At 35.8% G+C, this 144,179-nt stretch overlaps 9 protein-coding genes across 23 annotated transcripts; 5 read left to right on the top strand and 4 right to left on the bottom strand.

Annotated features, from left to right (window-relative positions):
• Positions 1-1,760: 1,760 nt before the first annotated feature.
• LOC128678751 (probable protein phosphatase 2C T23F11.1) lies at positions 1,761-20,577 on the bottom strand. 3 transcript variants are annotated; one of them, XM_053760518.2, is made up of 8 exons: positions 20,406-20,577; positions 17,351-17,541; positions 16,916-17,013; positions 14,509-14,661; positions 13,911-14,091; positions 7,207-7,298; positions 6,630-6,803; positions 1,761-3,183 (listed from the first exon to the last, which is right to left on the bottom strand). In XM_053760518.2, the coding sequence occupies exons 1-8, from the start codon at positions 20,429-20,431 to the stop codon at positions 3,085-3,087; spliced, it is 1,014 nt and encodes a 337-aa protein (XP_053616493.1). In that variant the 5' UTR covers positions 20,432-20,577; the 3' UTR covers positions 1,761-3,084. The 3 variants fall into 3 exon arrangements, with proteins under 3 accessions (XP_053616493.1, XP_053616495.1, XP_053616496.1); XM_053760520.1 differs by lacking the exon at positions 20,406-20,577 and adding an exon at positions 19,198-19,385; XM_053760521.2 differs by lacking the exon at positions 1,761-3,183 and adding an exon at positions 3,311-5,456.
• LOC128678750 (uncharacterized) lies at positions 7,579-12,885 on the top strand. Its single transcript, XM_064436615.1, has one exon. It carries the CDS (start codon positions 8,179-8,181, stop codon positions 9,289-9,291), a length of 1,113 nt encoding a protein of 370 aa, XP_064292685.1. The 5' UTR covers positions 7,579-8,178; the 3' UTR covers positions 9,292-12,885.
• A 2,366-nt stretch (positions 20,578-22,943) lies between the features above and the next one.
• v (vermilion) lies at positions 22,944-33,714 on the top strand. Of its 3 annotated transcripts, none has more exons than XM_053760523.1 (10): positions 22,944-23,100; positions 26,020-26,186; positions 27,003-27,136; positions 28,914-29,036; positions 29,338-29,429; positions 29,962-30,106; positions 30,523-30,644; positions 30,964-31,091; positions 31,701-31,794; positions 32,797-33,714. In XM_053760523.1, the coding sequence occupies exons 1-10, from the start codon at positions 23,084-23,086 to the stop codon at positions 32,987-32,989; spliced, it is 1,215 nt and encodes a 404-aa protein (XP_053616498.1). In that variant the 5' UTR covers positions 22,944-23,083; the 3' UTR covers positions 32,990-33,714. The 3 variants fall into 3 exon arrangements, with proteins under 3 accessions (XP_053616498.1, XP_053616500.1, XP_053616499.1); XM_053760525.2 differs by lacking the exon at positions 22,944-23,100 and adding an exon at positions 25,620-25,934; XM_053760524.1 differs by lacking the exon at positions 22,944-23,100 and adding an exon at positions 25,738-25,760.
• A 793-nt stretch (positions 33,715-34,507) lies between these two features.
• On the top strand, positions 34,508-38,208 carry LOC128678756 (uncharacterized protein). 2 transcript variants are annotated; one of them, XM_053760529.2, is made up of 7 exons: positions 34,508-34,748; positions 35,010-35,141; positions 35,506-35,721; positions 36,062-36,169; positions 36,439-36,593; positions 37,127-37,286; positions 37,869-38,208. In XM_053760529.2, exons 2-7 carry the CDS (start codon positions 35,013-35,015, stop codon positions 38,178-38,180), a joined length of 1,080 nt encoding a protein of 359 aa, XP_053616504.1. In that variant the 5' UTR covers positions 34,508-34,748; positions 35,010-35,012; the 3' UTR covers positions 38,181-38,208. The 2 variants fall into 2 exon arrangements, with proteins under 2 accessions (XP_053616504.1, XP_053616505.1); XM_053760530.2 differs by lacking the exon at positions 34,508-34,748 and adding an exon at positions 34,760-34,852.
• A 561-nt stretch (positions 38,209-38,769) lies between these two features.
• On the bottom strand, positions 38,770-44,468 carry LOC128678757 (cathepsin O-like). The gene is made up of 6 exons (XM_053760531.2): positions 44,028-44,468; positions 43,277-43,398; positions 41,575-41,725; positions 40,448-40,641; positions 40,071-40,190; positions 38,770-39,434 (listed from the first exon to the last, which is right to left on the bottom strand). The coding sequence occupies exons 1-6, from the start codon at positions 44,211-44,213 to the stop codon at positions 39,227-39,229; spliced, it is 981 nt and encodes a 326-aa protein (XP_053616506.1). The 5' UTR covers positions 44,214-44,468; the 3' UTR covers positions 38,770-39,226.
• Positions 44,469-44,599: 131 nt separating this feature from the next.
• On the bottom strand, positions 44,600-53,229 carry LOC128678755 (cathepsin O-like). The gene is made up of 8 exons (XM_064436608.1): positions 52,961-53,229; positions 51,849-52,015; positions 51,168-51,314; positions 49,533-49,665; positions 48,296-48,489; positions 46,929-47,048; positions 45,786-46,188; positions 44,600-45,679 (listed from the first exon to the last, which is right to left on the bottom strand). The coding sequence occupies exons 1-7, from the start codon at positions 53,147-53,149 to the stop codon at positions 46,002-46,004; spliced, it is 1,137 nt and encodes a 378-aa protein (XP_064292678.1). The 5' UTR covers positions 53,150-53,229; the 3' UTR covers positions 44,600-45,679; positions 45,786-46,001.
• Positions 53,230-53,698: 469 nt separating this feature from the next.
• On the bottom strand, positions 53,699-63,692 carry LOC128678752 (ecto-NOX disulfide-thiol exchanger 2-like). Its single transcript, XM_053760522.2, has 10 exons — positions 62,873-63,692; positions 62,486-62,701; positions 61,601-62,121; positions 60,700-60,843; positions 60,084-60,267; positions 57,588-57,694; positions 56,167-56,271; positions 55,589-55,729; positions 54,813-54,927; positions 53,699-54,004 (listed from the first exon to the last, which is right to left on the bottom strand). The coding sequence occupies exons 1-10, from the start codon at positions 63,213-63,215 to the stop codon at positions 53,757-53,759; spliced, it is 2,124 nt and encodes a 707-aa protein (XP_053616497.1). The 5' UTR covers positions 63,216-63,692; the 3' UTR covers positions 53,699-53,756.
• An 86-nt stretch (positions 63,693-63,778) lies between these two features.
• LOC128678754 (RNA-binding protein 41-like) lies at positions 63,779-68,692 on the top strand. The gene is made up of 5 exons (XM_053760526.1): positions 63,779-64,249; positions 64,404-64,679; positions 65,168-65,741; positions 66,037-66,184; positions 67,744-68,692. Exons 1-5 carry the CDS (start codon positions 64,245-64,247, stop codon positions 67,929-67,931), a joined length of 1,191 nt encoding a protein of 396 aa, XP_053616501.1. The 5' UTR covers positions 63,779-64,244; the 3' UTR covers positions 67,932-68,692.
• Positions 68,693-69,066: 374 nt separating this feature from the next.
• Positions 69,067-87,856, top strand: Bap111 (Brahma associated protein 111kD). Of its 10 annotated transcripts, none has more exons than XM_053760313.2 (16): positions 69,067-69,226; positions 69,689-69,778; positions 70,017-70,091; positions 70,860-70,904; positions 71,260-71,525; positions 72,308-72,511; positions 72,911-72,986; positions 77,642-77,749; positions 78,530-78,663; positions 79,679-79,819; positions 80,227-80,358; positions 80,674-80,854; positions 81,339-81,413; positions 81,933-82,001; positions 84,831-84,947; positions 86,997-87,856. In XM_053760313.2, the coding sequence occupies exons 3-16, from the start codon at positions 70,025-70,027 to the stop codon at positions 87,029-87,031; spliced, it is 1,650 nt and encodes a 549-aa protein (XP_053616288.1). In that variant the 5' UTR covers positions 69,067-69,226; positions 69,689-69,778; positions 70,017-70,024; the 3' UTR covers positions 87,032-87,856. The 10 variants fall into 10 exon arrangements, with proteins under 10 accessions (XP_053616288.1, XP_053616285.1, XP_053616291.1 ...); XM_053760310.2 differs by lacking the exon at positions 72,911-72,986 and adding an exon at positions 75,577-75,658; XM_053760316.2 differs by lacking the exon at positions 72,911-72,986 and adding an exon at positions 75,577-75,658 and having other exon boundaries at positions 71,389-71,525.
• Positions 87,857-144,179: the final 56,323 nt, after the last annotated feature.

Genomic DNA, 144,179 nt, shown 5'->3' on the forward strand with positions numbered 1-144,179 from the left:
AATAATTTTTTAAATCATATCTGTTGTCAACAAACCAAATTGCTGTTACTTGATAAGGATATAGTAATTATAGAGTAGTTGCCAGTGTTTAAAATGTATACATGCTTTCACATAATGAAACACCATAATGTAATGTTTTATTTATAGTAATATTTAGTATTGTCCGTTCTTAATAAAGTATCATTAAAACGCTTTTTTAATCCAACATCGGTGACGTCACTTGTGCCCAACTCCAATGTCAAACAAGACTAGATTGCAAGGCAACTACCTTTTTTTTCTTTTCTTCTTTGTGTTCTTTTCGTCTTTGTAGGCAACTAACCTATAAACATTTTGTATTTCTTTCTTTTTGACACTGATGTCAAGAACCTGTAAAACTGCATTTGCTAACCACAGCTAACAGATATAAAAACATTAATGTTGTCTGTGGGCCAGTCATTGTTTGGACAACCACGAGTAGAAATAGAATGAGCATTCGCTCGCTTGGTGTAAATCAGCCTTAATATATATGTACTCCAGGTTGGTGTTACATTGTGTGTATAAATTTACAATACTTATTAATAACTCATGTCAACAAGTTTAGAAAACAAGTGAAAAAAATTACATAAGAATATCTAAATTTATATTTTTACACTATTATTACACACGTACATCAATCACCCATAAATCAACCTCAACATCAAGACAGCATAGACCTTCATTTTTGTGGCATTAACGACTATGTTACAATGAATTTTGGTAGGTTGATGTGCGATCGACTGTATCCATTTAGGTACCATATTGCAGTTTCGTTGTGCTAAATGTGTTACAATTCTTTTGAAATATTAATTTGAGTTGATGTAATGCAATAAAGGTGTATAATTTTAACATTATTCATATTTACTTTAAAAATTTTAATTATATAGGGTAACCATTGGGTAACCATTTCCTATGTTAATACTATCCACACAATTTACAAACAGTACAAACACATCAAAACAAGTAATTTAAATTATTTACAAATCAATTTACATCTTCAAGGATTTTAGTAAGTCGTATTAGAAATCTGAAAAAAAAAAACAAATGCGGAAAATGCATCTACTAACATTTAATATGGCCACACTTAAACACAGATTCAAAAACTATGTGTGGTGACAATTAACAAGCCTTTTTAGATAATGAAATGCTGTTATCCTAAACAACAAATAAATATGGACGGAGCCTACATTTTCAACTAATCATTAAAATATTATTTATACTAAATAAAGAAAATAGGGCAAAGTGTCGTAAAATGTGTGCCCAAAATATTGGATTATCATTATTGCACCGTCAATATAATTCATAAATAAAAATTAATGTAATGGTAACATCTCAGATGAGATCATTTAATCATTTACAAAACGTTTAAATATTCGAAGAAGAAACGCGTTGTAAATAAATTCGCGTAATCTTCGGTTCGGTGTGCGTAGTGCGACTTTGCCATTTAAGTATATCTCTCCATCGAGTCGTTACGAGTGAGACGCATTGTCGCAACGACAACCACAGCGCAAAGTGATTGGTTCGCTGCGTCTCACTTTCAATCGACTCTATAGTGAGAAGTGAAATGCAGAAACGCATTTCGAAAATATATTTTTGAAAATACAAAGTTGAAGATCGCCAACGCGGAATTATAACGCCGAGTAAAAAGTATTCTCGTCCGAACCGGCCCATATTATTGGCGTAAATTCACGTGTCATGCGCCAGTGCGCAGGTTTTAGGTTAGTTTGTTTTGTGACAATGGGACAAACAAACTTATGGGACAATTACAACGAGTATACATGCATCAAATTACATTATAAATTAACATTAAAATAAAAATATTAGTAAGTAACCCATGTAAAAAATACCTAACGTATATAAATAATTAAAAACTTACGTTATATATTACTGTTGTAAATTTAACATTTTCCTTAATCTTACATTTTAGAATAATAATAATTGACAACATGTTACCTAAGCGCGTCACTTCGCACATTTATTATATTAAAATAAGCTTTAGTCTGTGAAGAAAAGGGATTATTAACGAAATACATTTTTTACCATAGCAATACCAACCAAATGGAATGGTCAAGATTCACTTTCTTTCTAAAATGTAAAAATCAATTCAAATTCGCCAATAAGACCGAAAAAAATGTCTAGTTATGTACATTTTGTTCAGGGAAAGTTTAATAAAACAAAATAGATAGCTTTATCAAATCAATAACCTAGATATCGTATTAAAAATCACATTTTTAAGTTTTGAGGTTATTCAGGGCTCGGAATAGTAGGTATATTATGATACAAGCAAGCATGCACATGGCCGTTATTTTATTACATACGAGACAGTACATTGGCGCGAGGCAAAGTCGAGCACTATAAAATGGCCAAGTATATTACGGATCAAAGAACGCGTGTGTGATACAATTGATCGACAAATAAGACAAAAATGTGTGATACGACATTCGACAAGTGTAACAAAAAGCCTCAAAACACTAGTTATGTAATATTACGAACAAGTGTTGAAAAATCACACAGTTCACAGAATCACTCTTCATCGAAAGCACATAAAGTCGAATATTTTTTTTTTTTGGTGTCTCGAAATCTGAATAAGCTTGAATGAAAATAATGGGTAAATTAATTTCTGCTTGACATAATTAGGTTAGATTACGTTAGAGCATGATAATAAAGTTTAAGTAACTTGAGATATAAAAAATACATTTCGGCGAAACGTGCTTTCGATAAAGATGATTCTGTGAACAGTGGACACCGGATCGTGTGTAGTGATGTGCCGCGAAGTTGGTAGTCGAAAATTTCACGGAAATTTTTTGAAGTAACACGTAATATATTCCTGACAGTTTTCGTGCATTCCCGAAAATTAAAGAACGCCACATCAACATCACTAGTCATCAACTTAGGGTGAGTTGAACCGTCAAATTTGACGTTAATTTTAACCGACACACCGCTAACGTTAAGTAAAAATGGCGTACTTAGCGTTAAAGTAAAAATTGACAGTGCAACCCATCCATAAAACTCAACAAGCCTAATTACGGTGAGGTTTAGAACTATGTACACAAATTCAACGTCTGGTCTTCACTTGAGGTCGTCTTCATCATCCTCTACGTATAAGAGGTCGTCCATTTTGGTCATAAATTTACTGTCTAGTTCGTCCTCTACTGGAACTGGGGAGTCCTGAAAGAAAATCGCCATTTCTATTAATGTTACGCTTGTACAGAGCGGACAAATATTTGTGATCAAATATTTTTGTCTGCTGTTCTGGATTCCTCGCGTTGCGGCCGGCAATGCCCCAAATGCGAGAAGTAAACAATTTTTCTGTTTTCACGCTTTATCTACACTTTTTCTATTGTTGTTCTTCTCTATTTTAAGTACTACATGTATGCAAAATTTGAGAGTGAGTATAGAAGGACATAGATGCTAAAAAAAGATCTGTTCCTAAGGAAAATTATTATGTTCATATTCATGCTTACCCGGCTATAACATTAGGTACCACAGACAAAACATTCAACAATCCTATTCATTACTGCTTTATTACTTCTATTTATCACCTCTATTAATGAAAATTTGATCAAAGTATTATTATTCAACGGAGTTCACTAGTGTGTATGCGTCTACTTAGCAGTAGACGCATTCGAATACCGCCATCTAGTAGCCTAGATGGCTTTAGGCGACTTGAATTAGCAATACACTCGATAAAGAGTTGAACTACAAGTTTTTTAAAGCACAATAGCGATTAACGCCAAGTCTGAGATTTTTTGATATTTGAATGGCCGCATTCAAACAAAAAATATATACAAAAATATATTCTATTGTATTGAAAATTCCTAGTTGAAACTACAGGGTGAATGAAAGAAAAAATGATTTTAGAGAATTTATTAAAAGCAAACAAGTGACAAACAAAGCTAGCATTAATAAATTGGTTATCATTCACAATTAGATTTTTTTAGTTAGCATGCGATTTATATTATTTTGTAATACAATGCTATAATTTGTTATATTTATTTTGTAAAAAGTAAGCGAAGTCGTCCACTTTTTTTTAAATTCTGATTATGTAAAAACATAATATAAACATGCAAATAACGAAGTCAAAGCCGATGCAACATTCCAAGTATATACTTTTTTTGTAAAAACGAATATGTCATTACCACTAAACAATTACTGAACAAGAATCAAATACTACTACCAATGTAAATTCTTTGAATTCATGCATAAAAAAAAAACATGCATTACAAAATATTGCTATAAAAATACAAATATATTTAGACAATCAAAATCATGACATTAGTATCAAATGTTCATATTATTATCAGAAATAAATACAATACTTCAAAAATCATACGATATACTGACATCACAAAAATAGACCGCCTCTACTTTTGGTTTTCAACGTTTTAAGTACAATTTTTCACGAAAATTATAACAAAAAGCTTGACATGCGCAGGCGAACCAACAAAAGCATATGAAAGCGTAACACTAACAACAAGTATTAGGAATGATAACACAGCCATTAGTGATTGACATACATAATTTCCCAAACGTAGACGTGCATATATCAAAACAATTATTTTAAATATCAACACTTTGAAATGTACACGAACATTGCATTTCTCCGAAACAATGCTTCAATTTAAAATAGAATTCTTATTCTCGTTGAGTGTATGTGTACATTTAAACATATCAATAACTGAAGCATTTTAAACCAGTACCTTTTGTTGGATAGCACGTTATGGCTAGATATGTTATTATAAACTACATTTATCATGGTAACATAAACATATTACTTTTACTATAAAAAATTATACCTGATAACATTAATTGCATTGTACCCATATATTTCCTGAGATGAAATGGTGACAAACAGACAAGCATTTCAAAGTTTTTTTTTTTTTTTCATTTTCTGAAAATTAAATCGATGGTTATATAGTTACTTTATTACGCATTTATAATCGAATCATAGTAATGAATCAATTAATTACTCAATAACACATGCATGGCACAAATCAGTCTTACCTTTCGATATGAAAATGAAAACGTCATAATATGACATATCAAAACTATAAAAAAGGCAAATACGTCATTAAAATTACAGAAATTAATTTTAGAACTTGGCAGATTTTTAACACGTGACAAATATTCTTATAGAAATATGTTCAACCAGTTTTATCAACATTGCAGTCAGCTGATAATTTAATTTAAAGTAATGTATTGTGTATTAATTTATAAATAAAATTCAGATATTTAAAATCTGTTTGTTGAAAATTTATAAATGTTAAAAATGTCACCAAGTCCCAAAGTAAGGGCACAATCACAGTTCAAGAGACACACTGTATGTTCGAAATTAAAGCTTGTGCAATGGTGATAAAGTTCATTTTGCGTTGTTAAGAGAAAGAGCGACGGGTGGGAGTCATGCTCCAATACTGGCCCCTGTCGAGACATTTGTAAGGGCTCTGCGGAGAAAATATTACAATTATTACCTACGCAAGCACTAAATTAACTTTTATTTTAAAAAATATTATATGAAAGACATGCAAACGACTGCACACATGCAACATGCAAACTAAAGCATACAGACACTATTCAAAGACTGATGACAATATAACACATTTCGGATTTTCAACCGATTCAAATTTAAAACCTACTTTTGTGTTTGGGCCTAGATATACCAATATTGTTTCTTCATTCAACACCAAATGCTGATATCCTTACCTAAATACCAACTAAAATAATAAATTTTGTTTTTGCTGTGATTTTACGACCGCTGCCGTAAACCGCTTTGGAAATACTATCATTGCCTATCAGCTATCAAGGTACATTCGAAGACACGTTACGCCGCTAGTAGTACAAACAGTATTTGAAGTCGTCAAATCCAACCAATCCACTTACGGTCCTGGTCCATGAGTCATTACCCGACCTCCTCATCCATAAGGAAGACAAGTGCCTCAACAGTGGAGATAGTAAACATCGACAAGAGCGACATGAATAGCTCCTATTATAGCGGGAACTACACGCCTTATGAAGAGAAAATATATCATCGATATATTTCGTATATACTGTTCCAGCGTCGCCGAGCCAACTGGCCATGTTGTCGCAGCCGAGGAGCGAGACAGCTGCACACACGATGACGTCAGCAACATATCCTGTAACTCACCGGAGCTACGGAGCTGGGGAAGGGCGCCAGCAGCACCAGCAGCACAGTCATGTTGTCGCAGCCGAGGAGCGAGACAGCTGCACACACGATGACGTCAGCAACATATCCTGTAACTCACCGGAGCTACGGAGCTGGGGAAGGGCGCCAGCAGCACCAGCAGCACAGTCATGTTGTCGCAGCCGAGGAGCGAGACAGCTGCACACACGATGACGTCAGCAACATATCCTGTAACTCACCGGAGCTACGGAGCTGGGGAAGGGCGCCAGCAGCACCAGCAGCACAGTCATGTTGTCGCAGCCGAGGAGCGAGACAGCTGCACACACGATGACGTCAGCAACATATCCTGTAACTCACCGGAGCTACGGAGCTGGGGAAGGGCGCCAGCAGCACCAGCAGCACAGTCATGTTGTCGCAGCCGAGGAGCGAGACAGCTGCACACACGATGACGTCAGCAACATATCCTGTAACTCACCGGAGCGACGGAGCTGGGGAAGGGCGCCAGCAGCACCAGCAGCACAGTCATGTTGTCGCAGCCGAGGCCGCCGCACGCGGAGTTGGGAGCGAGACAGCGCTGCATGAGGGCCTCGCACACCGCGTGGGGCTCCCAGCCGCTCAGCAAACGCACGCGGCAGAAGGATATCACCTCCTAAGCCGTTTTAGAGGGTTAAAACTCTTCACTATCCTAATTTTTATAAATGCGAAAGTAAGACTGTTTGTTCCTCTTCACGCACTATCTACTGGAGCGATTGTTATGAAATTTGGTACTCGGATGGAAAATAACCTGGAATAACACATAGGGCACTTTTTATCCCGAAATTCCCACGGGAGCGAAGCCCCGGGGCGCAGCTATTATAGTATAAATCAAAGTCGCTTCCCGCTGTCTGTCCCTATGTGTTTTGATCTTTAACTACGCAACGGATTCTGCTGAGGTTTTTTTAATAGATGGTGATTTAAGAGGAGATATTTTAGTGTCATAATGCATTGTCGTCTAAACTGTCAATTTGTACATTAAAACTATCAATAAAGATTAATTAGTCATATATTCGCACCTCGTTAGACAACACCTCCCAGATGCCGTCGCAGGCGATCACAATGAACTCCCAGTCGTCATTCAGCTGCCTCACTTGCACGTCGGGGAACGCTGCAATTTGTGACAAATATTTATAGTTTGCAGATTAGATAGTATGCCTTTATCCCTTACGTGATAGACACAGCCAAGGGCTGTGACCACACCATCTATCTACATGTGGGAATCCTCGTCGTTATACAGGTGACTTTTAATACATTAGCAATATTTGGTCTACATGCTCAGTCCATGATTCTGAACAACTTTTAATATGGAGGTAAATCCGAAATCGCGAAAATAAATCAGCTGTTCTATTAAAGGTTAAATACCTCAGTCAGTATAATCAGTTCGCTAGAGGGCGCTAGCTACTAATCATCATCCTGTATTACGCTCGTACTTAAAATAATTATTAAAATTGTTTAACGCATATTTTTGCAACAGTTAACAAGTTTATCCTTCGTGTTAGTCTTGAAACTTAGTGAACAGTGTATAAAAGTGACTGAGCATAACAAACTGTTAAAACATTAGTGTTTGGAAATCTGAGTGCCTGTGACTGCTTCTGGTGTTCTATTTAGGTGGTATCCACCAAATTTATTCAGTGAACGATAATCAACAGTGATCAATATAGAACTTACGTAATTTAATATTATTTGTGTTATCGTGGATAATTGATTTGTTTATTTTTGCAAGTCACCTATTGATTAGCTTATAAGAACTTTTATAACTACAACTAGATGGCACTACTAGCGTCGTGCTTAGCAAAGCACCCAGCACCTTGACGTCCGAGCTCGAGAACCTTTTTAACATTTGAGTGGTTTAATGTGCATCCGCTAGATGGCGCTATGAGTATCTAACCAATAGATGTCGCTACCATACCTTTTTACACTATCATTATAAATACGGCAAATATAATATTTTGTTACTATTTCGCGCAATTTTAATCTCCACAATCAGCATGGATTGTAAAGGTTGTCACAGACTAATTAACCACGATGATAATTATCTTGCCTGCTTCCTGTGTGAGGGAAAGTTTCATAGCGACTGTCTTAATATAAAACAAGATCACTTCCTCACACTCACCAATGAGTACCGCACCAGTTGGAGCTGCCCTACGTGTACAAACGTAACTAGACGCAAAGGATTTAATTTAAATACTCCAGTGAGACAACATCAAATTCCGGCGTCTGAAAGCACATTCGATACAATGGATGTCTCCTGTGAAATATTTGACAACGAAAAACCTTGTACCAGTGATAGATTTAGCTTACTCATGGAAACACTAAACCAGTGGCGTACTGACATTAACGCTAACATCTCAGCCATAAGAGATGATATACGTGTTAGTCTTGGTGAAATAAAATCCGAAATTAAATCTCTCAGACAGGATCACGCTTCACTCAAAACGACGGTCAGCTCTTTGGATGCAGAATTGAAATCCTTAAAATGTTCAGTCATATCCCAGTCTGAAGAGCAAAGTGATCTCACTAGACGTGTCGATGAACTGTCAAAAACCTCAGGCGAGCATACCAGCGCGGCTATCTCACAATTTGAGTTAAAGATTGACGCATTAGAGCAGCAAGCCAGACAATGCAATATTGAAATATGCAACGTACCAGAGCGTCGCAACGAGAACTTGATGGGCATTGTTGATGCCATCGGCGCTGTCGTCAAGGCCCAGGTTACTCAGCGAGATATTGTCTCCGTCCATCGCGTCCCACATGCCCAACAAGGAAGTAGCCAACCAAAAAATATTATTGTAAAATTCATGACACGGTTACAGCGAGATAACTTTTTAAGTAGCTTCCGTAAAGTAAAGTTATTAAAGACGGACAAACTTGGCATACCTGGAACTCCTACGACAATATTTATTAACGAACATCTGACTTTGAAACGAAAACAGTTATTTCGTAAATGCCGGGAAGCCGCCAGGGAACACCACTTCAAGTATGTGTGGATTAAAAACGGAACAATACTTCTGCGGGAGAAGGACGACAGTCCAGCTCTTGCGGTCCGAGGCGAAGGCGATCTCGCGAGGATTTTTTCAACAAATAATGTTCAATCAACATAAAAATATGGTTGTTCTTTCATTTTGCTTATTATTAATTTTATTTTTAACTTTTACTTTTATTATTTTCCATAATATAGCGCAATATTCATATAGTAAAATTATGTATCTGTTTGCAGACAATATATTTAAAAAAAATTGTTCGTTATGAAATTTTTCTTTTTTAAATAATTTTACCACAGTTATTAACTTTTGCTTTTTTTATTATTTAACAATATACATAAGTTACCGTGTTAAAACCTCATACTTACAAGTCATATGCATGGACATTCATATGCTTTTTATATTCAACATTACCTGTATATCACTCTTGTGTAATCTTTCTCTAAACTATAAATATAACTCAAAGGCACAGCATACCTTTTATTTACTACTTTTTAACATATACGAAAATATTGTAGTACAATCTGATTATGGATAGCTCAGTTCAAAGTAATAATAATTTGTCTATTTACTACCAGAACTGTGGAGGTTTTCGTACTAAGCTTTACACGCTTTATATGAATATTCTATCTAACTCTTACGATGTCATAATACTCACTGAAACTTGGTTGACGCCCGACATTGACAGTAACGAATTCATAGACCAACGATATACTGTGTTCCGACTGGACCGAGATCGTGTTGCTACGGGTAAAAATGATGGTGGCGGGGTGCTAGTGGCTGTACTTCGGAGTCTCAGACCCACACTATCATATTCATCTGCCATGGATCCGTCCCAACCTAGTAGGATTGAACACATTATAATAGAAATACCTAGTCTCAACAAAGCAAAAAAACATATGATTAGTGCATCATATATACCGCCTCAAACCCCAACGGATATGTATGAGACCCACTTTGATATATTGGAGAAAATTCTTATAACGTCGGACATTGATAGCTATTTTATAGTAGGAGACTACAATATGCCCGACATCAAATGGACTTCAAATTCCTTGCCTGGTTCTATTAGTGGAGTTCCTGTTGCGTTTAATCCTGAAGGCTCAACCGCAAAGTGTTTGCTGCTTATTAATCTCTTATCAGTGCTCGAAGCCTCACAGTACAATGGTTATTTAAATGAACTTGGCAGAATCCTAGATCTATTTCTGTCTAATGTTCCGACGTTTCTACAAAGTGTTAACCCCCTCTTAACAGCCCAATCTCACCACCCCCCATTTGTTGCCCACTGTAATGTTAGTCACGCAGTACAATCTTTGAAAAGACGACCCAGGACCAAATATAATTTTTATAAGGCAAATTACGAATTAATTAATTCAGCTATTCAGAGTACTGATTGGAATAATTTGCTGGGTCATCTTCCTTCAGAAATGGCCCTTGAAGTTTTTATGAATACCCTAGATAACATAATAAAAGACCACACCCCACTGTCTACTTCCAAATTCAGTTCTTATCCCGTTTGGTTTTCTCATAGGTTGATCAGATTATGTAAAATGAAAGAAAAAGCCTGGGTGAGGTGGAAAAAATTTAAAAATCAGAAGGACTACGAATTATTCTCACAATGTAGAAAGGAGTTCAAAGCCAAGTGTGACGAGTGCTATAGTAAATACATAAACTCAGTTGAAGATAATATAAATAATAATGTGAAAAGTTTTTGGACGTATATAACCAATCGCAAATCTAAATCTAATATACCTTCTACAATGCAATACAATAGTGCAAAATCTAATGACCCGGAAATTATATGTAATATGTTTTCTGACTTTTTTCAATCTGTTTTCGAATCTTCTTCACCCAGACTTAAAGAGTGGCAGCCTCCTGATCATTTCAGTAATGACGATATTCTCTTAACCAATCTTCGGCTAAGTGAAACTGATATCTTGAAAGAGTTGCAGTCATTGGATACTTCAAAAGGTCCTGGACCGGATGGCCTTCCACCACTGTTATTTAATAGAACTGCTAAATTTATTTGCCGGCCCCTATGCATAATCTACAATAAGTGTTTAGACGAGGGAGTATTCCCTGAATTGTGGAAACGTGCTAACATAACTCCTATCCACAAAAGTGGCCCTAAACATGTCTGTGAGAATTACAGACCTATCTCCATCTTATGCACACTAGCGAAATTGTTTGAACGGCTGGTTCACAATATAGTCTACCCAATTTTACATAAAGCCATAATCCAGGAGCAGCACGGTTTTGTCAAACAAAGATCTACTGTATCAAATTTAACTGTTTTTACTAATTTTCTTTTTGAACAAATGGATCGTGGCGTACAGGTTGATGTGGGTTACACGGATTTCAAAAAAGCTTTTGACAAAGTTGACCATGAACTGCTTTTAAACAGGATAGCTTACAATGGAATCCGTGGAAATTTGCTACGTTGGTTTGAATCGTATATCTCTAATAGGTCTCAAAGCGTTGTCGTCAACGGATATCAATCCAAGAGAGTTTTGATCACCTCCGGGGTCCCTCAGGGATCGATATTGGGGCCTTTGTTATTCATAATTTTTATTAATGATATAAAACAATGCTTTCATCACTCTAACTTTCTACTATACGCAGATGACCTCAAAGTTTTCAAGGCAGTTAACAGTATAAATGACTGTCTCGAGTTACAACAAGATCTTGATAGGCTCTCTATCTATTGTCATAATAGCAAATTACAGTTGAGCATCAGTAAGTGTAATACAATAACATTTACAAAAAAACTAAATAAAATAGCGTTTATTTATAAATTGAATGACACAGCCCTAACTAAGGTGTCGACCGTGAGGGACCTGGGTGTTCATTTGGACTCTAAACTATGTTTGGATAGACACGTAGAAAACATTGTAAATAATGCTTTCAAAATGTATGGCTTCGTTCTTCGTTCCACTACGGAATTCAAACGAACCTCCACATATCTGTATCTGTATAAAACTCTTATTCGCTCCCAACTAGAATATGCTGTGCCCATATGGAATCCATATTACAACAAATATGTTGATGCTATTGAAAGATTGCAGAAGAAGTTCTTAAATGCCATGCATTACAGGCTATTCAAGCGCTACCTTCCCTATCCTTTGTTACTTAATAAATACAACATGCTCACACTTAGTGATAGACGGAGGTACCTTGAAGCTTGTACCCTACATAAAATAGTAAATAACCTTTTTGACTGTAACGAAATTGTGAATAAATTGCGCTATATTGTACCTAGGAATGCTATTACGAGGAAGGTTCGCTCTCGTCCCCTGTTTGCAATTAATACATGTCGCACTAACAGTGGACTAAGAGCCCCCCTTCGTCGCATGATGGAATCGTATAATAATAACTTTGTAGATATAGATGTTCTTGCATGCAGTTTATCTAAATTTAAAAATCTAATCTTTAAAAGATTAACTCTTTTGTAATTCTCTCTCACTTAGTAATTGTAATAATTGTTTTCTTTTGTTTGTTTAATCTTCTATTACCATTACTATTTCTTTTTCTTTTTTAATTATTAATGTAACTATTTAATTAAACACACTTTTATATTTTTAGTTAGCAGCCCACACTATAATTGTTAAGCTGAGAATAACGTTGTGGGCTACATTATCATTAACTCTTTGTATTATTACTATTTATAAGTACACATAATGTAGCTGTTAGTTATTCCCAATAAATAAATAAATAAATAAATAAATAAATAAATAAATAAATACCTAACTTGTGGAAAAATTATGGATCAGCTGATTTTCTTTTTCGAGATTTCAAGGTTGCTTCCATACGAAAAGTTGTTCCATGGACTGAGCATGTAGATAAAATAATGCCAATGTATAAAAAAATCACCCTGTATAATATAAAAAGAGGTCGACACGTACGTCTGTATGTGCAGCGATAAACTACCAGTTGGAATTTGGTACGGTTTTCACCAATAGATAGCGGGATCCTGAAGAAGATTTAGATGTATGATTAATCATGGTTGGCCTGGCCAACTGTGATAGTGGCGGTCACAACAGACACTCTCCCTAAGATGGGTGACTAAAAATGTATCTTGAGCTCCTACGTGTTTCAGAAGGCACGTTACGCGGTTGTTCCCAGTTGTATTTGCAGTCGTTAAAACCCGCCAATCCACAATAAGCCCACATGGTGCGTCATGGCCCATACTCTTTATCCATTCATAAGGAAGGCCTATGCCCCAGCAGGAGGGACGATTAAATGGCTGTCGATAATGTTGATGATGAAGTGTTTCATCAGTGACGATATGTTCCTGTGGCAACAGCCTGTTCCTCTTAAAGACGTAGTCCTCCAGAACACGTGACAATGCTAGGTTGCCGTTGACACAGTTGAACTGCACCCAGCCGATAGTGATGCAGCGAAGTTGCCAATTTGTCCTCATTTTGAAGCATCAATAACCTAGTGCCTTCAAAGGCCAAATAGTCATCTTCATATGGAATTTGCCCAAAAGAGTTTTGGTCAAAAAAGTACCATACTTTATGGACCGTTTAGTCATGATTTTGAAGCATCAATAACCTAGTGCCTTCAAAGGCCAAATAGTCATCTTCATATGGAATTTGCCCAAAAAAGTTTTGGTCAAAAAAGTACCATACTTTATGGACCGTTCAGTCATGGTTGAAGGATTTCTCCCCTTATTCCTTTGGTACCTGGAGTATGAGGCTGAAGAATAAGGCTGTAAAGTAGATGATGAAGTGTCTCACCAGTGACGATCTGCTCCTGCGGCGACAGCCTGTAGTTCCTCTTGAAGACGTAGTCCCCCAGAGCGCGGGACAAGGCCAGGTTGCCGTTGACACGGTTGAGCTGCACCCAGCCGCCACCCGCCGTGATACGACGCAGTTCTTCTTCATTGTTCGGCTTGTGGTCGTACGAGAGTGGTTCAACCTGGAATTGAATAAAAAAATCAAAATATTCTTTCCTAGCTTTTGCCCGTTGCTTATTTATTTTTTCTCATAACTAGTGTCAATATGTTGGGTTGGAGCGTTTTGAGCAGCGATGCAACCTATACCAGATTTTATGTGACCATCCACTATACAACTGTGAAATCTGCCTCATATTCCATCCAGTGCGTGATGACAAACATACAGACCTTAATTTTACAAAAAATAGTTTTTAGACCCCAACATAATTATTATTTTTTGATGATATCCGTTTTTTTTTTTTTTATTTTGATTTTTGATTTCACATGCCAGCCTTCAAGCTTCTTAGTTTCTTAGGTTTAAACTTGCATTGCTTGCAAAGGGAGAAGTGTAGTTCCGCTCCTTCTCCCTGCCCGTACCTCGCTACGACCATGATACATACCGTTCCCCTAACGCTGGCTATGGCGCGGGAATCCCCGACATTGGCACAATAGAGTGTGTTGTCTTTGATGAGCACAGCCACTGCAGTGCTGCCAGCAACCTTCTCCTGCAGCATGTCCTCCTCGAGCATCGCCTGGTCCAGGTCGAGGAAACCCTGAAACAATGGCAGAAGCGATTGATATTGGTCTCAGTACGGAACGATTTATTCATCTCAACTAATATTATAAATGCCAAAGTCAGTTCGATTGTTTATTTGTATTTTGTTATCTTTTCAAGCATTATCTACTTAACCAATCTTCTTGAAATTTGGCATACGTGTAGTTTGAAGTGCGGAGAATGACACAATAACTTATTCCCGGAAAAATAATTGTTCCGGCAGCCGCAGCTCCGCCCACGTGCTACACCCACGGCAATCTAGTAAATAAATTTAAATTTAGACCAAATCACACCCATTGATAATACCTAGATATAATCTAAACATTAATTACGAAACGTGACGTTATTAGTAACCAAATAAAAACTTATAAAAATCTTAACACATTATACCTTGACTGTCAAGCGCTAAATATAGCCAAATTAATTGCGTGTATAAAAATAGTTCGCACGTAAACGAAACACGTGAAAGTAGTGATGCCTATCGATACAATATCGAAACTTGTAGCTAAAGCAATAGTATCGATAGGCAATCCCCTCCGGAACGATCGGTCTATTTTTCTCATCAGTCTACGTGTCCACTTGACTACTTTACGGTCGGTTTACATACATATTTGAGTTTGTTGTAGTACCGATAGCTTTAGGCTATCGATATCCATAGTCCAAAATAAATGTTAGTATTGAAAATAATATTATCGAGTTTTGTTATCTAACAAAATTACCGATTATGCAATAGACAAACATCATTGCTAGGATTTCCTCGTTATTTCAGTCGGTATATATGATTTTATTGATACTAAAAATTAAAAAAATATCGACACTACGACAACACTTCGCAAAAGTCAAGTTCATAATTAGTTTCCGCTTCACTGAGTTATTACAAGAATGTGTTATGAACTTGACCCGAATAATTTGCATTTTCATTATTATCAAGTTGCTAACGACATTTTAAGTTGGAATTTCTTTAAGTTTCAAGGAAAGACTTGACGGTGTGATGTCATCTTTAATGTGATAAAGATAAAACGTTATAAAAGGAGTAGACTATTGCTTAAAATTAATTAATAAAAAATAGTAGGTGATATCACCCAGATGCAGAACAGATTAAACCAAATTAACGGTCAAGTGTTCGTAAACGCCTTGTTAACCAAATTTTATTATTCTATCTCAACGGGACAGGTTCCTACATGTTTTGATTCCTCTGTGAAATCGTAAAATATGGGACACAAACCTTTTCATAGTGTTGACTTATGATTTTTAGCAACTGAATGTGACCGTACACCTATCTATTTCAAATACCGGATACAACTAAAGAAATAAATAAATATATTAGGACAAATCACACAGATTGAGCCCCAAAGTAAGTTCGAAACTTGCGTTGTGGGATACTATATTTTATAACAATACATATATAGATAAACATCCAAGACCTGGGCCAAACAGAAAAATATCATTTTCCATCATGACCCAAACGGGGATCGAATCCGGGACCTCACGTTTCAGAGGCAAGCATTTTACTACTGCGCCACCGAGGTCGTCAAAAACAGGATAACCTCAGGCGTTCCTGAGAGACAAAGGACAGATATACGGATAGACGAGCCATGAAATGATCCTGTGGGTTCACTCACACGGTTCACGTTTTTCTCTTTGGAGAAAAGAACACAAAATAATCAGATTACACTTTTTTTAGATTTCGTTTTGGTTTTTTTGTATTACAGATTAATACACGTGTGTTATTTAAACCGATATTTCCACGGTACAGGCCAACAGTTTTTAATTTGTACATGTTTCATCCTCATTCTGGCGCAGTCAATTAAAAAGGTACCTACTTGAATTTTATTCCACAATACACAAGAATTTTGCGTGAAAATATGTTGTCAATGTCACTGCGGTAAAAAGTAACATTTGTGATGTTAGTACAAAGTTTAAATTCTTTGCAAATAACACATTACGCTAGAAACTAATCTTATATTTTTGAAAAACTAACTCAACATCAGATTCAAAAATCTCAATCCCATAGCCCTTTCCCTTGATCGACTCTAACACTCGCGGAGATGCAGCTGACACACTAATTACTACCACTCCCACACTAACACGAGAAATATACAAATATTCTATTGAAATAGCTATCAAAATAGCCTAGTTTCCCGCCTTACTTGATTATGAAGTGATAATTACAGATAACGCTTAGGAAATGTCAATAAAAATGCTTGTACGAAAAAGAAAACGCTGTCTACTTGTATGTAACAAAAAGTTACCTGTTTAAGCGCTTCCTCGATGTTGCCCAAGTGGTACTCCGGCCGGGCGGTTATAAACTTGTGCAAATGCTTGCCGGCGTACTCCGCTATATTTGATCCTAGAAGATCAATAATAAAAATGTTACATAATACTTAATAGATTTTTTTTTATTTCTGTGCAAGCAAACAGGCATGCGGCCCACTTGATAGTAAGTGGGCGCTGCAACACTAGGAGTATCACAATTTGTAATCTCTGGACAGCAGCAGTTTAGGCTGTGTGTTTTAGATTGAGTTGATACATTGACTTTTGGTGAAATAAAAAATACCAAATTTTGAAAAAGTGGATTTCATGCGACTAAACAGGTTGGACCTACATCCCCACGCAAGTCTCAAATGACTGTCAACAAGCCTTGTATTACGACATATAATAATAATATTCTAGCAACAAAATCATACCACCATGTCCATCGTAGACAGCAAAGAATGCTGTTCCTGGGTCATCCGGGAGTGACAGTATATGTGTGTGGGAATCGTCCATCGACACCCTCCAGCCCTGCATGCAGGAGGAGCCCACGAGGTACCGGTTGTCCTGGCATGTTGATGACTGCTTCTCTGTCACCGGCTCCGATAGGGTCTGGCCCATCACTCTGGAACAAAAGTTATCCTCTTGTATTTAAATAAAATAAATATATTAGGGTAAATCACACAGATTCAGCTAGCCCCAAAGTAAGTTATTTTTCTCTTCCCTCATGCTCATCTTAACTTGGGGCGAAAATACATTTTTTGTATGTTTGTAACGGAATCTTTGCATTAACTTTCGAACTGTTGGTGTGATTTTGATGAAATTTGAAATGTATGTAGGATCTGTCTAAAATTTTTAAGTTCATGGTCCAACTAAATCGGTTAAGTTATTATTGTGTCCGTGAGGTCTAAGTTCGTGGCGGAACAAATAGTTAATTATAAAAGTACCAGTTTTACAAAATACCTAAATGGTAAAATATGAAACATATACACATACATCCTTACAAATTTTCACATTTATAATATAAATTTATAATATTAGTAGGGTGAAGTGAATCTAGTACCTTGAGTAGGTATAGAGTATGACCCAACCATTTAAGATATGTTACAAATTTATTAACACTTAAAAAAAGTGCTTTTTCATATACATTAAAGTGGATGTTACTGACAACTACTTTTTAAATGTATTAATTTTAAAATTAACTTAAAGGGATCCACTTTATATAAAATAGGTGTTTTGTTCCATCTTATATATGTAAATGTTTATATTATTATTAGAGGCTGTGCTGTGTTAATATCTTCTGTCCTCCTCTCTCACTACACAAAGGTAGGCTGGAAGAGATTGCTTAGCAATCCGCCCGCCATTAGTTCAATGTAACATTGTTACTCTTTTGTACTGTTGTTATTTTTATAGAGAATAAAGATATTTTGAATTGTATTTACTTTTATTCTTTTTGTTTCCTTAATTTGGGTACATCTCTGCATGCCAAGTAGGCTGTACTCTCAATAGATTTAATTAATATATATTTAATTACTCTCAATAGATTTCCCTTTTGTGTTAGTTTAACCAAATCCAATTAACTATAGCCCTAATAAAGTGTAAGTGATTTTTTTTAATGAAAATAGCCAGCCCTTAAATATCAAAAAGTAATACCTATGTTTTTTATTTGATAATGAATATCTATTTGCTAAGTAAAGATATAAAATAATGGTTTAAGTCTAATTTACAATTTTCTAATAACACCATTAATAAGACCTTCATTACTACTCAAAAGATTATTTTGTGATTTACATGCATATTACACATCTTGAACTTTTACAATAAAAGAAAATGATAAATATATGTGGCCTTATAAGGGTTCAGCTTCAGGATAGTATAATACGAAGTATGCAATTAAAACCAATTTTACAGCTTTTTCTGTTGAAAGTCAGACACAAGCATGCTTACTTTCAACAGTTGATCTATTATTATTGAAAAAAAAATTACTATAACTAATACTGTAGGTAAATGGGGAATTGTGTTAATTATTAAACTATAGGTCAAACTTCAATAAGTATATTAGAAAAAATATATCAATGACTAATACCCTGATGTCATGGTGAATTTTTCAAAAACACCATTTTGCAACATCATTGTCTTTAAATGAAAACATTTAACGAGTAAACGAACTCATATATTAAAAGAGCTTCAATAACTGTTATCATAAATAAACATTTTTATCACTATTAATTAATATAAAAACAACATTACAAGCAAAATAGGTAGTAGTTACCAGTCGTACCTGATTTGTTTTTCCTAAACGATATCCCGATATTGTAATATATTTAAAAGATAGTATTTCCACTAATCCTATCTTATAATTTAATAAACACAAAATCAACGCTACCGCTCGAAATTATAAATTTTCCGATTGAATTAACTTCGCAAGACAAAATGCGTAAATATCAAACAAACGCCAAACTGACAGAACTGAACTGACTGACAAAATATGTCAAGTCTTTAAACCATAGACATTTTTTTAATTTAATTTATCCATACGGAAAGGCAATGGGAAATAGGGCCCATACAGCCATCGTCTCTAGTTTTGAACTATAGACCCAGCAGAAGACGGGACTACGAGTAAGTAAATTACTGTTTATTCAAGCAAGAATTGTCTTTCGTTGAATATTATATCCATTATAATTAAACTATGTACTTACACCTAATTATATTTCGTTTATTAAAAATAAATTATTCCTTTTTGTACTTTTGTTGATACAGAAAAGAAGCAAAGAATGTACAGAACATATACCATAAATCGGAATTTTTTAATGTGGTTTACCGGATTTATTACAGATCCTTAAGTAACAAACTTCTTGGATCAAGATAAAACGCGCCTGCGTTAAAAATGAAGCAAAGTTAATCAAAGAAGTTTTGTTTCATTTCAAACTCAGACTTTAAGTCATTTTTGCCTACCCACTTAAAATTTTCTATTTAAATGCAACTTACCTGCGTAAGTAGGACATTCTTAGCGTAAATAGTAATAATTGAGTTGAAGTTTTCTTCCATGCTGCTCTGAGAGAAAAGAAAAACATACAATGTGCCAACTACTTCCCTCTAGCATACAGGCATTCATAACTATATTTTAAAGATGTGTTCTGGGTGCAAAATCGTTCTAAATTTCCATTTCATTCATTTGGTTCCGTTCTTCCTTTACCACGATGTTTTTTAATTATTACTTTTTATGTAAATGCGTCTCACTCAAGTAGGCCTCATTTCGTGCCTGCCACTGTGCGGGCCACACAGTGGCAGGCACCATCATACCCCACCACCACACAGTATGACCCTACGCACTATAGACTGAGTAAACATACACCATGAACCATATAAGTTACATTTTTTTTAAGAAGTAGGCTTACTTGTTCTGGTATATACCTATAATATAAATGGTATGAATTTGTAACAGATACCATTGGTCTAACAGACAAACATTGCTATAAGAACACAGACCTTATCAATTTCGACGCACTAAACATGGCTGCGATGACGTACGAACTGTGTTTTCATTGAAAAATGTTGTTAAATTATAATGTAAACATCAATTTACATAAAAAATACCAAAATAAAATAAACAAATAGGCAACAGGCCGTTCACTTTGCCAATAATTTTGACATTAACACATTTTATTTAATGACTTACCTATCAACTAAAGAAACAATGTTTTTTTTTTACTTTATGAATAAAACTACTAAGGTTTAGTTCCCAAAAAGGTCGTGATATTTTATTATAAAAAAAAATCCAAATCAATACTTAGGCACCAATAAAACTTTTCCACAGCTGACCAATTCCATGGAATTAGTAAATACCATGGAATTAATAAGTACTTCGTACAATCAGAGTACCAACTAATTCCATTGTAGGTACTCCGTGGAGTAGCACAGACAGTTGGCTGGACGCAGAAAGTTGTTATATAATATTATATAATCCATAGGAAGCGAGAGGAATTCTCAAAATTCCCAAGGAACTGAAAAAAATTACGCGCGATTCAAATCGCTCACAAAATGACGCTTCAAATTTGATTACAATTTTTCTATTTTTTCCGTTGGACATTCTTGAAGAATTATATATATTTATATACCTAGGTATTTATATATATTTATATATATATTTATATACCTAGGTAAAATTCTATATGTCCAATGTCATTTAATTAATAGTTTATATACCTACGTATATACGTAGGTATATAAACTATTAATTAAATGAACTACCTACTAACTTATAAATAAATTAACATACTTGACCATAAATAATGTTTTTCTGCTGACCGCGCTAGCTGATGCTCAGTAATTTTTGTTGCATCATCAAAGCGGCCATAGGCTTATATAATAAATCTTCTGGCTGAGGCAATATCACAGTAGGATGACAGGAACGATGCGAAAACGAAGCGAAAACATGTTTTTATTTGAAGGTCAACTAGGGATTGTAATTTTCTGGATCTACATATAGTCCAGAATACTACCTTTATATGTACAATCCTTTTTTTTTTGCTTTCTCCTGTCCCTTCACCTACCGCTACCGCAGCACTTTACTGTTCCTGTCTAATAGTTACATACACTGTACCTAATTTTGCAAACAGGGTGTAACGAAACAAGATGAGATGCTTCATTTCATAGCTATCTATGAAACCTGGAAAGTCTTATTTCTTAGCGAAACAAAAAAAAATCGAGATTATGCCAAACTATAAAGAATTGTATTATGCCGGCTCCACACTGTCGTCGAACGATTTGCCAAACTTTGGCGCATCCGGTATACATTAATGTTTTTTCACTGCGGTGAATAAAAATACACATACTAACTACGCAATGTTCGCGCATTCACGTCGGCGTGTGTCTGAGTTCGGCGACAGTGTGGAGCTGGCATTAGAAAGTGTTACATATAGTTTTTTTTTAATACAATTGTCTTAAGAAATTTCAGAAAAAAATACATTTTAGGTAGTTTTCTGTTTGTAGGATTAAAGTTTTAAGCACGTTTTAAGAATCAAAAGGCGTTGATCTGATATACAAAACCAGGTGGTGTCATGTGTAAATAAGCTTCCGAGCTTATCTTATCAATATGTCAATAAAAAAAAATACACTCTTCAGTGCGAATTTTTCCAAAAACGAACGTGCAAAAGTCACAATAAGTAAACGAAGTTTATTAATTTCATACCATAGATAAAATAAATATGACACATACCCAAAGTACCTACCTATAAACTGACATTTTAATTATTGTCCCGATATTTATAGTAGTTATGTGTGGTATGGCGTAGTTAGATATATATATATATATCATTATGTATGATGATAGATTTGTTCTGGTGGAATCTTGCAAGTCAATGATTGAAATGAAATTTCGTAGGTATATAAGATTAGTTTGGCTGACTAGGTATGCATTGTTTTGATATGCATGACCTGATGGTGCACCCAGGATCGGCTCCCGACGAGGGAATTCATCAACTTCACAGATTAAAACTTTCAGTATCATCGGTTAATAGCGCGGTTATGTAATTTTACACATGGTTTTAGTTTTTTATAAAAGAATATTCCATTGGAGTTCAAATTACTCGCTGTACAGTCGACAGCATATCAAGTTACCCAGTACGGACTTCTATACCCTGGCAATAACGGCGAATTTACATTTTTTTTTTGTTTATACGAACTGATGCACGCTGCTCCGCCCTCAGCGAAAATAAATACCTATCTCTCTCTAGGTTTCCAACGACCTATCTCCACATCAAAAAACACTTTAATCGCTCCGTTTTCACTAAAAGAAGGACAAACAAACACACTTTCATATATATTCGTATGGAAGTATGGATTTGGAATATTAATTGCATAGAGCATAATAATTTGAATATCCTGCTGACTGTACACGTATATCAGTTACAATACTCATTTTCGCGCTTAGAAAGCATAGTTTTTCGCGCTATTTCCCCCACTGCGTTATGTTTATATTAGAATCAATATCTTAACAGTTTTGAGTTTCAAGTCTTCGTGTTATCAAGGGGTGACGAAACCGATACAGGCGACGAGCAAGCCTAGCCGGCCAGTATCGAGTGACCACGCGCCCGGCAAGTGCGCGCGCGTCCTAATTCGAAATTCAAACTTTATTTATTTTTTAGTGTTTAATTTAGAACTACAAAATGGCCTGTCCTATGAGGTGAGATTAATTTTTATTTATGAAAAATTAAAGGAATGCTTAAATTCGTTTAGAAAATTCGTCATGTCGAGTGTAATGTTTTACCAACTAAAGTAAATTACTGTGAAAATTCAGATTAAAGTCAAATGAACGATGTAAATATGTTGTATATTAAATAAAGTATATTATTTCTTGCCTAGTTACATATCAATTAAAAATCAAAAGCAAAGCATTTACCTATAAGAACACCTACCTAAGTGACATAGATCTAATAATATATTGTGTGTAGGTAGGTACGTAGAATATCATCTAACCTACATTTTATAAATTTTCGTTGTCATAAATACTCATTAAGTATACCTACCTAGTTAAGTCTAGGTACCAGGAGAAAAATATTTTTTACCCAGTATGTACCTACTTAATTACTTGCAACCTTTTTTTTTATCGTTTCATTTGTAAAACAATCACAAATTAAATAAAATCTTAAATTATAATTACGTTTAAACTTTCTTTAAAATCTCCTAATATACCAAAAAATGTACAGCCCATTATGCGCCCTGCAACGTGCCCAAAAGGCTGACAGTATTTAGTCAGGGCCAGTCTCTTTAAAATAAAACTAATAAATATAGGTATTTAAAAAGCTGATGACCCAATAAAACCCATTTCCACCCCAAAAGGTTCAAAAGTGTAGTTATTATTTAACCCTATTTATCGAAGTATGCTTTGCTACCTCGTTCTATCAATGCCAAATTGTGTAAAGTATGTAACTATAGTGAAATTTAAAAGTAATGTAAGAATTACAAGGAAACACTTAGGTACGAGTACAGGAATTAAAACTGGACCAAGTCTACAAGTAAAAATAAAAGAAAATATTTTTAAACCCCGAGTGTGTCTGTCTGTCTACGTTTCAACGTAGCTCATCACGGGTGAACAGATTTGGATGAGTTTTTTTTTTATTTGATAGCTATTTTCTATGCGGTGGTTCTTAGATATGTTTGACCAAAATCGGTTCAGCCGTTCAAATGTAGTATTGAAATTAATATTGAAAGTCGGGGGAATATTGAAATTTTTAATTTGTCTAACAAATCAACTTGTTGTGTTTACATATATGATTATATAGGTAATATAATTTTTAGAATCAATTTTGCAATGATCTAGTTTAAGGCTTTTTTTATATTACACATTTATTTTAACATATAAATATACGGTACAGAACAGCCTGTTCTGTATATAATTGATTCTAAAAATGTATTATCAGAACAGCAACCAAAAATATGTTAGATTAGCAAAAAATTAATTCGTTTAGAAAATTCGTCATGTCAAGTGTAATTAATGTTTTACCAACTAAAGTAAATTACTGTGAAAATTCAGATTAAAGTCAAATGAACGATGTAAATATGTTATATATTAAATAAAGTATATTATTTCTTGCCTAGTTACATATCAATTAAAAATCACAAGCAAAGCATTTACCTATAAGAACACACCTACCTAAGTGACATAGATCTAATAATATATTATGTGTAGGTGCTTAGGTACTTAGAATATCATCTAACCTACATGCACAAAATTCACATGCACAGCGCAGCGGGAGACGTTGAAGTACCTACTAATACCTAAGTACCTACTTAATGTACTTTTACATTATAAAACTTTCAGTTGATGTTGACTAATCGATGTTGCCGTGAAGATGATTGGTGTTGGTGAACCTGAATTGACCGCACATAAAAACTGACAGGATTAGGGTTCAGCTGAGAAACTGGTCCCATAAATATTTCGTTTTCGTCGCGAAGAGATTTTTCAACTGATATGTCGGGGCGTCAATTCGGAATTCTGATCAATTTCTTTTTTATAAACAATGCCCAGCTAGTGTTAATATGATTTTTTTATGACTATACTTGTCATTTGGTCATACTTAAATCAACACTACCTAAGAGATCAGTAGGTAATAGTATATTGGATACCTAAGTACCTATCAATATTTTTATACCAATATCAATATGTTAAAAAGTTTTCTGTATTTTTATCATTGGCCTACATTCACGCTAGAAATTTCAAAGAAATGAAAAAGGTATAATAGTAATAAAGGCAAAAGGTAGTAAATGAGAACAAGTAAAATTAAATAGGTAGATGAGCCTAAAATGATGAAAATAATATTTTTGATCATCTTACGATGTGCCAAAATACACAAAATAAATTAATACTTATTGTACTTACCACGGTACATAATCATATTCAATTAAAACCACTCAATTCAACAAGGTTATATTGTCTATTTTATTATTTTCTTTTAATATACAGAACCACTGGCGCGTAATCATTTCGCGGCCACGTTTTTTGTCACCGGACCAGTAATTCTTGTTGATTGGAACGGTACTCATACATATTGATGGCTGAACGTGAATTGAATGATCTCAAATTCTCAATTGGCCGATTTCGTGTCGCACTGATACTGAGAAATGGTATTGTCTAAATTTATCTTTCGTATAGCTAAATATAGCTCCTTAGGTAGGAATTTTCAACGATTGCACGCTGGTACAGACGGACACGTACAAGCACATATTTTGCAATAAATGCTTTCGACTTTGAAAGTTAATTTTACTGGCTATGCCGCATTTCCATCACGGCCTGGCAGAAGTGGCTAACCCAAAAAGTGCTTGATTGATATCATCAATGAGAATGTGCGTGTGCCAATAGGCCGACAATGTAATTATAGATGAAGATAGATACGTGGAGAAAAAGATAAGAACAGCTAGAAGTCTTATTTATGCGATGGTGGATCGCTGGTTGAAACGCCCGCCTGTGATCGAAAGTTCCTAGTTACGAATACTTACTCCTGTGTACCATACCAATAAGTACTTACCTATATTATATTTTTTCCACGCGTTGAATGCAAGATACAACTCTTACAACAATAAAAGCTAGGTCAAAAATCGACAGGTCAATGAACGACTCGTCGCAGGACGGCAGCTGCCTGGGCAACGAGGCCGGCATGCTGTACGGGGAGTACCTGATGCTGGACAAGCTCCTCGCAGCACAGCGGATGCTCAGCGCCGAGTCCTCGCGGCCGGTGCACGACGAGCATCTGTTCATTGTCACCCATCAAGGTTTGTTTACTTTGTTTCTGGTCAGCATTTGAATTGGAGATTAGGACACTCGGCGCGAGGTTTCATTTTCTTAATTTCTAAGCATAGATATAATGCCAGCGCCACATCGCAGATCAGTTTGTCTAACAAATCACGCAATATAATGTTCATGCATTCGCGTCGACATCTGTCCGAGTTCGGAGATTGTGTGTGCATAATAATATTAAGTATACCTACTTACATAGGCAGACATTGTAAAATACTATTCAACAAGGATTATGCGTACCGGATGTGACAACTAGGGATGCCGACGACCGTGCAAAGTGGTCTCTGAAACCGGGAATACACTCAAATGAGAGAGATATACCTCTCTCTCTCTCACCTCTTTGTTGTCCTTCTTATTAACTACCTACCATTTCAATTTCAAGCACGATTGCCAACGTTCATATAATTACACAGATTTTCGCAACCTTCAAACCAGAAAGCGAAGTGCGGGTTTGCATTTCACTTCTCACCATCGAATCGATTCGTAGTGAGATTCAGCGAACCAATCACATTGAAGTGTAGTTGTCGTTGCGTCACAATGGCGCACTGTGATTGGTTGGCCCACAGAACACAAGCGATTGAAAGCAGCTGTTTGACAGCTGAAATACCTAGATGAGTATGAAGTATCCATGCAGACGACCTTTGTACCAAGTCCTCAAACAAAAATGGGGAAATGATGGAAAGGAACTCCAAAAAAATAATAGTTAAATTGTTTAAATTTTTATAAGTTTTTATAACTTAATTTAATTTTTATAAGTTTTTACAAACTTATTTAAACTTGTGTCATTCCAGCGTACGAGTTATGGTTCAAGCAGATAATATATGAAGTGGACTCTGTCAGGTCGTTGCTGGACGTTGAAGGTCTGGACGAGAGCCACACCATGGAGATACTGAAGCGGCTAAACAGGATTGTGTTAATTCTTAAGGTAAATACCCATGGGCGTAGCAAGATGGGGGCAGGGAGGGGCACGTGCCCGTCCATTAACTGTAAATCTGACGAGCTTCTTAACTTGTGATGCTTCTAGACCTAAGAAAGCACACCATGCAAAGCCAAACAAAAATTTTGTCGCTTCCCTTGGCCGCGCCACGCTATATAGGTACGTTACGTCACGTCACGTGAATTGCCGGAGCTATTTCGTTTTCCGAAGAGCCATGGCGAATCTGCTTCCCCATTCGTCTACTTCAGCCCCGCGTATATCACACAATTTACATAAATTATTTGAATGCCTCGTTACACAAGTCTTTCTTATTGCCACTGCAATAAGAAAGACTAAATATGTAGTGACGTTCCAAAATAAGTGCCGGCTTAACCTGAAAAACTAAGTTAATTCTATGTACCGAGCGTAATGTTATTAAAATATGTCATTCATCATTATCTATGACGTATTCCTCTCATAAACACGCCATTCTCTTAAATATACGTTTTTCTGATAAGCTCTATATGTTAAATATCGTCTTAATAATAATTAGGTAATTTAATAACCACTATTACGTTTCATTGTAAGGAGTAGGTGAAGGCCTACCATGAAACATACAAACACGTAGCACGTTACTAACGTCCACATGCTATCTCTTTTCCCCATATCGTTAAGAATCGGTGTAAAATTAGATTTTTTAACAAAAACTACATTTTCCGTTCCTGATTTCTTCATAATAATGCAATCCATAATAATGCACTACACGTGTGTACAAAATTTCAGCTCAATCGGGTGCAGATACTATTCAAAATTAAGTTATTAGATTGCACCCGAACATACATTACTTATATACATTACAAGTTAAATAAAACGCAATGACGTGCTTCGTGTTTAATGTTTCGTGATAGCCCCCCTGTTTATATGAATGATGAGAAAATGAAAAAAAAACAAGGAGGAAATATAATGTGACCACTCCATGTTCTCCCGTGGATTAGCCTATTCAACTGATAGGTTACAATATCATTCCCGAGGAGGGTAATAGAAACAAGCAAGCGACCGGTAATAGAATCACAGCGGAATCTTCAAACGTCTACTCTCAAATAACTTCGAGTTTTGTTAAAACTTGTACATAATATGCATGTAATAACAAGTACTCATGTACTTAGACTGATAGAAAAGGTCAAATGTTTTTAGATTATGCCATAAGCGGTTACAACTGGTTTCCTACTATTAAAGGTCTGTCTGTACGTTCAGATATGCCTCAACAGATGACCTTATATCTATGGTCACTTCAGTCTTTTGATTTTCCTCTTTACATACAACAAACCAGTACTTACCAGTTATATTATAAGTAAGAGTTATCCAAAACAACACAATTACAAAGCGACACGACCGTAACATTTATGAGTCACTTTGCCAACGACCACCATTTTGTAATACGAGCTGTTTTACCGACAATACTGTAGGTACTAAAACAACAATATAAAAGGTAAAAAAAAAACTAAATATAAAAAAAAATAAGAAACCCCTGACTCTGGCATCATCTCATCTGAGAGAAAAGAGATGACAATTTCCAAACTGCTGAACGCATATTTTCCAATCATATTTAACAGCTAACAGTCTCGATTAAATTCTCTTTCAATATTAAAATATCCGGCATTATAGCTGCCGTGCTGTAGACACATAAAATTTATATATTTATACACTCCTAATATATCAATAACAAATTAAAATACTGATTGTATCACCCAATTACATAAATTACAATTAATCCAAACATTTTCAGCTTCTTGTGGACCAAGTCATGATCTTAGAGACCATGACCCCTCTGGACTTCATGGACTTCCGGAACTACCTGAGGCCAGCTTCCGGCTTCCAGAGCCTTCAGTTCCGGCTATTGGAAAATAAGGTGTGACAAAAATTTGTAATTGAAATGATGAAGTTGCAACGCAAATTTCTTCTTCTTCATCAAATATTATAACTGATTTCGGAGTACTTATTTGATTCATATTTTTATTCACTTTATTTATTCATGTAAAAGTTAACGTCAATGTTGACTAGTGCAACTAACCCTTAGAGTTTCGATTCATTCTCTACACCCTGGGCTCCGATGCTCAACGGCTGAGGAAGAAACCGGAAAAATACTATGATGAGATAGAGACCGGCTATATCGTGTTTTAGAATAAAAATATTTATTTCTTGTTTTTCAGTTGGGGCTAAAACAGGCGTTGCGCGTGAAGTACAATCAGAATTACCAGACAGTGTTTGGGGATGATCCTGCAGCTATGGACGCCTTGCACAAGTAAGCCGAGTGTTCTCTTCTCTTTAAGGTACTCAGACCTGGGGGCTACTATAATATAAAACATAAAATACATAGCGCGTCATTGCGTCCATACGTTCTCTCTTGTTTTTACACGATGCGTACACGATATAGGAAAAAGAGACAGCTTGTGGTACGCCTTCTGGTCATCATCGTCATCAAGTATAGTCGTCTCTCAATTTATTATGCCATTCACCTCATGATCACGGAAAATCGAAAGTTTAGAATCGATATTTGCTTACGGTCTATAATATATAACACGGAAAGTGTCGGCTAGCCCAATAAAGGGTAATAGGCTGTTAGATATTTTGTTTTATTTTTAATCCACAGCATGTAACAGCAGCGTTACCAGCCCTTCAAGAAGAAGGGAAGTAGATGCGGTTTCTTGAAAGATCCAATATCGTCGATCAGAGATGTTGTTCAGTTTGGATCAAAACTAGACGCGTTACGAGCATTTTCAGTCACGTTACGGATGTCGTAACAAAAGCTCTCTAATAAAAATATAATATTCCAGATCAGAAGAAGAGCCAGCGCTCCTGGCGCTGATCGAGCGGTGGCTGGAGCGCACGCCCGGGCTGCAAACGCACGGCTTCAACTTCTGGGGCAAGTTCCAGGCCGCCGTCAACAAAACTATTACAGACGACATTGAGGCCGCTATGGTACTTTTGCTTTTAACACCTTATTCTTAATGTTTCGTTAGCTAATCATCACATCGCAACTCGTCCCACGTAAATACATATTCCCATTACCAACTCGCCCCGTTAACTATATGTTCGTACGTCTTACTCGTCCCATTTACTGCTCGTTCCATATGCAACTCATCCCTACAACTTGGAATATAAAGTAACCATTAAATCATGAGGCCAATATTACAACTAATTTTATCAAACTCAGTCGGGCTCAGTTATTAAACGTAGCCGATCCGAGCGAATCTTTGCTGTCTACACCATAGCGATTAAGACGTCTGTATTCTAGATCCAGTCTATTGCATGATTCATCGCTATCTCTCCATTAGGAGGGTCAGTGTCCCAACACTGGGGTCATTGTGGCTGATGTGGTTAATTTCTAATTGCAGACGGAACCCAACGAAACAGTCCGTCGTCACAGGCTGCAGGACGCGGAAAACCGACGCGAGATCTACCGGTCTATCTTCGATCCAGCCGTGCACGATGCCCTCAGATCTAGGGGGGAAAGGAGGTGGGTATTAAAAGACAGCATTCTAAAATATAACTTCTTTTTATAGGATTAATGTCACTTTCCTGCACAAACATACCTTGTGTAAAATTACCAAATAAAAGTTCTTTGTAATTTTTTTGTAAACACATGTAAGTATTTTTGTTCAAAAGACATCTCTCGAGATGATGACTCGATCTGACGAGTTCCCATTGTTGTTCAATTGTTTTTATCATCTCCAGGATCGAAGGGTGGTTTAAAATGCTATGCAGTTAAAGTACCACCTTATTGCGTTGACTTCAGCTTGAAATAATTTTGTTTTTTAATCTGTGTATGAGTGCAGACTGTCGCACCGCGCGCTGCAAGGCGCCATCATGATCACGATCTACCGCGACGAGCCGCGCTTCTCGCAGCCGCACCAGCTGCTCACGCTGCTCATGGACATCGACAGCCTCATCACCAAGTGGCGCTGTGAGTTCAAATTCAAAATTCTTTATTTAATTTAGGATGATATACATCACTTATTGACGTCAAAACCGACTTCCAAAGCGCAGGTGAAGACGAAGCGGCGCAACAAACTTTATTTACATTATTATTAATAATGTCAAAATTTAAATGAATAAAGAAAAAGTTGTGTTTCCAGTGAAATTATTGAAAATTGTCACACACAAAAATATATAGATAAAAAGCTAAGTTTGTATTGGTGGCCAGTCAACAATCTCCAATTAGCTAATTTATTTTATTTTATAACAAACCTAGAAGCTATTTAAGATAATTCGTGTATGTCTTGAAGCTTGGTGATTGTATCTAATCTGTTCTTATAACTGTTGACTGAAGGTGAAGTTTTATCCCTTTTCTCAAGGGTAGTACTTATTTAAAGTACCTAGCTCAAGAACTACTATATGGATTGTCACATGACATGGTTTTCGACGACATCAAGCAAGCACCTCTGAGTTTGTCCCTTCAGTTATGACCAAGCGGAAGCGGCATTACCAGACAAGACGTGGTCGTACCAGCGAAGTACAATATCTATAGTAAGTAAAATATCCAATACATTTTAACGGCCATATTTGTGTGCAGATAACCACGTGATCATGGTGCAGCGTATGATTGGCTCGCAGCAACTCGGCACGGGCGGCTCCTCAGGGTACCAGTACCTTCGCTCCACTCTCAGGTCTGTATTTGGCAGTAGATAGGTCATAGCACCGCTCCCACCCGGCAAGGTGACGTTCATTGAAAATTAAGCTTTAAAGCGTTCTCATTAGACATACTTTACATTGGCAACAAATTAGCGTTGTGCTCGCTGTCAGCATTCTAGTCAACGTAAAATATGCCTAAAGTGGATGCTTTTAAGCTCACTTTCACTAAATGTCATCATTCACGGTAAGTGCGGAGCGATTCCATATAAGTGTGCTATAACTTAAACCATACACCTAATTTACATAAAAGGATCGTCGTTTTGTTTGTCGGTTGTTCCTCTACAAGATGCGTATTTCCGCCCTAAAATAGGACCACTCCATATCGCTCCGCTCGTAGATGACGTACGAGGCAACTGATAACCTTGACAGCTAATAAGCAATGAGAGTTGACGTTGGGCGTAAAATCACAGCAAAATCTTCAATTTTAAACATTAATTTTATGGGCTTCACGGCGTTACATCTCTAAATGCAAGAGAGAGAGAGAGGTTCAATAATAAATAACATAAAAAATGTTTTTTCTCTGTTTGACTCATTGATCTACATCAATTACATATAGGCCGAATACAAAACATGTTTACACGATTATCTTATCTATATTTTTATTGCTCTATATGTTTCACTTCATTCAAGTCGCGATAACGTTTTGATAAGAAATATGCACGTGGTTCATGGCCGTTCCACTTTGACATTTGTATGGGTGCCTTGTTTGATAAAACCCAATGAAATGCTGCAGGCCTTCATAGTCGTTTATCCTCGTGGCTGAGGATCATGGTTAATGACCACGTGGAATAAAACACACACAACAATTTTATTGGCACTATTAATGTAGTGGTTTACCATTGTTTTCTCCGTTTCACACACAAGTTAACAATCAACCAACTGGTTTCCCCAGGATGGAATATTGTCATCTAGAAAAAACTTACATACCTATCTCATATCTGAACAAAACTTTTAAAACATACCTATTTCCCTTTCAGTGACCGTTACAAGGTATTCTTGGATCTATTTAACCTCTCAACCTTCCTCCTGCCCCGCTCCCTCATCCCGCCCCTCGACGACGGCATGAAGAAGAGTCTCAACCTCACCTGGGGCGACAACGCCAGGGAGAATGGGAAAGAAACACACGACGGAGAGCTTAATAACTGCATGATGAAATTGGAGTTGGCTTGATCTGATTATGTCATGTAGTGTATATAATACTGTAAGAGAGGTAATCTGGGGGCTACCATGAAAAATAAAACACGTAGTGCGTCATTACGTCTAGACGTTCTATCTTTTTTTTACACGATGCGAACAAGATTTGGGAAAAATAGACAGCATGTGGATGTTAGTTACGTGCTACCTACGTGTTTGTATAAGCGTACTCAACACCAAAGCCCACCGTTGGCAACTTTTTGTCGACATAGGTTTTTCTTTCGATAGGCCGCCGGGTTGTGTCGGCGGGTCGGCGACTTTGGTGTGTAGTGCGCTTAATTCGTGGTAGACCTTCTGATTTAGTGATTTGTGTATAATTTTAAAAAAATGCTTGACCTTTAGAGCCCCGTACGACTTTATAATATTGTGAAGTTGATATGAAGTCGTCCGGGGCTACGTAAAACAAGTGTCAAAATCCACATTGCAAAATTCAAATATAGAATTTTATTTCAATTTACCATTTTCAACGGTTCTTGAAAAACTGTCTATAATTGATTACATAATTACGAATTATGTGCTGTATACCAATATATTGGCTGTACAGGGTTTAAAAAAACACAAAGTTACTTTACCCAGTAATTATCCAATAATTAAAACAATCTCGATAGTAAATAAGTAGGTATACTGTGTTCTTTGTTAAACGTGTACTGTAACTGTTATAAGGTGATATTTTAACTAGATTAAAATGTCTGTGAATTATATGATTTGCGTTTTCATTTACCTCTTTCATAAACTATAATGTTTGCAAGATTAAAAGTACATTATTCGAACACATATTGACATGTCTGAATCAATGAAAAACTTTCGCGCTTTTCAATATCTACCTAATTACACACCACAACATCACACCGCAAAATGATTGGCTGCGGCAACGGCAACTGCCTTGAAACGTTCGACAGTAAATTATGTCTGGATTAGTTCGGATAGGTACTTCCGATTACATATATAATGAGTGGATCCGGGATGGGCGTGATTTTTTGTTTCATTCAATGCAACAAAATTTCTTAAAATTTATTTCTAACTTCAAAAATTCGAGTAACGTAGTTTTTGTATTGTGTCAGGGTGTAGTGGTAGGTAGATCTTGAAATAAAAGTTACTTTAGCCTTAGATCTTTTATCGGCAGGTACCTACCTGACCTAACAAGAGTACCTAGGTAATCGAATCGAAAGACAAAACGACATAACAACGTGTTATCGTTGTACCACAATAATATTTAAATTGTTCGAGTAATGTTGTGAGTAATTCAAGTCAAGTGAAATTGAAAGCCAAACCATGAAATTGCTGACATCCTGCAGCTAAGTACAGCCATGTAAGTACCTAAATAGACGACGCTGGTGACCATCTTGTCGTAGATTTGTCTGCGGCTCTGGGTGCCCGTATCTGTGTTTGTGTCCATCGGACCCGAGATACGAGTAAGTGTGTAAAATAAATAATAATAGAGAAGACTAGCAGATATAGATATAATATGACGTCTTCATAAAGAATTATGTATTTTGTAAATGTTTAATATTCTCGAAGATTTTTCTAACTTTAGGTTGAGTGGAATAGTACTTTCACTCGCCCAAGAACTCACGCGTACACACAGAGCTAAGCACAGTATGAAGGCCGATGTTGATAGCATATCAGTGCGGTTAACTTCACGTTATAAAACGAACAATTGTGATATTTGAGTCAAACTTCACACAATACTCATGTGTGTTGTTCTGACAATAACCGGCTGTGTGTTACGAAACGTGTAAGTATTTTGTTTCTTAACTTGTTTTTCACACACCATACGTGACGAAATTGATTTTAGGTATCGAGGAAGTCGTACCTGTTTAATATTACGATGGATTTTAGGTAAATTAAATCTGTAGTATTTTGGTAACATGTAACATACTTTGACGTGATAGCACAATATCTTATCCGACCTCTCCTTCTTAATAGTATTGCGTGATTTATATTCAAGTATGACTTAATAAATACCTACGTATTTATTAAAGCCGAATTTTTTCAGACAATGGTGGTCTTAACAAAAGAACCTTTCGGCACATTCGAAGGGGAACCTGTGACGCGGTTCACATGGAAGACTGCTAATGGACTCTCAGTCTCCGTCATCTCTTACGGCGCCATAATACAGTCTATCAAGGTAAAACTTATTCTTTAATCCCCCCACAACAGAAGGAGTTATAGGTTTAATGTGTTTGTGTATCTGTATGTCCGTGGCATCATAGCATCCAAACGGCTGAACCGATTTTGATCCCTTTTTTATTATTTGGAATGGAAATCGTCAGCTCTTTCTAGCAGATGAAATGATGACAGCAACTTCGGAGGAGGGGTTTCTTACTTTAGTTTTTACTAGCTGCGTACCGGGACTTCGCTTCCATGGGAATTTCGGGATAAAAGTAAGTAACTGCCTGTAATTTCTAGGACGCGGGACCGAAAAATATTTAACTGATTTCGGCGCACATGACTATTAAAATCACATGTCTAGTGACGAATTTTCCATCCAGGTGCCAGATAGAAATGGAGCCGTCAAAGACGTAGTGCTCGGCTTTGACGACCTCCAATCCTACACAACCAGGAACACTCCCCATCTCGGCGCTGCTATAGGCAGGTGCGCCAACAGGATCGGCAAGGCTACCTTCGATATTGATGGAGTCAGCTACAAGTTGGCTAAGAACATTGGGGAAAATCATCTGCATGGCGGGATTCGAAGTTTTGATAAGGTTAGACTTTTCGTGCTTCGTCTTTTGACCAACCATTTGTTCACAACCCATGGTACGAAGTAGAGAAGAGTAGGAACGCCAACTGTGGCCTCTGGCGGTTTATAATAGCGGAAAGTACACAGAGAGAGGTATTCTGTATCACTTACTAAACGATAAACTGGTTTTTAGGATCGGTTCCCAATAAAAGAACTTAAAGATAATCTCTCTCTCAGACTTCATCAAATCAAACCGACTGAAAAATGAAATACCTAGTAAAGATTTTTGAAAAGAACAAGAAAAAGTGTTGCGTTGGTACCTCATGAGACTTAATACTTACAATAGATGTTTTTTTTTAATACAGGTTAATTGGAAGTCAAATAAGAATGGGCAGAAGGTTACCTTCAGCTACCTCTCCAAGGATGGTGAGGAGGGATACCCCGGTGATCTGCTCACCAATATTACTTACGAGGTAAGATCTTTGAGAACAGCTTTAAATTTACGATGTCAGATTTTATTTGCCATTTTTTCCTTGTAAAAAGCCGTACGCGTATACTTTTGACCAATGAGCGTGCCTGGTGTCTATAACCAAGATGTCATCAGATTAAGAAGTTGCGGGTTACGCCGCTTCTTCTTCACCTACGGTTTGGAAGTCGGCAGAAGTGGTAAAAATTAATTGACGTCAACAGTTTAAATTGTCAACAATGTCGAAAAATAAATTGAGTTCTTTATTTTTTTCAGCTTCTTGATGACGGTAACTTCCATGTGGAGTACCTTGCCACGACAACGAAGAAGACAATCGTCAACCTAACCAACCACTCGTACTTCAACCTAGCTGGACACGACGCGGGCGCTCAAGAACTCTACAACCATGTGGTTACCATCAACGCTGACAGGTAACCAACCATCTTTTTTCGATTTTCCAGTTTCTTTCTCAACCAAAGAGTGTAGAAGCATCCCTACTTTTTTCTTTTCGACATCCATTTGCACTTGTATACCTCATTGATGTGATTAAGTTCGCAGTTTTTGTGTAAAAAGACCGGGCAGAAGCGACATAGCCAGTTGTTTTCTATGTAGGTACCTACATAATTTGCCAGATGGAAAGAAACCCACTTCTAAAATGTGTGAAATGCGCTAAAATTATAATGAAGAATACTGCTGACTACTGACTACTGAATACTAGAATACTGTCTGACTGATTTGATGGAAAAAGACCACGAGTACTTCCTCTTTTCTCTCTGCGTCACTGGTAGAAAAGCCTCAGGCTTTTAGTTCGTGTTTCGCATGTTTTCAAGTTATAAATGAATAAAAAATTCTACGTTTCCTGCTTACGGTCAACAATGAGTCACGAAACAAATCTTTAGAAGTCCCGCACCTATCTGACCACCTTAAAATATGTTAAATTATTTGAAAGGATATTTTCCTACAGGATAACAGAGACGGATGCCGACTCAATCCCAACAGGCAAGCTAGTGGCAGTGGGGGGCACAGCTTACGACTTGAGAGTGCCGTCCCGCCTGGCTCATGTCATGGAGAAGAAACCCGGCTTGTTTGATGATAACTTCTGCGTTACTAGCTTCGGCAACAAGGTGTGTTATTTATTTGCTAGTTGGTAGACGTGCCTTTGTGGTTCCCGCCCTAAAATAGAACCCCATATCCGTGGATGTCACATAAGAGATAAGAAAGAAAGAAAGAAAGAAAGAAAGAAAGAAAGAAAGAAAGAAAGAAAGAAAGAAAGAAAGAAAGAAAGAAAGAAAGAAAGAAAGAAAGAAAGAAAGAAAGAAAGAAAGAAAAATATTTTATTGGATATCACAAACTTAAGTATTTTACAGGATTTCACAATTTGGACGTATTTGTGTATACCAAAAAGGCTTCCTCTCAGCATAATGTTGCGGTGATCACCACAACGCTGGTCATCATACATACATACATACATACATCCTTGCCTTTACATCTCAGGCAAAAAATGCATTCCCAAAGAGATTTAGATAAGCGGCTGGTAAACCCACAGCCGAATCTTCAGAATTGTAAGGTTCGTTTCCAAGCCTGATGACTATGATGTAACCTCAGATGAGATGAGAGAAAGAGAGATAAATTTACAACTTATCAGGCAAAACTTTTCCAAACATTTGAAAATAAATTAAGCTAATTTACTTTTATTTCCCATTCAGGACCTAAACTTTGTATCACGCGTGGAGCACCCTTGCGGCAGAAGTCTAGAGATCTACTGCAATCAACCCGGGGTCCAGTTTTACACTGCCAACTTCCTACCAGCACCTTCAGATTCCGCCCTGGTGGGCAAATCGGGAGAAGGATACAGGCGCCATGGGGCATTTTGTCTGGAAACCCAGATTTACCCTGACGCTGTCCATCATGACAACTTCCCCAGTCCTGTGCTGGTCCCAGGGGAGCTGTATAAGCATGTGGTGGTGTATAAGTTTGGGGTTGCCCAAGCTTCAAGCCCTACGGTTGTATCTGCTTGATGGAAATGTCAAAAAACGGTAAACTGCGTCTGTCACACGAAATTTTTTGCATGATTCTGAAGTTTTTCTATGCTAATTGTTTATTTTCAATCATTAAGTATTATTATATACATTATTTTTTTCTTTGGTATATTTAAAACTAGCTTCTTCGCGGCTTCGCCTGCATAAATATCCCACGGGAACAGTTTTAGGGCATGAAAGGTATATTCTTATAAGTCCTCCACACTTCAAACTACATGTATGCAAAATTACAAGAAGATTGGTTGAGATAGAGCGTGAAGAGGTAACAAACAAACTTACTTTAGCATTTATAATATTAGTTAGGATCAGCGCACTAAATTGCTAAACAACAGTCGAAAAACGTCATGTACCAAAAAATATCGATTTTGCTATCTTGTTATTATCCTAGAATATTATATTTGTAACAATAATAAAATAAGGATAACTGATGAGAATATTTTTTATTATTATGTGATATTAAATGTTCGTTTTAGATATGGATTTTAACATGAATGAAACGTATGTTGAAGTAGATTATTTAACATTATTAAAAAAACAACCAATAGTAATAAAGGAAAATAAGGGAATGTAAAAACCTAGTGTTTATAAATTACACAATAATTATTAAATAATACAAAAATGTTTTATTATACATAGAATTTAGTTTCCTTTAATTCCAAACATAGTCGTCGAGTCGAACAATATAAACAACTAAATTTACTCGCGAATCTAATTTCATGTGTATATATCATAGATAAAATAAATATATTAATTTTATCTATGGTATTTATTCTTTTCTTTATCTATATTATTAAATAATATAAAATTTGACATAAAAATGTGCTGAAGGTGTTTCAGAATAAAATATTCTGAAAAACAATAATGGTAAGCACTTTCGGAATGATCTTTTGGCATTTCTTCTCAGCAATAACGTTACGAAATATCAGTACTTTGTGGATTTTTGAAAAATAGCTAAAATTTGACGTGAACAAATGCCTGTGAAAGTCAAATTTCTGAATTCTTTGACCTTCTTGTCATCTATCTTATTAAACAAATTGATTACTTAAACCATAACTCCTGACATCAACGGACGTGACATATTCTTCAATGCCGCATAAGTTTTGTCTCATGGCCACTTTCACATACCCCCCGATGCCAAAGTCCGCACCCCAAGAATTCTTCACAATATAGTACGCAATTTGTCCGGATTTGTCGTAACCAACTATTTGTGCAACATGGTTGGACGGGACTTCGCTGAAAATTTACTTTTCATTAGTATAGGTGCAAAGGCGCAATGGTTCACGCGCTCGACCAGAGATAATAGCGGTTGAGCAACTTTCGCAGTGTCCGATCATAGGTTGGGTGACCAAAAATGACTCTCAACCTGTTCCCGCTAAGCCAGCTACAGAGCCTCCCCTCTCAACATTTACAAGATCTTAGAACGGACTAAGATGAGACCGCGCTACGAAAAACTTCGCAATATGTGGAGCTATTATCAATAACAGATTGGCCACGTTGTTGTCGTCTGCGTTAGTAGCACCGTGTCCATACGGCTTCTTCCATGGACTCTTAACAAAACTGATATGATAATGAATGTCACCTTCGTTATCAAGTGTACTGTTAACACTGGTGACAGATTTAATTCAAGTGAAATAAAAGCATCTAACAAGACTTTTACGACTAGTATAGTTTAGTGAGTATTCGCAGTAGTCAATTAAGTAGTCGATCAGATGTAGGCTTCCTCACGATGTTTTCTTTCGCCGAAAGTAAGCAGACAATATGAGTCAGATTGGTAAACAAACTCACGTAGCACGAGTATGATTCGGACCGGGGACCATTCGATCATACTATACTGAACCGCCGAATGAATGAACGACAAAATCGACTTACTTTGGACAGTTCCTTGTTATGATGCCATCAGTATAAAATATCCACTGAGCAGCGTTCACCGTGACGGCAACAGGACCGTGGTGGTACACACGGGACATGATATATTCTGGTGTCACATAGCTGGAAACAGAGAAATCCTAACTAATTTTATGAACGCGAAAGTAAATTTGTTACCTTTTCAAATCAACTGATGTTTTGTCAATTAGACGACCCCTCGTACAGTCAACAGCACATCAACGCACTACGCAAAGCCGCCGCTACCGCGCCATAGAGGTAACTTGATGTGCTGTTAACTGTGCAACATCCACGTGAGATTATTAAATGTCTTACTTTAAGGTGGGAATCGCAATTTATATTTCAAAAAACTTGATACTTACCAAGCAACTTGAAAACTTTTGACCATAACTCCCTTGGGGCGAATATTTTGTGGTAACCTGCAGGCCTCCTGCCTCAAGGTCAAAGGGTATTCTTCCTCTGAGACGATGCTCATGTTTCTGTCCATCATATCCTCGACTGCCGACCGAGGGTCTCCCACTATACACCCTTTACGGTAGGAGCAGTCTATCATCTCCTAAAATCAGAGTCGTAGTCATTATTTATCTTCTCCACTTCTTCTCTTCTTCTTTCCTCTTCTCTCGATGTCCGAGCCAGCGAGATTAGTTCACTGCGGACATAGAAATGTTATATGGAAGGTAAGGAAAGAGATCTTTACCCAGTAGTTAGACAGTATAAATTGATTAAATATACCAGCCCTGTTATTCGTAAAAAAATATTTTAGGCAAAAGTATGTTTTGTGTCGTTCTACTAGATTTAATCAACTGGACGGATTGTTATGAAATTTGGTACACGGGTAGAATATATCCGGAATAATACATAAAAGTACCTTATGTATATATTTATATTATGTATTATATTTATACCCACGGTCATTCCCACGGGAGCGAAGACCCTGGGCGCAGCTAGTACCTTATACAGGGTGATTTCTTATACATTGGCATTATTTTATCTACATGCTCAGTCCACGGTACTGATTCGTATGGGAGCAACCTTGAAATGGCGAAAAAAAAAATCAGCTGATCTATAAATTTTCCACAAGTTAGGTAAGTTTGTATAGAACAGCTGTTTTTTTTTTTTCGCGATTTCGGAGTTACCCCTATACTAAAAGTTATTCATAATCATGAACTGAGCATGTATACAAAATGTTGCCAATGTATTAAGTCACCCTGCATCTTGTATACATATACGAAGTGATAAGATGCCTTGGTACCTTGGGAAAATAATTTACGGGAAGTATATAAATATATAGTATGTAAGTATATATATATATAGAATCTATATCCTTCTAATAACCTCTTCCTTCCTTGGAAGTCTGTTAAAAAGGGAACTCATAAGGAAATTTTTGGTATAGTGGACGCGACTAACAAATAGTTTTTAGCAGTGTAAATGCTAACTTGAAACGTCTCATAAAGGATGGTAATTAAAATAAACTGTATTATGTGCTCACCTGAACACTGAGTGTAGTGACCTCATGGAAAACGCCCCTGTTCAGCTGGTCTATGGCCACCATAGACTCCATAATTCCAAGTATACTGATCGCCCAACAAGCATTGCATTGCAATTGGTTTATCACTGGACTCACAGCGCCTTTACTTCTCCTGTAAACATAATACAACTATGTGTGTCAAACACAGGTCGAATAAAATAAAAAAAATTGAATTGTTAAAGTTTTTCTTTTTTTAAAAAAGCTTTTATTATAGTCGATAAATAAAATTGAATTGTAAAAGTTTTACTTTTCGAGAAAAGCTTTTAATATTATCGTCGATGTCGTTACAATTACATTCAACGCGCGGCAAAAAATCATGCCCGTGCAATAAACCATTCAGGAGTTCCCTCGTCGGGAGCCGTTCCTAGGTGCATATCATGATAATGCATTTCCATATGAACTAAATGTGAATCAAATTAAAATTAAAAAAACTTCACCGCAGCCTTTTCTCCAAAGACGTCAATTAACACTGGAGGTCCCGGGTTCGACATGGAAAATTATCTTTCTCATACTTGGATGTTTTACGTATATGTTATAGAATATAGTATACTTAAGTTAGTATCCCGTAAAACAAATTTCGAACTTGCTTTGGGGCTAACTCAATGTGTGTGATTTTATCCCTATACATATTATTTTTTATTTTTTTATTTTCTGTTATGTTCCGTGAAGGTGAACTCAAACGAAGCACGTATGAATAAGATGCCAGTGTAGGCGGCATAATCGGTTTCTTCCTCAGCCCTTAAGCGTTGGACCATTAAATAATTGAAAGAAGACCAGTGCCACATCCCCTAAGAGTATAGCCATGAGAATTGAAAATGGGAATTAGATTGAGGTAATAATTCTTAAAAACGTCATGTTGATGAGATGCCTTTGGGAGACTTGAATAAAATCTGACATCAGTGTTAGTAAAGAAAATACACTAAATAAGCAAGACTCGTATTGGTCCTCCCAAATTTAGCATAGTTACTGGTAGTATTATACAGGGTTACTGGTATCGCAAAACCAAAGGCGCATAAGGTACATAGAGACTAACACCTTTAGTTATACGACTTTTGGCTAAACGTAATAAATACAAAAAAAACTTTTTTTTTTAGTTTCAATAATGTCGTTTCTATAAAACATTAACTCTATGTTCGATTCCGCTACATAACACTACGGGGTGGTTCGCAGAGCGTTTCGACCGCTGCGGCTGCGCGGTCATTACAATCCTTCAATTTTCTTGAGGAAGGCATCATTTCCAAAATTAATCATTCATAAAATTGACATTACTACAGTGCAGAGTAATTAATGTAAAGTCATATAGTAAAACTCATTCTTGTCTTTGTTAAAATTTAAAAAAATGTAGTGACAGCGCGACCGCAGCGGTCGAAACGCTCTGCGAACCATCCTACGGTACTGTCTCGTGTTGCTTGGCAACATAGAGTTAAGATGTGTAGAATCGCAAATTAGATTTTTATTATATGAAAAAAAAAAACTACGAATCGCGAAAAGTCGTAGAATAAAAGTTGCTTGTTTTAATGTACCCAAGTAATCTTTAGAAGGTTTTGCGTTTGATACCAATAACCCTGTATAATCTATGGCCGAGTTGATATGTTATGAAGAAGCGAACCAGAATGAAAATGGCTTGATAATGTCGATGACAATGATACAGTCAGAGACTTACCAATCAAATACATCAGGATAATTCTCGTCATAAGTTATGTTTGCTTGTGTGGGGAAACAAGTACTTCGCTGTAGAGGCACCATGAACCTACGGCCTGTCTTCTCATTGGACATTGTGATATTCTGAAAGGATTGATTTTTAAAACTTTATATACTAAAATAACAGCGAAGTGGTGGTGGTGTAATGGTTAAGGCGCCTGCCTGTGGATCGAAAGTTCCCAGGTTCGAATCCTACTCGTGCCATATGAGTTAGTATACCAATCTGACTCATGTATAGTAATTTTCATCGACCACCACTTGCTTCCGGTGAAGGAAAACATCAGGAGGAAACTTGCACACTGGTTGATTATTAATTTGTGTGTGAAATGGAGAAGGCAATAGCAAACCACTCAACTAATAGTGCCAAGAAAGATGTTGTGTGTGTTTGATTCCACGTAATTACCACGACCCTCAGCCATGAGGAATACGACTATGAAGAATACCAAAATAACAATACGGTAAGTGAGAGTTACTCGCACACTGAGGGTTCCGTAAGTTTCGCTCAGGGACTTCAAAAGGATTTTTTTCTTTTATAGGTCCGTCGAAACCCATATAATTTTATCCCGAAATTCCCACTGGAGCAAAACCGTGGGGAGGAGCCAGTAGGAATATATAATTATGCTAATACTGACATGTAATCACGCCTGTTTCCAATGAAGTTAGGCAGAGACTAGGGATATAAAAATAAACTCAATGTCTAAAAATGTACTCACAATATTTGTGAACATAGTTTCTTCATTCCAATTCCACTCACGACGGTAACAAATAACTTTTATTAACAACAATAACAAAATAATAAAAATCGATAAAATAGCCGAATAAAACACCATTTTAATCAATAAGAAAATTTTTGTTTTCCAATTATTTCCATAAAAAAATTTAGAAGCCATTTTTCTCATTTTGTAACAAGACAGACACAGTATTTTATTGAAACTATTGCATGTGCTTCAGGAAACTAATGAGGAAAACATGTATTTATAACATATTTATACAAAACTTTCAATGTGTACTCTTCCAAATATGTACTACTTATATGCTTATTGTATGTCAGATTATGAATGATAATTCTATGCGCTATTTTCGTTTTTTTTTGAAATGGACTACAAATAGAAAATGGATGCTATATTTTTAGGCTCCCTAAAAATGTTACAAACACGTGTGTTACGTACACAGTAATTCGTATAGTTATTATTAAAAAAGTAAAAAAAAAAAACAAAATATTTATCTTATCTTTACACTCAACATTTAGCACTCTTTAATAAGCATACAAAATTAAAAAGGCATATCATATATAAACAAATGTTTTTTATTCAAATATATGATTGAGTCAAATATATGATACAAAAAACTATTCAAAAATATTCACTGAAACAAATCTACTAACACAACGAACCATATTTCAGTTAAATAAGATGTTTTGTCTCGTTCTTTCAATACTAAATATTGGAAAAAAGAGATAAAACATATATTAACTAAAATAGACTTTAAATGTTCGTAAACTTTTAGGTATATGAGTGTTACTTACGTCATATAATATTTAATTGTCTATACAATGGCTTCGTTTATACCCTGTTTTTCCTTAAATTACGTATCATCATTGCATTTTGTCGCTTAAATCTAAAAATATCAAAAATATGCAACAATCATGTGAAATAATTTTTGCAGTTATTTGAGATCTAGGTCATTTTTATACTTCGACAACTTTTTATATGAAAGTTTTTATATGTATATAATTTTGTAATTTTTCAAGATTAAAAGTAGATTTTATGTTATTTTCGTTACGTAAGAGATTTTGATTCCCACATTATTACCTTAGGAACTAAGAAAAGTTTTTAATTTTCACAATTAGACAATGTTTATACGGGGTGTTGTATAAAACATATACTTCAATTAACATTAATAATATGGCAATTAAACAATACTTATACATTAACTATTATAATGGCACGTATAGGCGTTTTGTTCAATAAAATGCTCGAATATCAAAAATTCTTTTTTAAATATTTCTTATAGTAAACACCCTAGTAATCAAATACATATATCGTGTCTAAATATACAGGATTATTGGTATCTAACACATAACCTTCCAAAGCCGCATAAGGTACATAGAGACTAACATCTTATGTTCTACGACTTTTGTCTAAACGTAATAAATACAAAATATTTCCTTTTTTTAGTTTTAATGTTCTTTCTATAATCTGAAATCGTTAACTCCATGTTCGATTCCGCTACATAACGCTATTGTACTGTCTCGTGTTGCTTCGCTATTAATAGAGTTAAGATGTGTAGAATCGCAAATTAGATAGTTTTTTTTTATATGAAAATAAAATACTAAAAATCACGAAAAGACGTAGAATAAAAGTTACTTGTTTTGATGCACCCGAGTAGTCTTTAGGAGGTTTTGCGTTTGATACCAGTAACCCTATATATATAACTTTTTAATATACCATATATTATCATTTATAATATACGAATGTGATAAATTGCATGAGCAAAATTTATTTAAAAATAATAAGGCAAGATCATGATTGGATTTATCTGTAAGTAACCGTAAGTTAGCCCCAAAGAAAGTTCGAGACTTGTCTTATATATATTTTCTACATTTTTTACTATATATACTAAGTAATTGCGCTGGTTTCAATCTGTATGATTTATCCCTATATATTTATATGAAGATCTTTAAAGTCCTATTTAACATCGACACTGGCGACTTCGTTCGCGAGCCCGCAGACGTTGTTACCCACAGCGATATGCAAATAGCCCTCCAACCCAAACTCGGAGCCCCACGAATTCTTGGCAATGTAATAGGGCACGTCGCCGGTCAGGTCGTAACCCACTAGTTCTACCGCGTGGTTTAGGTCAAGGGCTGATCCGCTGCAATTGAATAATGTTAATATTACAACATACTACGTAACGTAGCTGTGCCCCTTCGCTCCTGTGGTAATTTCGGAATAAAAGTACCCTATGAGTTATTTTAGGTTATATTCTATACGTGTACCACATTTCGTAAGAATGGGTCGAGTAGGTTTTGCGTGAAAGAGTAATAAACATACATACACACATTCTCATAAACTTTCGCATTTATAATACTAACGGCGCCCCGGGACTTTGCTCCTGTGGGAATTTCGGGATAAAAGTACCCTATGTGTTATTCCAGGTTATTTCTTTCCCATTTATAATACTAGCTGTTCGTCACGCACTTAAACCTCGCGAACACAATATTTTTTTACAAAATTGTGAATATTTCAAAAAAGGCTCAACCTATTTTAATGCCACACGAACTTAAAAACTCTATTGGCAGATCCTACCTTTTAAATTTCATCAAAATCGGACCAACGGTTCGAAAGTTATCGCGTTACAAACAAACATACATCTCTCTCTCTCTCTCAGGGGTCTACTGGAAGATATTTCATTTGAAATAAGTAGCACCCTTGTACTCATTTTTATAATGTAATTTATATTTTACGTATTTTGTGTACATAAATTGATTAATAAATAAATAAATACATACATACATACATACATAAAATGTATTTTTGCCCCAAGTTGAATAAAGACCTCGCTTGCTCGGTCAATTAGTGGGATTAGCATATCTATAGCTCCACGCTGATTACCTGCAGTGGTACTGAATAACGCCCCCGAGGTAATTCTGCCACGTGAGGGCGTTGACCGCCACCGACACGGGCCCGTGCGTCGCCAGCGCTTCCAATATCTTGTCTTCTGATTCCACCATACTGGAATCATATTGTGAGAAATGACGCGGGTAAAGCCGCGGGCAATAAATGAATAAATAAATATATTAGGACAAATTACACAGATTGAGCTAGCCCAAAAGTAAGTTCGAGACTTTGGGGCTAGCTCAATTTGTGTGATTTGTCCTAATATATTTATTTATTTATCCAATACCCGGGCCAATAAGAAAAAGATCATTTTCCATCATGTCCCGACCGGGGATCGAACCCGGGACCTCTCGGTTCAGGGGTAAGCATTTTACCACTGCGCCACCGAGGTCGTCGATAGTTTACTGGCTATTGCCCAGACACAGCGGCACAGATTTTTCTTTGTATTAAAATGGGATTAGTACTGATAGTTGAATTATAATATCCATAGTGCATTTCAAATACACACAGCGCCATCTAATGATTTTACATTTGGCGCCATCTATAATGGTATACAGGCTTTTCGCTAATCCTCCTCTATACTCCAAATAGAGGCCAAATTTGCACATTCGATATTTTAAAAAAATTCTTTATGGAATATACTTAGTTACTGATACAGATGACGAAAATATAGTTTTGGAATTTTTTTCTGTCTGTCTGTCTGTCTGAAATTTGGTATATAGGTAACCTTATATACCGGGTTAACATCTTAGATACATTTTATCCCGGTAAATGGTCAGGTTCCCGTAGCATAATTGAAAAACTAATTATGAATCAAAATTGCGGGACGAGACACGCAGCGGAAAACAGGAAATTGAACTAAAGATGAGAAAAAACGCGAATTTGAATCATATAATATAGTCTTACGCGATGAAAAAAATACTGAGATTTTTTCGTACTTTTTTATAATATTAGTTGGGATTTTGAATTTTTCATATTAAAAAAGTAGGTACAATCTAATTTGCGATTCTACACATCTTAACTCTATGTAATAGCCGAACAACACGAGGCAATACAGTAGCGTTATGTAGCGGAATCGAACATAGATGTAACGTTTTATAGAAACGACATGAAAACAAAAAAAAATATTTTTTTTGTATTTATTACGTTTAGACAAAAGTCGTAGAACAAAAGACGTTAATCTCTATGTACCTTATGCGCCTTTGGAAGGTTATGCGTTAGATGCCAGTAACCCTGTATATCTCTGGCTTTAAGTATAAGAACGCGATGAAACCTGAATGTTTTGATTTCTTATATTTGTATGAGCGAAACGAAAAATATGGTCATGTTAGTACAAACTAGAAGAAAAATATTCAACTCACTCGTCGCAAGTGAAGCTAGCTACACGAACGCCCGTGGCGTTCCTCTTCGCTCTGCAGGCGCCATCTGTGAGCCGCAGCGGGTACTCCGCGTCCACCTGCAGCGCGGCGCCGCTCAGCAGCAGCCAGTCCAGCAGCAGGCAGATGTCGCCGCCCGCGCAGCCGCTGTTGCCCAATCCTGCGCAGTCTATCATTTGCTGGGAAACAAATCCGTTTATTTCATTTAAAAAATATATATTAGCACAAATTACAAGATCGAGTTCGCAAGTTCCTGGAGATACGTCGTCGAACGAAAGTTCAAGACGTGATCTCCAGAGTCGCGACATTAAAATAAAATTGGGCTGGACACCTGGCAAGAAGGAATGATGGAAGGTGGAGTAAAGCTGTAATTGAGTGGTACCCCAGAACTGGAATACGGAGCGTAGGACATCCGGCAGCTAGATGGGTCGATGATGTAAAGCAAATTGCTGCCAACAACTGGATGGGGATAGCCCAGGACAGAGATGGTTGGCGGAGACGGAAGGAGGCCTATGCCCAGCAGTGGGTCACGGAGGGCTGCAGATGATGATATTAGCACAAATGTAATTTTAGCTCATTGTTCACGTAAACGGATGTGGCCAGTTATTTTATACACAAAATAAACATTTTAGAAAAAGTTATATTGTTATCTGTTACAAAATGCATGCCAATGTCTGACAGCTACGGATGCCGACGGCCGTGCAAAGTGGAGACGAAAAAGTAGGAAAGCGAACCCCGGGCTCAGACGCTCAACGGCTGAGCAAGAAACCGGGAATACGCTCAGATGAGAAAGAGAGTGTTACAAAATACCCATATACATGCGAAGAGGTAAGATGTACTTTAGAATCTTTATGGCTAATTAACGCATAAATAAAAGTTAACAACAACTTGAAACTTCAACGTGCAATATTATGCATAGTACATATTATATACTCTGGATTCACTCTATCTATTAAAAAAAAATCGGCAATAAAATCCGTTTTAAAGAACTAAGCATAAATAGAAACAGACAGCGGGAAGCTACTTTGTTTTATACTGTGTAGTGATTATTAAATGAAAATAGAATAGAAGACTAACTCCACTTCAGTCTTGCAGAAGCGACATAGGATGAACCAAGGTCTAGCCACACTAGCCGTAACATACATATAGAATCCTGGTCGACCATGTCTTGCTTATTACATCATTGCATTGCCATCACAACTAAAGCCGAGTACTTACATACCTGTACACTAAGTGTAGCCAGCTTGCCTGTGTTGATGGCAGCCATAGCTTCCATGGCACCCACAGTGCTGAAAGCCCAGCAAGCGCCGCACATACCCTGGTCCCTTACAGGCCCTATAACACCCTTGGCCCTCCTGGATATAAATGTATTGGAATTTTAAATAAATATGTTTTTCTGTTACAAGCTTCATCGTTACAGACAAATCTTGTTGCATTGAACGCGTAAAAAAAAATCATATACGTGCAGTAGACAGGGAGTTCTATCGCCGGAAGCCGTTACTAGGTGCACCATAAAGTGGGCTGTTGTCATGGATATTGAAGCGATGTGGAAAATTTCAACTCTTTAGGCATTGCAAAGTAGGGGAAATTTGACTTGCAAGATTTGATTACAGACAAAAACATCGGAACAAATAAAACTAAATAAGAACTTGTAAACAAAAACCAAATATAATTATTCAACTTAGGATGCTATACATATAAACCACTTATTGACGTCAAGAAACTGAAATTAAGTCTACCGTCTAATTCCTAAGCGCACACGAAGAAGTGGCGCAACAAACTTCACCGCAGACCTTCTTCAAAGACGTCAGTTACCAAAAGTCGACCGGACGATAAAATCCTATCAATCGAAGATTGTTAAAATTTGGAATACTACTAACAACACGGTTTAATACTTATAAAGCTTCAACAAGAAAGTATTCTTCTCTTCTTCAATGAATGTCGCTTCGTATACGTGGTTTAGAAGTAGAATGCATTTATGCCTTAACGTATATGTATTACATATTTTTCTTTCTAATAAACCAATTCTAATTTCTAATTTGTCTAACCATAATGACCCTTCCTGTCTTTATGGAACCCTACATATTATACCAAACACTAAAATTAAAATTATATATATTTATATAATACTTAAAATTTGTTTGCAAGAATCCAGTTCAGTAATTTACCAAAAAAAATCAATCTAGGTAATTTAAAGCGAGACGTTACTAACGTGAACAACAGGTTTTATAGGAACCAGTAACTTGACGTGTCACCTTGAATAGCCGGTAGATGCGCAATGATTTCGATGCCTGATTGATTTTCGATTTTATCCTAATCCTATCTTCATAAAATGCAAAACTTAGTGTGTTTGTTATCTCTTCACGCTTTATGTACTCAACCATACCTCAACCAATCTTCTTGAAATTTTGCATACATATAGTTTGAAATATGGAGAAGAACAGGAACTTTCATCCCGGTAAAATAACTGTTCCCGTGGGAAATTTACGCGGGCGAAGCCGCGAGCAAAAGCTAGCACTACCATAATATTAATAGAGGCGTGATTCGACAGCGTACCAGAGTTCGCGAAGATGGAGCCACGGTACGAGAGCCTCAAAAAATCATGCTCATTTTTTTTATATATGTATAAGACCTACATTTGTTAAAAAGGCTGCGGTGAAGTTTGTTACGCAGCTTCTTCTTCACCAGCGCTTTGGAAGTCGGCAGTAGCAGACTTAGTTTAATTAATTTTTTGACGTCAATAAGTGATGTATATCATTCTAAATTGAATAAAGATTTTTGAATTCTATTGAAACAGTAGACGGTGGATGGCGAGTCTCAGAAACTCTATTGAAACAGTAAATTCACGGTAGCTCACCAATCGACTTGCAGAGGCAAAGCAACCCGTCTCTTCCTGATGATGATGTAGATGTTGTCATGAGATTCACCACAGGATCTATTCCTCTGATGATCACCGTTGTCGTCGTCAGTCTTATACAAGTCGCGAACATCAGTCTTACTCCAACTATAAAATTAAATCACATTTTTACTATGTGGTTAGATACTCCGCCACACTGCGCCACCGAGGTCGTAATCACACATAAATTGTATCGTGTTTTTATTGTTTTGATCATTTAAAATTAGACAAAGATAAGTAACATCATTTAAATTTTTATGTCCAACATGATAGCCAGTTGGTTTACTGTAATAGACCATGGGATGAATTTGCCTTTTATAAGTACCTTTCTTGTAATATTTTAAATTTATCTACTTATTTTTCATACAATAAAGTTAGAACAGACAAACAGAAAAACAAACAAATCCATGATTATAAACATGAAAATCTGTATCACACTTTCATGGCTGAAGAGATTTTGATGAAATATGGAATGACCCAAGGTCAAAAATAGGTTACCGCAGGCATAACTGCGGGCAACAGCTAGTTATACATAACATTTATTTAAAATTTTATAGACTATTTATGCATAAACCTATGTAGATTTTTGCTATGTAACCATATACAAAATATTGTAACTTAAATAAAGAAATTAAAAAACACCTCTTGCCATACAACCGCGGAGCTTTCTCCAACCTTTCATCAGAGAGATGTAATTCCTTATATTCGGCCTGGGACATGTCCGAGAGATGAGTCAGGCCATATCTGGCTCGGTACTGCTCCGGACCCCTCGATTCTGAATTTAGTCTCTCTATTTCTCCTACTGAAGCCTGTCAAAAATTACATTAATTTTGTAATTACTACATCCCATCCAGGCTTAGCTTAGTAAAACAATAATAAATGATACATCTAAACCAAGAATTACACAACAATCATACAATCTGATTGTGACGGTGATTTCCATTGTATTTATATTATCCATCTGATTTCAGGAGACTTCTTTCATCTGTCCTAGGCTACCATTCAATGCTTTACTCCTACCAACTACACCTACCATCACTCAATGCAATATGATTAAACATATTTTTAAGTTTGCAAACTTGACTTACATTTTCTTTTTAAATGCTTTAACATCTTTTACACATCAACAAAGATAGTTTTGTATAGTTATATATAAATTCTACAATTTTAGCCTGACAATTTAAATGATGATCAAAAATCAAGTTTGCTAATGAATTAACATTTTAGGAAAACATTAAACTGGTTAGCAGAACCTGCGCTTTGCTGCCTAGTTAATTATTAATTATATAAACACAATGTTATTTTTTTTATTTTGAAGGTGTCTTAGGTAATTACTACTGAAATTGATAGAAAAAAATATATATTATTTTCATATGTAACTACAATATAAAAATTAAACTTACTTATTGTTGATAACTCTGGGAAACTAGCTTTGCACACAATTATAAAGTAAAACATATTGATGTGTCATTTATCAAAAATCACTGTTAAATTTGATGTATTCCATTTGTGATTAATTTTCAATCTTTTACATTTATCAAAGAAGCCAAACCATAGGTTTATAAAATATATACTTATCTACCTACATAACTGAAAAACATCTCTTGTTGTAGTTATCAATGTAGCTAATAATGTTGTTTACACAAGAATGTTGTTAACCCATGATTTAGTAATCAGTTTAAAAACATTGGACAATCCATAACATATTATATATTACAATAATTGATCTGTAGAGAAATAATTTACAAACTCACCACAAAATGTTGAAATCTCGTTTGGTACTCGTTAGGATTATTTTTATAACTTTTATTAAACTTTTCGACGTACTCGTCGAACATTAACTGTAAAGCTGCTTGTTTTTTATTGGAATAACTTAGAGGTATCGCGAGGAATAATAGACTAATTAAGGCTATAGCCAGCACCCAGTTCCACCATTTCTTCATTTTGTTAGATATTAATTATTCCTATATTATTTTAACACAGCACGTCAGTACTCATCAAAACAAGTTTTAAAACTTAATTAATGATAATGTGACTTTGACAATGACACTTTTGCCTACATGTCGATTAGTTCGGTGTTGTACTCTTCAAATTAGATTGCCATTAATAAATAATTATCATAAAAACACAAACACAGTTGTTCATGGTTACCCCACTACGTCGAAACAAAAAAGCAAGATAAAGTTTTAACACTGCGTGGAAATAGTGTAAGGAAAATATAGATTGATGCACTTGTGTTCTGCCCTCCCTGTTGTAAATAATATAAATTAGAAACGGTAGGTAACTAAAAATAGCTTTTACAATAGTGAAAGATCAAGCACTATTGAACTAGTAAAGTTTTTGGGAGCCTCAGACATCTTTATGTCTGGCCTGGGCCTTTGCCCACCACCATAACTAGCTCAGGTGGTCAGAACTCTCGATGAGTCACAGTCTAGTTGTGATTTGGCCTAAAAGTTACTCACATTGAGGCACAGAAAAGCCAAAATAAAAAATACACAAATTAATCTTAATTTTATTCCACATAAATTACAACTTAAATAAGCTCAAAAGCTATTCCTTTTTAATTATATCAAATGTGACAAAAGTCCACTTGGGTTCAGGGCTCATTGGAGACTTGACGCTGCGGTAGACATCGGTATGCCTCCTCAATATATCCTGAACTGTTGATCGAGTGACGTTTGGCATCATGGACCTAATGTAGTTGAACAGGTAATCCAATGTGGCACCAAGTGGGTGTACCAGTAGGAATGCTGTCAGTATACTGATGAGCTTAGCTTCCGAAGGTGATACTGAGTAACCTGTAGAAGAAAAAAGTTATCTTGGAATAGTAGGAAAATGGTGCGTGTGGTCCCGCCCTAAAATAGGACTATGTATATATAGGATAGTATGCCGTATGAGGTGACTAAGAAACTCATGCCTTGAGAACTGATAGGCATCAATAACATCCCCGAAGAGGGCCAAGCAGGTAGCCGGTTGTAAAGGTACAACCAAATCGCTAAAGGTTACGCAAACCCTGGGCTTCGGGGCGTCACAGCTCCGAATGTAATCGGGAACACGCGAGGATTAGAGAGGAGAACTTGCAACATTAGGATTAAAAAGCAAGGATTAAATGAAAACAACAAGATGTTACACGCAAGCTCAAATAATGTCTACTCACTCTTGCCTTGAAGGCAAATGTATACAGGGTTACTTGTATCAAACGCAAAACCTCCTAAAGACTACTCAGGTACGTCAAAACAAGAAACTTTTATTCTAGGCCTTTTCGTGATACGTAGTTTTTATTTTCATATAAAAAAAATACAATCTAATTTGCGATTCTACACATCTTAACTCTGCGTAATAGCCAAGCAACACGAGACAGTACAGTAGCGTTATGTAGCGGAATCGAACATAGAGTTAACGTTTTATAGAAACGACATTAAAACTAAAAAAAAGGAAAATCTTTGTATTTATTACATTTAGACAGAAGTCTTAGAACAAAAGATGTTAGTCTCTATGTACCTTATGCGCCTTTGGAAAGAGTATGCGTTAGATACAGTAACCCTGTATATGTGTGTAAAGAACGAGAAAAGAAACGAAAGTTTAAGAAACACCAGACGATGTTACCTGAAGTCATTTGGTCGCCATCGGGCAGCGGCGACGGTTTCGGTTGCTGGGAAGAGGACGGTGTCATCATCAGGCTCGGCATGGGTGGCGGCGGCAGCGGCGGATATTGATTATGCTGAAGGTGGTATAAATAAAAATAAAACATTGTATTATCTTTTTTTCATATCCCACTGCTTTTTTTTTATATCCCACAATTCAAACTTAATTCTTAAATTGTTCAATACAGGGTTTCTGGTATCTAACGCATAACCTTCCAAAGGCGCATAAGGTACCTAAAGATATATGCTAAAGACTAACATCGTTTGTTCTACGACTTTTGTCTAAACATAATAAATTAAGTAAAAAAAAATTATAAGAAAAATACTACGAATCACGAAAAGTCGTAGAATAAAACTTGCTTGTTTTGATGTACCCAAGTAGTCTTTAGGTTTTGCGTTTGATACAGTAACTCTGTATTTCAATTGTCTTCGGTAGATTTCTAGGGTCTGTCTAGGGTCGTTCAGAAAATTCAGCTTGGTTAGCAACAACAAAGCAATTTTTTTTTTCTAAGTTATCCTATCTTATTTTCGTCCTTTTTAGACATACTTTCCGTGTATACGACGAGAGCTAACATTTTTTTGTCCGTGTGCACAGTTTTACAAAACCCAATCTACCGCTTTGATGGACCGAGAAATTGTATGGAAATTTTCGTACGCTAGTCGGTCGTCTTTAAGTTTTATTTGCCTTAAATAAACAAATGTAAAAATTCTATAACCAAAAAGCAATAGTTGACCAACCTGTTTATTGTTACCGTGCAACGCGTTCTGAGCGATGTAGTGAGCCTTGAATTTCTCGAATTTTCTCTCCGCTTCGTCTTTAGCCAGGTATGCCTCGTTTTTGTATGACTCCATCTCTATAACTAAATTTTCGTTCTCTGCCTACAATGAAAACGAACATACACAAAAACATTATTTTTTTATTTATGTATTTATGTATTTAGTTACACGGTGGTATTCCTTAAACTTAGAAAAGACTTAAAAAAATAAGTGTCAAATTCATTAAAATTGATAATTTTCCGTGGAACTGTTGCATTTCTCTCCCACACACATTGTTTGAAAATGTTATGTAACATTTATGTGTTTCTTTAACAAACTGTTACTTAGGTATGACAAAAACAATGACAATTTATAACATACTGTGTGATATAACTTGTTTGTGAAGGAACATCATAATATGTTGGTTCTAGAAAAACGAATAACTATAAATAACACTAAGCAAAAAAGCGGTAACACACTCAGAACTTTTATGTTAGTACTGTCACAGTACAGCTAATATATTTCTGACATTTAGATAATAAAAAGATTTCTTTAATGACCTTGAGCTGTTCATATTTCTCCAATGGCACGGCGTTCCTGCCCGGCTTTTCACTTTCTTCGTCGTCGAAGAGCGAATTGAATTCTTCTTTCATGTTCTCCACCTCCTATAAAACAAATAAATATGTATAAATTAATGAGAAACTACTTGAACACATGGAGCACCCACATTTTTCGACGAAACTAATGACAACTAGCCAAATGAGACAGAACGTCTCAACCAAATTTACTATCTCATACCAAACAACAAGATTAGCGATGAAAAACAGGGCACACGATTATAGAGTCAAAAGATATTAGTCCACTGGTGTATTCCAGAAAAAATACTACCATTATTATTTATACTAACGTTGGAATACAATTTATTATGTGTGTAGGTATAATGAAACTGATGATGCCTTTAGATTTCTCTGTCTACCATTACCATTGATATCGACTCGGCGCGGGCGTCAAGAGCGAAAAGTGTGGGAACTCACTAAAAATATAAGTATAGTGAACTTGTCAAGTTACCCTGCTTTGGACCTCCATAGAGCAAATGCCACTGCTTTTATGTAGCAGCTGCGACATATAGAGGGGCTTTTCCTCCACAATACTCAACACAGCTAAGACCCGATGCCATCCGATCACAGCCTACACCTTCATACTGTCCTTGTGGGTGTGTAACCTGATAGTATTACATCAGGGATTCTTTAAAACGTCCTGGAAAGACACCGAAGAAAACCCGATCTCAGTCGACGGAACACCTTCATACTGTACTCCTCACCGCGTGACACGAACGTATCACGTGTTCTTTAAGACTGCCTGGAAAGTTATACCCGGGATGATCTCAAGCCATCTGAACCGGAGAAGACCCCAATCAATTCGCTCACAGCCGCTGCAGAACCTGGTGTACCTGTCCTCGCTTCATAATGTTAGATTCTTTAAGACATTCATCATCCATTCATTCGGTTTCGGCAACCAGCGTGTGACACCCTTGGTATTGTAAGCTCACATAGGCTGCGGAGATCACTTCCCATCATGCGTGGACCGCATGTCTGTTTGGTAGTAAAAAAATCTGGAAAGTTATACTGAAAAGGACCCGATGTCATCAGAATGGCTTTTCTTCTCATCTTCTGGAACTGACTTCACTCCTATTTGGGTTGTGAGTTCACTGGTAACCTTAAGTTGGCGACTGTCCATTGAATTTACCTGTACCTTTGCAGAACTTTAGTTACTGCCCTGGTGATATATCCTTGAGGAAGAGAGAGATCTTTAGATGAAATATCTGAGCCCTCTCTTCCAGCAGCAGCACTCAGCAATTTGTATATATTTAGATGTGTTCAAAGTTCGAATATTCCAAAAATATTTTGGACTCTGTGATATATATATAATAATTAAGAAATGCAGTGAACCTGTTAAGTCTCAAATAAGCTAGGACATATACCTCAGTCATTTTGAGCCACATCTCGATATTCCTCCTCTGCTGCTTGGTGAAGTGATCCGAAACACGCTGATGTCTCGCCGCGGTCAAAATCTTCGATATGTGCTCGACTGTCGTCAACAAATTGCAACTTACATGGATTATGATATGCCGAACTACACACTATCGCCGAACTCGGATAAATGCCGAGGAACATTGCGTAGTTTGTATGAGAACTTTTATATACCGCAATGAAAACCCAGCAATGTACGCAGATTCCGAAAAGTTCGGCGAACCGACCCGCAATAGTGTGGAGCCGACATTATAATTACAGTTTAAACGCCACCTAAACATATCTACACTATACAATAACGCAAAGATTTTTACAACACATTAGAGCCGCGACCCATTGCTCAGTCGAACTCCGTTGCGACGACGCAGCACTTTGTAGCTCCGTTGTTTTCTATAGGTTTTGACACTGACGTACGTAGATACTTCATACATGGAATTAGTAGGTACTCCGTCGTAGTACCTCCTAATTCCATGACTTCATACAATTTCTACGCTGTTCTGTGTTGTCTGTCGACGGACGTCAAAATGACGGAGCACGACTGAGCAAATTCAAAATTATTTATTCAATTTAGGATGATATACATCACTTATTGACGTCAAAAAATTACTTAAACTAAGTCTACTGTCGACTTCCAAAGCGCAGGTGAAAAAGAAGCGGCGCAACAAACAGCGCAGCCTTTTTCCAAGGACGTCAATTAACAAATGCAGGTCTTATATCAAATGCACGGATTAAAAATTAAGAGGACGAATTTACATCATTATTAAAAATGACAAAATTAAAATGAATAAATAAAGTTGTATTTTCAATAAAATTATTGAAAATTGTCACTATGGTACATGGCTTTTAAAGTCATAGCCGGCACCAGCTTTCGTTCTATACCAGCATTTAAAATTCACTTTTCAATTAATGTTATTTTTTCCGGAAACTGGTTGGTTGTATTCCTCTCTAATTCGAGAATTCAGCATTAATTAAACTGCACTTTTTACATCACCAATATCACCATAACTTTGATAAAGTGTGTTAACTTACCACAGTAATTTCGTCGTATACTGTTAAAAATTAACAATGTTGAATATTATTTTGTCAATTTCCATATACCTACCTCATAAAAATGTCTTTACCCTGACTCACGTGGAGAGAATCGCCGCCAGACGATTCGACATGCGCAGGACAATTCCTTAAAATTATTATTTCCGTCGCAACTAAGAAAAATATTACACTAAATATTTTAGCTGTTTGAGTCCCACTGCTGGGCAAAAGCCTCCCCTAACTTCCACCACGCATTCCTATCCTTTGTGTTTAACTTTTTGATGTCATCCGACCATCTCGTCCTAGGCCTTCCTCTTTTTCTGTACACTAAATATAAAAAACAATTCTCATTTCAGTTTCAGTTACCATTACCATATTCCTCCGAAACGGCTTGATCGATTTTGATGAAGAAGAAGAAAGGGCTGGATATCTCGCTAGTCGAAAATAAAAACTGGCATTGCTGGACAATACCCCTTTATGCTAAATTAGTTCACTTCTCTTTTCCACTCTAGATTTGCAAATATCTTCTTCCGTCCCTAAATGTGAATTTTAAAAACTTAAATTTGTAAGATGATAAATGGATTTTTTTTTCAAATTCACCTTTTTCCTCGTTCCTAAGGCCATATACGTCCTTAGTTATTTCCTCCCGGCAGGTTTAGATATCCTAAAATCCGTGAAAACTCCGTAAAAAATTACTCTAAATAAAAAATAAAACTTACATTGCAGGATGACATGTGAGAATTTGTGGCGTAGTTGACTTCATTTTTTCAATGTCATCACCTCGTTATAATACAAACGTTCGAATGTGCCTTATCCCGGCTCCACACTGTCGTCGAACAGTTTGCCAAACTTTGTCGGATTCGGTATACATTGCTAGTTTTTCATTGCGATAAATAAAAGAACTCATACTAATTGTGCAATGTTCACGCCTTCACGTTGGCATGTGTCAGAGTTCGGCGATAGTGTAGAGCAGGGCATTAGACATGAACTAGACTTTGCAAGCAGCGAATTTAATCGCGTTAGCCTTCATGCCATAACTGCTATCATCTTGGTCCTTCTGTGTTGTATGTTGAAATTTGTTGAAGAAAATTAGACCTTATAAAGGCAACAATAACTTACATTATTGGATGATGTCTAACTTTACAAAGTTCACTTCGTTTTCTCATTTTCTTGTTGACTTCCTAAAATGTCTTCTTCGACCCTTATGGAACTCCAGTCATCTGGTTATTGGAGACTCGTAAAAAAGTTACTCTAGATATAAAAAAAACTTACATTACCGAATGATGTCTAGCACGACAAAGCTTGCTTCGATTTCTTTTGTCGACTTCATAAAACTTCGACCCTTTTGGAATCCAAGTCCTCTCATTATTCGAGACTTGTTCGAGTTGAAAGACTTTAAATAGAAAAAAAAAACTTACACTGCAGTATGATGTGTGAGAACTTCCCGCGTAGTTGAGTCTTCATCTTGTCAATGTCCTCGTCTAACGTCATCTTCTCATTGAAGAGCCGTCGCGTTTGGTTGTTGCTCGCTTGGATCAGTGAGTAGAAGGTGTTTGAGTTCCTCTTGTTGCATTCTCCGCGCTCCAACCATACTGCCAACGTCTGGAATTGATGATCGTATTATATACTAGATGTTGTCCGGGGCTTCGATCGCGTGGGAATTTTGAGATAAAATATAACCTATAGCAATCTTGGATGTTCTAATGGTTAAAGATTTTTGAAATCGGTTCGGTAGTTTCGGAGATTACCCGCCTCAAACATACAAATCCACAAACGCGTACCTTTTTATAATAATAGTAGATTATCAGTTAGCAGCTTCCTAACTACTACAGCGGATATCGTTTCAATCTAATGCTCCGTTTGGACGTGTAAGAGGGACTAACAAACACACTTTAACATGTATAATAACAAGAGCCTGTTTCACCACTATCCGATAAAATATCGTATTTTATCCGACAAACTGTTTTACCTGAGCTAAGCCGCGACCAACCGTTACTACTATATAAAAAAAAATTGCTTTGATTTTTTACTCACATATGCCACTTCAGCAAACTGATCGTCAGTCTTAATCTTCTCGCTGACGGCAGTGAGCGCCGCAGGGCTGAACATTTCAACGCGGGGCGGGGTCGCCTCACGTCTACGCCTGTTCCTTTCATACTCCGCATGGTCTTCATGATTCTGTTATTATATTGAAATTAATACATGCTGGTGCACCATGCTAGTTTTTTGAGAAACAAATATTTAAAATTTGACGTCAATAAATAAATAAATATAAATATATTAGGGCAAATCACACAGATTGAGCTAGCCCCAAAGTAAGTTCGAGACTTGTGTTATAGGATACTAACACAACGATATTATATTTTATAACAAATACATATATAGATAAACATCCGAGAGGCGGGCCAATCAGAAAAGGATCATTTTCCATCATGACCCGACCGGGGATCGAACCCGGGACCTCTCGGTTCAGAGGCAAGCACTTCACCACTGCGCCACTGAGGTCAAAATCTATCTATTTGTCGTCAAGTCTAATTTCTGAATTGGTTTGACTCTCCGCTGTGAGGACCTGAAGCCCAGGGTCTGTGTAAAAGGTAATATCCAAAAGTTGATTACATTTTGATTGTTCATCCGCCTAGGAAAGTGATTGAAGTGAAGAGGAAGGACATAATAAATTCTTGAGAAACTGAGGAACAAGAAATAATAAGACACTTCACAAGGCATAAGATACTCGACATATTTAACTGCCTACATAACATGTTACGCACAGCTAATCCAGAAAAGCACAGAAAAAATATCTGACACCCCTTTTAAAAATAACACACATTAAGAAAGAAAGGGAAGGTAACCCATCTGTAACCCCTCTATATGTAATTTCTTTAGATTTCTGTGGCTCCCACATCTCCAAAAATTCAAATAAAGATGAACCACTCACCAAAGCATAATCAATGAATAGAGTAGTGGCTTCATTGTCCATCTGATCAGAATATTTGAAGCGCCATCCGGACATTAGAAATGACTCTTCGACGCTTTCATGGCTCTCGTATTGCACGTGGCATACTCCTTTCTTATGCAATTTTACACCAACAATATGACCGAAACGTTGAAACAGCTCCTTTATAATATCTTCTTTTATACCATTGGGTAAACCACCAATGAATATAGTCCTGCAACCACCTGGTTTTTCTCGCCGTTTAGGAGTGGAAACTCCAGGCAGAGGAGGCAACAGGACTACGTCAGCTACGTAAATTGGTTGGTTTGATAATGCCATGTTTTGCTGCATCTGCTGCATTACAATCATGTTCGGATCCATCATTCCTGGTACCATGTTCATGCCGGGCATCATGCCGGGGACCATGTTATGGATTGGACCCATGTTCCCCATATGCTGCATGTTGGCATTTTGCATGTCCATTGGTCCATGACCAATCATGTTGTTGTTAAAACTCATCAAGCCTAAAAAATTAATTAATATACTATGAGGTGCATCAGCTGCAGAAGCTGCCTATGTATTATTCAATTAATTTTTACATGCGGAAATTATACAGAAACCTTAGTTGTTCAGCCCAATGAATATAGGATTAAATACCTCTTATAAATTAAAAAAACTGAATAAATTATTTGAAAGGAAATGTTGCAATTGTTGGAATAGGTAAGTACCTAGATGGGAACTATTAGAAGGTAGGTATTATATTATTAGAAATATTTGGTAATATTATACAATATTTTGTAGAAAAATGACAGTTTTCATGACTTCTGCACAGTCCTTAAAAAATAATGGGACATTAGTTTAATTTCCATATTAATAAACAATATTTACCTGCCAACATCATGTTCCCCATCCCGGGATTAATAGCCGGGGCCATTCCTGGAGTCATGTTCATACCAGGTGTCATACTTTGACTAACTCCTGGATTTCCATCGTTATTGTCCCATTTGGTACGGCGATCGCGACGACCCCTGTCGTCCCTGCTGTTCCTATTCCCCGATCTGTCATTGCGGTCTCGTGGTGATCTAGATCGCTTTCGGCTACGGTCTGTAATTATTTAAGTTTAGTTTATGCTATTTGTTTGAGTAGGTAGACATTTTAACATGGGTCACAGAGCCTAGCGCAGTGCTGCATTAGTGCCTATATTAGGAATTGAGAAGCGCGTAGATTAACTCTATATCAAAATATACTATGACATTAAAACAATGAAATAAATACCTCTATCACGAATATCACGTTCCCTTCTGTTATCATTACGGTTTGAACCTTTTTGATGCTTATCCTGTTGTAAAATAGAATTAGAACCCTTCTCAGTACTCTCAGTATTGCCTTTTCCAGGTACAAAGCCTTCAGGCGCCACAGGACCTATGAGAGGTGCGTTTTCCGATGGGTTAGGTGCACTCAAAGGTGGCATAGATCCTCCACTCATTGTCTGCATGGACCCAAGTGGCATATCCTGCAGCATTCCCATCATAGGGTTAGCCATCATACTCATCATATGATTCATAGGCATACCAAACTGATTTGGCATACCTGAAAAATCGTTTGCCCAAGAATTCATGGCTTGTTTAGTTCTACGAGTTGATCACAATATCTTTTTCTTTGATTTTGGCACTAGCACGAAGGTCCTTATTTATGAACACACTTATTGTATTTTACTTCTCTACAATACATTTCACTTCCCAAGAACAATAACTATCTGTTTGTTTGTACACAAAATAAAGTTAGGTTACCTAAGTATATGTTAAGCCGATAAGTACAACTTTTTTTCTTTTCTTATTGCCACTTCATTTTTTGATTTTTTTTGTTATGGCTCCATCGCATATCGTTCGCCAAAACGATGATTTTGCGAACGTTTAGGTTGAGATTTAACACGGTATCGTTGAAGGTAGCTTATGCAAAGACATACATACACCTAGGTACTCTGTTTTATTGGTATATATGTACCACCAAGTAGTGGTTAAATTTGGTTTGATTTGGCTTTGTCTATACAACAAATTGCAAAGTGTGTAAATCCTTATTTCTTTTTTGTTTTGTAAAAATATATTGTCAAAGTTTCACAAACTTGTCAAACTCTATCTGACACCTTTTCTCACAGTGTTCCCAACTAAGTTTCCCTCAAACATAAGGACAATATTTCATTCATAAATTAATTTCTATTTCACTTATCACGACAAAATTTAAATTATATAGTATCATTAAAAGCTACAAACTACTTGCATTTTGGATCGACCTAATCAACCATTACTGAGACCTGACAATAAATGCGAGACGTTTACAAGTTTTGTTTTAAATATACATTTATATTTTTATACATATAAGAATATTATTTTTTCTAGGGCTGTTGTCTCTTAGAATTTGGCAACACTGGTAAGAACCAAGGGAAAATCTGCCACACTATGACGGGAAAATAGCGAGAAAATGAAAATCAATCAATACTGTCTCTCCTCTGTTAAATGTTCTACTATTATTTGTTTAGGTTCGGATTGAATTTCTGAATACCTGGTTGTAATAAAGTTTTCGTATGACTTAATTTTAATAATAATATGGCAAGCTGAACGTAAGGAAAGCTGAACAGCACAAAATAAGTATGAGGTAAAGAGTAAAATTTTTTTAAATATATTTTTATCACTTTTATCATACAGCGTGAGACAAAATCATGAAAAGCAAATTATTAAGAACAGATTTGTTCTTAATAATATGCTTTTCATTTGGTATGTACAAATGTTTTTTGCAAATATTTTTTTAGTTCACAATCTTTGCCTAAAGAATTCGAAAGATCTACTGAGGTATTGCCTATAGTGACTTATGGAATTTCTACAATAGAAGACTTACGAAGAGCAGAAGCAGAAATACACCTTTTAGAAAAGTTGAAGAGAGCTGGACTCTCTTCTGAGGAAGTGAAGCTATACCGTGAAAACGAAACTGGTGGTATAGATAAGCAAACCAAAGTGGAAGCAGCAGTTCTCAAGCAGAGATTGGAGGTCATTTATGAGAAAATTAGTGATTATGAAAAATCGTTGAGGTATAACTGAAGCTTATTTCTTTATTAGGGAGATTATTTTTTTAAGCCTATTTTGTGCCCAACTGGTGTCGAATTCGGCAAAGGCCTTCCCTTTTTGCTTCCACAACTCTTGGTTCAATTAATTTGTAATAAATAATTATTAGTATTTAATTATGAGGATGCTTGTGCAAACACCAGATCACTCCTCTCATACTGGAACCATTTTGTTGTGCAGGTTAACCGGTAACCATAAATTGGCTACAGCTCACTAAACCTACATGGACCTGTACAGAACCTGAGTAATTATCCTACTGTAAGGTCTTTTAAGTCCTCTTCTGATAGGGAGATATTGCACTTATTCATTCACATAGTCCAATAGTAGTATCTCTTAATTATAGAAATATTATTAATATCCATTTGTCTAAAGTTACTTATATCTTTTATTAATATATGAAATAAATTTATTCTCATTTCATGTGTCAATGTTACTTATTTAATAATAATTGCAGCCAAAAGCAGTCAGATGAAGAACCAAGTACATCAACATCAAAAGACATATTTGAGAGGCTCAGAGACAAACCCATAACAATTTATCCAGATCCGCACCATCCTATGAACAACATCAAAGACATAGAAAAAAATTTATTTAGCCATCTAAATGCTGATGTTACACCTCTGACAAAAAGACGAAAGGAGTTACGCCGTTTCGAACGAAAAGAAGATAAAATATTAAGTAGAGATGGGCATATGGAAATCCCAACAGTTCCCATACAAACAGTGAACAGAGAGGGAAGTTTGTGGGATGTCAAAGAATTGCAGAAAATACCAAAGAAAGAGCAAGTTATGCCGATAATTGGTCCAGTAGAAAAGAAGCCTGTGATGTATTCAATAAGAAACAATAAGATTGTGCGTTTGGAGCCACTTCCGGGGGACCGGGTGCACATTGAGGAATACAGAGCAGTAGATATCATAGCACCAGTCAATAATGCCGAGAGGGAGCTGCTGGAAGGTACTAAAATGGCAGTTGATGACATAAGGAAAATGGAGAGGTTTAAGAACTATGAGCCTGGGATACCGTCAAAGGTAAGCTTCACAAAATTTCAGCAAAATATCGTCAAAATATACCTATATCATAAGTTTTCTAGTGGTTTGGTGCAGAAGATTTGAGTTTATCACAGAGAAAAAGACTTTACCAAGGCTTCAGTTGCTTGGTATGATTACCAGCCTCATAAGAAAAAAGAAAAAAAAAGGATAGAAAAAGACTTTGTTTTTATAATAAATGTTAGGATAAGAATCTATGCTGACTTCGGACTTCGCGCACACTAAAGCAACTGTGAATACGCGAGAAAGAAAAAGATTTATTTATTGATATTTCCAGGTGCTATATCTTAAGAATGTGGCTCCGGGGGTGTCCCGTGAGCAGCTGGGGCTGCTGTTCAACCAGTTCACACTCGCCAATGGGGGCCCGGTGGACGTCAGGCTCATGGCTGGCCGGATGAGGGGACAGGCTTTTGTGTCGTTTTCCAGTAAGTAACCATCACACTTTGTGTGATACAATGCTACTGCAATCTCTAATAAATAATAAAATAATAATAAAAATTTGTTTATTCAGACCATAAGTCCATTTTTTGTTAGTAACAATCAAACCTTAACCTATTGTTAGTAACTACAAATAAAACATCCATCAGTCACTGCTGCCCAGTTCCGTGTGAGACTGCGCAACAGCGACCGATGTACACACAGTCCATTCTGCTGGCCACCATACTCAGGATGCTGTTGGTGCTGGCCCGCACCCTGCGCACCAGGGATGCACACCGCTTCCGCATAGTAGCGTAGAAGCAATCTACTTTCGCTTCTGCAAACATCCCTGATGCACTACAGAATCTAGGCAACCCCATCAGCACCCTAAATGCATTGTTATATTGAACGCGGAGAGCGCTGTATGATTTTTGCGTGTATGTAGCCCATAGGCTACATGTATAAAAAGACGTGCAGTATGCTCGAAAGAGTGTAACTTTCACTTCCTTCGAGCAACGTGCAAATCTTCGAGCTATCATATTAGCCCTCACCGCCAGCGCCCTCCGCTCCCTTTCGATGTCGTCATCGTCCTTGAGGTCAGAAACAAGTTGGTGTCCCAGGTATTTAACACTGTCAACTCGCCTCATCAAAACACCGTTTAATTTGACCGGTGGTATGTCTAATGACTTCCTGCCTCTGGCCTCAAAAACAATGACTTCACTCTTGTCCACATTATAAACCAATCCGTGCGAACTGGCGTAAGCTTCACAGATGGCCAGCAACTTTTTCAGACCACAGGGGGATATAAATATTTTCTCTGGGGTGTCCACAGTTCATAGCATCACTCTTCATCGAAAGCACTTTTCAAATTTTTTTATATCTCTTCTCTCATTATATCACTTCATCTCTAGTTAAACTTTATTATCATGTTCATACCTTTTTTTTGTTTACCCAGGGGAATGCTTGTTACGCACTGAGTGTGGGGCTCCTGGGCCGCTAGTCGGCCCAGCCTACCCACTAAACCCCTGGGGCATTTTCACGCTGCCGTTATGGGTGACGTCACGTTCATACCTAACCTAACTTAATTATGTCAAGCAGAACTGAATTTACAGATTATTTTAATTCAAGCTTATCTAGCTTATCTAGATTTCGAGAAACCAAAAAAATTTTTCGACGAAACGTGCTTCCGATGAAGAGTGTTGATTCTGTGCGCTGTGGACACCCCTCTCTGTTCAATTATTTCACTTCTTTCTCTTTCCACCCAAGGGTTGGCTGGAAGAAATTGCATTTGCGATAAGTCCGCCATTGCGCTCATTTGTGTTTGAATACTTTGTTGTAACTTATGTGTTCATCTATCTATATTAACCTTGTTATTCATAAAGATAAAGCATACTTTAAGCTAAAGTATTTTTGTCTCTTGTTGTCAATGTAAAATTTTGCAAAGTGCGATGGTGGCAAAACATACTTTAGCTTAGAATTCTTTAACTTTTTTTATATCCGTATGGAATGTTCATGGACTATCACTGACTCACTCTTGGCCTGTTTTAACTTGACATTCCTATTTCAGACGAGGAACTAGCAATCCAAGCGTTGGAAGAAATAAACGGAACCATTTTGAGTGGAAGACCGGTGATTGCGGAATTCGGGAGAAACAACAACACAAACAGAGAAGATGCACATATGGAGAATATGTCCGATTCGAGCCAGGACAGTAATAACGATGATGATAACCATTCTGTACCAAACGTTGGATAAAGTGTTAAGGCTGCGAAACTGTTCGCCGAATTATGACGGATTCTGCGTACATTGCTGGTTTTCATTGCGGGAGTATTAGTTCACTGCGTTTGCAAGTACTTGCCACTAAATGGCCCTAGGAAATGGTATAAGGTTTTAGACGACTTATATAAGCATATCGTTGTACTCCGACGCGAATGCATGAACATTGCGTGCCAAAATGCATACCAATTCCGTCAAAGGTCGGCGAACTTTTCCTCGATAGTGTAAATCCGGCATGACACCAGTGTGTGCACTATACCATAGAGAAGTACTACGAGTGCCTAGAAAAATAGACGTATTGAGTAGTAGACATACTAAGTCCTACATATTATACATATTAACCATTATTCTGTTAACTCTAAGACAGTATCACATGCTATAAGAACTACTTTGAGGTCCGATATTGACTTATTATTATACAGAATTATTTAAATAAAATTATAACTCCTTTTAACATCGCGGGTTAATAAATTTGCCTATTTACAGACTAAAAATAAAGTTGGCTACAAAAACCATGGACTCGAATATTTCCAAAATTGTGTTCCTTCGAGTTTTAACTCAAATATTAATTATTATGTGTATAATCACTTATCATAGATCAGTTTGGTGTTTATAGATGGAAATGTATGTATTTGCTAGCTATTAAGTTTATTTATTAATTAAAAATTACATTTTACTAATAAGTATTCAATGTAAGTTTGATCATCTCAATGTTCCAAATATACATACTGTGCAATTTGGTTTTGAATTTTATTTACCCCATACACGACTAAGAAAACTATAGACGACGGACGAGTGCAACCAAATGAGATATAAGATTTCCAACAAATTACTGGCTCAACCCGGCTTATTCAAAAGAGGCTGATAGAGTCGGCCACGTGATGTCACGTGGGGACAAAATAAGTCAGTGCTCTCATTTCTTATATGGCTTTTGGCCGCCTTAGAGCCTACTGTGGCCCTCCCTAGGGTAGATAAGCCATGAAACTCGTGTAGTTACAATTTTTTTATTTAATTCCTTTATCATCGGCGCGTACAATCCTTTTGCAAGTTGGAAAACAAATACTGTCACACATATATCAATGTCAAAAGCGTCACTATTGTCACCTTCACTCCACGCCATCTTGCTTGATTCTCTTTGGAAGAAAAAAACAATTATGGCTTCTCTTTTCTTGTCGAGAAAGCTTTTATGTGAAATTCCTAAAGCAAATTATTAAATGCACTAATAACGAGTAAACATAGTAGTAAAAATAGTATTTATCCATTTTAGGGTCTATGTAAGTAAATATTGGTAATTCACAGTTTTTAGGGCATGTTATGGCCCATATAATCGACCGGCTTGAGGAGAGCATTTACTCACTCAGATATTTTTACAACCTTTTAATTTCATTTGTGTTTCATTGTCCCATTGCATATTGACATGTTCTAGATAAATTTTAGAATTTTAAGTACATTTCTATCACTACATGAACATCATTGCTTCATCCAGATTTAGTTGTGAAAGTTCAAAGCTTCCATTTTGTTGTATGGAACCATAGGTGCATCATCAATCAAAACTGCATCTTTCTGTATTTAGTTAATTTTTGAGCCTTCACAATTTTATTGATCAGAAAACTTGTACACACACTATTAGGTACAAGGTTAATTATTATTTAACTATGTAGGTATATCAAAGCCAATTTAAGAAACATGCATAGAGAAGGGTCAAATGTTAAAATAAAATAGCATGTAATTGACAGGTTTGAAATCATAAGTGAGGGAACCAGCACATTTAAGGTCATCAGATTCAATACCAAAAGGAAAATTACATGCATTTTGCTGTCTCATAGGTAATGTTCATTACTATTTGAATAATTTAGAATTATGGTTTTTAATATGGTCTAGCATTTATCCAGTAATCAGACCTTTACAGGCATTTTTGAGAACCACTGTGGAGAAGAAATGTAAAAAAATCTTGTAGTGTTCACTATTATGCCATGCCATTGTTTTAATCACAAGTGTTTGTCATAGCACCTATTGATACCCTCGCTGTAAGTGGGTTAATCTCCGTTGGTATCTGCATTTCAGGACCTGTTATGGCAACCCCGAATAGCTACAAACCGAACACATCAATGTCGATGCCAAGTCCACAAGGCAACCCGCGTTTGTATTCCATTTGTTCACTTATTAGAAATTCTAGATAGTATTTAGAATAACTGACCTCAAATATACTTAGTTTGTATGACTGATTATATTAACCAATTTTCTTTGGGATCATTTGTAAAATGTTTTGAGAACTTCATTGAAATGTTATAAATAGATATAGGAAAATTATTAAGTAAAAATTCAAATTTTTCTATAAATTAAAATCCTGTAGGGAGGAATTTTTGTTAGAGATTTCTAGTATTCATGGTAAAATACCTAGGTAGAAACTTCATTTTTGTCTCTTTGTCAAGATTGTCTAAATTATAACAATTGTTGACAATTATTAATCTAAGCTTTTATTGTTACCAGTATACCTATTTTTATAATCAGTCTTGCAGTGAAGTCAGTGCATTAGATAACTAGATGTAGAATAGAATAAGCATAGACAAATTGTAACCAAAATATAAAAAAGTTTTTTGTTGTTGTGCCAGTGTTACCAAAATTTAAAATTACTAAAAGTTTGTTGTCTATGAAGTAGCAAAACTAACTTTTTAACATGCAATTAGTGGCCAGTATGCCATTGCAAGCTTAGCCTGGCTGAGTTCTTGGTATGGCTGGTTCTAAATGCTGTTTCTGTGAAGCATGGCTCCGACTCTATGCTTTTTCAGAGTTTTGCATCAGTAACAATCTTTGATTTCCATTGATTTTGAAAATTCTCCACGCATTTAGACTTACATTTATTCTCTTATGTTGGTTTTTTTTTCATGTTTTGTTATGTCGAAACAGACTACATGATTGCGGGCCCCCCCATGAGTTTCGGTATGATGAAAGGTAATACCTCAATCTGATTTTTACTATATGTTATTTTTTGTTTTTCAAAATTATGTCTCACACTCATCTGGATCTAGGTACTCTATGGGGATTCTATAATTTGTAAATGCACAAAATTTTCGTTTCCACATCACAAGCCATTGTTCACTGTTATTTTTGTTTTCTCAATTCTATTCTGTCTGCTAGTAGCCTACTAAAATACTTGGTACTGACCGCTCGCTCTCACTAATAATATTTTTTTAAATAGTTTCTAGTGCATATTTGATTACTTTTATTTGCCAGCCCGCCTCCCGTCCCCTTCCTTATGCTTCGTTTTTTTTTCTTTCATTGTATTGCCGCGCTGCTTGGCTTGAAGGCGGTATGAATGCACCGCCGCACCATAACCAATACCAGTACCACCCGCAATACCAGGGTGGTCCGATGGGTCACCCGGGGGGGTACGGGTGGCCGGCGACCCAACCGCAACAGGCCCGTTTCGGTGCAGAGAGTGCGCGGCGCTCCGCTGCCGGCGGCGCCGGCGCCGCGGCCCCGGGCAAGGACGACAAGACCAGCCCCTTTGTGTCCACTTTGCATTCCCATCCGGGGTTCCAACCGCAGAAGATTGGCAAGGGAGCTGGAGCGGTGAGTTCTTGTAAACTTATATATTTATTTATTTTAACCCTATGGTCAGTTTTATAACTCTACAAAAAAAGAAATTTACTTTCTTCCTAAAAAAAGGATATGCTCAAATTCAAATTCAAATCATTTATTCAGAAATTAGACCTTCACAGGCACTTTTTCTCGTCGATTTTTATATTTATAGTTATTTCTCACAAGCTACAAACTACTGGCATTTCGGAACGACCACTGCTGAGAAGAAATGCCGAAAGAAACTCATTTGAACAGTGTTGGTCCCTATCATGCCAGATTGGCTTACCATTATTGTTTCTTACAATGTTTTTTTTTCTAATAATATATAAAAGTACATAATGTACATAGTCAAAAGGTATATCAAAACAGGTTATGATTGTGATCCGAGTGCTGATTATAATATATATATACACATACATATACATATCCTCCAGCTCCAAAGGACATGGTGATATGAAAAATACATAGATACTGTATGTACAATTATGTATTTCCTACAGTAGAGTGCTAAAAAGCAGCTTTTGGCGTGAATGTTGTGCGAGGCGACTGAGGGGCGCATAAACTTGGCAGCTGATAGGCAACTATAGCATTCCCAAAGAGGGTTGACGTCAGGCACGCGTCCGGTTATAAAATCTTATCCAGATTTTTACATTTTTAAGGTTTATATCTCCAATTATATTTAATAATATATATTTAATAATTATAACTCCAAGCAACGCGGCGTCACAGCACTAAATGAAACTTATGATGAGAAAGACTTTACAAAATTCCAGGGAGCTGGTCTGCCCAAACCGCCGAAACCGCCAGAAAAACCCTTGATGCCGTACATGAGGTACTCCCGCCGCGTCTGGGACAGCGTGAAGGCGGCCCACCCTGATCTGAAGCTGTGGGAGATCGGCAGGATCATCGGGGGAATGTGGAGGGACCTGCCTGAGGCCGACAAGGCTGGCTTTGTTGAGGAGTATGAAGCAGAGAAGGTAATTTCTGAATCATCTTCTTTATATCCTTACTAATAAATGCGAAAGTTTGTCTGTCACGATTTCACGGTTGATTTTGTTCAATTTTGTTACTACAAAATTGTATCTATTGATATAGCTAACGATTCAAGGTCAAACAATGGGTACCGCGGGCGGAGCAGCTGGCAACAGCTAGTTTTTACTACTTTCATACATTGTTACAAAAAAAAATCTTTATGGGGTCAGGACAAAACACATTCAATCGATATTTTTTGCCATGTGTGTCTGTGTCACTTTTTGACTAAAGCAGACGTCAACGCCCGCCTGGAAAAAAAATGTCGTCCAATTATAAAAAAAAAACTTACAAAATTGAGATACTCCTCTTTTCAAGTAGGTTAAATAGATTTATTTTGGGCTCAGGCGCAGTACACAGAAATGTTGAAAGCGTACCAATCATCGCCCGCGTATATACAGTGGCTGGCTCACAAGTCCCGAGGTACAAATTTGGACCATATTCCAGTGCAATGGGGATCAGTGTTGTGTGTAACGTCACCGCTTGCTAACATGGGTTCCCACTCTCAGCTTCATAATGGCGTTTAAAATTAATTCCATTTTCATTACTGTTTTTCACAGTTCGCTAAAAAAAGGAAAGTAAATTCACTATTTCATAACTAGGATAACAAAAAGTACTATTTTATCCTTTTCATAACTTAAGGTACGGCAACGGATAGAAAATTCTTACATTTTTACGTAAGAAAAAAAATTATACTAATTTATTGATAGTAATAAGATTTTTGATAAACACTATTTGTGACAACCCTGCTCTCCCCAATTGTGATATAATATTATCTCAATCTCTCATCGTCGCTTTTTCCCGGTTACATTCAAAGCTGTGGCGTCCCGAAGGCCAGGATTCGTGTGAAAAAATCAACCACAAAAAACAAATTACATTTTGAAGATTGGGCTATGCTTTTATGCCTGCCTGACGTTAACCCCCTTTGGGGATGCTAATGTTGCCTATCATTTATTAAGGCATGTGTCCCTTAGCACGACATCCACACATTATCTCAATATCAATACTAAATCCGTCGATGTAGAATAAAACATAATACGAATTAGAGATCCCACTCGGCAAGATCATGTTGATACAAATTTGATCTTTATAGCGTTGATTGTAGACATATTTTACATTGAAAACAAATTAGCCGAATGCTCGCTGTCAGATAACTTAAACCCATAGACTGTTCATTGCAAATTATATCTACAGTAGACGTTTTAAAGCTCAATTTTCAATGAAAGTTGTTCTATCTGAGCACATAAAAAAGTTTAGTCACGATCAAAAACTATAAGCTCTAATAAAGCTGAAAAAACGTCATTATGAATGCTATAAAACTGCTAGTTATTGTTTCGTTACATTTTTAACGTCGCATTGGAATTCGGTATTGGCATATTTGAGCTTTATAATCATACGTGTAAGGTTCCAAATTTGCAATATACCAAAATTAATTCGTTTATTGAATTATTTTCGGCATATTACGCTCAATAATTTTGAGTTTTATATGTATGCGTACAAAGCTCAAATTTGCCAACTAGAAATTATAAAGAGACTTTAAAAATGTGATCATAGGTTTGTTAAGCAATGTTGGTACCCATTGTCTCTACCTCATCACAGGACACATAGTTACGGAGTATAACGCCACTGTACATTACAAGCACCATATTGTGACATGGTTAGACACAATTTTTAAATTTACTTTGTAAAAATTTCATGATTTCTTAAAAAAAATAAAACCCGTCAAACATTTAGAAACGAATTTATAATTAGAAACAATTAGAAATTTATTTACAAGTTAAGATGTAATTTTTATAATATATTTTTTTGTAAAAAAGTAAAAAAAAATTTGTGCAATCATGCTACTTGATACCTATGTCCCAGACAAATTGTGGATAATTTTGATTGGAGAATGGAAAATATTAATAATTTTCATTCTTCATTAAAAACAGTATTTGACGTAGTTGTGCAATAAGTCCGCATTTTAAAGTCGCCAAGTAGACTGTAAACCCCTATTGCTTCCCTGTACTCCGTTGGGTTGACGTCAACGCTACGAGGCTAAACTAAATGGCCGTGTACGTTACCACTAGTATCAACTTTTAAAGTTGCCACGCGAATCTTTATTTAGATTATAAAAGTTGTGAATTCTTCGTTCGAATACTGTAACATCCATAATACAGTCTGACAAGAATCATTTGGCGCGTGGTAAGAAAGCTAACTAATATTTGAGCTATTAAAATGTATTATTTAGAATAACGCTAATGGCGCCCCCACATCCCAAAAGAGCCTTGCCAGACTTAACAAAACGCGCTATAAAGTTTGGTTGTTTTACGGCGTGTCTATGGCTTGCATGCGCAGTAGATAGGGCAATTTGCTATTGCGCCGGCAAACCATAGACACGCTAGGTCCCAACTCTCGTAGCGTGCTTTGTATCATGAAGCTAGAGGTAACACTGGAGCCAGCACTATCAAGAACTTTTCGATGCAAAGTACATATATTGCTATCTCTCTATTCTAATCTCTGTTTGCGCTGTGAAATGAATAACTATACGATGACTATACGTTATATATATAACTCGCAATACATAAAATAGATAGATAACAATTTTATTTGTGTCTGTTTAACACAATTACAGACAAAGAAAAATAATATAACTAAATATACATAAAACTAACAATTACATTGCGCCATAAAGTAACAAAAAGGCTACAGCTCATCTATATGTTACCCAGAAGAGTAATAGCTGATTTTCAGCTGACACCTTTAAGGTAGCGCGAACGATAACTGAGGTAGAAATGAATGTAACAGATTCTTAACTTACATAAGAGAGGTTATACTACAGATATGAAAGAGATAGCAATATACTACAGATATGAAAGACATAGCAATATAAGTACCTTGTCTCAAAAGGTTGTTAGCTCCAGTGTTACCTACAGCCTCATGATTGGTACCCTCGAACCCCCAGTGACTAACACGCACATTAACGCAAATTTTGTACTCTACATGCACATCACCCATAATGCACGGACCATAGACGGAGTATGAAAAGACGTTAAAAACATACCACAACTCGCCTGCATACCTGGCATATGTCGCGGCGAAAAATAAAGCTGTAGGTAAGGCACTCGCGTGTACAACGGTATATTGCATGTGAATGTACACGTTTGATGTTCGAAAGAAATGGGGGCTTCCGCTCACTAGCTGGCGCCACTGGTTGCGTGAGGTCCTGTTGCTATGATGACATTAAAAATATTATTCTAAAAAATATATTTACATATACATACATATATTTTTCTAAAAAAGTACCTTTCACTACAGCAGCGCCTCTAGCGGCGAATTCACTTGCGTTAGCCCTCATTAGCCGACATGTCTTTGGACTCTAGTGATCGCTTTACAGGGTTATTTTAATGGCCAAATGTTTTAAAAATTTGAAAATAAATTGTTCAGCTTTGTCCAACAACAATATATATTTTCGCTATCCTATATAATCTGCATTTTAAGAATAAAAAAATTTTTGTTCACCCATACAATGTGCAGTTGCCCAGGTATTGTAGTTGTACCTTGGCAGCGGTGATCACTTACCATCACTACCCCGCTCGTTTGACGAAATTTCATGATGACTTCTTATTAGTTTCTTTGCTTTTTTATCTTGTCGTTCTGATGAAGGAAAACGTGAGGAAATTGGTCGACTATTTAGTTGACTAGTGTAAATGCGTTGCCTTTAGGCGACTTGAATAAAATTTGACACCAGCGTTAGCAATAATGTACTAGATTTTGGCTAGTGTTCATAAAATTACCCTGTAAGTAGATACATTGACACATTCAGAGTTGAAGACATGTTTGCTTGAAATATTGAATGGTCAAACGATTGTATAAAATGTAGTGAGAATATTTAAATTGTTGAACGTCAATTAGGAAAATTCCTCTATAAATATACTCTTGTTTATTTTAAAACATTAAATATTTATCTCTAAAATTTAAATGACTATTTCATTAAATTTTATATAATATTTTATTGTCTAAATCCTTGGTTTACATATAAAATTTTCCGCGCTTTACTTTTGTTTATTATTAAATATAAAATTGGCTTTAACTCGCATGACACTCCGACAATATTTTTTACACATACTATACTTTGTCATGCTTTTTCATACATTATATCTTTAATTTGAATTTATATTTTGTATAACTATTTCTATAAACAATATGATTTTGCATTTTCACATAACTTAATTCACATAACTTAATGTTTGGTGGTGTTTCTTTAAACTGTCATTTTCTCATAATAAAATGAAGAGGACGGTTTCACTGCTTCGTTTGCGCTACGTTGCGTTGACTCAGAGCATTGTCGCTCAGTTGCATTACATAGGTTTGACATTGAAGTATATACGTTGAACCGTCGACGGAGCATAGCTTGACTGCTCGACGGAGCATTGAGGCCGCGCTCTTAGGGCGTACAGACTGATAATAATAAAATACTTAATTTTTATTCTTTAACAAAATGCTTGAAAGAAATTAATTACCCAGTCTGTTTGCCTATGTAATAGTTGTGTTTTTGCATGTATTCAGTTTTCTGTTGCTATTTTATCTCCTTTAGAATTAATCAAATTAAAACTAAGCTATATTTTAACTGCTATATGTTACAGTTAAACTGCTGGTCAAAACCACAAGATTTAGAAAACCGATTTTTTAATAAATAAACCAGTCAAAATTCTTATGAATTAAATACTGGTTACTCGTGTGCGATTATCGACAGAAAAGTCGACTATAGTCGAGTCACACTAGTCTTGTAAAAGGCCTACTATAAGAATTGAACTATAGTCGATTTTTCTGTCGATAATCACACGTTCGAGACCCGTATTTTCATTAAAAATGTACATTTCTCACGTCAGTTTAAATCAGTCAAAATTGGTTTTGTTCATCGTCACAGTTTATTAATTGTTTAATATGGGTATCAAACGCGCACGTACCTTTTATACTTCGGGCGTATTAAGCAATTAATAATAAAACGCGAAAGTTTAAAATTCGTCACAGTTTGACTGTAACTGTATGTTAGTAAAGTGAACGTATTAAGATGTTGCGATCAATGTTTGCGTCAGCAGTAGGTAACTTGGAGGACGACAGTTCAAGCAAAAAGGGGGCTTCTCAGAAAGATCAACAACAGCAGGATAGGAGGATTGACATACAGCCCGCTGAAGATGAAGAAGGTGAGTTAATTTCTACTTCTTCCTTCGATAAAACTTATTTAGCCGGGCTTCCTTTAGTTCCCACTGCTCTATTTTAAAATCAAGTTGATCTAGTCTTTCTCTCTTTCTAGATGTTGTAAGAGGCTTAGTTCCCGTGGGAACTTTTAGATAAAAATAAAGCCTATAGCAGTCTTGGATTATGTACCTTTCTAATGGTGAAAGAATTTTGGAAATCGGTTTGGTAAATTCGGAGATTACCCGCCTCAAACATACAAACTCACAAACGCCTGTAATAATAGTATAGAAGTATAGATTGTGGGTATATAATAAAATATTTAAGGGACCCTAGGCACTGAATCTTAACTAAGGAAGAAACCAGGAATGCGCTCAGATGAGAGAGAGAGAGAGAGAGAGAGAGAGAGATAGATCATAAATTCGAAAGTGAGTTTCCTTTTCTTTTCACGCTTAATCTATCTCAATCTTCTTGAAATGTTAGGAGTACGGAGATCGTAGGGTATATATTAAGAGGACAAATCAACTGTTTATTGCGCCATTAACAGTAAATAAATAATAAATTAAATAGTGACAAATCACACAGATTGAGTTAACCCCAAAGTAAGTTCGAACCTTGTGTTAGGGTAGGGATACAAACTCAAACGATACTATATTCTATAACATATATAGATAAACATCCGAGACCCAGGTCAATCTGAAACTATCAACCTGGGACCTTCAGTGTAGCAGTCCACATGATGATCATTAGGCCACAGAGGTCGTCGATAACGAACGAATGACTTTCAGATCAAGACGAAGGGCTATCGGTGAAGCACGTGGCGTACGCGCGCTATCTCCGCAACCACCGGCTGATCAACGAGATATTCTCCGACACCGTCGTGCCCGACGTGCGCTCCGTCGTCACCACAGCGAGGATGCAGGTAATCACATCCCCGGGTTGACGTCAGGGCGGCCAGTCCTTGCGCGTCCCAAGTCCTATCGTTACCTACGGTAATACTAGTCAATAATAAAATTATAAATGTAGAAATTTAGAAATATGTATGACGAAATATGCATATGGATTTTCATTATGAAATATGTGAAAATCGTTAAGAAATACAAAGGTTAAATTATCTCTCTAGACCATATTGCGGTGCCTATACTAGGCCCCTAATATTACACTGTAAAATGTTTTTAACTACCCACAATTGTATTATTTATCTGTAATATTATGGAATGCAATAAAATATTTGAATTTGGTACTGCGCGAGGCGAGGCAAGCGGTATACCAACAGTTTTTGTCAGAGATATATTTACTTAATCTCTGTTTCTACACTTACCTCTCGTTCTGTTTCGCGCCATATTCCTTAAAATTTTATGTATGTGCTAACTGTCACATCGTAATGTCAAATTAATGTACCTTTCTCTAAATGTCGCCAAATATACATAGAATTCCAAGTGGAATGTCATTTTTCTTATTTTTTCTTTAAAAATCGAAATTTTAGTCCTAATGTCTTAACATAACAACATATTGACGCAAAGATATTTGGTGAAAACGAACTTAATTGGAAGATGACCGATGCCCGTGTGATGACACCACGCCTCAGACAAAAGAGCACCTCTTGCGTGATTGTCAAATTTTTGCGAAGGCACGCTACGATTATGTCGTGGCGTGTCAACGAAACAAAACGGAAGAATTTAATCTTCTTCAGACTATCCAATACGAAGAGACGACCAAGACCTTCCTGACATTTATACACCACATGATATCTAGTCTGAAGAAGATAAACGGAAGCTAATAGTCAATTTTCCCAAAAGATGAAGTGGACGCATGCTGCTACTGTATACAGTAGCAGAAGAGCAGCATGTGTCTACAAAATTATATAATATTATATTCATATCCGAATATGAGACAGTTTTTGTGCCAATATAAAAAATATGACATCGTTTATTTAGATCTTGAAGAAACAAGTGCAGTCGCTGACGATGCACCAGAAGAAGCTTGAAGACGAACTGCAGCAAATAGAAGAGAAATTCGAGAACAAGAAACGAAAGTTTATTGAGAGCAGCGAGACATTCCAAGAAGAGCTGAAGAAGGTATCAGAGATTTTCCGCTTAAAATACCTAGTAGGTTTATGTTGCATGTCGGTAGGGCTCCGGGCCATCACAGCATTTAACACTCGGGGACGAAAGAGAGGGAGTTTTTAAACTAACCATTCTCATTCTGCTATTAAAATATTTTTAGAGGAATTTAGAAAAATTTCAATGAAAAGGTTTTGTTTTACACGTTACGATTATTGTCTTTAAATTTGTTGAAAAACTTCGTATATACCTGCATTGTTCATTAGACAGTCGGCTTTATTATCGCTCTCCGCTAGAGATTGAGAAATTTATTTTCATTTACAAAGTACATAACAATATTTAGTCATATAAATGTGCAAAAATATTGATAAAACAACACAATAAGATATAGAGTATGTGATATTTGCTTACCCAACTCCCAGCACTGCAAGCCGGCCGTTGATGAAGAAACTTTTGGCCGTATGGTGGAACGGGCGTTGGAACAGATGCGACGAGGCGTCAACCCCGCCACACAGCCGCTCACGCTTAGCTCTTTGGCCGAGAGGAAAGATGAGGTGGTTTAATTTTTTTTCTTGCTTAGATTTTATTGAAACTGATGCTTAAAGATGAAATTATATGTCGCTAGTTTCCCAATGAAAAGAGACCGCTACCATATAGAAAAAAAAAGAGTACAATATATTCAGATAAATCTTTTATTTTCCATATAATGGCAACATGACATCAGATTATTGAAAAAATCCAAGTTTTTCCTGACATTCCTAACAAAATAAAATATATTTTGTTTTTATTCTGGCAACATACAGTAGTGTGAAGTTATGACATGACATGATGTGATGATTTTGTAACGAGAAATTTTCGATAATTCTCAGCCGATGGACCAGGATCAGAACCAAATCAAGAGCGAATCAAACGGACCCAACCCTCCCACTCAGGTGGACAAAGTGTCCACCACTGAAGTGAAGCCTGACGGGAACGTCACCACGGAGCTGAACAAACCCGAGGCAGAGGTCAAGAAGGAGGAGAATGGGGCCAGCGGACCCGAGAGCGAAGGTTAGTTATTATCAAATTGCCCTAATCCACCCACTCAGGTGGACAAAGTGTCCATTGAAGTGGTCTGAGTTAGTGATTGACCCGAGAGCGAAGATTATTTATTATCAAATTATTATATACCTGACACGGTGCGCAGACGCACGAAGTGTGTCTCGTCGGGCAGTGTACAGGGTTTTTCTAGTGACGCACGTCAAACGACTGTAGTGGGGGGAGAGTGGGGCGTTGTAACAATCAGCATAAAGAAACCGTTGCAATTAAAAAAAAATAAAAATGTTTTTCTCTCACAAATATATAGGTTTAAATTCATTTTAACATCAATTTGTATATTTGTACTCATGTTTTTGGCAAATCATTTCTTTCTCTCTAGAGTTATATTTTTCGCAGTCTGCATACTTCTCTAAAAATATACACATTACTTGTGATGATGATGATGATGGAAATAAAATAACAAATGTGAATGCTAACCGTCCCGATGTATCCTCAGGCGAGCGCAAGGAAGACAAACCGAAGCCCGAGCTGAAGGAGGCGCCGCCCGCCGCCGCCTCGCCGCCGCACCACCGTATGTCTTGCGGAAGTCTTAGTAGTTTGTAGCCTTGAGATATGCGCAGCCAGACCAGCAGCGCTAGTCGCCTAAGCTCTCTTTAGCATTTGTCGTGATTTTAAGTTGCTGCAGATTTATGTGTGTCAAATTTCTTGTTTAGATTTTTTCAAAATCAAATCATTTATACAGAAATTAGGAATTATTATTTTCGCGTCATATTGTCAATTAAATAATATTTACCAACGTTACAAACTTCTTAGCATTTCAGTTTCAGTGTAATCATTATAAACAAAATCTTTCCTCTTTCCTCTTAAAAATATTACTAGCTGACGCTCGCGGCTCTTAACCATGTTATTCACCAACTAATAAAAAAATCACCTCAATCCAAAATTCATTACAAACACACTTTCAAGTTTCTATATACTATATATGAATACAGAGTTTTGATTAATATAGATAAGTGTACAACTCAAATCACAAACAAATTATAATATCTATGATAATAAAAATGAATGGTAATATGCTAAACAATTTCAGCCATGATGATGCCCCCGACACCGGGCGCGCCCCCGCACGCGCCCCCGCACGGCGCCCCCCCGCCGCCAGGTAAGCCCAACACTATTGCTTAACTTTACACTTCTTTACATAATATATACTATTTACAATTAGCTATATAAAACAACTGGTGTTAATGACGCAAAAAATCACATAGAAATTCTAATTTAAATTAAAATTTGTGATTCGGATCAATGAAATGACATTTAGAACTGTCATTTTGCTTTATCATACGCCAGCAGTTGCCCGCGGCGTCACTCGCAGCAAAAAGTATTCGTACAAACTTTCACCCCACATTCAATGCTCTATATATATATATATATATATATCTACATCCAAACAGCTGTGATGACATATATATATGTCATCACAGCTGTTTGGATGTGAAAGCATAACAGACAGACTTTTTCACTTATATATTAGTAATTATGAATTCTTCTGTTTATGTCATTTTACTAATTCGAATTATAAATTTCAGTTTACATTATATAATTCTCAAATAATATAATGAAGGGAAATTGAGACTTGTGAACTAACGTTCGATTTAAGTTTAAACAAAATGGTGGTATTATCATAATAATACATTTAGCAGCTTACAAATCGGCTTTGATAATAAAGAACAAATAAATAAATGGTGGGCAATACATAATGACTCTTAAGGCCTGTGCACACCTAATGCGTTTGCAGTAACGTTTATTTTATGGACTTGTAGCTCGATGCGCAGGTACGTGCGTACAATTCCAAACGATAGGAGTTGCCTAAATGTACTATCCGCGCCCCGGGGCTTCGCTGCCGTGGAAATTTCAGGATAAAAAGTACCCTATGTGATATTCCAGGTTATATTCTTCTACCAAATTTGTTTACAATTCGAGAGATTTTGGCTGAAAGAGTAACAAACATACACACATGCATCCTCACAAATTTACGCATTCATAATATTAGCAGGAAAAATGAATTCTAATAGTGAAACAAAGTAAACGATAATCAAATGTTGCTTTCGTTTAACAATTTTAATTATTGTATGAATTTGTATTTTTAAGTTGAAACGCTCTTTGACTCCAAGAAATGTGACGTCACTTGTCCTATCTGTCAAAAAACAAACCCCATATGAATATTTGGATAAAAATTCCTTATTTGACATTATGGCAACTATCTTATTACGCATACTTAATGCATATGCATTCGGTCTACGCCCGGCTTTAATGGGTTGTTTATATCAATCAGGCAAGTTGTACCCATGACACAAAATTCTTCCGCCATTTTGTAAGCTACTAACTGTACCTAAGGATATATCTTTTAAAATGCTGTCTCTAACTTGGCACAAACTATTTCCTTTCTCATCTCATCAAAAGGTCAAAATGTATATAATTTGCTTCATTAACATATTTTCCTTCTGATTTGTCTAATTCTAAAGCTGAGTCAGTACATTGACGTCTAAATAAAAATTTTATTTTTATGAAAATATAACAGATTCGAATAAAATTACTGAAGATTGGGCTAATGTTAAGACAAATTTGTGTTTTTCAATAGTAGAACTTTAGTAGTTGCAATAAGAACTAGTATTCAAAAATTATTGTTAGACGACTAGCTAGACAACGGATGATTGTGCACTGTCAAGAAGACAAAATATGAATGCAAATGTGCATAGTGTATGTACCTATATAAATATGCAATTATAATTAAAATGCTACACGTTTATATTTTTTCATACACCAAGTTTTTCTAAGAATCTTTTTTAGTCATGAATTAGAAAAAAACTACTATGCCAGTATTTTTTAAAATTTCTGATCTTTATATGAAATACAAAAACTAAAATAAAAATTATTTGTTGCAACTTGTAGAACAACATTCAATTTGACACACGCATTTTGTCAGTCTTTATTAAAATTGATATTGAAATAAGCGCTATTTATGAAAATAGTCTATATGTAAACACTGACAAAACGTGCATTCACGATCTCTTATAACGTAATAACTTAATGTTAGCAGAATTGACGCCCTTTTGTTGTTAATAAATGAAAAAGAAACCTACTCTTGTGTCAATGTACTGAGTTTCCAGCTTTAAAACTTAAGTTTTTTCATTGCTTTCATTCTGTTTCATTGCGTGTCTTGGACTGCACTTTCCTTCCTGTGTGCTCATCGTACAGTTGATTAACATGTACATACAACAGACAAGCGTTTATCTTATCATTATAACAATGCACTGGTTATGTGTTTTTGATAAATGGTTTTCTGTTATCTGTAATTTTTTTTTTTAAGTAATGAAAATTTTTATTGATTCCATGTGAAATGATAAAAAAAAATCACTTGAATTTGTCACATTGATCTGGCCTTTGGTATTGAAATAAAATTTTTCATTTAAATATTTTATGGGGACAATCTGATACTTGGATATTAAAAAGATATATTTTATAAGAACCCTTTTTGCTATTATGTTTAGTCCTATGGTTTGACTAACAGAGAACACTTTATGGCATCAAATCCACTGCCTCGCGGCTTCGCTCCTGTAAGAATTTCGGGACTCTTTTTTTAAAATCATGTATCTAGTTCTAAACATCACACATCTATAAATATCTTCTCTGAAAATTTGATGAAGAATGATGTCATAAAAAAGTATTGTAATAAGGATTTCAAATTCAAACATTGTATAGTCGACCGCAAGTCAAGTTACCCTGCCTGGATCTTTATGTCATTATAATAGGGGCGAGTTTGCAATGAATGTGGGTAGCTTCATAATCTTTTGAGTGTACCTGTCAAATGTCATTCTTTTTAAATAATATAGGGCTAATTTCCAATTTGGTAAGACAAAAGATAACAGAAAGCCATTCTATCTCCATTCGACTTGTCGGTTGTGTTGTGGTAACGCGGCACGGGTTGTAGGCGGGTACGGGTACGGCGCGCGGTACTACGGCGGGTACGGGTTCCCCGGGTACCCCCACTACTACCACGACCACTACCATCTACAACAACAACCGCCGCCCGCGCACCACGACAAGCGTGAGTAGACTTCCGTCACGTGGCCCGACAAATGTGTAAAAGACATAGGGTCTACTCCCAGTATTTTCCCAAGGAAACGTGCTCTCTGGTTGATTATCAGCTTGTGTGTGAAATCGAGAAGGCAATGGCAAACTCCATTAATAGTGCTAAAAAAGTGTGTGGTTCATTCCACGTAATGACCACGACCCGCGGCCTTGGGAAAATCATGTAGAGATTTTCCCAAAAAGCAAAACTCAACTAGAAGATGAGTTTACGCTGTCTCGGAAGAAACGGAAATAACTTGGTGTAAACTCATCGCTGGATGATAAATTATCGTTGGAAGATGGGATGTAGGAACGACCTTTACTAAAGGGTAAAAGCGTTTCGACCGCCGCGCTGTTATTACCATTTTTCACATTTAAATAAAGACTTGGTCAATTATGTTAGCTCACTTTTAAAGATATTTAACCTTTAATGGAATAATGTTCATTTTATTAATGTTTCTGGCAACCTGCATTCTCGCTATGCTAAAAAAAAACGATGCCCGTTTTGTAATAATAACGTGGCGGTTAAATAGCTCGTAGGGATGACCCTAAAGTGCTTAGTGATGTGGGGCCAGCATGAGTTTTTGCGAGAATCGTATCGCTATAGAAAAAAATATAGCCAATGTCAAAGAATTCGTTCAAAAATTAGATTTTCATATGCACTTTTCACTTAACTTTCACTATCTATACTTTGGAATAATATTAAAGTGATAATTGTTCTCAAAGCTACGAACTACTATATGGAAAATGATTCTGTCGTCGGTCGTTAAACTATTTTCTATATAAATTTCGACGTTGTCGATACGACACGTTCTTGAAAGTGTTGGTGCTAGCCCCACAGTCCTTTTTTTGCCCCACGCGTTTTCACAGCAGCACGTTCACCAATCACATTGCAAATGAAGCTGTAGGTAATACTGTTCAATGCCTCTTTTTAGACAAGGTATATATAATGCTATCTCTTTCTTCTGTTGTCCGAGCTCTCTTATTTATTTAGAGTAACATAAGTCTGTCTATATAAGATCTAGTCATGATATAGTATTATATAGGTGTAATACCACGCAAGACGGAGAGGTAAAAACAGATGAAAGAGATAGCATTATGTACTTGGCATCAAAAAGTTGTTAGCAGTGTGAGCTCCAGTATTACCTATAGCTCCACGTGCCGCACTGTCATTGGTTGGCTGAATCCAGCTGTCGACATCCTAAGTCATATCTCGCACTAGACACTGAAGAAAAAAAATCTTCTACAAGTCAATATATTTAATAAATAAAGTCGTGTTTATATGTTTGATTGGAGTAATAAAAAATGTGTATATTTTCTTGATAATTTTAGTCTTTTACACTTTTGTCGCGCCTGGCCCTAAAACCACTATACTAGTGTCGGGTAATCACTCTCGTAAATGTACTACATTCGAATGGGTTTACTGATATGTGAGGTATACGGCTGGTATCATAACTAATATTATAAATGCGAAAGTGTATGTATGTTCGTTCATTTCTTAGTTTAAAAAAATACATCCCGAAAGAAGTACCGGTCCCATTAGAAATTCACGCGAGCGACGCCGCGGGCAAAAACTAATTACGTACGTTACTAATCTTGTAAATAAATAATTTGTTAAGAATTTACTTTATATGATAATAACTGAATATCAGCCATATACCCCATTAAAATGAACATTAATCATGTCATACTTGGGTGATGAAGCACTTTAATTAACGAAATATGTCGATCAGTAATTCATATTGGATTGTATTCGAGGCCGGTGGAGACCGACAGCGTAGTGCGTATGCGTGCGAGTTTGTACGTGTAAACTACGCATCCACGCAGCCAGCCATCATTCCATACAACAAAAAACGTGCAAGCTTCCGCATTTCGCAATCGGTCTGTGCCGGCCCGAAAGGATGACTAACAATATATATTAGGAATGCTTTACAGGATATCACTGTCATACAAACTCCGTATATTTTTTCACGACGATTAATCTTAATGATTTAAAGAGTTCAATAACCTTTACAAATTGTTTCAGCGGAGGAGCCGCCAGCCAAGAAAGAGAGCGAATGATTGTCACCCAAGCGCGTCGTGAAGCGCAGGCGCAAGTCCGCCTCCAGCGACGCGCACTGAAACTGTCATCAGCCTGACCCCTCGTTCGCACGAGCGATGGAAAAACGCACAACGTTGGCGGTTTTTATCGCTTTCGATATAAATGTCTATAAAGAGTAGAAAATAAATAAGGGCACTGTGTACTCTTGGATGGCGGCAACACTGGGCATTTATAAACCAGTTTTGACCGATATTCGTTAGAATATATTTTCTATTCTTTAATAAATATACTGAAAGTAAAAGACTTCACGTCGCGATGTAAAAACGCTGTCGTGTTAACACGGTTTTTAACTCGCGTTGAAAATGCGCTCGTGTGTTTGAGGGGGGATAGTTCTGAATCTTAAATTATTCATTACAAATGACCATGAAAGGTTAGATAGCTCCAAGAATAATATAATATCACTTTTATCCCTATAGAGCCGAGACTTAGCGAAATTCAAAGGAAGGTTTATTATAGGAATTGCGATTTAGAAATAGTGATAGGTTGCTATCCCTTCGGCCATGAGAATTGAACATTTAACAGTGGAAAATGAACATTATTAGCTTTTGACATAAATGTACGTCAAATATTTTTACATGTAGTATTCATAAGTGGACATCGAGAATATTTTCCGGATTGAGCTATCTATTATGGACCTCTGTGAAGTGATAAAATTAATAACATTATATTATAGTGGTGTTGTATGTAAATTCCATTCATATTTTGTATAATCGATCCTAGCGCTGAATTAGCATTAGTTGTATTTGTATGAATGATGTATGGGAAAATAAATATAATTAATTTTACTAATTTCTTTTTTATTTAAGTGTGTCATTTACTCCGTAATATACACATATACTATATACAATCGTTGGTTTTTAGCCAGTTTTTTCTTTTTGATTCATTAGTCTTTAGCCATTACACACGGAATGAATGTATTTCTCGAGTCAATGACGAGCGCTATAATAAAGCTCAGTATGTAATGATTAGTATTTGTTTTCTATTCGATATTCGGCGTATTTGGCAACTTTTCCATTATTTGTATTTGACCGATTTATCCGGTTTGGTGCCGGATGTAATCTGTTCAATTAATTTTCTTGGCTTCGCACGTTACAAATAAAAAAATCACACCTTTGCTTTTTTATTTGTAACGCGCGATGCTTTGAAACAACAATATAATGAGCGAGATAGTTAATAATTCGGCCGAATATCTGGTTCATCGTTCATATCGTTAAACCGAATAATGTTTGGTATTCGGTTATGCCGTGAAACATCGACGCATCACAAGTAATGTAAGATTTGTCGAGTCGAGGACATTTATAGCATCTGCTATCATTAGTCCGGAAGTTGGCAAGCATATCGGGGCAAACAACATAGTTGGCCATTTAGTATAGCGGGTGGCAAAAAAACGAACTACTCAAGTACTGTAAACATTGCTGTTGTAACGCTTAAGTGGCGCCCCCATCGATAAGCCAACTTGAATGGCTACCGAAATGTCGATCTAATTTCAATTGTTTCACGACCGACTGACATTTGACACGGCTAAATTAAACTGGTCCTTCGAGCTTGATCTATAAAATATACATAATCTAAGTTTACAGCGATGTATTTAGTTAAATTATTCCATCTTCGCTGCTTCGCTGCCCATGGAGTTAAGGAACGTACCCTGTTATTTATAAAATGTTAAAACATAATTTATGCTGGAGGATGAGAGAGAGTTACCAGCGAGCTCATTAAACACTGAAGAATATTTTGTATAATGATTGATAGTACAATAATCTGTAGGGTTAACAACAGCACGAACGCGATTTGCGCTAAGTAGATAAAATATCCTTACATAATAAAAAGAAATCCTCTTGTCGCGTCTCAAAACAGATTTTTTGTACAGTTTTGTCATTCCTGATGAAGGTTTCGGTGTATAATTTATTACCCAAGCGAAGCCGGGACGGGCCGCCAGTTAATGATAATTATAATTTTATTTTTCCTTATACTACGTTCGATTAATAGGACTGTTTCATAAGGTTCGCCACAACCTCGATTGTAGGCTGCCACGGATAGCTACGAACCTACGAGGTTCTACGCCGTAAACCCGTAGCAAGGGACCCGTTTCTTAAAAAGCTACGCCTTTTGTAGTAGAGTGTGCGGATTTATTGTGTGAACTATTTTGTTTGTATGTTTAGGTACGTGTATCTAAACATTTAAACAATACACATGAATATGTATTGCAGGAAACAGTAAATAAAAACATGCATAACAGCTGCTCTTCAGATAGACCAGTATTATTTAAATATTTAATTATTTGAATATTTACGTCCCCGATTTCCTTGGCTATGGCTTGATTTATATTAAACAAGCTTTTGCCCGCGGCTTCGCCCGCGTGAATTTTCCACGGGGACAGTTATTTTTCCGGGATGAAAGATGTCCTCAATACTTCAAACTATACATGTATGCAAAATTACGAGAAAATTGGTTGAAAAATATGGAAGAGTTAACAAATTTACTTTCGCATTTATAACATGAGTTAGGATACTGACAGGCAGCTAGCCAATCACGCTATGGGATGAATCTCTAGTTTATAGCCCTTTCCCTTGATTTATTTATTTACGATATGCGTGGGAGGAGAAGCAGTATCCAATGTTTAATTTCGCTCCCAAACGAACATGGAATTCACATCACATGATGCAAAAATATGATATCACACCGCCATAAAATGAGTAACGCTATTAAACACCAATAAATTAATTAACTATCACGCACTGTCGTATGGGCACTCATTCATTCGTGAGTGGTGATTCATTGCGCTTCCTGCCATTGTACGAATTGTACTTACCCAAACCATTGACCTGATCGACTATGATAGCGAAATCCGGACAAGTATAGTTGGAACCGTGATACCATACGATTTGATGTTTTCTGTAATATTCTATTTTATGTACAGTCAACATTACATCAAGTTACCCTGCATGAATCTCTATCGTGCGGTAATAGCAGCGATGCAATGCGATTTTGGGTAGGTTGATGTGATGTTGACTGTTTTTTTTTTTTTTTCATTTATTTTGGCACGTAACAGTCATCATACAGGATAACCGCCATAACATACCTACTGTGCATAGTACACACTACATCTTTCATATAACTCCTACTTGTGAGGTTGTCTGTAAAAGATTGCGTCCGCGTCACCGCCTTAGTACCTATATTAATATTGTCATACCTATATGTACCTACTTCTGTAATAATGAAGGTACTCAGAAAGCACAATTTTCAAATCGAAGGTGGTTACTTAACCGTGCCCAAGGCGCAAGGATTTAGTTACCGTCTTAGATTTGATACACCAATGGTGAAGGCTCCAGGCGAAATTTGAATACGTAAATTAAGCACAAGAAAAAGAATGATTTGATGAACTTATTCTATTTATTAGTACCTAGGTATATCGTATCGTTTAGTTACTCAAATGGGGTAATGTGTATTGTGTAACAAAACAAACGCATAAAATACTTTATGATTTAATATGAATTTCCTAACAGATTTAGCCTGTTCAATTCAAAACGAATGCATGGAGCATTTTTATTTATTTACTACTTAGCTACCGTCCCGTGGCTTCGCTCTCGCTCTTGACTTCGCTTATAAAAAGTACTCTATGTGTAAATCCAGGTAATATTCTATCCATGTACCAAATTTTATAACAATCGGTCCTGTAGATTTTGCGTGAAAGAGTAACAATAATACACACACACATACATCCTCAAAAACTTTCGCATTTATAATATAAATTAAGTATGAGCACCCAAAAACGTTATTTATGTGTATGTTTGTATTCGCGAGAGAGCAAACCGAATAATAATCTACAACTATATTTCCACTTCACCTAGAATGATGTCTGGCATGAACGCTGCAATGTCGATTTTATAAAACAAATGGTATATTTGGGTAGATAAAGTACTTATAGTTACAAAATACACACACGCCTTTACCTGTTTACAAAATTTCAAAATCGTTATTAAATATAAGTAGGTAATTAATTACCTATTTACTTAATAATTTGATGTGTGGTGTGCAAATGTTTAAATGTCTCCTATCATTCCGTGATCATCTCCGACTTATCGTGTAATTTAGATTTGCATAACATCAATCCGATTCGACCTCCAAATCGAATAACCTCAACGTAATCGTAAATACAACATTAACCAATATTTACGTACACGTTACAGCACCCTGGAAATAAGTACGGGTACATTAATTTGGCACAGCAACATGTTTACTAAACGGAACTACGAATCTACTACTACTAACAACTTTGTTTTCGTATGCAAGGCACTAATCTAAAAATAATTTATCGATGCACAGTTACTTCGCTCACGTTGGACGGAACGCACGCGTCTAACCGAAAATGTTGGTGAAACTTGGCCCCTATTTGTCTTACGCTGATGTCGATATGTTGAGGGGTAAAGAACTTAATAATTACGCAACAGAATGCGTAATACCCAGACGTCCGAAGCGTGGTCTGCCTCCGCTACCAGAAGACAAGGAATGCAGCAATATTGAGTTAAATAAATGCAGGACGCAGAAGAGACGCAGAAGTAGACGACAATACCTAAGTCTACCAGCGTTGCCTGAGGAATGTTGAACTATTTGTACCTTGATACCTGTGAAGTGATACTTTTGTCCTGTTCCATCTGCGGAACAACTGCGTGTCAGTGTTTCTGACGTCGTCGATGAAGATAGAAAGTGTTTTCTTAAAACGAGTACTTTGTACTCGTTTTTGTATACTATGTTCTTGTGATTTAGTTCCTGAAGGATTGAACGTAAATATTCTTAATGTAACTTAAATTTATTTATGTGTTAAAAACAAAGTACACATTTTATAGTGTTATTTCTTGCAGAAATTATAAGACTTGTGATTGATCTAGTCAGTCATAATAATGTTATCTTTTGAGTGTATATAAATGTTATTGTATTATTGCAAGTATTATTGTAGCATTTAATATATATAAGTGCCAATTAGGTACTTTCCTTTCATGTCATATCACTTTCAGTTTCATAACTGAAACAAAGCTTAGAGAACCTTATAGAAGTTCTAAATTAGTGATGGCAATTAAAATGTTAGATGAAATTTCAAAAATTAAGTAGGTACCTGTATCTTACATACTGAATGTAATGAGTTTACGAGTAAAGGTCACATGATCATCTGACATTTAGAAACAAACAGGTACACATTCAGACTGTCTGCACATCAATTAATCGAAGGACTTTTCAATATCATATCGAGAAAAAATTGGTTATTCAACATTTATCCTACTAATATTATAAATGCATGTAGATATGTGTGTATGTTTGTGACACTTTCATGAAAAATCTACTGGACGGATTGTTATGAAATTTCGAGTAGAATAAAACCCGGAATAACGGAATAATTTTTATCCTGAAATTTCCACACGAGCGGAGCCAAGCTGTTTCATAAGTTGGTACATAAAGATTTACTGCACTTTAGCACTTAAGCTATACCTAATAATAATTATTTATATTATATTATTTATACGTAAAATATTCTGTCTAGTTTAACGTTTTAAAGTTCGTAAGTTTTAATTTAAAGTTACTGCCAATAATTTGAGCATCAAACATTGTTGTATAATCGACGTAGAAATAAGTTTTAATAAGATGTGACCTTGTACATTTTACGATAGGTATGATTTGTGAGTTACCTCTCTATATTTTTGTTACAAGTTATTTTAACAGATTAGATTATTCTAAATTCTGTTAACAGCTATAGAGAGCTGTTCATATAAAATTACTTATTGTGTATTCTATGTATCTAAGTAAGTGTGACTAGTTTTCACGGGTTTTTTTTACTCTATTTCATGAAGTAGGTACCTAAATATTTATATTTTAATATATGTAATGAAAGTAAAGAAAAAATAGGTAATTATGTAAGTACGACAGCTTTCTGTAGTGTTGAAACTGTGATAAAAAATGTGGGTTCTTAATGTAAGATCTTTTTTATTAAATCATATTTATCACAATAACTAATGTTTTATTTCTTTAGCTCCTGACATTACTCTTGTGTTTAACTGAACTATTTAAAAAAAGTTTTAATGCTTTTAACTGAATATATCATCACTACTATAAAACAAAATGGCTTCCCGCTGTCTGTCACTACAGACCTATGGTTAGATTTTTAAAATTACGTAACGGATTTTGATACGGGATTGTGATTCTTGAGGACTGTACTATATATACTTGATTTACCTGAGAGAAGTCGGGTCGGGCCACTAGTAAGATAATTTAATTTTCGATAAACACAGTTACTGCTACTGGACAATTTCAACATAAAATGGCGGCATGATATGAATAAATAATAAATAAGTAGTTATTTAATAACTGATTATGTAAACTTTTCCCGCGCCTTTTCTACTTTTCATATCAAATATTACGTTCTCGGAAATAATATCAATATTAAGAGTGATGAGTGATCTCTAACCTAGGTACCTACTCTTATATACTTACCCTGAGATGCTGCACAGGCAGCAACTGAGGAAAAACCATTTATTTATTTTTAGCCATCCCAAGTCTCTCATTATTATTTTTAAGTAGTTCTATCACCAGCACCAGTATATAACCATAACAAAGCTGATTAATATAATGTCAACTAATCAATGGCGTCGACTCAACGACCACTATGTTAATTGTGTGTTGTTTCGTCTCGTTTGTTTGCGGTCGTAAACACGTGAAACATGCGTGAAACGAAACGTACGCGCTGCACGCACCCACGCGCTTCGTAGAAAGCGCGCGTCATCATGAAACGTAATGATTTTCATTGTTTATAATGGCCGCCAGTTTTCTGAGAAATATTTAGCTTTCGGTATATGTAGCTAGTATGAAAATAAGAGGAAAATGAAAACAAATTTGCTTACAGGAAAAACTTTTTGAAAATGTTTGATCACCAAAGGTTTTGTTCGAGTATAGTTCATACAACAAGAACCTTAATATTGCATACTATAAAAAAACAACATATATGTACTTATTTAATATATGGCGCCAACACGCCATTTTATCAGCAGATAATTTTTACTGTTGCATTTTGTTAGGAAATTTTTTCTTATCAAACTTATCAGTGTGGTCGGTATCTTGAGAATTTTTCCAAAGGAGCCTAGTTAGCTTACATATTTACATATGTCAAATACTTGTATTTACATGCATATATATTTTATATACGACATATATAGATTATAGCATTATTTAAATAAGGTAAAGGAAATGCAACCACAGCTGGTCCATAGATTACAGAAATAACTTGTCTTATTACATTTGCTTACGTTACAATTTCAGCAAAAGTCACTTGTATTTTGAAATGTATTTGTTTTATTTTGTATTATTCCTGTTTTCTTAAAATAAAATAGTTTTTAATTATTTATTAATAATAATATTTCTAAACGACGTAAGTAGTATATCAAGTATATTATTGTAATAACAGAGATTTACTTTATAAGTTGAAATAAATGATTTTTAAAAATACGAAAGGAAAATGGTGGTTTGTTTCGTGAAGCTGTGAAGTTCAATAACATAAATAAAACGCAATTAACACACCCCCACTACTAACCTACTACAATCATAGCTATGTATAAACAATAACATTATTGTGTGACGTAATTAAATATGTCCAATCAATTAAACTAATTCGATTTCATATGATATTTAATCATTTCATGGAGATAATTTCTCTTATGGACCTAATCTGTGATTTATATCGACATCATTTATCTATATGTTATATCAATTAAGTAAATGTTTTTTAAACGGTTTTATCTAGTTTGAGATGTTTATTACACGCTTTTTACATGGAAGTCGTATTAGGCGATTAAGGGAAGAAAAGCCTTGACAGTTGACAGGCAATAACAGCATTCCCAGTGAGTTGACGTCAGGCAGGCGGTCCTTTGTAAAACCACTATTGAATCTAAAAAAATAACCTCGAATTTCAAAGCCGAGACTACACAATACTAGAAACATGCTCAGATGAGAAAGAATCCTTTTACATTTGTTTGAATAAGTAGTTTAGGAACGAACAAATAAACAAAACAACACCACAGATTATATAATACTTCCAGTGCAACGCCTTACCTTACAGCCTGACAGATTGACCATTATCTCTGACGTCACGGCACGCGTATATAGGCGTATATTATGTAGTTGTTTATAAAAAATATACATATATTTACGTTTTACGACGCGCACGTGGATCGAAACGCTTTGATAGCGTTTTAATTATTATTTTTTGTTAGTTCAACGTCAGTTTTATGACACGCTGATATAGCTAAACCCACCCACAATTTTGATCGATATGCGGTCATACGTCAAGATATAGCTACTATCATTATTCTCAGCTAACATTTTTACTTTTGATTGAACCAAAATTTTATTTATTTACAAGTTTATTTACACGAAATATGACACAGGATAATACTAATTGTACATAGGTGCTGCTTATTTTTAAAGAAATCTCTTCCAGTAGACCCGAGAGAGTTGAGCAATGAGCATATATTTTAAACTAAAGGTAAATTTAATGAAAAAAGTAATAAACCTACATTTAAAAAAAAAACATAAATACAGCCTGTCAAAAAGTGAAGAAAATAAATTATAATGCTGTCTCCTGTTTACTGGCAACACTGGGCGTCCAACCAATCTTGACCATCATATTTGGCATTGCAACGACAAAAACATCCAGTTCGTTAAATTCTGTTTAACGGTTTTCTCTTTCATGACAAACTGTACATATAGGTACACATTCCTTGAAAGCGGCCTTCCATAGCCTGTGAACCAACAGATACCTAGCCATAAATAACTTTAATCGGTTTTGTTCTTTGACCTACATACTGTGGCCTTACAGTTTGATCATTAGATATGTTATCAAGGGCTCGCCGTGCCATGTAGTTTGTTTTAAACTTCCCGATTATCCAACATGTTTTAATTATGGAACATCTGGCCGGGCCTATGATTTATCAAAAATTGGTTCATGTAAAAAGCAAGTCGTGAGTCATCCTGCTTTAAAAAAATGCGAGTTATAACGACCTAATTAAGCTATACGTATAACATTCATTTAAACGCTGCAGTAGTGAGAGGTAATGGATAGGTATATGCCTAATACATAAGACTGTAACTGGAACGAACGATATGGAAAAAAATATAGTAATGTCGAAATTGCAATGTATTTGAGTAAGTCCATGTGCTGCTCACTGTACCTGTTTCGCTTTGTTTATCTGTTACCCCGTGGGATTTACACGCTGCGTAGGCACCTACTAGTACATAGTATATACTTACAGGTCGTAGAATAAACAATGTGGATTTATATTCTGTCCGGAACAGTAATATAATGGGCGCCTGGGGATACCATACTGTGGTCAAAGTTGTTTGTATGCAAATCTCTTGCTCCGCGTAACTGATAGGTAAGTACATATATGTAGTTAGATTTTCTGGTTAACGTAAAATTACTCAGTAACCCTCCATTTGTTCAACATTTTCTACATAAATGAAATTTTATATCATGAATTCTAAGATAAATAAGTAGGTAGGTACCTATGTAAATAGCCATCCCACCTTATAATTGTACCTTCAAATTGCCTACTTAAAAAGGTCAAACAGGCCTCCAGGAAGTTAAGGTTTATCAATAGGAATTTAGTTTTTTAATCTGATATTTTGCAAATCATTTTAGTAACTTTTTCATCTGCTAATAAGTTAGATACATTAATCAACATTACATTAAAATCAACATTAAATGACATTCAACATTAAAAAAGTTAATATTTCAATAAGTATTTTAAAATTTGTCCAATCAGTTGATATTTACGACGTGATAACAAATGATATTTCTAGATTGTACCGGTACGCGCTAATTTTCACCAGTGTTGAGGTGGACCATATTTTTCTTTTTTGTTAATCTATGATGTGGAGGTAACGGGTCGGTGTCAATAAAAATATTATAGTATAATCTTTTACATAAGATATGTATAATCATTATATCTTGCACGCTGGAGGCAAATGACAGAGCTATTACCGCAGCCACATATTGGTTGAAAATTGTAACAGAATGTTTAATTTTCTTTGTCTATGGTACTATTATTATAAAGAGGTACTTAAGCGTTTGTGAGGCGGGTAATCTCCGAAACAACGGAACCGATTTCAGAAATTCTTTCGCCATTAAAAAGGTACATTATCCAAGAATGCTATAGGCTATATTTTGAAGGCCCGGGCAACATCTAGTCTGACATAATTTGATAATAATTAGGTAATGAGTTGTCCAGACAACGCACTTGGGACTCACGTGAGTCCCAAGTGCGTTGTCTGGACAACTCATCTTCATAAACAAAATTAGGGCGGCCAATGTCTGTATTGACCGACAAAGTGATTAAGGCTGCCTACAGTAATGGAAAAATCAATCATCCATTTCAGATACGACTATTCTTATAGTAAGTATACTTACCTATACATATATATTTTAGTAGGTATTGGTACGGTTTTTTATTTCCTTAAAGGTAACAAAATAGGGTTGGTTTCATCTACTATAAACTGTCATAAAAAAGTTAAAACATACTTCATGTCTCGTTCTGTCAATGTCAAATTTACACACAAACATACTTCAACTAAAAGTATACGTTTTTTATGAATAACATGTTGCATATATAGGCCCAATCTATTTTAAGATGATATATTATGCCGACTGACCGTGGAGTGTGCCGTGTGAATGACAACAAATGGGAATACCTATCTCATAAATGAAAACATTGAAAACACCCACACAAACCACATCGATCCCAAAACGCAATAAGTGTCTGTTAGTATTTGCTAAATAAATGACGAAAACTTAAACTTTTGATACAATTAGGGTATTATCCATTAAGTTATACCCTTTCACAGCAAAATGGCTCAACACGATAATAAAATAGAAATAGTATACAAACATCGATAACTTCTCATTATACAGACAGCTGACGTACACACAATGTTAATACAGAATCGTTTATCGTCGATCGTGATGGTGTGATAAGCTTAATCTTAGCGACCTAAGGCTGGCCGAAGTCTAAGTAAATTTAATGGTCGAATATGAATACGTTTTTTATAAGAAAAATTGGACCCCAGATTTAATTATCTTCAGTGAAATCTTTTTGCATTCCCAAAAATCATGCCTGTGCAGTAAACCGCGTGCGTATCATAATAATGCATTGTTATAGAAACGGAAGCTACTGAAATTGCAAGATTTGTTTACAGGTGGAAAGACAGGACAGCTCAAACTAAATAAAAATTAGTCAAACCGATGAATTTTCCCTGTTAAAAGAAGATCGATCGAGCGGCTTTGTTTTATACTATGTATTAAGTCCTTACATAAGAAATTGGCATTTTGTAACACTGGCCACTTTAATCACAAATTTCTCCTCTTTAGTCAGGAATTCCAAATTCTAATTTATACAGCTATTTACATATATATGACTGCTGCGTTACATTACTTAACCGGCACAATAATGAAGGGTTTTTAAATCAAATCAATACCTGTGATGAAAAGTGGATTCTCTACGATAATCGCAATGGCTGGTCCCTGGCCAGCCAGCCAAATCCTGCCCCAAGCGAAAATTGACCCAAAAAAAGTTACTTGTAAGCGTTTGGTGGACTAGTGCCGGTGTCGTTCATTACAGTTTTCTCAAATCTGACCAGACGATTACGGCAGACGTCTATTATCAGTAATTACAAACTATGATGGAAAAGCTAGCTGCTAAACAACCGAGGCTGGTCAATCGCTCCACGCCACTGCTGCTTCACGACAATGCTGGACCACACACTGCACAACAGACGGCTACCAAATTCGAGAAGTTTCAATTGGAATGTCTAAGACATCCACCGTACTCCCCGGACCTTACTCCAACAGATTACCATTTTTTTTTTCGAAATTTGGATAACTTCTTTCAAGGGAAAAAATTCAACTCCGATAGGGCAGTCCAAACCGCCTTCAAAGATTTTATTGATTCCCGTCCGAATGGTTTTTTAGTAAAGGGATCAATGAACTATCTTTAAGATGGCAAAAGTGCATAGATAATAATGGTTCCTACTTTGATTAAATAAATATATTATATTAAAAAATATTCGACTTTTTGTCCCCCTATACCAAACACCAATTTCATATGTAAGGACCATAACCTACCTAGACACTCGAATATGAAAATGGATTGAAGCAATTTTTTATTAAAATTTTATAACTCAAACTGTAACGCCGTACTAGCTGAAATAGGCATCATAATTTTCATCAAGTATCCATGTATGCTTGCATTTTTCAGTCCTTGTCTTGAGTGAGAGGCTGACCTAATGTAAAGCGTTATTGAAGTGCTAAATGCTCAGTTGGATGTAAGCCAGATACGAACGCCATAAATAGTAAGTATTATGTCCTTATAGAACAAATTGGAACCAAAGTACAATCGAGATTTTAAATTCGGCGTAGGTATGGCGATTTTCCTTGAAATTAGATCTATTTGTTGTGTTTATATTGTAAATGTGAAAGTTTGTGAGGATGTAGGTGTGTATGTTTCACGCAAAATGTACTGAACGGATTGTTATGAAATTTGGTACACGGGTAGAATATAACCCGGAATAACACATAGGGTAATTTTTATCTCGGTATTCTCACGGGATCGAAGCCCCGGGACGCAGCTTAGTAACTTAAACGGAATACTAATTCTATAAGTAGTGTTATTTCTAAAATTTGATAAATTAATGAAGTTGATACTTAACTAGGTACCAAAGAATCCTCTCCAATAACGTCATCAAATGGAAATCGTACTGTGGCTACTCCGATCTGATGAAAAGTAGATAATTCCTGAATCAATGAATCCGGTTGTAACTAGATGTGATTGATGGAACGATTTGCAGCCATTAAAAATGGTTTGTATGAAAACGAGTCGTTTTATGATGACTCATGAATATTCTTGTTTAATTGGCTGATGTTTTTTTTTTTTCAGAGAATTTGACATTTGTATGATGATGATGTCATACATTTTGTCATCATGTAGGCGCAGAAGTGGATACCCTAAAGATTCAGTTGTAGTTATACGACCACCGTCTGACGGCCGGCCGGCCTACATTTGTGGAAATGCAATTATTGTCAAAACGTTTTATCCCTTTGTCGCCTGGTACGACATCCACGGAAGGGATATGGAGCAGTCTTATTCTAAGTGAGACACGATGCAGAACTTGAACTACTTATAATACTTAACTAATAACTTTTAAATAACATCCGATCCGATTTATTTTTACATAGTAAAAACTAAGGGTAGATTGCGAAAGTCAACTTTGACGTTAATTTTAATCTGCACGCCGCCGTTGACATTTAAATTGACTGGTGCAACGCACCCTAACAATAACTAAAACTAACTAACTTAAAAATAACTTTTATAAAAAAAAGCAACCTGCACTGCTGCACAACACACAGACAGGTCTAAAGTCCGCCATTTTACATTTACGTCAAGTTCAAAGGTCACCACCTGTCACAACACAACATTAACCGGAATCAAATTGGCGCTAAAATTTCCACCACGCTCTTCTGGGATCTAATGGAAATAATTATGAGCCAGGCGCTGCCTACGCAGATGCTGAAAGCCATTACGGAAATGGCAATTAAAATATTTGATTACCGACTCTCATAATTATTGCATAAAACAATCTGGTTATGTGTTACTTTTCACATTAGTGTCCCCTCTAGTATATTTTATCGTTACTAGAGGCCCGTCCAGGCTTCACTTGGGTAAAACATAATAAATTATACATCTAAACCGTCTTTAGGAATCACACTTTCTGTTGGTGAAAATCGTAAAAAATCCGTCACGTATAGATTTTGAGTTTATCGCGTTCATATAAACAGATGCGACACGGTGAATTCTTTTTGTAATCAGGATTTTTCGAAGGAATGTATATGTAAATCCTGGCTGGATTGTAATAATTATGTTTTACTTATAAATAAACTAGTTGTTCGCCGCGAACTTGCATCTCGCGAACACAATATTTTTTTTTACAAAATTGTGATTGTCCGCATGAACTTAAAAAAAATCTGGGTCAGGGTCAGGTTGTGGGTTCTTACATATCTTTAAAATTTCATCAGACCAACGATTCAAAAGTTATCGAACGAACGAACGAACAAAGAAACATACATACAAAAGCAATATTTTTGGCCCAAGTAGAATTGTAGACCTCGTTCGCTTCGATCGGTCGGTCAATAAACGTGTCAACATTTTAGCCCGTCGACATAGTAGGATGATCTTGTTAATTAACCTTTGAATATTGTATAAATCTCAATTTCTCCATACCTATTTGGATATTTATTAATTCCTCTATCCCGTTGGTGATAGTGTAAAAAATGTTCAGTTAGATTGTAGTACCTAGGTTCATCAGCCATTTTAATGTCTTCAGTTGAATTAAAAAATGTCCGACTGTGTTTAGCCTCATATGCACTCACTCACCTGAGTGAAAAGAAAAAATACACTAATGAAACCACGACCTCATGCAAATTTGCGCATTAATGCAAAACGCATCCTTTTGAAGCGCGTTGAAAATTCCACGCAGGTCTGTCTAATTAGTAAGCAAAGTCACCTTCTGGTTCATTGACCTTGGCACCATTTAGTGGAGACAAGTAGATATATTCACCAAAATTAAGGTTATTTTGTCCCAAATTGGGAAAACACGATGTTCAGAATTTATTTAAGTAAGCTATAATGAAGTAAGAAAATATAGAGGTAAATTTACTGTAAACTTATAAATATTTTGTCCAAACAAAAGTGATAATTTTACGGACTAATAAATAAACCTGAAACACATAGAATATTTTAAAATCAAGTTAAGAAATTATTTGGCAATTTCGATTAGATTTTATCTTATTAAATGGAGCCTGGAGCCATCGATAAAATGTCGTCGCTTACATTTAGAGAGAATCGTGTGAGAATAGTAAAAACATAGGTATTTTCTAAATAGTTATATAAAATTGGCTAGCAGCAAATATATTGAATATTTGATAAAATAAGTAATGTACATACCTACTATTAAGTAATTATATTACCGTGAGATCGTTGCCAACAAAAACATAGATATCTACTTTGTTTGTTCATGACACAGTTCAATATGCGCAGTCGCCATCTATATGGTTGGATGCTATTGGAGAGTCCTGTTGCTTCGAGAATCATCTGCGTCTCCATAGATAACATAACTAGATAGAAACTCAATCGTGATGATATGAAAATATTCCAAAATCAAGCGGGAATTTAACATACGCCCCTATCTATACAGGACAGTGCTCATAACCTCTGAGCTATTGAGACCATGCCAGTTCGCCCAGCACGGAAGTGATTTCAAAAATATTTTTATACTAGCTGCGTCCTAAGACTTCGCTCCCCTGAGAATAAATATAAATAAATAAATATATTAGAACAAATCACACAGATTGAGCTAGCCTCAAAGTAAGTTCGAGACTTGTGTTATGGGATACTATATTTTATAACAAATACATATATAGATAAATATCCAAGACCCGGGCCAATCAGAAAAAGATCATTTTCCATCATGACCCGACCGGGGATCGTACCCGGAACCTCTCGGTTCAGTGGCAAGAACTTTACCACTGCGCCACCGAGGTCGTCAAAGAATGTCGGGATAAATAGTACCCTATGTTATTCCAGATTATATTCTACCCGTGTACCAAATTTCATAACAATCCGTTCAGTAGATTTTGCGTGAAAGAATAACAAACATTACACACATACATCGTCACAACTTTTGCATTTATAATATTTGTAGGATTTGGTGTTCAACATACAACATAGGTACTTACTTAATTAAAATAAAATGACACAGTTGAAATTATTTATATCGCTCTATATCTGAGGAAGTGACAGTGTGTGAGAGAGAAAGGCAAGAACGCTTTAGATGTGTCCTTATATCTTGTCTTGCAAGAATTAGTATGGTTCGTCCACACTTTTGGTGAACTCAAACGGATGCCGACGACGAAAGCAGTGGAAAGTGGGAGAGTACATTGCATAAATAAATAAATAAATATATTAGGACAAATCACACAGATTGAGCTAGCTCCAAAGTAAGTTCGAGACTTGTGTTATGGGATACTAACTCAACGATACTATATTTTATAACAAATACATATATAGATAAACATCCAAGACCCGGGCCAATCAGAAAAAGATCATTTTCCATCTTGACCCGACCGGGGATCGAAGCCGGGACCTCTCGGTTCAGTGGCAAGAACTTTACCACTGCGCCACTGAGGTCGTCGTCGCATAGTTTGTATTGACCTTTTTTTACCGCTATGTACTGTACGCTGAAACTGCCAAACCTTGGCAAACTGTTTGCCGATAGATCGGAGTTCACGTATAAACTAAGCTGCAATACCTATTCTAGTAAATATTTTGTCAGTGTGTTTATCCCTGACGAATTAGCATCGATCGCCCTACATACGTAACAGAGTGGTCGTCACTCCATCACTAGAATGATCCAGCAATATGACTCGTCTCCGCCAAGGAAAACAGACATGATTTGTTATGTACCCACAAAAGGGGAAGATTCATAAATTGAATGACGTTAAAACGTCTTTTCGGATATTTATTTTCTGTCAATAATGTTTTTGTAAACATGGCCTTCAAGTTAACTCTGTCTACCCCGTAAAGGAATTGAATTTGAATTTTAACTACCCTATATGGATATTTATGGCTATCTTAGCTGAGGTTTTAGTAATAGGGTGAATTTACAATGCATTTATGCAGCGATGATGATTGATGTGCAGTGTGTAGAAGATGGCGAAAAAATTAAGCATCTTTTTCAACTTTAGTGGTACCAACACTCTAAAGTTCATTTACATTCAATAAAAAGAATAAAGTATTTATTTTTCGTAATAAATCCTACACAAATAAAAGTAAAAACGTTGTTATAATAGATGGAAAATCACCTCGGAGGTCACTAAGTGGGTTCACTCGTTAGACATAGAAGTGACATAGAAATACCTACATAAAAACACACAATAACAAACAAAACCACGTGGACTGTCATGTGTTTGTGTAGTCAGCAACGTACTCTGTTCATTAACATCGTAAACTATGAATAAGTTTTCAGTAAACACCAGTTACAGGAAGATAAAGCCGAAGTATATCTGGTATCGATGACGTATTGACGACCTCGGTGGCGGATTGGTAATGTGCTTGCCTCTGAACCGAGAGGTCCCGGGTTCGATCCCCGGTCGGGTCATGATGGAAAATGATCTTTTTCTGATTGGCCCGGATCTTGGATGTTTATCTATATATGTATATGTTATAAAATATAGTATCGTTGAGTTAGTATCCCATAACACAAGTTTCGAAGTTTCAGTAGGGCTAACTCGATATATGTGATTTGTCCGTATATATTTAATGTATTTATTTGTTATTTATAAGTGTACTCGTAATATGTGTATATGTAAGTAGGTATATGATTGTAATTTAGGTCAATCGATAACTAAGACCGTGAAATTTTGTATTGTATGCGGCATCTAACGCACCTGTCTATTTTCACATTCATTCAGACATATTTATTTTTAATTAAAAAAGAAATTGTCTCTGAATAAAACTGGAATAAAACGAAGAATTTATGGATAGAATTAACACGATTTAAAATAATTATTGTGTTAGGGTTTAAGGGTGAGAGTATTTATATGGTAATGGCAAAAGATCCTAAGACACAAATCGGCAACGCGCGTGTGACACCCCTGGTGGTGCAGTTGTTGATAGGCTATGGTGACCACTTACCATCAGATCGGCGGTATAAAAAATAAGAAAAAATCTAAAATTAATAAACTTTAGACTTTTATTACAAAAGTATTAAATAAGAGTAGGCAATGACTATTTCTTTTCGATTTGACACTATAAGATGCGATACAAGAATTGCTAGTTTATTTCTGAACGATAAGAATGAATAAGTTTATGTGATAACATTTACACAAAAATAAATTTAAATAAAATGATTTCACGTAAGTACCTTAATAAATAGTTAATTCAAAGAACGAATAAATTTACGGTTCGATTGAGAGGTCATTGACCTGGCGGCCATGATGAATATCTGGAAACTATTACCGGGAAACTGGAAAAACTTGGCACGTTCCGTTGATGTTCGCATCTCTGCTCTGAAGTTTACGCACGGTCTTAAGTGTTGATGAATTTATTACTTCCATATTATTGTGAAAAAAATGGACGCAAATTAATTGCTACTTGAAGATTGGCTTCAGTATATGGTAGGATTTTATAAAAGAAGTTGATTGAGACATTTGAATTAATTTTATACCTAATAAATCGAATAAATTTTTAAAACGTACGAAAAACATAAATCTTTTTAATGGAAACTTTTTGGAACTATTTTATTCTTGTCATAAAGTAAAAGACATCGTTCGTCACATCTTTATAACTGCTTTTTAACGACCAGACTTTCAGCAGTATTGCTCTTTGCTATTACAAAGCACAACTCAGCCGCGACAAAAACATTATTGACGTCTATGTCTAGCTAGAAATTTATTCATATAACGTCTGTATGCGGGAACACCAGACAACATAATACTAAAACAATACATTCTTGTTCAGATCTGGGCATCAACACTCGACAAGTTGACTTATGTCAACATTCATGTAAAAAGCTACGATTCCAAGTGGCTAACTGTAGCGTTGGGCCACATTACAGTGGGCTGAATCTTTGCGTCACTTCTTGTGGTCGCGTCTTTACGCGCGTCATTCTCAAATTAATTTCACGTGTTATCGCGTTATTTTCGGCATTTCCCTCGAAGCAAAACAATCAGAAAACCAGGCGCTTACACTCTGACGTCAATCCTTTATTCCTAGTGGCCGTTAAGGGCTGTGCAGACGAGTGACTTTTGGTGTATTGGTTTGGTTTATATGGTGATACCAGTTGGTAAGTTGGCTTGAAATTATTGGAAAGAAAACGAAGGACGATAGTAGGCAAAATCACTCCGACCACGATCCTAATTTCGTATATATATATATTATAATTCACGAGGAAGGTTTATGTGTATATAATACGGTTTTACCTCAGCGAAGCCGGGACGGGCTGCTAGTTCAGTCAAGATAATTAGTACTGGTATTAGGATTTTACACTGTACTTATGTTATTGTGTGAGATAAAATGTTCATTTAAGATTATTACTTATAAAGTATCTCGTCTGCGCGGGAGTTTGACCGGGATAGCACCAAGATCTGGGTTATAGCTCTGTTTATGTTAATGTGGTAACACTGTTACGTTGTAAGTGTGCAACTGCAATGTTCTGATTCGCGTTGACGGAAATAGAGCGCAAAGCCGCGATTTTCCCGTGTTCAACCGAATTTAATATAACCAAATTTACAATTACTATAACATATTTAAATAAATTGGTTCAATATGTGATCTAGGAAGAATTTTAATGATACTTACTACTTACGTAAGTCAATTCTATAAGGACATTTTCAAACATTTTCAAGTGAGCACCAATTTTAAATTGCATTTAAAGTACTTATTTCCCGAAATTCAATTTTATATGCGAAATCTATTGAAAGTATTACTTTTATTCCTCAATGCGCACCAATGATTATTAGAGTGTATTAGAATATTTTGTTTTTTACGATCCACGGTAAAAAAAATAGAGCGCTTTTACCGTGGGTGTGCTTTGAGAAATAAATCGTGAACTTCCTATCTAATCTAATACTATTTATAAATGCGAACGTGAGATTGTTTGTTGCCTCTCTAAACATTCGTCTCAATAAACCTTCTTGAAATTTCACATATACCTAGTTAACAGTACGGAGAAGGACATAGGGGACATTTTCATCCCGAAAAACCTGTTCCAGTGGGAAACTCACACAGAGGAAGCCACGAGCAAAAGCTAGTTGTGTATAATGTTTGATTTAGATGTTGGAAAAGTTGCGCTTCGAAGAATGTCACATTTGTTAGCTTTGACATTGATCTAAAATTATATTAACCTAGTCTCCGCTTGTTGCAAACTAAATCAATATCTTGTTAACTGTTGCAAAACCAGCTTTATATACAATATATTGTCTAATAAATTATAATTTATGTGTCTGCTGTGTTCCTGTGTAGCGGATATTGTCTTGTCATAAACACAAAACGGTATTAAGCATAGTGAATCCACAGACGTGAAAACGTTCAATGAAAAACTATAGCTTTTAGTTGCCAGCATTTTTTCATCTCATTATTATTGTCAAAATTGATTTTTTCAATTCACGATTTCCATTTTATCGTATAGACTTAAACAATCGATATAAAAAAGTCGACAGTTTAACACAACAATTGAGTTTTAACGCTAAATTCTTGCACTTATTGAAAATTCTGTAAGGTACATCTCGTCATTTATTATTTTGTTTTGGACAATTGTCTATGAAATACCACATAACACTAATAAATGTTTTATTATCATCGTTAAACCAATGTTATGAAGCCACAAACAATTATCTCATTCTCGAATGTTTCTGGATGCGTTCACTCTCGGATGTTTTGCCCCGAAACCAAGGATCGGCATAAAATTATTATTATTATTTTTGTAAACTAGGGATCTCTTGAAAGTATATGTTCTGTCATTTCAAATATGACACGTTCGGTTCGGTTCAATGTCGTTTTTTAAAATTGTGTATTATCACTAAATTTAAAATTATTTAATTAGCGTCTATGCAGACTTTTGTTTTTTTTAAACGTTCGAATAATATTAAAACTTTATACTATTTTTTTAAAAATTGCAAAAGTTCTGAAGATTTCACGATTTATCCGAAGTTCGGCCGCAATTCTGAGAACTCTAAAAATCCTGACATATGGCTATCCCTATCACGCCCAAATACATAATATAACAATGGAATTATTGAATTCCATTGTTGTAGCTGTATTGAATTCTATTGTAGTAATTGCTGGTGTGAATTTCGATTCGGAATTCACACCAGCAGCGCGGTAATTCCAGCTCAGACAGACACACTCGCTACCTGAGCTCATACATAATTTATTAATGCCAGAATATACATTTCAATCATGTGTCATAAGATGACGAAGTATAGACTAAGGGCTAGTCATTGTTTCTTCGATACATTCATTTATAATTCTTCGCGTGTGTTGTTACAACAAGAAGGTCAAAATAATGTTCTCAAAATATGGGCTAACTCAATGGCTTCATACGTATATATTCATAACCTACTTACATCCTTGTGTTAATAGGTTATTTATACCAATGGTCTTATTTCAAACTATGCTTACCCAAGTCCTTGAAAATTGAAGGAGAAACTGTACGAAAGCGGACAAGGCTCCGATTGATTAGATTATATATTGTTTAATTATAAATTTGTAATTAACTAATAATAAATCATCACTATCATTTCATAGTACAAAAAAAAGTCGCTTCCCGCTTTCTGTCCATATGTGTCCATAGTTTATATAAAACTGTTTAACTTAAATCACATTTATTACCAAAAATTTAAAGATCTTTTAGTTTTGAAAACTTAATTGTACTCGTATATTAAATACGTATGTATTTTATTGAAAATTGATGTAAATAAATAGAAAGGTCTAGCAAAGGGAAAGTTGAAAATGTTCAATAAAACATAGACATAATGAGCAATCTCTTGGCCTACACATCTTTTTTAATTTATAATCTGCAAGGCACTGTTATCATGCGCATACAGCCACCAGGATATCTATTTCGGTCGTAGGTACATTGTCATTTAGCTTCCTTATACGAAAATAGATGGTATATTTTTGTACTGACACGATTTGCCTTATGTTTCTATAAGTCTTATCAGTAAACTACTTTTGGCAATCAACCACTCTCTCATCTTCGTGTGTTCGCGGTAGTATTCGAGACGGAGCAACTTTTTATCACATTTATAAACTATTTTTTTTGGCATAACGGATTTTACATTTTGGCGTTATAGATTTTTGGCATAGATACGGGTAAATATGGCATAATTTACTTTTAGGTTGGGTTAGGTTAGGTTAGTTTCCCCCCGACGGGTTCCCATCTTGTCGCGATGGTGGGGCTTAGTAACCGGGGGGGCTGGTCTGACACAACCAGCCACCCCGGTGAACCAAGAGGAACCCAAGGCCCAGAGACTTTGGTGGGTGCTCTGGGCCTGGTGGACGGTCTCCTCAGTAGTACTGCCATTGGCTGGTGACCCGCCACCAGCCTTTGGATGTGGAATTTACAGGGGACCAGAGGTGGGGTCGCGGGGGTTTGTCCTCCGCGACCACAGCGCGTCCGTGGCGCTGAACACGGTGCGGTGGGGCCGCAGGGGAAGAGGAGAGTCGGTATGTCTCTCGACGATCCCCCTGTCCTCTACGGCCGAAGGGTGGCTGCCTCTGTATCGGGCGCAATGTGTGGGTGTCACCTGCCTATCACCTCTTGAGCCCGTACAGAGGCAGACTTGGATGCCCTGTGGCACCCAAGATTTTGTGTGTGTGTTGTGACCGCTGGTCCCTTCAGGACCAGTGGTCGGTGATGCCCGCTCCGCCCGTCAGCTTTCTGACTGGTGCGCGGAGCGGGCTTGATGGTCCGCGCCACGCTCGCGTGGCGTAAGGGGCAAGCAAGGCAGCAAGCACAAGTGCTAACCACCCAGCACTTGTGCTTGCTGCTCGCCCAGGTCGGGGACGAAAGGCCGGCCGGGGGGGCGTCGCGGTGAAATGCCTAGCGACCCCGTGACGTCCCCCAAAACGGCAGCGTGAAAACGCCCCAGGGGTTTAGTGGGTAGGCTGGGCCGACTAGCGGCCCAGGAGTCCCACACTCAGTGCGTAACAAGCATTCCCCTGGGTAAACAAAAAAAAAGTTTGCTTTAAATTGTTATACGTAAACCATTATGCGTAAGAACGTTTTAGGTATGCTTAAAAAACATTATGCCATAAGACAAAGTCGTCCGTCGCGTTTGTCTGTTTGTAAGCTTTCTACAGATCTTGATGCAGTTTTCAATACTCAATACTTTATTGCATCCACAAAGGTAAAATAAAAGTACATTTGTGTCCGTGTCGGGCAGAACATTTGGGATAAGACAGCACTCGAATAGAAAAATAATATGTATATAACATTGCAAATTTCACTGTTGTTTAAACAATTTATTAATAAAGGTTTATACATACAAAAACGTGGAGAGAAGTAAGAAATAAATTATTTATTCGGCAAACACAAATCCAAACACTAACACTTAAGAGTAAAGTAAAGTACAATACCTACAAAGAATAACGAATAAAATATGTCAACCGAAATGGCGACCAGACTTGTTTGATTAGTTAGGTTTTAGATGGAGTTTATATTTTAACTACTACTTATTTTAGTTGCAATTCTATTACGTATGAGTATCTAGCGATGTTTTCCTTCTCGGCTTTCAAATCATTTTCGATCAAACGCACTTGATAAACGCACGGCTTCAAGTTTATAATACAAGACATTCGTGTAATGTACAGTCAACAGCACATCAAGTTATTCTGCACGAACCTCTACGGCGCGGTAATAGCGGCGACTTTGCAATGAATTTGGGTAAGTTAATGTGCTGTTGAATGTACACGAATCTTATATTATAAATTTGAAGCCGTGCGTTTGTGTAAACTAGATATCTGATTAAGTGCGTTTGATCAAAAATGATTTGAAAGCCGAGAAGGAAAACATCGCTAGATACTCATAGAACTTGTAATATGTATAATTAACTTTTTTTACCTACGTTTGAACAAACACGTGCAAATTGGAACTGGTCGTGCAATTTATGTCATGATTCGGGTATTTTGTTTGTTTAGAACCATGTAATTAGTAACGGAGTACCTACTAATTCCATGTTTAGGACACACTTCGGCGATCATGACACTTGATCGTGTCATCGAACACGAAATCATAGCATACAAGCATTGTTATTTATAGATTTATCTCACTAATCTTAGCGTGTTCCCACCTCAAAAAAATTCACATTAATCCTTAACAAGTTTTTAATGTAAAATATAATTTTTCCCACAAGCATTTATTGTCGTCAGAGAGATCTAATGGCATTTATCGCCTGGCAACATCCGTGCTGTAAACGGTTGAGGAATTGGAGGCCGATCCGGGCTGCACCATCAGGTCATGCTTATCATAATAATGCATTGTCATGGAAACTGAAGGAAATTTCGACTCTGTAAGACAACTGGAAGTAGGAGAAATTTAACTCCCAACATTTTATTACAGACAGACAAAAGGACATTTGAAACTAAATAAAAGCTTGTAATAAAAAAAATGAAGATTCAGCTGTTGTTATACCACCAGCTTGACAACAATGTTTATAATAATATTACTTAATCACAATGATTACTTTTTGTACGATTGATTAAATTTGATTAGGGTTAACTTTAGTCTCACATATCCAAGACGCGGAAACCAAACAGTCGCTATTGGCGTATACTCAAGGCCCTTAGTCTAAACTAATACATCACTACGTCTAATTATACTGAAAATTAGTGATTTCGTGGACCACTGCGCATCGTAGTTGTTGGCAAAATGCCAGAGTCGTTTATTGAAAATAAAAAAAATACTCTGTCCGTGACAGTATGAAGTGAATCTTTGAACTTTGGAGTAAATAAAAATGTTTATTTAATTCGTTTCGTGTGCGTTAGTTGATATCTAAAAAAACCTAGATAAATATGATTTAGACAAATAAGCACAAATTTATTATCTGATAAAGACGTGTTTAAAACTTTAAATTTACACTACACACAAACTTAAATACAGAAATAATATTTTAATATAATATTATATATGTATATTAATGTTAATATAAATATAAAAAGAAATAAAACAGTATATAAAAATAACAAAACATGTAAATTAATATGACCCGCGAAAGAAAAATGTAAACATATCGGCCATCTTTTTTTTCTACCTCATGTCACTAAGGTACTTCGAAGCTTCGCCGAATTTCACTCACACACACAATTACATTACAATAATTCAGTAATGTGTGAACGGGTGTTATGGCTTCTCATGATTCGCTTTTCCTGTTTTTCTGCACTTGGTTTCCTCGAAAAAAAGCTCGTTAACTTTTAATGATATTTGCACGTAACATTTACTTATTAGTATCCTTAAATTCATATTTTTAAACGTTTTCTCGATGTTGTTGGTTAGTAGGTACACATTTGACGAACAGACGAACAAAAACTTTTTTTTATTTAAGTATGTATCTACTGAATCATATATATGAATGATATCAACATTTATTATGCATTTGGGCGAGTGGAATAAAATCAGGCACTGGTAGCAATAACACCCTCAGATGTAGAACAAAATATAGAAAATTATTTACAATAATATCGGTAGATCGAAAATGTAGGATAACAACTGCCACACAACCACTAAAATACTAAATTTCTACAATGTAACAAATATAGAATGTATTATAAGCAATGATAAAATCAATCATATAATATGTATCAGACAATAGTCTGTGATTCAGGACATAAATATTGCACGTGACACGGTCACTTGGCAGGCGCGTTCTATCGATTGGTGCAGTCATGTGATCGCGGAATTTTACAACGTTCGGGAATCGATTATCAATCGATTTTATTGGCGATGAAACGACTATAGTTTTGACCGGGAAAAGGGTAAACGGTACTTTTTTCAGGTGGTTCTCGTTATTTGACAATTGTTTAAGAATGGTGAACTTCACCCTAACACATCAGACTAAACCCTCAAAACGTAACACTCTATTTTGGGTTGTTGTGGAAAATTTAGTTTTTGTAAATGGTTAAGTATTGCGCGTTAAAAATATATGTTCAAAAATACCCCCGCTTTTCAGTTTAATCGACTGACGCACGAGAGTTCGACCTGGGCCTGAATCAAAGCAGTTTATAAGTCGAGAGAGACCACTTGACGATTACCATGAGTCTTCGATTGGAGAATTGCATCATGTTTATAAGCAAACCGCAGCAAAAACCTTTTTTTAAATACCCCAGTATGTATAACATAATTATACAACTTTCTTTTAAATAGTTTATTAGAGTGCGCAGCACCATTTGGCTTTGGTCTGTATTAGAGTGGATTGTACCAGTCAACTTTGACGTTAACTTTAACCTGCCCGGAAAAACGCAAAGCATGCAAAAATTTACTGGTGCAACTAGAAACTTTAGTATCAGAATCTCAACCAGTCGTTTTGCAAAAAGCCACCTTTTGATTCCACCATCAGATCAGATGTACCTAAATCATATTTAATTTTACAGAATCATGTACAATATTGTTGTCGTCTACCCTTGCAGACAAATTTCAAACTAAATGGCAAATAGTAATGCTCTGGACTCCAAACCAGAAGCCCGTTAATATATAAATAACACGCACTTGGAGACAGCACGGCGCTTCATATAGATAGTGACGCAAGTCTGTCTGTCTGTGAGATATTTATCACTGGACTCAAGAAGCCCACCGCTGGTCATAAATTTCCAAACAGACTGCTTATTTTCCACTTTTAACGACGTTGAAACTGTTGGTAGTTTCTTGAGTTTTCTGGTGATTATTTTTAGAGCCTTCGCTTTAATAGATATTTCGGGGGACTTTTCAGTATGAAATTTTTAATAAGGCTTGTTGCAAATAGGTATGTTCAATATTGACGACGCATGTGACGGATTTATCGTAAATTTTATTTATTTACTTTAATGCACAAAATTACACTAACCTAACTACTACTTACAGTAATTAATGTTATTTAACAAACAGTTAATGTGGATAGAAGTAAAAATAAAATAATTTTATTTTTTGTGTAACTGAAAAATCAACCACGAATACAAAAATTAGTATAGTAAGTGCATATATTGTAAGTATGCAGCCATCAATAAACGTGGTTTTGCTGGGTTTGTCACGTCGTCAGTTGTACAACACCAATACTTTCCAAAATCCTCTGCGAGCCCGTGCAGTAAATATTGATGTATAACTTTTAAACGGTTTAACTTACTCTTGATGGATTGCTTGTGATTGTGTAAAATTAAACAGCGACGTTGGTATTTGTAAGCGAGACTAATAATTATTTAAAATATAAAAATAACATTACATAGTTCTGAATTCATCCTAACATAGAAATTCATTGTCAACAAAGAAAAATATTTGAAACGCACATTTTCACTTATTCCTTTTAAAATAGGTTTACATGTTTTTATACTACAAACATGTAAACCTATTTTAATTATTACATTTAAAAGCTGTTAACCATCAGTATTATTGGTTTGTTAATTATACACTCTGCAGTATTTGTTTTAGGTTAATCCATTATTTAAGCTACCAAAATAACCGCACTTGGAGACAGCACGGCGCTTCAATATAGATAGTGACGTAAGTCTGTCTGTCTGTTAGCCGTTATCAAGTGTCACTGGACGCAAATAGTGACCTGAAAATATATATAACCCTGGGGACAATCTTGTCATAATTTGTTTTGTTGTTTGACATTTGTTTTCAACTTGAAATTGAAATATTTACAGTTTTTTTTTCTAAATTTAAAACTTATTTTCTCAATCGAACACAGATGGAGATAAATGAACGATGTCTGCGCATGAGTCGCCAGACACTACGACTCCGTTTCATGTATAGATATTTTATTTTTATAGTACAGATGTAGGTGGTCTCCCATAATTTATTTTTCGCAGGAAGAATGAGAAATTGATGATATTCTCTCGGCCGTGATGTCAACTGGCAGAAATATTGTAATTGCCGTTTCAAATAGAGATAGTTCTGAGAAAAAAGATATGTTTGATATTGAAGTCAAATTGGGTCTCGGTAGGCGACTTGGACAGGTTTATATTCAGACCACGATCCCAATCGCCCAGGTGCTGTGTCAGAATAGATTCATTGGGACCGCAACCCTAATCACCCAAGAACTTTTGGAATTGGTCGATTGGAATCACATTTTTTTACATATAAGTATATCTCCTGTAGATTTTCCTCTCCTTGTTTTATAGGTGGTTATAACTCATTCTTATTAGAGCACCTCGACCTGAGATGCCACGTCACTAGTCTAGGGGGAGTCTGTCTATTGTTTCGAGGAATTAAAATGTTTATAATGATTATATTCTTCAAAATAATTAATAATTTCGAGGTGCTCTAAGTGGAACACATTTTAGTTCCTCGAATAGCACTGAAAAGATTTTAATTTATTGCTGTTATTTTATTGATGCGAAGAATGGAAAACTTCACCTAACATTCATAAGAATAATAATGTTTCAAAAATCGAATCGGTAAATACCATAGATAAAATAAATATCCCTAATTTTATCTATGGTAAATACACATAATAAATACGCTGTTAAAGTCCGAAAATCATGTTTTGCAACTTTACAAAATAACAGAAAATTCATTGGAAATTCAAACATGCAAATAACGCACGTTGGCACGAAGACAAACAATTTATTTTATCTCATAACAAATAGAATATATTTACTGAGGAATTATGTCACATGATGAAAGTTCACGAGAAGCGACTTGCTGTAATCATGTTTTCAGGTCAAATTTGTTATAAAAATAATAAGAGAATAGAAGATTAACTTCGCAAGGGCGATTGTTTTTAATTCACTTTAACACTGCACTGATCGATAGCCGGCTACCAGAGGGCGAAGTGCGGCTTTGCATTTTCACTTCTCACCATCGAATCGATTCGAAGTGAGACGCAGCGAACCAATCACGTTGCAGTGTGGTTGTCGTTACGTCACAATGGCGCAATGTGATTGGTTCGCTGTGTCTCACTTCGAATCGATTCGATGGTGAGAAGTGAAATGCAAACTCGCTCCTCGCCCACAGAAAACAAAATGATTGTGTATCGATTCTTTACAATCAAGGGATGAAATCGAACACAACAATGAAAGCAGGGTTTCGTAGGCATACATGAGAGTGCAGGCCTTTGTAAAGAGATCTAGCAGTTAAAGTATCAGTCGAGATTATATTAAAACCTTAGGGTTGCCAAAATACCTTAGGTTTCTAAAGGGGCTGAATATATAGATTATATTTTGTTTTTCTGGACAAAAAAGTATACAAGTACCTAATACCTAATCATTTCTTTTAACCATTTCTTTAGATTTGTGACTCAGTTTCTGTAGTTTTTATAATTTGTTTCACCGTTAAATTTGCTGAAATTCATATGAAACTCTGAAACGGTGGGTCGCTGACCGTCGTATCGAAATAGACAGCGCGATGACGTCAAAGTGTGTATGTTTGCATGTATGTCATAAACTTCTTGATGCGAGTGCTAGTTAGTAAAGTTTATTGCTTCAGAACTGGAACTTTTGATACTCGTTAATAGATTAATTATGTAATATTTGTTTGTTAGTGACATTTGGCATCGCTACACTAGTGTTTTCCAGTAGTTTTTCCTCCTTTATACCTATACAGACCACAATATGATAAAGAATACAAGCTAGTACGGCCACTCCCTGATCCCCGTTTAAAACATCTAGTCGTCCAATTTCTGGATAAACGCTTCGACTTTAAATAATGAAAGGAAATTTTGAAAGAAGCACAAGAAGGAATTTTCTTACATATTTTTTAATCATAACTCACACGAGCGAGGCTACGGGCAAAAGCTAGCCTGTTATATTATTGATTGTCACATTGCAATACGGTTACACATTAAGTAGTAAAGGTACCTTTCATCAGCCATCTTTTTTTTTTCGTTTTTTGTTAATCTATGGCCACCACTGAATATTCTGTAGGATATGATATCATTTGGTCATTGTTTTACTTACAGATTTATATTAGCAAATCGAATCATTCAGACCTTGTTTTCATCTCGGCGAACGGTAAACCGACCGTTGCTTGTTTGTTAACATTCATGAAAATTTCAAAATGGCCGTCTATTTCTGTCACATATTGTGTTGTTTTGATATTTAGTATCTATCGTACCCTGTACCAGGCCTATTGCAAATTACAAAAACGTGTTCCTACCACGTGTTTTAGGTTTATTGTTGCTAACCAAATCTTCCCGTCCAAATAATTATTGTAATGGTCTGCTAATATTTAAATGGCTGATCATTATCATGATTTTGTGCGGAAATTATTACAAAATTATTATTTGCTGCCCGAATGATTATTAGGGTGATTTTATTTTTACTTAAGAAATGTTTAAATGGCATAATAAATAATTAATCGCGATAATTCAACACGACAGTCAAATGTCAATTTGATTGACTAATTTTGTTAGTATAATTTTATGATTTTAAGTTAAATAATTAAATCTCTTTTTGTCTCCTATATTCGTGACGACCACAGCTGACGACACTATCCCTACTGTGGAAATGGACGGGAAAAAGTGTCTGATTTGACTTTATGGCAACTACTACCCAATTACTTCCGTGGTTAATAAATGTTTTACTTAGTAAATTGTATATGTTGGAACTATAATTTGATTTATTTTCAATCAAATTTGAGCAATAATGTCAACAAAATTCAGAAACACTAAGTACCTAGAACTGTGTTTACCTAGTGTGAAGATTGTTTACATGTTACATATAAAATATACACATAGGGCACGAACGTTATGGCACTGTATAGATATTATATACCATAAAAAGGATAATATTACGTTAACTACCTATAAGTTACATTATGTCCTTCGTGTTCGTGACTATATCATATTTTTTAATAAGTATAATACGTAATTATTTTACAACGTACAGGAAATGTTCAATTGTTGGACAGCCACGGGTTTTTCAGGTAGTTACGTTACTTTTTTGCGTGAATGTATATGACATTACACGATAGGATATCTAATCTTTTATCTTTAACTGATTATTATTCTTTGCAAACACTGATTTATTAAAATCACTATTGTATTGTTTGTTTATATTTGTTTATTAAATTAAAATTAACTTTGGACTACAAGTGATGTCACCAATTATGTGATGAAGTACTTTTTCCAATTTCAACCAATTTGTAGCACAAAATAAGCATGTAACTTATTCTTGCTCGGAAATAAAGGCAGATTAAAATATAACAAAAAACTGCATTAAAATCAATACATCCTATTTTAATACAGACAAAAATATACTCATCGATTCACGTAGAGGGTTAATATAATGAGTTTGTTCCATTTAGCACACGTGTACAAAAATGTTGACAGTTAAATTTCATACACATAATGTCCGACGCGTGCAAAAATCAATTTATCAGCATTACGTAACTGCAAGTGCAGTGGAAATGCATAGAGCGCAGTTATCCTCTGCAACAGGTGTATGGTTTCTTGCACGTGCCGGTTTAATTAGTTCAATTTGTGGTGTGATGTCACGTACGTCACATTATTGTGGAGATAACATTACTGTATAGATGTAGATAAGTAATTCATCAGATAGGTTGATAGCTTTCTATCACGTAGTATTAAGTATATATAAGTATATGTGATAATGAATAAAGGCAGATAGAATCGGAATCTTATCCGAGAGGTTGTCCTCAAGCCTTGTGTTTTCTTACCACCGCTACCACCCCTACACGCCACACCACATGGCGACCCTGCCATTCGGACGGATGGCGTAGCTGTTGGTTAGTATCGTCGAGACGTCGGTGTGATTTTGACTCCACTAAGCGCAGAAAAGTTTTGCTGAAGTACACCATGGGCACAAGTACGTCCAAGGAAGAGGTAGTCATAGCCCAAGTCGCATCAGGTGGGTCTAACGATGCATCGGTGATACAAGAACATATTTCGGCGGTAAGCGCGGCCGTCCTGTTCATAGCGACCTGTTTCGCTATTGGTATATTGGGTGGAATCATATACTTGTACAGAAGATGTCATCTTGAATGGATCAGACAAGAAGTGAACCGGAGAGAAGTGCAACGAGTGGTGCAGACAGCCTGATGAGCAAGCAGTAAGTGGCAATAATAATTAAGGAAGTGATATTTTTTGTGCGGTCTTGTGTTAACTATATAAAATAGAGACATTAGTGTAAACATTGTTGTGTTATAAATGGAAATAGAGTTAACGTCAATTTATGTTCAACTTAAGGTTATTAGGGAATCTATTGTTAAGTTAGGACCTAGTAGACGAACGGGGAGTAACTTCGACTCAAAGCTTAGTCAAGCAAAGGCCCTTTACGACAAGTTTAAAAATGTAGTATCGGGCGTATCAAAATTTTCAGACGAATTGACACTGTTGATTAGTAGAATAGAAGACTTGTACGTAAAAACAATTAAGTTTGAACGCGAAACTGAAGTACCAGCAAAGATGGAGTCGCGAAATTTGGAAAAGTTTTCGTTAAAAACGGCAGTTAGTTTGCTTCCGAAAATGAACGGTGATGAAACTGTTACCCAAGATTTAATAGAAGCCATAAGTTTGTATAGTTCTATGTTAGAGGGGCTCGATAATGATCTCTTAATAAAGTTCGTGCTCACCACGCGTCTAACACAGGGGGCTAGGATGCGGTTAGCTTCACAATACGCGACAGTGGATAGTCTTTTGGCTGATATGAAGAAGCATCTTCTAACGGCAAAATCAGATGTTGCGATACAAGCTAAATTAGCTCGTACTAGGCAAGATAATAAGTCTATTGCAGATTTCGGAGCAGAGATAGAGAGATTGATGGTGGATTTGACTATTTCTCAAGCAGGGGATAGTCAAGAAGCCTACAGAGTCTTGCGGCCCTTGAATGAAAAATACGCGGTTAAAAAATTCTCAGACGGACTTCGCAACCAACGTTTGGGTACCATTATTACGGCAAGGAACTTGACGTTGTTAAAAGACGCAATAAGGGTAGCCGAAGACGAAAATGGTACATCATCGGGACAGGTCATGACTTTTCAACGTCAGTATAGGCCACATAATTTTTCAAGTAGTAATAGGGGTCGTGGCAATACATATACGCGTAATAATCATGCACAACAGAAAACAGCTGTCGAACGTACATTCCAAAGGAGCAAGAATGCTAACGTAGGTTTTAGCAACGGTGCGCAAGGTCGTGACGTGAGGAATGCTACATATCGCGGTCGACGTGGTCAGCAGAATCGTAGAAACGTAGCGTGTTTTGATCATACGTCAGACGGCCATGACTCTGGCACAATGTCAAAGCCAAAGTATTGCGAGTCTAGCAGAAGTCAGTTTTTTCGAGACTAAGCATATTTTAGCTTGTAATAGTATTAACTGGGTTAACTTTGTAGTCGGTAGTATAAATTCGGAATGGTTAGTAGACACGGGGGCATCGTTGTCAGCCATAAAAAATGGTTTCTTAAAATCAAGTGCTATGTGTTATAAGTTAGTTAAGGACGAGTTAATAATTAATGGTGTAGGTGGTAATTTACGGTCTATGGGTTATGTTAATTTAAAATTAGTATGCGGAAAATATTCATTCTTGCATAAATTTTATGTTTTCGATGATTTACCCTGTAAGTCAGTTGGTATAATAGGTCAAGATTTTTTACAAACATATAGCGGTATTATAGATTTTTCAGAAAACAAGTTAACGCTTAGGGAGCGTGAAGGGAGCGTGATTTCAATACCCCTTAAGTATTATAGTTATTCATTGAATATACCTCCGCGTTGTGAAGTAGTAAAATGTTTTCCGGTGAATAGAGCGGACGATTGTGTGGTCGTGAGAAAAGAGTTGCAGAAGGGTGTATTTTTGGCTAATGTAATAGCTAGACCTAGGAATGGGATAATACCCATTAGGATATTGAATACGACTTCCTCAGAAGTTGTTTGCAGTATGACAGACGTGGAAGTATATCCGTTAAGAGATTACGATTATTGTTGTTTCGCGGAACCGGAAATGAGCGTGAAACGTGTTAAGGAAATATTTTCTTTGCTTAAACTTGAGTATTTGAATGAGGAAGAGCGATTGAGCATTGAACAGATATGTGCCAAGTATCCAGATATATTTCATGTACCGGGAGATAGGTTGACGGTCACAAACGTGTATGAACAGTCAATAAGGTTGAAAGAAAATGCCGCTCCAGTCTATAGGAAGCAATATAGAATACCATATGTGCAGAAAAAAGAGGTGGATAGGCAGGTGCAGGAGATGCTGGAAAATGGTATAGTTGAAGAAACAGTTAGTGAGTGGTCTAGTCCGGTGTTGATCGTTCCAAAGAAGGCGGATCGTAGCGGTGAAAAGAGGTGGCGTGTAGTTATAGACTATAGGCAGTTAAATGACAAGATACAAGATGATAAGTTTCCTTTGCCCAATATAACTGAAATTTTAGATTCTTTATCAGGAGCAGTGTACTTTAGTCATTGTGATTTATCTCAATCTTATTTTCAATGCAATCTTACAAAAGACAGTAGGAAGTATACAGCGTTTACTACAGACAAGGGACAGTATCAAATGTGTAGGTTACCGATGGGATTGAAGATTAGTCCGAGTTCTTTCAGTAGAATGATGACTGTAGCTATGTCTGGGTTGAATTACGATAAATGTCTGGTTTACCTTGACGATCTGATTATTTTTGGACGGAGTTTAGAGCAGCATAACAGGAACCTCATGACAGTTTTTTCGCGATTGAGAAAAATGAACCTTAAGTTAAATCCTTCAAAATGCGAGTTCTTGAAAAAGCAGATACTTTATTTGGGGCATATTATTTCATCAGAAGGTATTTCACCAGATCCAGAAAAGGTTTTAGCGATAAAAGATTACCCGCGTCCCACAACTAGTGATGAGGTGAAGCGTTTTGTGGCATTTGCAAATTATTATAGAAAATTCATACCAAACTTTGCTAGGATAGTTCTTCCAATGAATAAGCTGTGTGGAAGGTATGCGACGTTTGACTGGACCGATGAATGCGAGAAGTCATTTTTATTACTAAAAAACTCATTAATGAATCCTCCAGTTTTAGATTATCCAGATTTTTCTGATAACAACACTTTTATATTACAGACCGATAGTTCAGGATTTGCTGTAGGTAGTGTCTTGTGCAATGGGAACGGAAAGCCTGTTGCTTATGCTAGTAGAGCTTTGAATAAAAGTGAATTAAATTATCCTATAATAGAGAAAGAGTTGTTGGCTATTGTTTGGTCAGTTAAATATTTTAGGCCATATTTATATGGGAGAAAATTTGTCGTAAAAACAGATCATCGACCTCTTTTGTATTTATTTAACATGACGGATCCATCGAGTAGGTTGACTAAGTTTCGGTTGTGCTTGGAAGAGTACGATTTTACTGTGGAATATGTGAAAGGGAAGGAAAATGTGCTAGCGGATGCATTGTCTAGGATTATAATTTCAAGTGAAGATTTAAAGACCATGCGTGAGAAAACCATATCTGTGATGACGCGAGCACAATGTAAACAGTTAGAAGGTTCAAGTAATTGTGAGGAAGACTCTGCGGTTAGTAGGACTGATCACCCTAGTATCGTAGAAGTTCTTAAGAAACAAGGAGATGACGTTGAAATTCTGCAAATAAGTGTAGATAAGTGGGAAAAGTTATTAGAGAGCTCTCGTAAGAAAATAATTTCAAAGGCGCGCAATTTAATGTATATGCCGGAAAACTCGAGTATTTATTTAAACTATGAATCTTTATCGGCATCATCGCGAGACGAGTTGTCGAAAGATATAGTTACATTTTGTTTAGAAAACGGCATACAAGAAGTGGTGATATTAAAAAATTGTTGCAACAATCGTATTATAAAGGAAATGGCGAAATATTTAAAGGAAAACGGTAAAACTTTAAGTAAGAATTTTAAATTTTGTGTAGTATCGGGTGTGCGGAGAATAGACGACGACGATGAGAAGAAGATTGTTATGAATGATTTTCATGTTCTGCCTACGAGTGGACATACAGGAATACGTAGAATGGTGAATAATATAAAAAAGTATTTTTATTGGCCATCAATAGAACGTGATGTCATTAATTATGTTCGTAAGTGTAAAAAATGCCAAAAGCAAAAGTATCATAGGAATGTTAGGGAACCGATGACCATAACAACCACCGCAACTTCGTCTTTTGAAAAAATCTACCTAGATTTAGTAGGACCTCTTGATAGGGATGACTATGGGAACGTATACATATTGACTCTACAGTGTGAGCTTACAAAGTTTGTAGAGGCTTATCCTTTAAAAAATAAATCTGCAAAGGAGGTTGCAAGGGCGTTGGCAGAAAATTTTATTTTGAGATATGGGGTACCAAAAATCATTGCTACAGATAGGGGTTCCGAATTTATTTCGAAAGTTATGGTAGAGCTATGTAACATTTTAGGGATTAGTAAAACGGTATCAACTGCGTATCATCATGAGAGCATAGGATCGTTAGAGAATGTTCATAAAACTTTAGGTGCATATTTGCGAATACAGACGAATAATAATACATCAGCATGGAGTTCTTGGATTCCGTATTGGTGTTTTTCATATAATACAACTGTAAATACTGTAACCAAATATACGCCTTACGAATTAGTTTTTGGGAAAATATGCAAGTTACCAAGTAATTTACAAGGTGAGACTGTTGAACCATTGTATAATTTTGATGATTATCCTTTAGAATTTAAGTATCGGTTGCAAAGAGCGCAAGCCGAGGCAAAACAAAATGTAATAACTAGTAAAATAAGGAGAAAAAAATGTTATGATGTAAATATAAATCCATTAAATTATAAGGAAGGTGATTTAATTTTAGTAAGAAAGGAGACTGGTAGTAAGCTTGATTGTATTTATGATGGACCATTTGTAGTCGTAAAAGATGAATCGCCAAATGTTGTTATTCAATGTAAAGGAAAATTAGATGTTATTCATAAAAATAGGACTAAGTTGTATTGTAATGAAAAAAATATTAAGATTTAAATTTATATTTTTTTTTTTCATTAGGAAGGGTGATGTGGTGTGATGTCACGTACGTCACATTATTGTGGAGATAACATTACTGTATAGATGTAGATAAGTAATTCATCAGATAGGTTGATAGCTTTCTATCACGTAGTATTAAGTATATATAAGTATATGTGATAATGAATAAAGGCAGATAGAATCGGAATCTTATCCGAGAGGTTGTCCTCAAGCCTTGTGTTTTCTTACCACCGCTACCACCCCTACACGCCACACCACAAATTTAACTCATTAGGTTAAAATAATATGTAGAGGGACAGTTGAAAAACGAACTGACTGACTGACTGACTGGGTTGCCTCAGGTTATAGAATTTGCAATGAATTCTGTGTAGGGATGCCGACGACCATGCGAAGTGGGGACGATGAAAAGGGAAATCGCTCGGATGAGAGTCTCAACTGTGTCTGTTGATTCAGTCTAAATACTAATTACACACTGGGCTTCGAACCCTAATTCTGGGACTTTTTTGATTAGTTCTACTTGTGTAGCTTTTATCGAATTAAATTCAGTAGATTTAGGGTAATAAACTCTCACAGTCACTCTCCATTTCACAACTTTTGTATTTATAAAGAAACTGCACTCCCAAACGATTTGCGGGACAAAAAGTACCTACTATTATATCCGTATAGTACCATTTTTCTCTCAAATCCTTCCAAAAATAAAACCACAAAAAATTAAAAATTGGTGCAGTGGGTTTTGCATCAAAGAGTAACAAAATTTCTCCAAATTTTCAGATATACTGTATTAGTAGGTATTGACGACCGACCTATTGAGGGTCCGGGTTCGATCCCCGGTCAGGTCAAGATGGAAAATGATTTTTTTCAGATTGACCTGGATCTTGAAATGTATAGGTATGTTAAATAGAAAATAGGACTGTTGAGTTAGTATCCTATAACACAAGTGTCGAACTTATTTTAACTCAATCTGTGTGATTTGTTAAAATATATATATATTTATTTATTTTTATATAGTAGGTAGATAAGAAAACGTTAACAAGTAGGATATTTTAAAAATGTTGGTTACGCCATGATTATTGAATTTGAGAACATAAATCAACAAAAAATAAAAAAGTAACTTTACCGATTTCATTTTGTTTCTAGTACTTCGTAGAATGTTTTGGAAAATTAATACAACTGTAACACTCATTTCAGGTAAAGATCAATTGACCTTACCACATTATGAGAAAGAGTCTCTTGGGAAAACAAACAAATTACAGTTTTTGCAACCACGTGTTTCATGGAATTTCTCCAACGTGCCAAGTCGGCCTTCGTCTTACCGGTCCTAGCTGAGTGACAAATGCGACAAAGCAGCGCGACGTTGTGTGACGCATTAATATCGAACATTATGTAAAGCATTAGCGTGTGGCCTTTGTTTTCGCCGCAACTTTATGTATACTTTCATTACCCAATCCCAGTTTTTCGAATTACGATTTTTAGGTCTGAAGGCCTTACGAAGTTCTTCAAATGATCTTTTTCAGGTTACATACACATACTGTTACACAAGACCCGGTAGTAGGTACATGTAGGTACATAAAAAACGGTTATTTGCATAACCGTTTTTTAGTCCTTAGTGCCAAGCAATTGTGGTGCGCGCGGCCCTTTGCAACTTGAGGCCGTGTGGCCTACTCCTTCCACTGCCGCCTCTCTATACTAGTACAGCGTTGTATTGCGCCATAGAACACTGCGTCGCCTAATGAGGACGCCGGGTAATGAGCTGGTCATGGGACGACTGCAAACAATGAGTCAGTCGGTCTGAAAACCGTTGGTTTTGGTGGTCACGAAGCTGGATACACAATGAGGACAATACAACAGATAACTTTGGCATTAACTGTCGTTGTAAAAAATAAGATTCCTTGCTAAACAGATTTTCTCGTTCAAACAATGTTTTATTGGAAGTTATCAAGATGAACAGTGTCAAAATTCCGGAGTGAGTTTAGTTCAACTCACCGACGCACCCGCAAGTGTAGCGCTAGTGTTCGAGTGAGTTTTACAGAATGCAAATTAGCCATATCCGCGCGGAATCCCACGTGAGTTTTTTGACGTCGGACAACAGACTCGAAACACAGTTACATAAATATTTTTTATATTTTCTACACTTTCATAATTTAAAAGTCAGAGGTGTATAATATTTTTGAAACAATTCACTTAAAAAAAAAAAAAGAAAAGGTGGTTTTAGAGAGCTTTAACGTCGTGTCATTTTTGTAAAAAAAATATTAATAATAGGTTTTTATATTTTCCTTTCGATACGATAAAAAAGATAAAGATAAATTGTTTGTAAAGTACATACAAATACTTAACTACACCTATTAGTCTCCGGTAAACTATACTGATTATTAATCTATGTCGAGTATGAGTGGAGTAGGTACTAAAATATGGTAGTGTAGCCGTTCAAGTTATGTGTTAGCGGCATCGCGGGAAGAAGTAAGAAGAAGTACCTTTTTACTCTGTTCCTTTAAAATGACAGATATAAAAAGAGACAGAAATAACAAGTTGGCTTACAAATGTATATAAAAATACAAGCAAACATATCTACATACACTCTTCAACCTCAAACATCGGAAACACAAATCTCAATTAGCGAAACAGTTTGTAAACAAACTCGTGTGTTGCTATAGCATTCTGGCTCTTATTGAATATTGTTATAACAATCGTTTTCCATTTCAGGGTAGGAAAGTCGATGAGCACTTTCACATTGAGTGGCGCGATCTCATAACATATGTAGATAGGAAAACCATCTTTGTATCGTGGATGTCGAATATAAATATATTATTATTTCAGAAAAAATATATATGATAAGCTACTTATGTACAGTCAACAGCACCCGGCATGAACCTCTATGGCGTGGTAATAGCGGCGAGTCTGCAATGAATTTGGGTAGGTTGATGTGCTGTTGACTGTAGATATTACGTTGACAAAAATCTTTAGCACAACAAAAAATAACATCTTAGCGAAAAAAGCTATATTTGTTCGACTGCTATCTTAATTATTGCGATTACGGTGTTGACTTCTTATAAAAGTTTTTTCAAAATTTTATGATTGTTGAATTTATTTTTATAATTTTTTTAAATGGACTTTCCAACCATCTTTAAATGTTCGTATAATCCAGCGGCATTGTTACAGTCCATTTATTGTCACAATGATCTTAAATATATTTATTTTATCTAAAGAATATATTTATTATATAATCTTAAATATATTTATTTTATCTAAACAATATTTCTCACAATTTTATGGCATTGTAATCTTTTACAAACAGTGTGCCTATTTAATAAGATAACTGATGTATATTGTGATTAATTAATAACTAATCAGAAAATAAATGTGAACTTTGAATATAAATCAATATTTATTTTTGTAGATTGTCGACCTCGGTGGCGCAGTGGTGAAGTGCTTGCTTCTAAACCGAGAGGTTCCGGGTTCGATCCCCGGTCGGGTCATGATGGAAAATGATCCTTTTCTGATTGGCCCGGGTTTTGGATGTTTATCTATATATGTATTTGATATAAAATATAGTATCTTTGAGTTAGTATCCCATAACACAAGTCTCGAACTTACTTTGGGGCTAGCTCAATCTGTGTGATTTGTCATAATATATTTATATTATTTATAGATAGCCCTAAATGTTCAGGGTTATCAGCCTTCTGGTTTTTATATTTTATGGCCACAAACACAGTCAAAACAAACGTAAGTCCTTGGCCCGCTCGTCGCACCGTTTGGGATGCGTGGGCGCACTATTCCTGATTCGGTATTGTTTATGCTTGTTTAAAACGGTGATGACATTTGTTTGATGGTTGTTAGTGTTTTGGCTGACTGACCATCAGGGTTTGCCTTGTCTACCGGATTGATCATATGTCATCCCACGTATGTTGTGTAATCTCTTATAAGTAGATGGGTTTTCCGATGAATTCTATGAGAAATCGTTTTGAAACTTTAAACGAAGACTTTACTATTTTTTATTGTAAAAAGTACCATTACCTATAAAAATGATTTCATTTTTATTAGCCTTCTGCTAGGTAAGGGCCTCCCCTTCGGATTTAACAAAACAAAAAGAAAAAAAATAATTCAAAGTAATACGATAAATGTACATACAAGTTTAAATGGGTGGAATGTATGTTTGTTAGTCAATCTTCCAAAATATATTGAACGGATTTCGATGAAATTTGGTAAACGAGTAGAATACCTGGAATAGTACATATATAATACTTTTTATCCCCATATTTCGAAGCCCCAGGGCGCAGCTGGTCTTGCTACAGAGCCCCAATAAGGAGTAGCCCCGAAATAGCGAAAAAAATCGTATACTTAACCTGAGGAAAATTTATGAATCATCTGATTATTTTCGGGATTTCAAGTTTTCTCCCATACTATTGTATTAAACATGTAGACAAAAAGTAGCCAGTGACTAAAAAAGGCAGAACCTTCCAAACACCTTGACATTGAGTCATCAGACTGGATAGACTAGATTAGAATAGATACAACAGATTTCCTGGAATATTGATATCCACTAATAATCACGTTATCTAGAGCCATCCGGAGCTTATGTTTCGTGAGATAATGCTATACAACTTTCTCATAATACCTAGCCTAACAGCTAAAATTATATTAACACATGAAATTTTAAATACATATATATCTATTTATTGCTGACTAGAATTTCGGAACGACCGCATGCTTCAAATCTTCAGAATAGGAATTTTGGCACGTTAAAAGCACACGGCAAATAGAAAGACATGACAGACTGTATACCATTATGCACTTTAATGATACACTTAAAAAGAGAATGGGCCATGACCCACCACTCTGGGCCAATACGGAATAGTGAAAGGACGTATATTAAGAAGCGATTATTTAAAAGACTTCAACTATTTAGTCAGCTGATTTCAATAATACATCACATACATATTTTTATCTAAGATTATTTTTCTTTATCAAAATACCGGTTATATTCCCACTTAATACTGAACATTTACTTCACATTTATCGATAAGATAGTGCTTGTGGACATAATAAGTGACTCACATTAATCCTGTTGTTAAGCGCTTTTGCTAGCGAAACCGAAATACCTAAGTAGGTATTACCCAGGAGAAATACAAGCGGACGAAGCCGCGAAGAAAAGCTAGTACAATACATATAGTAAGAATTATTAAAACCGCTCAGTACTGTATCGTTCAACGATTTTTATAATAATAACGTGCTTAGCTTTTTCACTATCATTTGAGCGATTCCCAGGTTTTTTTTTTACTCCTAGCTCTAATTAATTGTATATATTAATTAGAGCTAGGAGTTCTTAAACCACAAAGCTCTGATTCCGCTTTTCTACCGTACCGACTTACTTCAACATCCTTAATTGTCAGACCATTGGCACACCACAGCCACACACGTCTACGTTCCAGCCAGCTCGTCTTGGATTAGCCCTTTTGCAGGGCCAGGCGGGAGCGGCATAGCCAGACATTTGTTCCCTACGTAATGTGTCCGTACGAGGTTTAAGCAAAACGTTGCCCGACCAGCGTCAGCGGTTCTTCAGGACTTTTCTGGTGTTGCTTCTTAACGTCAATTTTTGAATATAAAAACATCAGTGTTATCCGATACCAAGTAGGTATAGATTATTTTTTATCGTCCACAACTATGTATGTGTCGAAACTATTACTAATTTGCACTGATTTAATTTGTTTTTGTTGTAAATATTGATTGTATCTCCAAAATCTAATCTTTGGGAAAATCCCTAATTGAAAACCACATGCGCCACAGAGGTGCAGCATCACATTATAAAACAAATCCGCCCTCCTCGTCTGTCCGTTTCTTTCTGTTTTTACTGTGATTTAGATATCTCTTCTCGAAGGATTTTACATAAATAATGCGCCGTGACAGGTCGCTAGTTATGAAATTAAGTATTTACTTTTTTATAAGTAGGTACTTACGTAGTTTTTAAGTAGTGTCTAGTGTTAACACATTGTTATTTATGTACCTAGATTTACGTTTATTTTTAGAAAAAATATATATGTATATAGAAAACAAAGATTTATTATAAAAATAGCATAAAACAATATAAAATCTTTAATAAAAACGGTAAAATTTTGAAACAAATAGAAAAAAATCTCCAAAGATTTATCCGCATTTTCGATTCAGGATATCATCAATTCACACGTGAATTGCATCTGATATTGTTAACAACAAAATTACTCCGTCCCCTTGACCATCTTGGTCTGTTCCGGAGACACACCCTCACCGAACCAGGTCAATGTCGGCACTGGACAGAAACAGTAGACTACAGGAAGTGACCGCGTGAAGTTATGGTTGCCAACTAACAATAAAATACATGTTTGTTACTCTTTCACGCAAAATCTACTGGACGGATTGTTATGAAATTCGGTACACGTGTAGATTATATCTGGAATAACACATAGGGTTATTATCTATTATTTATTTTTATACCGAAATTCCCACGGGAGCGAAGCCCCGGGACGAATCATGTATGATAGTATACTATAACACAAGTCTCGAACTTACTACGGGGCTCAATCTGTGTTATTGTCCATCTATACGAGTATAGATGGTTAATATGGACAAAGCTAATCCACGTGAAAAATGTATATCACTATTGTAATATAAATTTTTCACGTGGATATACTAATAAGTCAGCTGAAATGATAAACTGTGATGATTTATCTGAGGTAATGCAATGGTTTCGATTAAAAACACAACAAACATTTTATCTTTTAGACTTGAAAGTCTGCTCTGGTAATACACTTTTAGATGCCAATAACATAATATACCAAACATAATATACCTTGTTCGGTTTCAGAATTAATACATATATAATAAAACTGTAAAGCTATATCTGGACATAGGACATAATTATAGAAAAATAATAATGGGGTCTTTATGGTATTAATAGAAGGCAAATTTTTTTTAGAATGATTGTCTGTCTGTATGCTTGTACGCACATCCCGCAAAAACTACTGGATGAAATTTGATGCGGTTTTCGAAATATCGACAATATCATGAGCGGACGTACGAAACAAACGCGGGCGAGGCCACGGTAAAAAGTTGGTTCAAAACCAAAATCAAAGTAAACCGAATACATATGATAAAACTGCATTTATAAATTAATAAAAATTATTAATTTTGCTTGGAAACCAATTAAATAGCATAATTAATGAGTAAAATATGCATGTGTTTGCAGACATGCTTGTCTAGAACATAATTTCTGTTTATGGCCGTCTGAAGGTCCCGATGCGGTCGAGCTGCATGTCGACATGACATTTACAATACAAACAATAAATAAAAAAAATATATAAAGACTAGCTGAGAATTTTGTGATAAAGCAAAGTATCCTATGTGGGGTTATTGTATATTCGTCACAAAGTTAATTCGACACGTTTTTGTACTCTCCATACATTCAAAGTAAATTCGTCACATGTATTAAAAAAATGTGTTAATTATTAATAGGTAGGTAAGGGTTACTGTAAATTCGTCACAATTTCACATTTTACATACTTTTTGCATGAAGTAGCGATAGCAAGCAAACTTATGAGCTTACGAAAGATTATGAGCGCTTGGAATGAGAGAAAATAAATCTTAAATTAAGAAAGTACTTACAGGTAGTAAGTACTAAGGTAAAATTTAAAGACATGACGATGATAACTGTGATTTAATTATCTTTTTTATTTATAATTATAATGTGGGCAAGTCGGCTACTTGAGAACTACTGTTGAAACTGATGATGTTGATTAAAAATAAATAACTTTTTTATTCTATTTATTGTTTGATTTTTTCCGCTGTCTGTACTGAAAATAACGATGTGACGAATTTACAATAATCAAAATTAATATTTATTAGAAAATTATAAGTGTGACAAATTTACACATACATTTTTTCGTGACGAATTAACTTTGTGACGAATATACAATAACCCCCTATATGTTATTCCAGGTTATATTCTACCCGTGTACCTGGACGGATTATTAAAATCCGTCCAGTAGATTATTTACGTGCAGGAGTAACAAACATACACACACATACATCCTCACAAACTTTCGCATGTGTAATATCAGTAGGATAATACATTCTTCAATAGGTTGAAATTTAAAACCGATATATTTCGCGGTTATAAACCGTTCATTCGAAACAACTTTTTTACCTAACTTCGGTATTTTTTTGTAAAGTTGGTAAAGTCGTAATTATCTATAACGTTATTCTATTTATGTTTCCCACTGCTGGGCATAGGTCTTCCATTATTTTCTTCACAAAATCACTGTCGAGCGCAGTCTGTTGCCACCCACGTCTACGTAAGTTTATTTTTTAAAATGTCCCAAATGTGAATAGCGTAGTAATAAATAATAACAATAAATCTTTATTAACAGTTTCATAACAAGGATATACAAAGATAATAAATTCACAAGCACGCCCATGAGTCCGCCTCTCGGCAATAATAATATTGGATAATTATGAAAAGAATGGAAATAATTGAGATCGACATTCACCTTCATTGTTACTATGCTATGTTTAAAGTGTGTCACATTACGTAAGTCACACATACTTGATATTGTATACCAAGTTTTTCTTTATATTTGAAGACTATCGCGTCACAAATCACGCATGTAATGTGTAGATTTTGAGATTACGTAAGTCTCTGTGGGTTATCATCATCAACAGCCATTTAAACATGCCCACTGCTGGGGTATACAGGCCTTTCTTATGGATGAATTAGGAGCATGGGTCATGATTCACCATCGCGAGCCCATTGCGGATTGATGGGTTATTACAACCAGGACCGACAGCTTAACACACCTTCCGAAACACGTAAGTATTCTTCTTCTCCATGGCAGTCTCTCTATAGAATAAGACAATCATACAAGATTTGCGAATTGGTAAAAGAACGCATGATAAATAAACGTACTAATTTGCACGAATAAGTTACGGAAAATCAATTGTTTGGCCAAATGTGATATTACACTGTGATAAGTGGAAAGGAAAATTAATGTAAGTTCGTTATTGGATATCATTTTAACTCTTTTTAGGGTTTGAGACAAGAATAAGAGCCGTTGTAATCAAAACATACTTATTACATTCATATTACTAGCTACTCCCGTGGGAGTACACTGTGTGGGAAAAGTACCATATGTGTTATTCCAGTTATATTCTACCCGTGTAGCAAATTTCATAATAATCCGTCCAGTAGATTTTGCTTGAAAAGTGTAACAAATATACATACACACATACATCCCCACAAACTTTCGCATGTACAATATTAGTAGAATTATTATAATATTACTTAGTATAATTTATTCGCTAACCAATCAATCTAAATTGTAGAAAGGATCCATTATTTTCCGTTGGTTTGTCTTTTACGTTCATTTGTCATAAACGTGTAAACTAGCTATTTACTTTTATCATATATGAGTCATGAAAAACTTAAATAACCATCGCTTTCAATCGATAAATACCTACATAAGTATAAATGCTTCCTGTTACGCTTTTACACTTAAACCATAGGACTGACTTGGATGAAATTTGGTATGCATATAGTTAAAGCCCGGAGGAAAAACATGGATGGTTTTTTTTTTTAATTTCTACTCCTAGAGACCCGGTTATGACAGTTACAATTTCGATGATTTTTGCGATCGACCATTTTATTCAAATTCAAATTTCTTTATTCAATTTAGGATGATATACATCACTTATTGACGTCAAAAATTACTTAAACTAAGTCTACTGCCGGCTTCCAAAGCGCAGGTGAAGAAGAAGCGGCGCAACAAACTTCACCGCAGCCTTTTCTCCAAGGACGTCAATTAACAAATATAGGTCTTATACATATATTAAAAATTAGGAGGACGAATTTACATAATTATTAAAAATGTCAAAATTTGATTGAATAAATAAAAAAAAAGTTGAATTTCCAATAACATTATTGAAAATTGTCACACAAAATATATATATCAATAAAAAGCTAAATGTACAAACACGTACGTAATAATATCATAAAACAATTACATATGTTATGAGGATACTGCACAATTGGGTCGATCTTATAACTATGAGATAATTTATTTCGATAATAAAATTAGGTAGCAACTAATTGGCGACACAGCAACACGTTCACGTCAGACTAGCGTCATTCATAAACATTGGTGAATATATAAGAAGTGTACACAAAAAAAAAAAACCATGTGATCATACGAAATTGTCATGCGTCAGCACTTGGTCCATACATGTAAGACAGCAAGACAGCTAATAAGAATCCTACGTAAAAAAATTAAAGATTTGGCTGTGATTATACAATCGGTCGCCTGCCTGATGTCAGCCCTCCTAGGGAATGCTATTGTTGTCTATTACCTGCCTAAGCTGTGTCCCTTAGTAGCATCGTACGACATCCACGTGTGAATATGTAGTGGTCTTATTCTAAACCAAAAGCACACGCGCAATTAGAAGCTGAATGAATATTAACGCGCATAATTTATGCATTATAATGCATAAATTAATATAAAAAGGAATACAATACATACTGCTTATCAGTTGAGGTTGTAACCAGTCCAGTTAACAAGTCACTTCCAATCCAAGGTTGACAGCTAGACCTCCTGCTCCTGCATAATGCAAACACAGATGCTAAACTGTTAGAAAACGCTGAATGACATTATTTTTTTATTAATTTAAAAATAAGTGTTCTATTTTTTTTACATCGTTTTAGTTTTTGTGAATTTTGAGATAAAATATAGCCTATAGCAATCATGGATAATGTACCTTTCTAATGGTGAAAGAATTTTTGAAATCAGTTCGATACTTTCGGATCACAATCATAACCTGTTTCGATATACCTTTTGACTATGTACATTATGTACTTTAATATATCATTAGAAAAAAACATTGTAAGAAACAATAATGGTAAGCCGATCTTGCATGATAGGGACCAACACTGTTCAAATTAATTTTTTTTCGGCATTTCTTCTCAGCAGTGGTCGTTCCGAAATTCCAGTAGTTTGTAGCTTGTGAGAAATAACTATAAATATAAAAAATTGACGAGAAAAAGTGCCTGTGAAGGTCTAATTTCTGAATAAATTATTTGAATTTGAATTTGGAGATTACCCGACTCAAACATTCAAACTCACAAACGCTTACCTCTTTATAATAATAGTATAGAATGATTTTGGAAAAAAATCCTTCCTCAAGAAAATTGACGGATCACGTGCATTTCATAAACAAACGCAGTCACGTTATAGTCAATGGGAATTGACGTCAAGCGACCTAATAAATAATTCATTATTATCTTGCTAAACATAAATACAGTTTTATTTCCACCATTTTGTATATAAAAGAAAGTGTAATGTGCTGAATTAAATTTAGTTACAGATCTTTTGAATAAAACAACGCAACGTGTTTTTTCTTCTTCAAAATGTGGTTTTTCACATGTTTTCTATTCAAATGTTCACGTGCAACGTGCGCACGTTTCCTTACATTTTTTAGGGTACCTACCGTATCCTTGAACAAAATTAATGATCTTTTTTTTTAAAATTTGGTACGCATGTAGTTCAAGAACACAGTTAAAAAATATTTCTTCAAAAATCATGTTCCGCTTTCGCAGAGAGGTTCACGTGGACGAAGCCCCGGGCAAAAGCTAGTTAGATATATAAAAAACCGGTAACCTAAGCTAAGAGTTAGAATCTGCATGCAATCAGAAGACCCCTCTAAAAATAAAACTTACAATGTTATTTTAGTCAATTGAATAATACCACCTGTTACGGACGTCATACCTTCCTTCTTGAAACAACGTATTAGTACTACATGTGTGACGGACGGAACCATTAATTTTTATTTTGCGCAGATAATCCCTTCCTTCGGAGATGCGCCGAGTTGATCTGACGAAAAAGTATATCGTCAATAAAAATAAAACACTAATGCTGAAAACACAAAATAAATTAGTTACTAAATTTCGCAAGAAAATGGTGGTGCCTTTTAAAAAAAAAAGGTTTTTTAACCTGGACAACCATAGGTGAACAATAGTTCAATCAACCGCACACAGCAGCACAATATTATTATTTTATACATCTTTGGTTTAAACTACTTAATCCCTAATCGAAATGTACACAAATACTTCGCGTATTCGACGAGGACGAAATTACGTAATATTATGACGTAAAATCCATTATCCAGCCATATTTATTATATTGCATAGCCCACTTTCTGAAAACGTAGCCCGCATAATCCCGCAAATCCATAAACTAGCTCTATGACGTCACGAATCGATGGCGCCATGCACGATTCGTCCAGAACCATCGATAGAGGTATCGATGTTACTCGGTTCTGCTACCTTTCATAGATAAGTGTACTGTTCAAAAAATAATAATAACTAAATAAATGGACAACACTCAACGGCCTACACTAAGCCCTAAGCTTGTATCGCGAGTCCGATGGACACAAACACAGAAACGGTCACAACACACCCAGAACCGGAGACAAATATTTGTAAATCGAATCAAGGATCTCCAAAAAGTGGGCGGGCGTGGGAACCACTACGCCATGGAGGTCGTCAATTTCTCTAAATCAAGTAATTTTCTCTAAAATTTTCTTTTTTGGCTAGAACTTTCTGTATTATGGAATTATAAGCAAAACTCGACAAATGGCGACGCCTGTCATTTGATGGTAAACATTACCGCCAATTTTAACAACGACTTGCTTATTAAAATTGAATTGTTCCCAAGATTTCTACATCCAAATACACATCACTGTTGCAATATTTTTTTAAAGACCCTGTTACTGACATTTTCAACAAAATTCGGATGTTTTTCACGCTTTGTGGCCATCTTTGTTTACCGCCAATAATGGGATAACATTACACCCTAGTTTTAAATGATTAGTTAAAAACTTATTAAATGAATGGCCAAGTGCGTGTCGGAAAAGACGTATGTCTATTGTTTAGATTCCGAAAATAAGTAAATTAATGCAGATATTTACTCACGAATTTAGGTACCTACATAACTAACCACTATGGCTAGGTATAATTCTACCATCAATCAGAGATTAGTACGATAAAAAACCTTTTTATACATTGTTTTTTTTTTTAATTTTTAAGGTCCACTTCTCTCGACAAGGAAGTATAAAAAAAAGTAAAAGACACATTTTTTATTTTATTTTTCTTTCCGTCACAGAATAGGTTAAGTAGGTACTTATTTACCGTTGATGCCATGTCCGACGTAACATGACTCAGTTCGGAATGAATTCCGAAAATGGTGGAAACCTTGATACTTGTATGCAGAGTCAAGGAAACGCGTAACGTAATTTTTTTGGCCATTGTATGACCGCGGTTGTGTATAACTTGAAGAATCTATGTTACGTAATGTCGAAAAATAATTAATAATCGAAGGTTGTCATGTATTTTTTAAATAAATTAAATGTTTACTTTAACACACTTCAAAAAGTAAGGTCATTGATTCGATTGCATGTTTTTGATGATTCATTGTATTGATACCATCGATCTTCATCCTTCATCGTAGATATAAATGTGCATCTGTTTATTTATTTTCACATAGCTCATAACATGCTCATAGATTTTGAATATATCTTTTTCATAGTACTTACTTAGTTTTGATTTTGAGTTATCTATGCATATTTGGAACCAAATCAAATCAAATCAAATCAAAATCATTTATTCAGAAATTAGGCCTTCACAGGCACTTTTTCACGTCATAATCTAAATTAAATGATGTTTACCAAAGCTACAAACTACTAGCATTTCGGAACGACCACTGCTGAGAAGAAATGCCGAAAGAAACTCATTCAAACAGTGTTGGTCCCTAACGCCTATAAGATGATCTACCTACATTAATAAAATGTAAACATTTTAATTTACAAATTAATAATGTAGCCCAGTCTTAATAAGCGGTCTTTTTTTACAGAAAATAATTATGTGAACGATCAATCAATATTGATCGTTTACATAATTATTTTCTAAAATTTAAATTAAAATAAATTAAAACAAAATACGTTTAAGATTCAGCTTTCGTATCGAAATCTTACAACCAACTATTATTTCTCAATAAACTAAATATTTTTTATTCCCATTAGAAGATTATTTCAGATTGTCAATGTTTGAGGAAAAGGCTTACTTCCTTCCTCATAGCTCCACGCAACGGATTAAATCTACTTTATTCTATTATTCCATTGACAAAATGCCATTGTTAAACACAGTAACAATTGGAGTGTTTAAAATGTCTATCGTGATTAGCATCGGCAGTGTGAAACAGGAAAGGTTGCCTAAAATATTTCCAGCCCGAAAAATTAAATACAATACCAAATGGGTACGATTATCGCTCCGCGCAGATACTGGCTCCGTCTATAGACAAGACAACCTTTGAACCATACAACCTTTGAACACTGGTAAAAAGCTTGCGGCGCCAAAACGCCGCAAACATTAGCATAATATTATGTTATATATGTCCTAAAATATCAATCCATGCCCGCATAATAGGAAAATTACAAAAAAAGATAGTTATCTTTTTTTTTATCTTGTTGTTGAAACGTAGGTAGTTACCTACGTACAGATTTTTTTACCTTTGCGCAAAATCATTTGAACTTTTATTATTCCGGCACATATAGTTGAAGACGAGAGCAAATATATAGCTACTTATTTAATCGAAAATTAACACTTAATGACGTCGGTTTAAAGTTTTAAATAAATATCGCGTAATTTGCACCAGTACCATAGTATTTGCAGTATTTGCACCATACGTTAGCGGTTTATCTTTTCTTTGAGTCATAAATTTCTATAATATCACCCCCTAGTCTCGCCCCTTCAATTGGGATTTGGTTTCCATCCTTTCGAGCTCTAAACATAAAACAACCCAATTTTATTAACGGTTTGGGACCGGGAAAATATCCTTCACAAGGGAAATTCCTGCGGTAAAGAATTTGTACAATATGTGGCCTTTGATCTTTTGCGTATCGGTTGCTGAGACAGATATACATAATTCATATTTATCATATATCTATGTAACGATATACCAGATAGTTACTAGTAAAATATTAATTAATTAATAACCTCAGTCAGTATTGAGTGAAACCCCCAGTTAAAAGTGGTATTTTAATCGGTAACAAAGAGGATATGAAAATTAGGTTATGTGAATGGAACAATTTCATCAATCGAACCCGGACAGTTCGATTCCTGCTCCACGACAGCCATCAGTCGTAATTGACGTATTTTAATGTATTAACAAAATACATCTAAAATATGATTCATAGGAAATCAAATATAATTTATAGCGTAGACTTTGACGTGATAAAAGTAACAAAATGCTAGTTGTTGTTACTTCATAGATGAGTTGTTTCACTAAAGAATATTTATTTGTTTGTAAGTTACGGTGTGGTAAAATTCATATAGGTATAATAGAACAAAAATATTAATGAGGGCCAGCAATGTAGTGTTCTACCTTAAGAGAAAGATATGACGAAGGATATTAATAAGCAAGATATCTTTATATTCAAATAAAAATACTGATATCAGTAGAGTTATATTTATTTATGGCCGATAAACATGGATAACGCACTTCGGCCTAATGAAAACATGTTGACAAAATCCATAATTACAATAACAACTGTAGATCTAACTTTAACGCTAACCAATTTTTAATTTCAATATTGAGACATGTTTTACTGAGGTCTTATTTTCATTATTGGATTTGTAAGTATAATGTTAAGAATACAAGGAGGCATTGATTGTTATAATGTCCAGAAACATTGATTCCGGGTCCATAAGGAACCCCTGACAGATACTCCTGGGAGTAAGAAAGGTAGGTAGGTACTATTGGCTATTGGCTATACTGTATCTCAAAGTTCTTACGGGAGCGAAGCCCCGGGCAACATCTAGTAAGTATATATATTTTTTTATTATTCGCAGTTACATAATATTTGGTATGTTCCCTACATAATATCGATATAAATTTAGCCAGATATCGTGACTGTCATCCTAGGTAGATATACTAGTTCCATATTCGGACTACGTCTGCCAGGTGCCAAGGTAGACTGATGAATAAAATATGTTTGTTACGTTACGTGAGCTTGACCAAGCACACATAAGTGACCACTTATGAATATATTTATGCTTTAGAAAACAGGAGCTTGATAAATCTAGAAGAACGGTAAATTTATGTTTTATTGATGGACTAGACGTAACTGTTTTGAGCATTCGAGATTGTTTCGATTATCAAGGTAACAGTACCTGCCTAACGTTCTGAAAATAAACATTCTCGACTTATTTTTTTTTGTGTTGTCAGATTTGTTGACGATTTTTTTTTTCTATTCGCCTAAAGGCACTTGGCATGACTTTGCTGCAAGCGCCATCTAGCGCAGTGGTAGTAGTATACATGCTATAAGTGACCAAATGTGCGATTTGGATGTTTACCTTTTAAGAGTGGTGGACGTGGTGGTCTATAAAACTAACTTTTCATTAGTCAGATAATTAGATGGTATATACCAGAATTGTTTCCAATTAAGACCAAAATCCTTATATAAAACGAATCCAACCATGGTGGCATTGTCGGCTAATTTACATGTGCATGAAAAATTAAAGATTCTCCTGCTTTTCCAATTTTGTATCACAACGTAAAATCACAGCGTAAAATAAAAATTTAAAATCCCAGAGAGTCATTTAAAGCAAATAAACAACTTATTGTTTCATTCAACATGGAAAGTTTTTCGCAATAAAAAGTGTCATGGCGCTGGCGCAATACAAGATGGCGGGCGCTGGGGTGAACAGCTGACCTTTTTGAGTGACGAATTAATTGATTTTCCAACGTCTACAGTCTAGACTAGGCTGTGGCACAGTACAATAACGAGTATCAACTTATTTTGCTACGATAACGAACTCCACAGCTGAATTATTACTTAATTAAATATAGGTAAATTGGAAGAATTTACGTACCTACTTATATTATTAAAATATGTGTTTAAATTTTGAAACATATATTAACAGATTCCGTTGCTTATACGGGTTTCACAACGGAACACTATAGTGTACAACGGATGTACACTATAGTGTTCCGTTGTGAAAGTAATTAGGTACGATACAAACATTGCTAGGTACTATATACTAAACTTATATAATTTGATTTTAGAGACAAATGTACAAGCGCTCCTGTACAACATTGGCAGTGCTCTGCTTCCTAAAGGAGTTGGGGTGACTCGACTAAGCAGCGCAGACCGCATGCAGAAAGGGCCCAGACACGAAGTACACTTGTGGAAATTTATCCTCGAGGGAAATAAGAAGTAATTTATCATATAATGCTCGTACTTATTGTATTTTAAGAAGTATTTTAACGAGTTCTACTTAATAGCTTTTCAATAAAGAAACCTAAACATCATTCTGAATTCTCCTACAATTGAAGAGTTGAATGATTGCTGTGGATCTAACAATAAAAGCTTCATCGCAAGTCAACGGAGGATAATTTATCAGAATGACGACGCTGGTATAACTAGCACAATTCACTTACGAATGATATGGAATGCTAAAGAAATTTTGGACAATGTTTTATCATTTTATTCACATGATATCAAATTCAAATCAAGGGCAATCAGGTATAATTGTTTGTTTAAAGTTCATTGCTCTCGAAAATGCCGATGTTGATGATACAATAAATACGACTTATGCTAAGCATTGTCTGCCAATTAACCTTTGGGACACTTGGCTAAGGTGATCTGGTTTCAAACCTAAACAAAGATCTATACTTCAGCAAGACCAGACCAGAGGGAGAAGTGCGGGTTTGCTTTTCACTTGTCACTATCGATTCGATCAGAAGTGAGACTCAGCGAACCAATCACATTGCAGTGTGGTTGTCGTTGCGTCACAATGACGTACTGTGATTGGTTAGCTGCGTCTGACTTCGAATCGACTCGATTGTGAGGTGTAAATAGCAAAGTCGCACTACACACACAGAAAATCCATCTATTTCTCCTCCTTTCATCTGAACGTGCTTTCTAACGGCTGTGACGCTTAAAACCCGGGATTCACTTAAAATAAACCTCGAAATTTTGAAGATTCGGTTACGATTTTACGACTAGCTGAATACGTGCCGTCAACCCTCTTTAAAAATGCTACTCTTTGGGAATGATGCCTCTTAATTTGCAAGGCTGTAATCTTTATGTCGCTTCGTACGATGTCCACGGGAGAATATGAAGTCGACATATCCTAGGGCTATAACTATAACTCACTAGTTATGGATATTGTTATCCAAAATACCACCAAACACGGGTCAAGGAAATTTAGAACGAGTTTATCACGTTAATTATATTTACCTTAGTAGGGTTCTGCGTGCGAGTGCAGCCGTTAATGGAATTAGCTCGAACTGCGGCGTAGTAGACTGTCGACCTAAATAAATTTACTCTTGTCACTGCTAATAAAGGACAAAGAGAATTCGGAAGCGGACAAGGTATAAAATGTGTATAGGTCCCGCCGTGACACCAATATTGGGATTGGGAATATAATTATTTTTTATTTATGTAATTTAAGGTATTTATGTAATGGTGAAAAATACATAAATCGATTACAAGGGTTTTACTTAATTCCAAAGAAATCTCTTCCAGAAGACCCGTGAGAGGAGAGGTGATTTACAGCGGAAGACTGGCGCATAAATAAATAGAAATAAACCGCTCCTTAACAATGGTGAAGGCTCAACATGAAAGTAGTGATTGAATAAACGTTTTGGTAAACCCAAATATCATTCAAAAAATTAAGTCATAGTTATATTCTTGGTTTGAGTTATACATAATACTCTTACTTGTTAATGTGATTACTTCATTAGTGATTCTATCATTGTAATTTGACTTCAAAGATGTAGGTATTAATTTTTTTATGTTTGCGTTGCATTTATCGCACAAAAGTTACACTAAAATTGGACAAAATCTCCAAACATCCTTAACTCGGGGCTTCACTTTTTCGATTGTATTTAACGGATGAAGAATAAAAATCTTCTGTGCCACACTAGTGCGACAAAATAGTGCGACAGAGACATGGATTTAATAAGTACTTCGACGGAGTATTTACTAAATCCATGGAAAGAGATTCGGTACCAAAAACATCTACAAAAATAATTTCCAGCCAGTATTTCATTCTTCCCATGTCGAGTTTACACTTCACGTAAAATGCATAAACTAACTAATGCACTAAAATCAAATTTCGAAAAGCTCATATCTAGCATTTTCCCCGTATTTGTTGAGAGCAGGGTCATTGCCCCGAGTCTGCGTATCGAAGGGAGGGTCTTGTTTTCATCCCCTCTGGGATTGCGTTGCTTACCAGAGATAACTTCAGTATTGATCCAGTTTACACTATGGATATATTTCTTTTTTAGATGTACTTTATGTCATCAGATTGCTATCTCTGTTTGATCTAATCGTTGACTGGTGCTGAACACATCATGGCGGCAAGGCCAATTTTTATAATAACTCTAATTTTTGTAATATTGTGCAGTAAATTGTTTTTTAATTAATAAATAATCGAATGGACATTTGTTTCGTACTTTTGTGAAGCGTCAGATTTGTCTAGCAGGTTAGTTTGTCTGTCAACGTGCCTTCCGGAGTACGGTGGAGTTCATGATACATTTTTGGTCACCCGTCAAATAGCCGACCATCGTGAAAGTAACTTGTATACTGAGCGTGATCACTCGATATCCTCTGATGGAAGATATTTTCTTTATAATATTTGATAAAACAGTCCAGTCACATTACATAATCAAAACAAACACAGCTGACCTACATTCAACTACAGAAGATGAGGCATTCTGAATCCACGATGACATAATTGACTAGGTGTGTAATAGCTAAATACGTTTATGAGTCCTTGACCGAACTTCATGTACACACACCAGCTAGTGACGCTGTCCAAACTTATTGCTTGCCGCCAGGTTATAGAGGTCATGTGACAGACGCAGTTAATAGTACAGTCGCCGGCAATCAAGTTGAATTTTTAGGAATTTAGTTATTTTGAACGACGTTAAAGTCCAATTGGAGAATCCTATTTAGTTGATTTAATGATGAACCCGCTGGCCCAATTCAGAAAATTCTAAATTCTTAAATATAATAGATTTTTCCAAGTCGATCATATCCCTTAGTATATTGTCATCGGAAACAAGGCGTGAAATTATGTAAGCATATGTATTGTATAATTCCAAGTATGTAACATAAAGCTATGATCTATCTATACTATCTGATAGATAAAAGATTATATATTCATATTAGACTCTAATATTTACCACAGATCACTAAATGATATGAACTATATTCATAAACTTTTTTACTTATGTAGATTTAGTTATTTGAGAAGAAAATCTTTAAAAACTGCCTTTACATCATAGAT

The sequence above is a fragment of the Plodia interpunctella genome, chromosome 20, assembly GCF_027563975.2.
Source record: "Plodia interpunctella isolate USDA-ARS_2022_Savannah chromosome 20, ilPloInte3.2, whole genome shotgun sequence".
In the NCBI taxonomy this organism is placed as follows: Eukaryota; Metazoa; Arthropoda; class Insecta; order Lepidoptera; family Pyralidae; genus Plodia; species Plodia interpunctella.

What these genes read in the sequence shown, in the direction of transcription:
- LOC128678757 (XM_053760531.2), bottom strand. Translation starts at nt 44,213, where the DNA reads ATGAGAAAAATGGCTTCTAAATTTTTTTATGGAAATAATTGGAAAACA. An exon ending in AAACTATGTTCACAAATATT is followed by an intron (nt 43,399 to 44,027) that starts GTGAGTACATTT and finishes CAATCCTTTCAG; the next exon opens with AATATCACAATGTCCAATGA. An exon ending in TCACTACACTCAGTGTTCAG is followed by an intron (nt 40,642 to 41,574) that starts GTGAGCACATAA and finishes CTCTGATTTTAG; the next exon opens with GAGATGATAGACTGCTCCTA.
- LOC128678752 (XM_053760522.2), bottom strand. Translation starts at nt 63,215, where the DNA reads ATGAATTCTTGGGCAAACGATTTTTCAGGTATGCCAAATCAGTTTGGT. An exon ending in GGGGAACATGATGTTGGCAG is followed by an intron (nt 62,122 to 62,485) that starts GTAAATATTGTT and finishes TTAATTTTTTAG; the next exon opens with GCTTGATGAGTTTTAACAAC. An exon ending in TGTGGCTCAAAATGACTGAG is followed by an intron (nt 56,272 to 57,587) that starts GTATATGTCCTA and finishes TTTGTTTTATAG; the next exon opens with GAGGTGGAGAACATGAAAGA.
- LOC128678750 (XM_064436615.1), top strand. Translation starts at nt 8,179, where the DNA reads ATGGATTGTAAAGGTTGTCACAGACTAATTAACCACGATGATAATTAT.
- Bap111 (XM_053760310.2), top strand. Translation starts at nt 70,025, where the DNA reads ATGGCAACCCCGAATAGCTACAAACCGAACACATCAATGTCGATGCCA. An exon ending in AAGTCCACAAGGCAACCCGC is followed by an intron (nt 70,092 to 70,859) that starts GTTTGTATTCCA and finishes ATGTCGAAACAG; the next exon opens with ACTACATGATTGCGGGCCCC. An exon ending in GCCCGCTGAAGATGAAGAAG is followed by an intron (nt 77,750 to 78,529) that starts GTGAGTTAATTT and finishes AATGACTTTCAG; the next exon opens with ATCAAGACGAAGGGCTATCG.
- LOC128678756 (XM_053760529.2), top strand. Translation starts at nt 35,013, where the DNA reads ATGGTGGTCTTAACAAAAGAACCTTTCGGCACATTCGAAGGGGAACCT. An exon ending in TCACCAATATTACTTACGAG is followed by an intron (nt 36,170 to 36,438) that starts GTAAGATCTTTG and finishes TATTTTTTTCAG; the next exon opens with CTTCTTGATGACGGTAACTT. An exon ending in TTACTAGCTTCGGCAACAAG is followed by an intron (nt 37,287 to 37,868) that starts GTGTGTTATTTA and finishes TTTCCCATTCAG; the next exon opens with GACCTAAACTTTGTATCACG.
- LOC128678751 (XM_053760518.2), bottom strand. Translation starts at nt 20,431, where the DNA reads ATGTTTAGTGCGTCGAAATTGATAAG. An exon ending in AGTGCGTCGAAATTGATAAG is followed by an intron (nt 17,542 to 20,405) that starts GTCTGTGTTCTT and finishes CTTTTGTTCCAG; the next exon opens with AGTGATGGGCCAGACCCTAT. An exon ending in GCAGGAGCAGATCGTCACTG is followed by an intron (nt 7,299 to 13,910) that starts GTGAGACACTTC and finishes CACAAATTGCAG; the next exon opens with CGTTCCCCGACGTGCAAGTG.
- v (XM_053760523.1), top strand. An exon ending in GCTATGGACGCCTTGCACAA is followed by an intron (nt 29,430 to 29,961) that starts GTAAGCCGAGTG and finishes ATAATATTCCAG; the next exon opens with ATCAGAAGAAGAGCCAGCGC. An exon ending in TACCTTCGCTCCACTCTCAG is followed by an intron (nt 31,795 to 32,796) that starts GTCTGTATTTGG and finishes TTTCCCTTTCAG; the next exon opens with TGACCGTTACAAGGTATTCT.
- LOC128678754 (XM_053760526.1), top strand. An exon ending in GATTATGAAAAATCGTTGAG is followed by an intron (nt 64,680 to 65,167) that starts GTATAACTGAAG and finishes TAATAATTGCAG; the next exon opens with CCAAAAGCAGTCAGATGAAG. An exon ending in AGCCTGGGATACCGTCAAAG is followed by an intron (nt 65,742 to 66,036) that starts GTAAGCTTCACA and finishes TGATATTTCCAG; the next exon opens with GTGCTATATCTTAAGAATGT.
- LOC128678755 (XM_064436608.1), bottom strand. Translation starts at nt 53,149, where the DNA reads ATGAAGAAATGGTGGAACTGGGTGCTGGCTATAGCCTTAATTAGTCTA. An exon ending in CCGCGGTTGTATGGCAAGAG is followed by an intron (nt 51,315 to 51,848) that starts GTGTTTTTTAAT and finishes TTAATTTTATAG; the next exon opens with TTGGAGTAAGACTGATGTTC. An exon ending in GTTATTCAGTACCACTGCAG is followed by an intron (nt 46,189 to 46,928) that starts GTAATCAGCGTG and finishes ATTCAATTGCAG; the next exon opens with CGGATCAGCCCTTGACCTAA.